This window comes from Zingiber officinale, chromosome 7B (genome assembly GCF_018446385.1).
Source record: "Zingiber officinale cultivar Zhangliang chromosome 7B, Zo_v1.1, whole genome shotgun sequence".
NCBI lineage: Eukaryota > Viridiplantae > Streptophyta > Magnoliopsida > Zingiberales > Zingiberaceae > Zingiber > Zingiber officinale.
The window spans coordinates 64117620-64261798 of NC_055999.1; the positions used below are offsets into that span (position 1 = coordinate 64117620).

The following is a 144179-nucleotide window of genomic DNA, read 5'->3' on the forward strand; positions in this document are numbered from 1 at the left end:
TCATTTGGACCTTGGTAGTCCTACAACAAAGTCCATGGAAATATCAACCCAAGGTTCACTAAGAATTGGTAAAGGTGTATATAGTCCATGAGGTAAAGATCTAGATTTTGCTTGCCTACATGTACTACACTTCTCACAAAATTTGACTACATTTCGTTTCAAGTGTGGCCAAAAGAAATGCTCTACCAACACTTCTAGAGTTTTTTAAACTCCAAAATGTCCCATTAATCCCCCACCATTAGATTCTTGACTTAATAATTCCCTCAATGAACAATTCGGCACACACAACCTATTCACTCTAAAAGAAACCCCTCATGCCTATAAAACTTCCCAAATGTAGCATGTTCACAAACCTTAAACACATTTCCAAAGTCAGGATCATTAGAATATATATCTTTAATCTATTCAAATCCTAACAATTTAGTGTTCAAAGTAGAGATCAAGGTATACCTTCGAGACAAAGCATCGACAACAATATTTTCCATACCTTGTTTATACTTAATCACATAAGGGAATGATTCAATGAATTATACCCATTTTGCATGACATCTATTTAACTTATTTTAGCTCTTCAAATGCTTCAACGATTCATGATCAGTGTGAATAACAAACTCTTTAGGCCACAAGTAATGCTACCAAGTCTCTAAAGTCCTTACCAATGCATACCTTGTCATAAGTTAGATAGTTCAAAGGTGCTCCGTTGAGTTTCTCACTAAAATAAGCAAGCGGTCGATCTTCTTGTATTAGTACAATTCCAATACCTATTCCTGATGCATCACATTCAATTTCAAAAGTTTTAGCAAAGTTAGGTAATGCAAGTAAAGCTGCCGAACTTAGCTTCTTCTTAAGTAAGTTGAAAGTTGAAACTTGTTCACTATCCCAACGAAACCCAACATTCTTTTTAACAATTTCAGTCAAGGGTGCAACTATAGAACTAAAATTTTTAACAAACCTTCTGTATAAACTTGCCAACCCATGAAAGCTATGTACCTCAATTATCGTTTTTGAAGTTGTCCATTCACGTATTGCCTTAACCTTTTCTTCATCAACTGTTATTCCCTTAGCACTAATAATATAACCAAGAAACTCTATCTGATTAGTGCAAAAAGAATATTTTTGAAGGTTAGCATATAATTTTTCATTTCTCAAAACAAGTAGAACTTTTTGTAAATGATTAAGATGCTCATCTAAATTTTTAAGATAAATCAAGATATCATCAAAATATACTACAAAAAAGTTCCCAATATAAGCATATGGTTCATTAATCTCATGAAAGTAGTAGTTGCATTAGTTAGCCCAAATGACATGACTAACCATTCATACAAACCATACTTAGTCTTAAAAATAGTTTTCCATTCATCTACCTCACGCATGCGAATTTGATGATAGTCATACTTCAAATCAATTTTAGAGAAAATGCAAGAACCATGTAGTTCATCTATCATATCATCCAATTTAGGAATAGGATGATGATACTTTACCTTAATCTTATTGATAGCCTTACAATCAACGCATATTCTCCAGGTTCCATCCCTCTTTGGCACAAGAAAAACAGGAATTGCACAAGGACTCAAACTTTCTCGAACATACCCTTTTCTCATCAACTCTTCAACTTACTTTTGAAGCTCCTTTATCTCCATAAGATTGCTCCTATAGGCTGGTCGATTAGGAATGACTGCTCCTGGGATGAAGTCAATCTGGTGCTCTATTCCCTAAGTGGCGGCGATCCATCAGGAACTTCTTCCGAAAAGACATCATCAAATTCCTACAAAAGAGATTTAACAACACTAGGCAAAGAAGGGTTAAGATTGTTAGTGTTGAAATAAGCCTCCTTGTACAAAAGTACAATATAATCATCGGTTGTTGAGAATAAAAAACTCTCTTAACCTCCCTTTCTTTTGCATAAAAGCTCTCTTTTTTACTCCCTTGCTCTTGATTTTTTTTTTCTCTTTTCCATTCTTTTTTTCACTCCTCTCATCCACACCTTTTCTTTTCTCACACTCCTTTTCTTTTCCATTCTTTTTTCTCTAGCAATTTTTTCTTTTTTCACTCTCATGTTTTATCCTCAATTGATCTTCATATACTTGCTTAGGAGTTAATGGTATAAAAGTTACAAGTTTACCATGCATCTTAAAAGAATATTTATTTGTGACCCCATTATGCATGCCCCTCCTATCAAATTGTCATAGTCTACCTAAAAGCAGATGACTTGCATGCATTGGTACTACATCACAAAGAACATCATCATGATACCTACCAATGGATAATGAAATCAACACTTGCTTAGTGACCTTAACTTCCCCTCAATCATTCAACCATTGTAGTTTATAAGGTCTAGGATGTTTAGTGGTAGGTAAGCATAATTTCTCAACCAAGATAGTACTAGCCACATTAGTGCAACTTCCCCCATCTATACCTTAGCTTTGATGTGACAATGGGTATGAAATATGTTGTCTCGTTGTTCTTCATCTTTTTCCTTCACTTGCACATTTAGAGCACGCCTAGTGACAAGGGCTTCACCTTCAACGACATACTCTTATACATCACTTTCCATCAATGGTGGCAAGGCATTATCATCTTCGGACTCACTCTTAGTTTCAATATCACCATTTTCTTTCAAAAGCATACTTCTTTTGTTTGGACATTATGAAGCAATATGTCATCTTCCCAAACACTTAAAGCATTTAATATCTCTATTTCTTGAAGATTAGTTAGGTTCTTTAACCAATGGAGAATTAGAATCTTTATTCTTCAAAAACTCGGTCTTACTCTTTGATGCAACTTTATCATCTTTTTTTTTCCAACTAGATTTCCAAGTGGATGAATTAGAACTTTGACCATGCTTGATTGAACCCTTCCTTTTGAGTTACCTTTCAACTTTCATAGACATATGTATCATATCTTCCAGCTTCATAAAATGTTGCAACTCTACTATATTTGTAATTTATGAATTCAAACCTTGTAAAAATCTTGCCATGGTTGCTTCTCGGTCCTCCTCCACATTGGCTCGAATCATGGCAATCTCCATCTCTTTGTGGTATTCCTCCATGGTGGTACAAATCTCAATAGTAATGTGATGGAATTAACCTCTTTCTCATAATTGATTTCATCTCTTCCCAAGTGCCAACGGGTATCTCGTTGTTTCTTCTCCTACTTAAAATAACTTGATCCCACCAAATAATAACATAATCAGTAAATTCGACAGCAGTAAGTTTTATCTTCTTCTCTTCAAAATAGTTGTGATAATTAAATACTAATTCTACTTTCTTTTCCCACTCCAAATATCCGTCTGGATCACTTTTGTCACGAAAAGAAGGAATCTTCATTTTGATATTTCCTAAGTTTCTATCAATATAATCACTCATCCTTCCCCTTCTACCACCAATTATGATACCACGAGATCTACCACTAGAAGCTCTATCATCAATGTCCTCAGAAATGCCATCATCATCATTGTTGTCTTCACGGTTATATTGCCTTGAACTTCGTATAGGAACTCTACCATCTTGGCTATTTTGCAATTCAATAATTACAACATCTTGTCTCTCCAATCTGTCGAGGATTTGAATGAATCTGATTTTCATGTGTTCCAAGTGTTGTCTCAAGGCACATTGTTCAAGTGTTTCGCTAGGTCTTACTTCTTCTCCACTTATCACCATTAATGTAATCTGTTGTTACTCAATCACTCAACTCACTAATATTAGCTCTTTAAAGAACTTAGAATTGTGGCAATTCCTTGTAAACGATCATTGACTGATTGAAAATCCCAAGGGTATTAAGATAAAAGAAAGGAATTGATAGAAGAATGCAATTTACAGAATTGAAAACTTAAATTAAGGTCAGAAAAAAATTTGCCAGAATTGAATCTAAGCAAAACTTATGAGAATGCGGGACTAAAAGATAAAGATACTTGAAATAAGAACTAAGAAGGAATTTGCTAGAACTTAATCTAGGCAAGTGTCAGAATTAAATCTAGGCGAAATTTTAAAGGAAATATAGAATTGGAAAGTGCAAGTATATTAGGCAAAACTTTAAAGGAAATGTGGAATTGGAAAGTGCAAGTATAATAGGTAAAACTTTAAAATAAATGCGGAATTGGAAAGTGCAAGTATAGAAATAACAATTCTCTACACTCACCTTTTTTTGTTTCCTTTTTTTGTTTTTCCGAAATTATTTTTGTTTTTATTTGGAATTTCGACTTTTTTTTTCTATCGGAAATATTTTTTTTAATTTCAACCTTTTTTTGCCGAATATATATATATATATATATATATATTTGAATTTCGGCCTCCTTTTTTTTGCTGAAAATAATTTGATAGCAACAAGATGAATAAAACTCACTAAGATCGAGATGATAATGATATGTAGATAGTGTTGAATAAATAGACAAAGATTCAAGCACAAAGAAAAAGGATAACCAAATTGATTTAGAAAAAAAAAAACTCAAAGCTCTGATACCAAATGATATGAACCCAACGAGAAAGATTTCTCAAGAACCCACAACGAATCGAAGACAGAAAGAAGGAAGGTCTAAGACGATAAGGTGGATGAAAAGAAACTTTGACCCAATGCTTAGAAAAGTACGAACCTTGGTATAGAAGATGGAAGATGCCACAACCTTGGGATTGAGGTTGATAAGTCTTTGAATGCCACAAGGAGATGTCTTGATAAGTTCTAGTTCAATGAAGAATCAACAAGCAAGAGCCTCACCGTGCTTTAGATTAAAAAATATGTTAAAGATACATGTGTGGTCGTCACCCCTTTTATTTATAGCTATAGGGTGACCAAAAAATCCTAAAAGGCCAAAAGAAAGCTCATTTAGTAAAGGCCTATATAGACAACTTAGTCATTTTAAGCTTATGACATTATTACAACCCAAATAAAGGTAGAAATTGAGTCCAAATTGTGCCTACATATCCATACTACATAGATATAAGACTTAAATGCTAATTCAACTCATCTAAGCCTTCAATTAGGTTGACTAAACCGGATGACTTGCTCTTGATCAAACCTTCTTCAATGGTAGCTTTGACCTTCACATATTCAATTAGCACATTAAGTGCTTCTTTCATCTTTTTAGCCTTAACTCTTATAATTGGGCCTCCATTGATGCATAATGGATCATCATTAATATCTAGAGTGAGTTGAGCGTGATCCATATGATAAGCTTGTTGCGCAACTTGTTATTCTCTTTCTTTTACTCCATCAGGGCATAAGGCGGCTGGAGGCAACGACATGATTACCGGCGTCGCGGGGTTGGATCAGGACAGAGGAGATGGCGGACATGCAGATAGCAGTGCAGTAGGCCGCCTCGGTGCCCTTGATTGCCGCCATCTGACGGTTGGGGTTGAAGTGGCGGCTGTAGATGAAGAAATCTCGTTCAGGGCCGAGCTCGCGGGAGAACATACCGTGCATCGTCTCTGCTTCCATAACTTTGAATGTCGTCGACGCCTAGATCAGCATGTTAACCTCGCCGTGCTTCCCGAATTTATGGTGCATGCTTGCGAGCGCTGTCACTAGATCCCCCATGGTTGGCTTGGGCACCAAGGCCCACTGGTCACCGGCGCCATCATCCTCCTCCTCCTCATTGCCACACTTCTTGGATCTGCTGAGTTTGGGGAGGTCGAAGTCGGAATCGATGAGGGCAGATTCAGCGATAGGGTTTTGAGATGAAAAGGAGCAGGAAAAAGAGGAAGCACCGAGAAAATTGTTGTTTCTGGACTCAGTAAATTTATTTCAAAAATCAACTTTTTTGGACTCACTTCATTAAGAGTCTGATGGAAAATTATATGGGACATGAGGTATTAGGTCAAAATTTGATGTGTCTAAGTATATTTTTTTCATATCTTGGTCATCTATACTAATAGTTAGTAGTTATCTGTAATTTACCTCCTCTGTGTTGACCTAGAGACGGGTTGGCGGAGGCACTGAGGTGAGCGAATCACCTTTTTTTTACCATATGATGAAAAATTACATCCACCTCCTTATTAAAATTGGTTGAATCTCCATCACCAACTTTATGATCATTACCCTATGTTTGGATGGGATGAGCAAAGGTCCATTAACGGAAAGGGAAGGGAGGAGAAGCAAGAGAAAAGGAGGGAAAGTAAAGTATTTATATTCTCCTTATTTGGGAGGGAGGAAAGATTCATTAACGAAACGGTTATCTTTGAGAGGAAAGTGAGGATAATGAAAATTAAATATGTAAAGTTACAAAATTACCTTACATAGTGCATCTTGCATATATGCATTGGTTAAGACTTACGCGTTCAAACAATTATAACTCATTTGTTAAAATCAGCATCGACATTGGAGTCAAAGTCAGCATCGACGTCGAAGTCAGCGTCGAAGTCGGTGTTGTCATTGAAGTAGGTGTCGACGTCAATATTGACATTGAAGTCAGTATTGGCATCCAAGTGTAACGCCCCGACTCGGGTGGGTCCCACCCGGACCGAATCGGGGAACGCCACCAGAATTGCCCATCGGATTGGCGACTAGCTCCACAGACCACCGAAGGTCCTTTCAGCGTGCTTTGTCCTCACTCGTACGCACCCTGAAAAACTTCCCAAGAGGTCACCCATCCTCAAATTTCTCCAAGCCAAGCACGCTTAACTTTGGAGTTCTTAAGTTTGGGCTTTCGAAAAGGAAGGTACACCTTGATGATATGGATAGTACCATTTAACCTTTTAAGTCATACTTAACCAGAATCTCAGAATCGGGGTATTACAATCACCCCCACTTAAAGACACAACGTACTCGTTGTGTAACCACGAATCACACCACAGACAAATCCCAGAATCTCCCTCGCTAGGTGGTGCCCTGAGTGCTCCTGCCACAGGCACACTCACGGTCGTAAGGTTGCTCTAATACCATCTATAACGCCCTGACCCGGGTGGGCCCCACCCGAACCGAACAGGGAAACGCCACCAGAATTGTCCATCGGGTTGACGACTAGCTCCATAGACCACCGGAGGTCCTTTCTGCGTGCTTTGTCCTCACTCGCACGCACCCTGGAAAACTTCCCAGGAGGTCACTCATCATCAAATTTCTCCAAGCCAAGCACGCTTAACTTTGGAGTTCTTAAGTTTGGACTTCCGAAAAGGAAGGTACACCTTGGTGATATGGATAGTACCATCTAACCTTTTAAGTCATACTTAACCAGAATATCAGAACCGGGGTATTACACCAAGTCAGCGTCGAAGTGAACGTCAACGTCAGTGTCAAAGTCAGCGTCAACATTGAAGTTAGTGTCGGCGTCAAAGTTGACGTCAACGGAGTGCGAGCGTCAGACAACGCGAGTGTTTTTCATCGCGGTGCAAAGAATACCTAAAACAATGATTTTAAAATTAATATAATAAAACAGGGATAAAATTGATGTTGGAACGTGTTGGCCTGCTAGAAGGGGGGTTGAATAGCCTGCACAAATAAAAACAAAACTACCCTTTTCGGACTTTCGAAAGAACACTTGCATTAATTAAAGAAAGAACTAAAAAGCCAGAGGCACAAGAATTTATATTTAGTTACAACCAGGAAGGTTGTTAATCCAAGGAATGAACCGCACTAGTACCTCCTTCAGGCGGAGAGGCCTGTTACAGCAATGACGTACAAAAAATAGAAGCTAAACTGAAAATGGAAGCGCACAAGTATTGGTTTGCTAATTGCTTGAATGAATGAATAGCTTCTGGACCAAGACTGTATTTATATCCTTGGTCAGGGCGCCTGGAGCGTTCCAAGCGCCTGGGAAGAGGATAAAACTTTATCCCTTTCACATAGATCGCGTTTGACCGCGATCTGGATAAAATCCAAGTCTGGGCGCCCGGACCAGGAAAGTCAACAATGTTGACTTTTTCAGTCCGGGCCCTCTGCTCCAGTTCAGCTCGCCTCGGTCTGGGTCTTCCGCTCCGGCTCTGCTCACTTGGGTGATTTCAGCCAACTAAAATAAGACTCTCCCGAACCCAATTTCAGCCTTCTCGAGCAACCTTCCGCTCCGGCTTCTCGTCCCTCGGAAACATCGCGCGCCTCCTTCTCGTCCTCCCGCGTACTCTTCCGTATCACCTCATACCTCAGACGCACCGAGCCCGTCGGCTCTCTCCCGTGTCGTCCTTCTCGCTAACTGCGTCTTTTGCTCGACTCCTTGTGCTCCTAAGCTCCTGCACACTTAGACACAAGGTTAAAACACCACAGGACCTAACTTAACTTGTTGATCACATCAAAACAGCCTTGGGGTTCCAACAATCTCCCCTTTTTTGATATGAGCAACCTAAGTTAAGTTAGGGTAAATAGACATAAAAGTAAAACAGATAATATTACAATAAAGTACAAAAAAATAAAAAATTGTAATCTGCCTCCCCCTAGACTTAATATTTTCCTTCTCCCTCTTTGATCACATAAAAAAATGGGTACCAAGGAAAAATCTAAGGGTAATAATTTTGAAAATTTTGAAACTCTTATTTCAATACTTTTTATAAAAAAATTTCTAAGTAAAAAAAAAATTTCAAAAAAAAAATTCTAAGTTTAGACACTTTTGCAAGAAAAATATTCTAGAAAAAAAAATTCTAAAATTTTTTTTTTGCAAGCATAAATATTTTTGAGAACTTTTCTAAGCAAAAAAAATTTAAAGCAAGAAAATTTTTCTAAGTTAAAAATTCTGCGATTAAAAAGAATTTTAAGTAATTTTAGAAAAAAAAATGTTTGAAAATATTTTTTTAAAACATTATTTAATTTCAATTTTAATACTTTATCAGTAAGTTAATTAAACATTTTATTTCAATATTTTGGCTTCCAAGCAGTGGCGAGGCACTAAGCTTTCTTTGTTATTAGAGCAACAACCACTTTCTTAGATAAAGCCTCATAAAGAAATTTAACATTTAATTTTCTCGCTGAAAGCGCTAAGTCTAAGTTAGAGTTTTAGGTTAAACAAGACTTTGGAACCCAATATAGGTTCCAACCAACTGGATTAACTAAGAATTTCTTAGGGACATACCTTTTTGAAATATTCATAATTTGTGTCTTGTGATATCTAAAAGACTAATTTAGATTGTTGTATTTTCTAAAATTTGTATTAGGTGAACATGCATGATTTTTTAAATTATCTACTTGTATTTTTATATCATTATTTTCTAATTTTAATTTGTCTAATTCTTTTAATGGACAAGATTTAGCTAGAATTACTTTTAAATTTTTAATCTCTTTTTCTAACTTACAGCAATCCTTAGTTAACAATTTAACAAATTTAAATAATTTATCAGGAGGAATGGATCGTACCTGACTTACCTTGTCGATCTCGTTATCCGTGTCTCCCCTTGAACTGCTGCTTTCTTCCGACGTAGCTCCCTCTTTATCGATGCTCTCGATGCTCATTTCGAACGAGCTTGAATAGTAGTCCACGTCTTGATGACTTGCCATTAATGCAAGTCCGGAGAAGGCTTCGACTTCCGATTCGAACGACGTATCGTCCCACGTCGCTTTTAATGTCTTGAATTTATTCAGTTGGACAGGCTTCTTTCCTTTGTCCTTGTTCCTTAGCTTGGGGCAGTTGTCCTTGACATGCCCTTCTTTGTTGCAGTGGCAGTATCAGATTGTCCTTTTCTTTCTACCCTGCGGATGGTTAGTTTTTCTAGATTTACTTAATTTCTTAAATCGTCTTACCATCATTACCATTTCTTCATCGTCGTGAGAGGATTTTGACTCAGGTTCGTCTGTCGATGCTTTGAGGGCGACGTTGTGCTTCGGCTCCTTCGTACCTGCACATCTCGATTCATACACTTCAAATGTGGAAAACAATTCTTCTAAAGAAATAGTTTCTAAATCCTTAGATATATAAAAAGCATCTACTAATGATGCCCATTTAGTATTTCTAGGAAATGAATTGAGTGTGTACCTTAGTGAATCTCGGTTACTTACCTTTTCTCCTAGATTCGAAAGTCCGGTGATAAGCTCCGTAATTCTCGAGTGCAGATGCGCAACTGTTTCGTCTTCTTCAAGTCTCAAGATGGTGAGCTGGTTGCGAAGTAAACAACCGTCTTGCGAGCTTGGCTTCGGACGTCCCTTTGTGCAGCTCAAGGAACTTTTCCCACAGTTCCTTTGCTGAGTCGTAGTTGCCGATCCGGCTAACTTCTTGTGGCAGAAGGACGCTTAGCAGATGGAATTTTGCTTTGCCGTTTGCCACGTAGTCAGTTTTGAAAAATACCTACATTCACTTTTTCCAGCTGGCAAACTCCCCCTCGAACTTCGGTGGGTATATGCTCGGTCTGGCCATTTGTTTGGTGCTTCGATCGGCGGTTAGTCCTCCTGAACCGTCTTGGCTCTAATACCACTTGTTAAAACGCGTTGACCGGCTAGAAGGGGGTTGAATAGCTTACACAAATAAAAATAAAACTACCCTTCTCGGACTTTAGAAAGAACACTTGCATTAATTAAAGAAAGAACTAAAAAGATAGAGGCACAAGAATTTTTACTTGGTTACAACCGGGGAGGTTGTTAATCTAAGGAATGAACCACACTAGTATCTCCTTCAGGCACAGAAGCCTCTTATAGCAATGACATACAAAAAATAGAAGCTAAACTGAAAATGGAAGTGCATAAGTGTTGGTTTGCTAATTACTTGAATGAATGAATAGTTTCTGGACCAAAGCTGTATTTATAGTCTTAGTCGGGGCGCCTGGAGAGTTCCAGGCGCCTAGGAAGGGGATAAAACTTTATCCCTTTCGCATAGATCACGTTTGACCGCGATCTAGATAAAATCCGGGTCCGGGCGCCCGGAAGGGTTCTGAGCGCCCTGACCAAGAAAGTCAACAATGTTGACTTTTTCGGTCCGGGCCCTTTGCCCCGGTTCAGCTCGCCTCGGTCCGGTTCTTCCGTTCCGGCTTCACTTGTTTGGGTGATTTTAGCCAACCGAAATAAGGTTCACCCAAACCCAATTTCTGCCTTCTCGAGCAACCTTCCGCTCTGGCTTCTCGTCCCTCAGAAACACCGCGCACCTACTTCTCGTCCGCCCGTATACTCTTCCGCAGCACCTCGTACCTCAGACGCATCGAGCCCGTCGGCTCTCTCCCATGCCGTCCTTCTGGCTAGTTGCGTGTTTTGCTCGACTCTCTGTGCTCCTAAGCTCCTGCACACTTAGACACAAGGTTAAAATACCACATTACCTAACTTAACTTGTTGATCACATCAAAACAACCTTGGGATTCCAACAATTTGAACATAATTTTTTTTAGTTCCCCTTACCTTTCTTTACACCCCAAATCGGGGTATAAGAAATTCTTTTGTTTCATGGGTAAGGAATGTTAAAACTTACCCTTTCTTATATTTCCTTTTCGTAGCTCACTTCCTCCCAAATAGGGTTTCAAATCTCTCTTCTCCTTCCCTACCCTTCCCTCTCCTTCCCTCACTTCTTCCCAAACAGTGCGTTAGTCATCTCATCTCATCTCATCTCCATTTTTGTACATTACAATGGTGAAACTCGAGTTACATTCGAGTTTAAACTAATTTACAACAAGAATAAATAAATAGAAAGGCACGACGCGCAGGTCGCGTATCAAATATACAACACGCACAATCACACGACGGCACGCAGGCCGTATTATTAATTACAACACAATTTCCAATCTAATTGGGTCTTTTGGGCCATGACCATCACAAAATAATACATAATTCTAAATTATGTAATTTCTATAAATTTCTGTAATTTTTCTTACAATTTCTACAATTTTTATGAGTAAAAATTCCCGACGGTCCCGTTTAGCGATTTTCGGGCGCAATCGCGGAACGAATCTCCTTGCGGGGTCAGGGGCAGCGCCCCAACCCGCGATATAACCATCGCGAGTGTTCCTAAGCGATCCTACAGCGCCTTAGTCCGCTGTCCCAAAATGATTTGGGGCGAAACCTTGCCGTTTTGGAAAAATCTTCTCAGTAGTCGAAGCCTACAAGTGTCTAAACACTTGTGCTTCGCTTCTACGAGAAAAATACCCATAAAAACTATAAAAAAACATAAATTCACATAAAGTTACAGATCTGTAATTTTCATAAAAATACAAATTAAAACTCATCCGCTTTTTGCGTTGCGGAAACCCCGAAACCCCCATGCCACGGATCCATGCGAAGTAAAAAGCGATAAAACTTCGAATATGAGTTTTCTAACCTAGATCTAAACTAGATCTACAAAGGAGAAGAGCTTTTACCCTTGATGCGATGCCCTCGCTAATCCTGCTGGTCCAAAGTTCCCCGGATCTCAAGAGTATCAAGGTAGATACTCCTCTATGTGTATCCACACAAGCAAGAGATGGAGAGGCCAAACAAAAAGGTGTGCTAGCACCTTAGAAGGGTTCGGCCAAGGGAGGAGAGGGAGAAGAAAATTGAGAGCTAGAGGAAGAAGATGAAATCAGTTAGCATGAATGAAAAATGAATTCATTCCCTACTAAAAGTGGCCGGCCACTTCAAGGCTTGTAACCCCCATGGAATATCAAGAGTCACCACTCTTGGTAACTCCCATGAGGTGGCATTTGGTCAAGTCAAACTTGACCAAATGAAGAAGCCTTGATGATGTGGCATTGGTCAAGTCAAAGTCAAGTCAAAACTTGACTCTTCATCTTCCTACTTATGTCAAGTCAAGCTTGACCACTTCTCTCCCTTGCTTGATCTAATCTAACCATTTGTTCAAGTCAATTTTAATTTAATGAATCTCTATTCATTGAATTAAATTAATTAAATGAGTCTAAGTCCAAATTAGACTCACTTAATACATGAACCAAATTGAGTCCAACTCAATTAGCACAATTTGGATTACTCTTAATCCAATTTGGTTCATCACATGAACCTAATCCTTTATGTTCATCACATGAACTTAATCTCCATCTAATTGCCCTTTGTGTGTAACCCTATAGGTTCTTATAACGTGGCAATGCTCCTAAACCTATTTAGAAGCATAAGTAATGAGCGGTATCTAGCAACACATCATTATTACCCAAGTTATAAGAATGTTGAGATCCAACATCGCCTTGTGACTACTAATTGTGACTCCTCACAATATATGATATTGTCCTTCTATCCTAGACATCTAGATTGATCAATATGAGGCATAGACCGTGTCATCCTCTAATCAATCTAAATCTTGAACTTCAAGTAGACTCACTCAATCAAATGAGCTCAATATCTTATATTGACTCATTTGAGCATGACCATGCACTTAGTGGTCTCACTCTATCAAGAATATTGATGTCTCTCCCGTCATATAGGAGGGATAGATCTCATCTACATCACTCACATCCCTCTGCATAATTCGTTACATACCCAGTAATCGCCTTTATAGTCCACCCAGTTACGGGTGACGTTTGACGAAGTCAAAGTACGTAACTCCTTATGTAGGGAACCATGGTGACTTCAGGTCCAAGGTCTAGTAGTCATACTAATAGCTACATGAGAAAGTATATGACACTCATATAACGATCCATGATACTTTCTCATGGCGGGTCATTCAGTATATATTCTCTAATGCATACCCATGTGTCAACTTGATATCTCAATATCCATGACTTGTGAGATCAAGTCATCGAGTTGACCTACATGCTAGTCTCGTCGCATTAACATTGTCCCTGAATGTTAATACTCGACTATGAATGATTAAGAGTGGTATTCCCTATATCATCTCACTATCGATTCAACTAACCGATTGATATAGGTAAGAACCTTCTACTCAAGGACGCTATTATACTTAGTTATTTGGCACCAATACAAGTAAGTATAATAACAAAAAATAAATGCCTTTATTTATATACAAGAATATGATACAATGAGTCCATACAACAATCATCAAATGATTGGCTCCAGGGCTCTAACTAACAAATGTGTCTAAGTATATTTTTTTTATATCTTTGTCATTTGTACTAATAATTAGTAATCATCTATAATTTACCTCCTTTATATTGGCCTAGGAATGGGTTGGCGAAGGCGCTGAGGCGAGCGAATCGTCTTTTTTTACCATATGATATAAAATTACATCCACCTCCTTATTAAAATTGGTTGAATCTCCATCACCAACTTTATGATCATTACCCTATGTTTGGATGAGATGAGCAAAGGTTCATTAACGGAAAGGCAAGGGAGGAGAAGAGAGAGAAAGATAGGGGAAGTAAAGTATTTATATTCTCCTTATTTGGGAGGGAGGGAAGATTCATTAACGAAACTGTTATCTTTGAGAGGAAAGTGAGGATAATGAAAATTAAATATGTAAAATTACAAAATCACCTTCACTTTTATTAAAGACTTAAGCATTCAAGAACTTAGTGCATCTTGCATATATTTATTGGTTAAGATTTACATGTTTAAGCAATTATAGCTCATTTGTTAAAATCGGCATCGACATTGGAGTCGAAGTCAGCATCGGCGTCGAAGTCGGTGTTGGCATCGAAGTTGGTGTCGGCATCGACATTGAAGTCGGCGTCAATATTGACGTCGAAGTCAGTATTAGCATTGAAGTCGGTGTTGGAATCCAAGTTAGCGCTCAAGTCAACGTCAACATCGGTGTCAAAGTCGACATCAACATTAAAGTCAGTGTTGGCGTCAAAGTTGACGTCGACGGAGTGCGAGCGTCAGACAGTGCGAGTGTTTTTCGTCGTTGCGCAAGGAATACCTAAAATAATAATTTTTAAAATTAATATAATAAAATAAGGATAAAATTGGAACATAATTTTTTTTAGTTCCCCTTACCTTTCCTTACACCCCAAATCAAAGTGTAAAAAATTATTTTGTTTCATGGGTAAGGAAGGTTAAAACTTACTCTTTCTTACATTTCCTTTCCGTAGCTCACTTCCTCCCAAATAGGGTTTCAAATCTCTCTTCTCCTTCCCTCACTTCTTCTCAAATAGTGCGTTAGTCGTCTCATCTCATCTCCAATTTAATATCTAGATTTTTTTTCAATTTCTTCTAGATCAAATTCCTCAATTAAACTCTCACAAACGATTAAAGTCTAGATTATCACTATAAAATATCTCATCAACTTCTTCTTTCAAATTATCTTTGAATCCATCGAGGTCATCTTGGACGTCGAAGCTATCAGTCTCCATGGTAAAATCTAATCGTCCTTAGCATGGAGCTTGAGTGTACCCAAAAGGTAGAAAGTGATCTTTCGTTTTTTTCTTCATCTTCTTCTGATTCTTGATCTTGGTTTTGCCATGTTGATATCGCAAGCGTGGCCAGTGCTCCCATGTCATGCAAGACCTTTTGAGTTTGAAGACAATCAATTTTACTTTCAACTAATTAGGAACTTTCTCATGATAAAAAAATTCGCTCCACTTCAGTAAGTCAATCAACGAAACCCTCTATTGGTCATACTAGAAAATACAGGTAGATCAACTCGAAATCTGAGGTCCATGTCGGCCCTCTCGACCACGTATCTCATGATCTTCACGAATTCATATCATTTCAGCTAGGTGTTGGGATAAATCTACAACTTGCCTATGTATATCCGCAATCATGTCTTTGGTGTTATAACCATGGTACGAAGTTTTCTCAGTTAGAATCTGTCTGACATGACCACGATGACCTTCATTGGACTTGATGCTTTGACTTTCTCAAATTGTAGCTTGTCACTTTGATACCAACTTACGTCGAGTAGAATAACGATTATTATATGGACTAACAAAAAAATAGATTAGAGTAGAATGTAAGAAGAGAAAGCAGAAATTTTTATTTAGAATGGAGGATTATTTCCTAGTATAATTAAACACATATTTATATAAACTCCAACCTTATGAGATAAAAGAAAGGAAATAAACCTTAATCATCTACATTACAATACAGAAAGAAAAGAAATTTAAAAGATACGAAAAAAAAGTTCCAAACAGATTTACCATCCTAAATTCCCTAAACGTATTAAAAAAATCAAAAATATAAAAAATAGGCATTATCAAAAATGCTAAAAAAAATAAAATTATTAAAAATTATAATAATAATTTACCGATCCCCTGCAAGGAAGCCGCCTTCAACTCCCTCATTCGCCGCTTCAGTAGCGATGGTCTCCCTAACCGCGCCATCGATCTCTTCCAAGCCTTCCGATCCTTCGAGTTTTCCACCTCCGCCCCCTCCGTTCAGTCCCTCAACCCTGTCCTCATCGGGCATTCCGCCAAAAACGGCATCTTGGGAACCGACGCGAGGTTGAAGGAGGAGATGGTGCTGAGAGGAGACAGGAGTCCAGCCCAACTCCATCACCTTCGCATTGCTGATGGACGCCCTGTGCTGGGAGGTCAACTACGCCGTGGCGAAGAAGATGACGGCCCGTGCCGGGCGGGGGATTTCGAGATGGCGTCTCGGGTGGTGACAGTGATGCTCACCAGATGGCACTGCCCGCGCGAGGAGACCTTCAGGTGCCTGACGAATGGCCTGTGCGCTATCGGGAAGGTGGAGACGACGTGCTCGGTGGTGGAGGAGATGGAACTGGACAGGAATGGCTGGAAGGCCATGGAGGAAGCTACCTTACTACCAGCCGAACCAGAACAACAACTCAACCCGGTCCAATTCAACTTGACCGAACATATGACCCACCTGAACCGGGCTTACACCCTATCATCATATTTCAAATGAAGTTTCGGGTTAAGTTTTAGTTTTGACTAATTAACTGATAAATTTATATGTGATTGATGAAAGAATATTGGATTGATGTGCTGTCCACTTTGAGTACTTTTATATTTATTTTGATAATTAGTGAGGAATTTTCGTAGGATCAATCTGATCATTTTTAAGATTAGTCGGCGTAAGTTAGATATGATGTCAATAAAAAAAAAATAAAGACAAATGTTTGATGAAAACAAGTTCAATACAGATTGGACACTCAAATCTTCAACATACACCTGAAAATAGTTCACCATTTAAATCAGTGAAATGAGAAAATGGGGAAGAGTTGCAAACAATGTTGGCATACCTCTTAATAATATCCTAAGGAGTCGAAAGTGAATGGACTGGCAGTCTTGAGTTTGGGTAAGCTGAAGCTTGTTTGTTTGACAGGCAATGTTTTCATCCCTGCTTCATCCATAGTGGTTTCAAGGCCACAGACATGGCAAAGCTCTTCCAGCTCCGACTCCTAATTAGGTACTTACTGGTTAATGCTAGATTTAAGCATCACATTATTTCCTTGATTAACTTGATTCGGCAGGCCAAGAAACCACGAGTTACCTTGATTCTAAGAACATCACACAAATGCTTCAATGGGTAAGGCTGAAGCTTGTATCCGCTGTAGTTGATATACGACATTGCTCGTGCGCGGATCTGTAAAAGGAGAAACTGCAGCATGGAAAAACAATGCAAAGTTTATCCACCCGTCGTTAGGAGTATTACTAGCGTAAATGTTAGAGTTAAAAATATGAAAAGACACCACTTCCCCTTCATATTCTAGCTCATTTAATTTCTCCATTAATAGAGAGAGAGGCAGAGTAATTTTCCTCTTATATATATGGGTCCAAGTCAAAGAAGACAAAAAGGGGGTTTGCTGTGCGCGAGGTTGGTGCAAAGTCAAAGAGAAAGGGTTCGTCTAATACAAGAAAGGTCTCTGTGCAAGGTTTATCTATGAGCACAAGACTGTATGAGGAGAACATCAATTACAGAAAGATTTGGCTCGTGGAATCTTAAAGAGCTTTCTGATTCGTTCGTAATCGTTCTTTCGACGACAAGTTATTCTTCGATATCTTTTCCGAGCATCACTGTGAATTTTTTATTTTGTATGAAAAGTGAAGATCAAAATCTACTACGGAGATCACTGTGAGTTCTATTTTATGTTTCATACTATTAGAATTAACAATGGTATTAAAGCATTAGTTTTAAAAACTCATGAAACTTACCCCTATGTCGGGCGATCATTGCTTGCCGGGGACAACATATCGAAAGAGGGATATTGTCAGAGAGAGCGACAACATCGTTCGCCGGGAGAAACATATATTGTTGTTGTGAACAGTGTTGCGTCGGGTCGAAAAAAAATGCGACAACGTCACAATTTCCATCGAAGTCGAGCTTCACATGGTGGAAGGTTGCTGACAATGTTTTTTTCGAGGGACTAGGAAGAGCATCCTGGTTGGCCGGGGATGTGCCTGTGGCCACTGATGTGGCTGTGGGCCACCTCTCGTTGTTTCTGTGCAAGCATACGCCGATGTACGTCGACGACTACGTTGGGCCATGGGTGACCGACATCGAAAAGGGCCGACAACTGCCCCAGGATGTCGGTGCTTGGCTACTATTGTCAACGACTGTGTTTGTCGTGGTTCATGAGGCGTGAAGGCGTGTGGCGAAAGCGATGAAGAAGACGAACAGTTTCTAAAAGAGATATAACAGAATTATCCAAATTGACCGGATCAAATTACCAAATCAAATCATATTAGTATTTGGATTATTCTAATAATTCTGTTATAATTATTCTCAGAATTATTCTTAGAATAATTCTGTTATTTATTAATTAGTTATTTGACCAATTACTTTTTGAACATTATATATTGTATTGTCCTTAGGGCAAATATCAATGAACAATAGATTTTATTATTCTCATCTTATTTCTTCCTCTCTCCCTATTCTTCTTCTTACAGCAAATCCAATCTTTCATGCTCGTACAAAACATGTGGAGATTGATTTTCATTTTGTTCGTGAACGTGTGGCAACTCAGCAGTTATCCGTCTCTTATATTTCTGCTGAAGATCAAATCGCTGACATCTTTACTAAGCCACTATCCAGACAACGTTTCAGCAAGTTACCAAGCAAACTCAACGTCAGAGATCTCCCATTGAGTTTGTCGGGGGGTAAAAGAGATATAACAGAATTATCCAAATTGACCGGATCAAATTACCAAATCAAATCATATTAGTATTTGGATTATTCTAATAATTCTGTTATTTATTAATTAGTTATTTGACCAAGTACTTTTTGAACATTATATATTGTATTGTCCTTAGGGCAAATATCAATGAACAATAGATTTTATTATTCTCATCTTATTTCTTCCTCTCTCCCTATTCTTCTTCTTACAGTTTCTTCATGCATGCACAATAATATAAGTTTTTTGCAATAAAAAAAAGGAAAAGTTATTTGCATGCACATTTTCTTTATAAAATCAAAACGTAAGAAAACAAAAAAAATAATATATGATATATATATTATTTAATGGTTCATCGAACCAGATCTATTTTTTGATCCAAAATAGATCGCTGGATTGGGTTTTTGACCCAAGTTTAGTTTAAATCATTAGTTGATTTAACCAGATCAATTTTGATTCAATAAGACAGTTCTGGTTTAAATTATTGGTTGGTTCAACCTGATCAATTTGATCTGATCAGACCAAGAGTTGGTTTAAATCATTAGTTGATTTAAACAGACTAATTTGACCCAATTAGTTTGGTCCAATCTAACCCAGTCTACGATTTAAACCATTAGTTGGTTTAACTAAACTAATTAGATTTGTTCTAATAGGTCAAACTTAATCCAATAGACATTGGTTTGATCAAATGGACCTAAGTTTGATCAATAAGTCTGAGATTAACTTAAATGAGCTTAAATTAGTACAACAAGATTAGACATTTCAGTCCAATTAGATTAGTTCTAATAAGGACAATGGACAAAGTTCAGGATTTAGTTTTCTAATCGACCAGTCTAATGAGTCAATTGACTTAGACTCCTGAAAATTAAGAAAATTTATTTTTCTTGATTAATAATGTTAGTTTTATGCTTGTATAAATTAAATTAAGACAGTTTTGTACTGACTTATTTAATTTACAGATGATACTAATATTGCCACTTTAACTCGTCGTGAAGTACGACAGAACCAACTAAGGGAGGAAATTTAGGAGATTGAATATAACCTAGTTTATGGAGTCAACGGACACATTGAAAGGTTTGATCGATTGTTCTGGAAATTCCAGTGAAAAGAGTTTCCAATTCTGGATAATTATAGGACCTAGGCTTTGATGCGTTCATTGTCGGAGTATCCCAAGATGGAAGCAGACTATGTATGGGATGAATCTCATATGCATAGTTGTGTGTGAAGCTACTTCACCATGTGGATCAAGAGGATCCCGAAGAGTTTGAGCTAATAGAGATTGCCTCAAATGAGTCCAAGTTCAAGATGATTGAGTTGACCACTGCACTGGTGTTTGTCCCCGTGGGAATGATGTTGACCTAACTAATTTATTATAGTTATTTTATTATTACTGTCGTTATATACGAACAATATTAGCCCATTTAATTTTTGAGTCATGTAATAATTTCTATCATTATGTACGAATAGAGTTATTTTATGAAAAGTTATGTTATGTGTTAATAAACTTGATCATAATTAATTCATGTTCAATTCAATGATTAGTTTATTTCAAGATTAGTTCATGTTTACTTTAATGATTTGTTCATTCGATGATTAGTTCATTTGTTGGGATATATGTAATAGTATTGATCAATGCTGATTTGATTGGACAATACAAATGCTGAGTGGAAATATAGTTATCACTTGATTTTATAAACCAACTCAAATTAACATTGAGTCAATCATAAATCACATGCATATGAAGTACGTTGAATACTAAATAATATGTTTATTTATGTTAGATCATGGTAAATAAGAACATCATAACTAAACTCAATAACAGAGAGAAATTATATGAGGATAACCATAAAATCTGGTAGCTCAATATACAATATGTTCTTGAGGAAAAAAAAATTCTTGAGGCTTTAAAATAGATTATGGAAGAACCTGTAGATGGTCTCATTGCATAGAACAGACGAGATCTTGATGCCTATAAGGCATGGAAGAAGAAGGACTCCACTGCAAAGGGAATATTGATTAGTCCAATGCTGGATGACCTAGTTTTTGAATATGAGTCATATATTATGGCTCAAGTAGTTTGGGTAGCCCTTAAGGAAAAATACAATGGAGTAAGTCTGAGCAAGTTTCAACAGCTGACGATTAAGTTTGACAGCTATAAGAAGCATCCAAATCTTTCAATGGTTCAACACCTCAAGGAGATGTCAAACATGATTCGGGAGTTTAAAATTGCTGGTCATGAATTGACCGATGAACAATAGGTTCAAGTAGTTATTCATTCTCTTTCAAATTTTTGGGAGATCATGAAGTAGACCCTAACTCATAGTGAGAGTATTAAAACTTTCCTTGACATCTCACTCCATGTAGAGTTGGAGGTGGAGAGAGTTGAATTCGCAAGGATTTTTGGACTAGCTATGTGGTTATTAGTTTTGTAGGATCATCATGATCCAAGAAAAAGAAATGGTTCAAGACGGGAAAGGGAAAGAGGAAAGAAGCTGCTGCTGTGGAACAGGGCCCAATCAAGAAGAAAGGAAAGAAGATTAATGTGAAACCTAAAAGAAAGTTGACTTGCTTTAACTGTGGCAAGAAAGGTCACGTCGCTCGAGAGTGCACTGAGCCGAATAAAAGAAAAATCCAAGCTTGTCTTCTTTTCCTAATCATTTCGTTGTTAGTTCAGTGTTGTTAGATAATTCTTATCCTTTGTAGATTCAGGAGCAACCAACCATATAACTCAGGAGTGAGTTACATTTGTAGAGTGCTAATGGGTACCAGCTGACAACAAATAGATCTATATAGGAAATAATGCAAGAGTTGAAGTCAAAGGAGTCATCACTTATAAACTTAACCTCTGTGGTGGTAGTGTTTTGTTTCTACATGATGTCCTGTATTCTCCTGAAATTCGACGGAGTCTTGTTTCTGTTACAGGTCTTCTTGATTTAGGACATTGTATTAATTTTTATAGCCGGAGTGTTGAATTGAAGATTGACACAGTGTCAATCAGATATAGTTTTTTATCAAATGATTTTATGGTTCTTGATATAGAACTAGATATCAATTGTACTATTGAGGGTTATTTTTCAAATATTGTTCTAACTAGTGATGCAGATATAACTAATGAGGTTTAACATGCTAGATTAGGATACATATGACAAGAACGTATAAATCAATTGGCTATAGAGGGTCTATTAGACACTCGGACTAAGATTCACTTATCTATATATGAGCATTGTCTTATTGGAAAATTAACTAGGAAATAATTTGGTAAGGCTATAAGAGCCGAATCATCATTTCAATTAATTCATTCGGATATTTATAGTCCAATGAATGTGAAGGTTGAACATGGAGCTTCTTATTTCATTACATTTATTAACGATTTCTCTTATTTTGGTCATGTGTATTTGATTTCTCATAAATCAGAAACATTAGATTGCTTTAATCATTTTTGAACGAAGTTGAGATTCAATTGGAATATAAGGTTAAAACCTTACGTACTGACCATGGAGGAGAATATTTGTCTGATCAGTTCAAGACAATATGTAATGATAGAGGGATTATTAGACAACTAACAATTCCAGGAACTGCACAGTAAAATGAGGTTGCTTAAAGAAAAAATATAACTCTTCTAGATATGGTTAGGTCTATGATGATGTAGGGTAATTTGTCGATCTCCTATTGGAGAGATGCATCGTTAGTTGTGGCCTATATACTTAACAATGTACCTTTAAAGTCAATTCCATCCACCTATATAAACGTTGGACACACAGAAAATCAGATTAAGTAATCTGAGACCCTGGATGTCAGCTGATTATGTTCATGATAGTTCTCAAAAGTATGGAAAACTGGGACCTAGGGGTAAGAAATGTATTATTATTAGATATTATGAGACCTCCAAAGGTTATGTTTTTATAGGTGAGCAATTAAATGGAACTATTTCCGAAATAAATTCGAGAGATGCGACTTTTCTCAAAACAGAGTTCTTAACTAGAGGTGATGTTGATAAGAGTATTCTCTTTTTTTAGGAGGATGGGAAATTATCAACAAGAGAGGTGTCAAAAGAGATACCCGAATCTAGTCAACCTAGTGAGAGTGATTTACCAAGTCATAAGTTGACTTCTCAATAACCCAACTTATGAAGAAGTGTTCGTAAGATTAAACCTTGGAAATGGTTTGATATTGAGAATAAGGCATTAATAACAGTCTTAGTTGATGCAATGAACCTCAAACAGTTGATGAAGCATTAAGATGTTCAGTTAGAGAAAAAAAAAGTAAGTTGCAATGGATGAGGAAATGGTGTCAATAAGAAAGAATCAAGTTTGAGATTTAGTCGATCTTCCTCTAGACCGAAGGGCTATTGGGAATAAGTTGATTCTCAAAATCAAGAGAAAAGTGGATGGATTGATTAATCTATACAAAGCGTGACTAGTTACAAAAGGATATACCCAAATGAAGGGTATTATTTTTTAAGAGAAGCTGAGTACATCTTAGAAGTGAAGATCATGAAAGATCGATCAAAAAGACTTTTGGATTTGTCTCAAGAGGTTTATATCACTAAGATTCTACAATACTTCAATTTGTCGAATTGCAACATTGTATCCCAAGACTTCTGAAGAAATAGCTAAAAAAAAAAATCATATGTTAGTGTTATTGGTAGTTTGATGTGCACTATGTTGTGTAATCATCCTACTATAACCTATGTTGTTAGCTTAGTTAGTCGTTTCCAGTTAAATCTAGGATCAAGACACTAGAAAGTGGTCAAAAGGATATTAAAATACCTCAAAAAAAGGATAACAAATTATTGTATTTGTTTCCAAGGATCTATGCTGAACTTGAAAGGTTGTATAGATGCAGATTGGGAAGGAGACCTTGATGACAAAAAAATCCACATATGACTATACCTTCTTGCTAAATAGTGACGTCATCTCATGAAATAGAAAGAAACATGCTTATGTAGCCTTGTCGACAATGGAAGCTGTTTGGCTTGGCTTGTGTAACCTTGTCGACAATAGAAGCTATATGGCTAGGCTTGTGTAGCTTTGTCGACAATGGAAGTTGTGTGTCTTGCGCATCAGTTGTGCAACAATCTGTTTAGTTGAAAAGGTTCTTGAAGCATTTGAAAATTACTGAGGAAAGTGGAAGTCATGTTATAATGTACTATAATAGTCAATCTTAGGATCCCAAATATCACAACAAAGACAAGTATATAGAAATTAAGTATAATTTTATAAGGGACATTGCGGCCAAGAAAATGATAATTCTTGAGTATATCTCTACACGTACTATGCTTGCGGATCCTTTTATTAAGTCATTGACTAAAGAGTCATTCCAATGATATGGGAAGTCTTTGTGATTTCGTAAAATGTAATACGTTATAAAATGTCATGATCTATTCAGTGTATATGTTGTTACATTTTAGATTAAAGTCTTGATGAGCATGTTGGCAGGTTGAGATTGGTCCACTCACATAGACAATCATTTTTATTTGTTAAGTATAAATAGAGGTAAGACAACTACTTATGAGACAACTTATGTAGCTGTGAGTAGAGACATACTTATAAGTTAAGGTCGCTTTAATAATGGTGTCAAGATGAGATCATTTATGTAAAGATCGGAGTAAATGTACCCACCATTTACTAAATCTACTTAAGGTCAGATTGAAATTCATATGTTGAATTTTAGATTAGATATTAGGTATGCCTAGATCAAAATTTGTACGATGTTAAATTTGAGAAAAATATGCACTTTTTTAGTAAAGAGAATAACATCGTAGTATGTGATTAATACTACATGTGCTATGGCGACAAGAAGGGTAGTAGGAGAATGGATCCTTGCTTCTTTACTATGTGAGACCCATGAGATTATAAGTTAATCTCAATTTTATCATAAGTGACTATTTAGCTGTTTACTTAAAGTTATAATCAGTGTCTGCTATTTTAGCATGTTTCCTATGTTGGGAATTTCGGGCCACAAAAATCATTTTTTCGCGTTGCGGAAACCCCGAATCTCCCATGCCACCGGATCCATACGAAGTTTATAAAATAAAATTTCATGTACGAGTTTACTAAAGCCTAGATCTACACTAGGAGAAGGAATTTACCCTCGATGCGATGCCCTTCGCAATCCCGCTCGTCCAACGGTTCGCCGGATCTCGAGATCGTCAAGCGTACGATCCTCTAGAAGTATCCACACGAACAAACTAGGTGGAGAAGACCAAACAAAGGTGTGCTAGCACCTTATGTGGTTCGGCCAAGGAGGAGGGGAGAGAGAGGAGAATGAGAGCAAGGAAGAAGATGGAATGAATTGGCTTGAATGAAAAATTAATCCATCCATTCAACCATAAGTGGCCGGCCACTATTGGAGTTGTAACCTCTATTCTCATTTAATGTGGCCATTAAAGAGGAGATTTGTAACCTCCATGAGGTGGCACACACATGTTCTAAACATGATGATGTGTAACACCATTATTGGCCACTTAATGCCAACTCACAAATGAGGTGGCAAATAGTCAAGTCAAACTTGACTCTTCCTCTTCCTCTCAAGTCAAGTCAAACTTGACATTATAACTCCCATGGTTGATCAAATCCAACCATTTGATTCAAGCCAATTTAATATAATGGATCTAATTCATTTAATTAAATTGATTCAATGAGTCATAATCTAAATTAGACTCATTGAACACATGAATCAACTTGAGTCCAACTCAATTAGTTCAATTAGGATTACTCTTAATCCAATTTGATTCATCACATTATTCTAATCCTCTTGGTTCATCATATGAACCTAATCTCCATCAATTGTCCTTTGTGTGTGACCCTATAGGTTCTTATAACGTTGGCAATGCTCCTAAACCCATTTAGAAGCATAAGTAATGAGCGGTATCTAGAAACACATCATTACTACCCAAGTTATAAAAATGTTGAGATCCAACATAACCTTGTGACTACTAATTGTGACTCCTCACAATATATGACATTGTCCTTCTATCCTAGATATCTAGATTGATCAATGTGAGTGTAACACCCATGAATTTTTGTTATATAAATACATAGGTATTATTCTCATTAAGAGCATGGAAATAAATAAAAAGAATAAGAGAAAAAGAAGAGTAAGAAACAAAATAAAAATAAGAGGTAAGAGGTGGAGGCCAAGGATTGAACCTTGAACCTCCCACCAATAATGGAGAAAGATTAATGGCATGATCACCACTAGGATAGAAAGCAACATATGCATAGGAAGGAATAAAAATAGTAGTTAAAGGAGAGAAGAAAAATAAAACAAGGAGCTAGAGAAAACCAAATTGCTCACCTCTTCTCCCTCTTGACTAAGAGAAGGAATAAGAAGAAGACAAGTTGTTTCCCTCACCCTTCCCTCTCCTCATTTTTCGTGGGAATCAAGAGGAGAATAATGGATGAATTAAAGGGAGAATTAAAGAGGGCATAAATTTCTCTCATGAGGAATAAATAGGAAAAAAAATGAGAAGTAAACCTCTCATTTTCTTCATTCTTCCTCCTCCTTCCTTCTTTTCTTTTCTTCACCGAGACTAGGAGATCCTCCCACTCCTTGATCCGAGCACTAAGTCAAGTTCTTCTCCAAGGAAGCCAATTTTCAAGAAGAAACCTTCAAGTTCTAGCCCTCCCCAAGCAAAGGAAATCAAAGAAGGCACAAGAGGAAGAAACTTCTTCCTTCCCTAACAACTAGAACACTTTCCTCCTTAAGAAAAACCACAAGCGAAAGGATGTAAATTCCCCTCACCTGTGGTACAATAGCTATATGTTTGTTTGAAAAATATTACTTAAAAATCTATGGTTATTTCATAAGGGTTTCGGCCAAGCAAAGAAAAAAAAAAGAGTTTAAAGAACCTTGAAAAACCAACTAAGATATGTTCATGATTTTGCTTATGTTATGTACCTTATGGTAGGAGAGATAAACTAATATTTTCATGCTAGAATGTTTGGTTAGAACATAAATTTATGAACTTGGATTTTCGGCATAGAAGGAACAAAAGAGCTAGAAGAGCTCTAAACCTAAACCAAGCATGCTACCTTGTTCTTATGATATGTACCTAATGATAAGTGGTGTTGTTGATGTTTTTTTTTCCCACTTGTATGTCAATTTAAACTTGGTTCCATATTCATGTATATTCGGCCATGATAGAGTTGAGAGCCTAGAAGGGCTTTAAACCTAAAAATTTAAGCATGCTATGATTCTCATAAGACAAGATATGAAGCTAATGTGATATTCCATGATCTTAGGTTAAGTTGAACAATATTTCTTATATATGATGGTTCGGCCATTTCAAGACTTGAACCCTAGGAAGGTTTAAATCAAGTCTAAGATACCTATGCTCTACTTGATGAAGAGATGAAATAAACTAATGTTCACATGTTGCTTGAAACTTGAATTCTTGTTCTTTAGTATTCGGCCACAATTGTTTTTAAGACCTAGGATGCTTCAATTTCTAAACTAAGTGGTCCATGTTATTCTTTGAAATGAATGCTAGGAAAGTTCTTATGGTCTTCATGCTAATATGCCACTAGGAACTTAATACCCATGCTTACAAGATTCGGCCACATTGGATTAAAAGGCTTGAGAAGCTTGAAACTTAGACTAAATGTACTTATGGTGATTCTCATGATATGTATTGATATGTTAGTATGAAGATTAACCTTTTCATGTTGCTTGTAACCTAGAAACATGTTGCTTGTAACCTAGAAACATGTTGCTTGGGTTTCGGCCATGTTAGGGTTAAAGGCTTAGAGAACTTGGAACCTAATCAAATATGCTCAAAGGAGTTCTTATGGAATATGATATGAAAATTTGTTAGGGTTGTTCATGCTTATATGTTGTTAAGAACCTAAAAAGGAGACTTAATGGGTTTCGACCAGGTTATGAAAGGGGACCTAGAAAGCTTGGAACCTATACCTAACATGCTTAAGATGCCTCTTATGTCATAAGAAATGATAGATGTTTAGGGTTCACATGTTCTTTTGTTGCTTGATAACCTAAACCACCTCTATATGTTTCGGCCACCACTTGTCACTAGGGATAGAGACCTAATTGTGTTCTTCCATGAACTTCACATGCAATGCTTTATGATATGTGGAGAGTATGACATGCTGTGAGGTTCATTTATATATGTTAGGTCCTATTCATGATATGCGGTGTGCTAAGTTTCATGATATGCTATGTGCTTATTTTTATGATATGCTGTGTGCTAAATTTCATGAAATGCTATGTGCTCAAGTTCATGATATGCTGTGTGCTAAAATTCATGATATGCTATGTGCTCAAGTTCATGATATGCTGTGTGCTTAAACTCATGATATGCTATGTACTCGAATTCATGATATGATATGTGCCTAAACTCATGATATGCTATGTGCTCAAGTTCATGATATGATGTGTGCTTAAGATCATGATAGGTTGTATGCTTAATTATGCATGTGTTCATGATATGCTGTGTGCTCAAAATCATGATATGCTGTGTGCTCAATTATACGTGTTTTAAGCTATGCCTAAAAGAGTTGCTTCCCTATAAGTGGGATTAAGAGCACTCTTCATGACATGAATATGACATGAGTGATATGGACTATGTAAATATGACATGCTATTTTACTTTTAAGGCTTGTACCAAGGGTGGGCTCCATAAGCGCCCCGGGGTCGATGGACTAAGAAACGGATCTCGTTAGGGATGGGCTCCTAAGTGCCCCTAGGTCGCTGGACTAAGAAACGGGCCTAGTATATGCCTTGTAGGGTTCAAGACTTGCTACCTTGGACCTACTAGGACGCGCGCATTTATGTACGTGGTACAAGTCGGGATCCCCTCTTATGTTGAGATTATGTTTAAGTATCTATGCTATACGTTTTAAAAAGTCATGATGCATGTTTTAAAAGTTCACCTTGCATATACTTTATGAATATGTCATGATGAGTATGATGATCATGTTATGATATGCCATGCTACCTTGTGTTTATGCCATGATTATGCCATGATATTTATGATTGTGCTCATGATATATATGATGACCATGTATGATATATTATGATACTTCATGCTTTGATATATGCTTTGTGATTGATGACATGCTATACGGATTTTGTGAGTAGGAAAGGAACTTACTGAGCCATGAGTGCTCACAGCTTACTTTCTTGTACCACAGATAAGGGCAAAGGTTGGATGGACTAGGGGAGCAGCAGGAGGGGCTAGCAGGATGTGTGTGGTAGTGACTGGCTAAAGAAGAAAAGACCTGCTTTCATTAAATATGAATTGTGCTTGTTTGATATCTTTATGATTGTAACTCCATGACATTTTATCATGTTAATTCCTATATGTCTTGAAATAATGTAAGGTATGACATATGGATTCCATGTTTCAAAAATTTACAAGTAAGACTTCCGCTGTAATAAGTTAATAAGTTGTTAAGTAGGGTAAAGTAACCCCCGTGGCCTTAGCAGGAGGGGCGGGGCGTTACAGTGAGGCATAGACCGTTTCATCCTCTAATCAATCTAAATCTTGAACTCCAAGTACACTCACTCAATCAAATGAGCTCAATATCTCATATTGACTCATTTGGGCATGGCCATGCACTTCGTGGTCTCACTCTATCAAGAATATCGATGTAGCTTCCATCATATAGGAGGGATAGATCCTATCTACATCACTCACATCCCTCTGCATAATTCGTTACATACCTAGTAATCGCCTTTATAGTCCACCCAGTTACGGGTGACGTTTGACGAAGCCAAAGTACGTAACTCCTTATATAGGGATCCATGGTGACTTCAGGTCCAAGGACTAGTAGTCATACTAATAGCCACATGAGAAAGTATATGACACTCATATAACGATCCATGATACTTTCTCATGGTGAGTCATTCAGTATACATTCTCCAATGCATACCCATGTGTCAACTTGATATCTCTATATCCATGACTTGTGAGATCAAGTCATCGAGTTGACCTATATGCTAGTCTCGTCGCATTAACATTGTCCCTGAATATTAATCCTCGACTATGAATGATTAAGAGTAGTGTTCCCTATATTATCTCACTATCGGTTTAACTAACCGATTGATATAGGTAAGAACCCTCTACTCAAGGATGTTATTATACTTAGTTATTTGACACCAATACAAGTAAGTATAATAACCAAAACAAATGCCTTTATTTATATATATAAGAATAAGATACAATGAGTCCATACAACAATCATCAAATGATTAGCTCTAGGGCTCTAACTAACAATCTCCCACTAGCACTAGTGTCAATCAGTGTAGGCTCTAAGCCCCAATGACCTAGTGTGACCATCATGCTTTCTCTGTGCCAAAGCCTTGGTCAAGGGATCTGTGATGTTAGCCTCTGTAGGTACTCTGCAAATCTTCACATCTCCTCTGTCGATAATCTCTCGAATGAGATGGAAGCGCCGTAGTATGTATTTGGTCCGCTGGTGTGAGCGAGGTTCCTTTGCCTGTGCTATAGCTCCATTGTTGTCACAATAGAGCTCAATAGGGTCAGCAATGCTAGGAACCACCCCAAGTTCAGTGATGAACTTGCAGATCCAAACTGCCTCCTTTGCTGCTTCTGATGCAGCAATATACTCGGCCTCTGTCGTAGAATCAGCTACTGTGTCCTGCTTCAAACTCTTCCAGCTCACAGCACCACCATTTATGCAAAACACGAACCCTGACTGCGATCGATAATCATCCTGGTCGGTCTGGAAGCTGGCATCACTGTAACCCTTTACAGCTAGCTTGTCATTGCCTCCATATATCAAGAAATATTCTTTAGTCCTTCTCAAGTACTTAAGAATATTCTTGACCGCTATCCAGTGACTCTCACCTGGATCTGACTGGTATCTCCTCGTCATGCTCAAAGCATACGAGACATCAGGTCGGGTACATAGCATGGCGTACATGATAGATCCTATGGTTGAGGTATAAGGGATTTGATCCATGCGGTCTCTCTCCTCTCTAGAAGAGGGACCTTGAGTCTTCGAAAAACTCACGCCATGTGACATTGGCAGAAAACCCTTCTTGGAGTTCTGCATGGCAAACCGAAGGAGTACCTTGTCAATATATGCACTCTGACTTAGGTCAAGTAATCTCTTAGATCTATCTCTATAGATCTGTATGCCTAGAATGTGGGATGCTTCACCTAAGTCCTTCATTGAGAAACAAGTCCCTAGCCAAGTCTTGACAGAGTGTAGCAAAGGGATGTCTTTCCCAATGAGTAGTATGTCATCCACGTACAATATAAGGAAGACAACTGTGTTCCCACAACATTCTTGTAGACACAAGGCTCATCTTCATTCTTGATAAAACCAAACTGTTTGATTACATCATCGAATCAAAGATTCCAGCTCCGAGAAGCTTGCTTTAGTCCATAAATGGACCTATGCAGCTTGCATACTCTGCTAGTATGCTGTGGATCTACAAAATCCTTAGGTTGTGTCATGTACACATCCTCGAGCAGGTTTCCATTCAGAAACGCGGTTTTGACATCCATCTGCCATATCTCATAGTCATGGTATGCTGCAATAGCAAGCATGATCCGAATGGACTTAAACATCACTACTGGAGAAAAGGTTTCATCATAGTTAATACCATGAATTTGCTTGAAACCTTTAGCTACCAAGCGACCCTTATAAATAAGTCCATCCATGTCAATCTTTCTCTTAAAGACCCACTTACATCCAATGGGCTTGACCCCTTCAGGTGGATCAACCAAAGTCCATACTTGGTTAGTGTACATTGATTCCATCTCGGATCTCATGGCTTCTAGCCATTTCTCAGAATCTGGTCTCATCACAGCTTCCTGATAGGAGGCGGGCTCATCCTCTATGAGCACAACGTCATCATGGTCAGACAAGAGAAATGAGTATCTCTCAGGCTGACGACGTACCCTATCAGACCTGCGAAGAGGTATGTCTACTTGAACTGGTTGTTGTTCCTCAACTCTTTGTGGAACAACATCATCCATAATACTTTGTGGTTCCAGTTCAACTTCCATCGAGGCTTCAGTGCTATGGTCCACATCTTGAACTTCTTCAAGATCGAACGTACTCCCACTAGTCCTTCTAGAAACAAAGTCCCTTTCTAGAAAAGCCCCAGTCTTTGCCACAACTACCTTGTGCTGACTGGGAATGTAGAAGTAATATCCCTTAATTTCCTTGGGATATCCAATAAAGTAGCACTTGTCGGATTTGGGTCCTAATTTGTCTGAGACTTGACGTCGAACGTAAGCCTCACAACCCAAATCCTCATAAAAGACACCTGAGCATCTCTCTCAGTCCATATCCTATATGGTGTCTTTATCACGGCCTTGGATGGAACTCGGTTGAGTATAAAAGCTGCCATGTCTAGAGTATAGCCCCAAAGAAATGTAGGAAGATCTGTGTGACTCATCATAGATCGTACCATATCTAATAAAGTACGGTTCCTCCTTTCGGATACACCATTCCACTGTGGTGTTCCAGGAGGAGTGAGTTGGGATAGAATCCCACACTCAGCTAGATAGTCACGAAACTCATGGCTAAGGTATTCCCCATTTCGATCTGATCGAAGTATCTTAATACTCTTGCCAAGCTGGTTTTGTACTTCATTCTTGAATTCTTTGAACTTTTTAAAGGATTCAGACTTATGTGTCATCAAATACACATAGTCATATCTACTGATGTAACGACCCAATTTTCCTCATTAGCAGTTTTAAAAGTTCTTAAAAATATTTTGAAATGCTATAAAAATATTCTAGAGATTTTTAGAGTATTTTTATATAAATTTTGGAGTTCGTTTGGTATTTTTACCAAGAGGAAGAAGTTAAAAAAAAAAAAAAAAAAATAATATATGTTGAAGCCGAGTTTTGAACCCAAGATCACGGATCCGAACCCAAGTCTTAATGAACTCAGCCCAACCATCTGGTCTACGGGTGTTTTGTTAATTATATATGGAGCGATATATATTTAAGTAGTAGTTAGGAATAGTAAAATAATAGGAAATAAAATGGTTGCAGCTGGGATTTGAACCCACGAGTTGGGCTTTAAGCAGAACGCAGCCCACCAACACACCAGCCGAACTTTTCTTAACTAAATATATATCGAAATATATTTAAGTAGTACTAGTTAACAGAAATATGAGAGTATTAAAAGGAGAACTTAAGTTTTGGCCGTGACCTAATTTTTCCCCTCTCCTATTCTTTCTCTCGCGCGGCGTCGGGGTTCTCTTGGGCGAAATCGCAGCCGCCGCCAGGATTCCTTCCTCCGGTGGCCGGCGAAGGTTTCCTTCCAGCGGATCTTCACCAATTGAGACCACCTCGGCAGGAGGGCGCGTAGACACGAGGAAGCGGCCGGGGAAACTCAAGCTTCGCCGCAAACCCTAGATCTCTCTCCTTCGGCTGTAAGTCCAAGAAACCCAAGGTAAGTTGCTACTCACCTGCAGTAGGATAGCTCCGATTGTTCCTTTCTTTTCCGAAAGCTTTGGGATAAATTGTAGGTGGTTTGTGTTTTTGATCGGATTCTTGTTTTCCATGATTTCGTAGTATGTTGTTAAGGATGGTTGGTTTTGTTTTTCTGCCGTGAATCACATAAAGAAGATAGAAGGGTTTTTATTGTGGTGTTTCCTTGTTTGTTCGAGTTTTGCTGTGAAGCATGTTTAGGGATTTTGTTTGCTGCCGTGAGGTTCAGGGAAGAACATGAAATGGTTTAATTCGGAGCATGCAGTTTAGTGACATTGGGAAGCATCTTAGTTTAGATTTTTCCTTTGTTTTGGAACTTGCTGTACAGAATTGAGGAATTGATAGAGCTTTAGTTCCTTTCATGTTTTGGATCATGCTATATAGAATTGTTGCTAGGGATTTAGTCTTCCTTTCATAACTTCGGAACAGTTTTGGATTGGTTTCAAGATTGTTTTTATTTCCTAAAGATTCTTTAGACTTATGATTTAGCATGTTGTTGGACTTTTCTATTTGTTATTAGTTAAGCATGTGTAGTTTCTTTATTACTAGAAGAGCACGAGCAGTATTGAATTATAATGTTTCTCCTTGCTATTAGAATAACATGAACAGACTTAGGTTTGGTTTATCTTGAAGCTTGCTGCCATAAAACCAGATTTAGTTGTTTAGATTCGGAAATGAGAGCATGAAACATCCTAGTATTTGATTTTCTTCTTTGCTGCCATGTGTAGGAACAGGCCTTTTAATGAGCACGCAGTAGCGTGGTTTTGTGCTGTTAGCATTTCCATTGCTTAGTTTTGATATAGATCCTTCCTTATTAGTTTTATGCATGCAGATATCAAGTTTATGTAACTCCAATGAGTAGGAACAGCTATGTCAGTTCACGTTGCAGTTTAGGGGTTTTCCTTTGCATTCATTTTAGCATGCTTAAAGATCTCAGAATTGTTCCCTTTGTTTTAAATCTGTTGTAGCATGTTTGAAGAAGTTAGATATGCTTTCTTTTGATTTGTCTCTGATATAGCATGCTTATAGAAGTCATATTTTCTTTCCTTTAATTTAATTCTGTTGTAGCATGCCTATGTTCTTTTTAAGAGTTTAAGAAAAATATAAGAAAGATAAAGAAAAGAAGGAAAAAGGCCGAGGCCTTAAGTAGATCCCAAAGTCAAGACTTTAGGGATTTTGGCACACAAGGTGCTTAAGAAAATGCTGAGGCATTATATAGAAGTATTAAAAGATAACAAGTATTTTACTTTTGTCAGTGGCACTATACTGGACTCTCTGTCCTTGGGCTGGGCTCCCATAGTCGTCCCTAGGTTTAGATAACCTAGTAGTAACGGCTCGGCCGACGGTCGACGGTCGACGACCATAGGGTCGCCAAATGGGCCGCCGAATGGGTCGGGTCGTTACAAAAGTAAAAGCACAGTTGTCGGGCCCAAGAAGAAGTTGATTATTATTTTGAAGTATTATAAGTATAAGTTTTTGAAAGTTTTACATAAGTATAAAGTATTAAAGAATAAGTCTTTAAACAAGTGGAATAAGATTCAGAAGGTGTTTAGAATTCAATAAGTTTAGTTCTTTATTCTACCATGTTTATCTAGTGGATGAGTAGTTTCATGTTTACCTATTAGATGAGTAGCATGATTAGCGTGTAGAATTACATGAGTAGATTTCTTAGCTTTTCTTTGCTATTAGTTTGACATGAGCAGTTATGTTTATGCTTTATTTCTTTTTAGAGCATATAGTTTTTAGTTCTTTTCGTATACATGCACATTCGTGATTTTGTGAGTTAGATAGCGCTTACTAAGCAAATTTTGCTTATAGACTACACTTCCTCTTACTGCAGATACAGGAAAGGAAAAGATATAGAAAGGAAGGTGACAAGGTGGCGCGGATGGTGTGTGATTCCAGGACTATGGAATCCTTGGGACTTAGTTTAAGAATTTATTAAGATTGCCATTTATTAAGAATGTATTAGATGAGTCATTTAATCTTCCGCTGTTAGTTAATTGTATGTTTATTTTGTTTCCGCTATTCATTACTTGCATGATTTGATTTCATTAAACTGCATGGTGATGTTATTCCTTTTGTGTGTTTGATATATGTTCCAGCCGCCTGTGGCTGTCTATATTATGTTATGTATGTCAGTTTAAGGTCACCGGTACAGGGGAGATTCTGCCGAAATTTTTCGGTAGGGTTTCCATGTGATTTTTAATCATACCGGTTAAGTAGAGTTAGTAGTTAAGTAACAGTCATCCTTAGAGAATAGTAGTAGTAAGAAGGGTGGTCGTTACAGTTGGTATCAGAGCAGTTCCCATTCTCCAGCATCACACATCAGCACCATCTTTGTCGTTTTCAAGTAAGAAAGTATTTAAGTTTTCCTTTTATGCTTTTTTTATTATTTACAGTATGAAGTAATTGTTTATATGCACTTTGGTAAGATAGAAGTTTTGTTTTTCTTATATTCATATACATAAGTATGTTTAGAAAGGATTGAGAAGATATCAAACCTTCCAAGGACCACTAATGGGTATGATGCAATATGAATAATAGAGGACCGAGAAGTTAAGAGACTAAAGAGCAAAGAGTACCATTAGTGAAATTCATTTAGAACTAGAAGCACGAGGAAGTTACTTAGGAGCGTAAGGACAGTATAAGACAGAGATGTCCAGAATTATTCTAAGTTCGAGGACGAACTTTTTATAAGGTATAGGGGATTGTAACGACCCAATTTTCCTCATTAGCAGTTTTAAAAGTTCTTAAAAATATTTTGAAATGCTATAAAAATATTCTAGAGATTTTTAGAAATTTTTAGAGTATTTTTATGAAATTTTTGGAGTTCGTTTGGTATTTTTACCAAGAGGAAGAAGTTAAAAATAATAATAATAATAATATATGTTGAAGCCGGGTTTTGAACCCAAGATCACGGATCCGAACCCAAGTCTTAACGAACTCAGCCCAACCATCTGGTCTACGGGTGTTTTGTTAATTATATATGGAGCGATATATATTTAAGTAGTAGTTAGGAATAGTAAAATAATAGGAAATAAAATGGTTGCAGCTGGATTTGAACCCACGAGTTGGGCTTTAAGCAGAACGCAGCCCACCAACAGACCAACCGAACTTTTCTTAACTAAATATATATCGAAATATATTTAAGTAGTACTAGTTAACAGAAATATGAGAGTATTAAAAGGAGAACTTAAGTTTTGGCCGTGACCTAATTTTTCCCCTCTCCTATTCTTTCTCTCGCGCGGCGTCGGGGTTCTCTTGGGCGAAATCGCAGCCGTCGCCAGGATTCCTTCCTCCGGTGGCCGGCGAAGGTTTCCTTCCGGCGGATCTTCACCAATTGAGACCACCTCGGCAGGAGGGCGCGTAGACACGAGGAAGCGGCCGGGGAAACTCAAGCTTCGCCGCAAACCCTAGATCTCTCTCCTTCGGCTGTAAGTCCAAGAGACCCAAGGTAAGTTGCTACTCACCTGCAGTAGGATAGCTCTGATTGTTCCTTTCTTTTCCGAAAGCTTTGGGATAAATTGTAGGTGGTTTGTGTTTTTGATCGGATTCTTGTTTTCCATGATTTCGTAGTATGTTATTAAGGATGGTTGGTTTTGTTTTTCTGCCATGAATCACATAAAGAAGATAGAAGGGTTTTTGTTTTGGTGTTTCCTTGTTTGTTCGAGTTTTGCTGTGAAGCATGTTTAGGGATTTTGTTTGCTGCCGTGAGGTTCAGGGAAGAACATGAAATGGTTTAATTCGGAGCATGCAGTTTAGTGACATTGGGAAGCATCTTAGTTTAGATTTTTCCTTTGTTTTGGAACTTGCTGTACAGAATTGAGGAATTGATAGAGCTTTAGTTCCTTTCATGTTTTGGATCATGCTATATAGAATTGTTGCTAGGGATTTAGTCTTCCTTTCATAACTTCGGAACAGTTTTGGATTGGTTTCAAGATTGTTTTTATTTCCTAAAGATTCTTTAGACTTATGATTTAGCATGTTGTTGGACTTTTCTATTTGTTATTAGTTAAGCATGTGTAGTTTCTTTATTACTAGAAGAGCACGAGCAGTATTGAATTATAATGTTTCTCCTTGCTATTAGAATAACATGAACAGACTTAGGTTTGGTTTATCTTGAAGCTTGCTGCCATAAAACCAGATTTAGTTGTTTAGATTCGGAAATGAGAGCATGAAACATCCTAGTATTTGATTTTCTTCTTTGCTGCCATGTGTAGGAACAGGCCTTTTAATGAGCATGCAGTAGCGTGGTTTTGTCTTGTTAGCATTTCCATTGCTTAGTTTTGATATAGATCCTTCCTTATTAGTTTTATGCATGCAGATATCAAGTTTATGTAACTCCAATGAGTAGGAACAGCTATGTCAGTTCACGTTGCAGTTTAGGGGTTTTCCTTTGCATTCATTTTAGCATGCTTAAAGATCTCAGAATTGTTCCCTTTGTTTTAAATCTGTTGTAGCATGTTTGAAGAAGTTAGATATGCTTTCTTTTGATTTGTCTCTGATATAGCATGCTTATAGAAGTCATATTTTCTTTCCTTTAATTTAATTCTGTTGTAGCATGCCTATGTTCTTTTTAAGAGTTTAAGAAAAATATAAGAAAGATAAAGAAAAGAAGGAAAAAGGCCGAGGCCTTAAGTAGATCCTAAAGTCAAGACTTTAGGGATTTTGGCACACAAGGTGCTTAAGAAAATGCTGAGGCATTATATAGAAGTATTAAAAGATAACAAGTATTTTACTTTTATCAGTGGCACTATACTGGACTCTCTGTCCTTGGGTTGGGCTCCCATAGTCGTCCCTAGGTTTAGATAACCTAGTAGTAACAGCTCGGCCGACGGTCGACGGTCGACGACCATAGGGTCGCCAAATGGGCCGTCAAATGGGCCGCCGAATGGGTCGGGTCGTTACAAAAGTAAAAGCACAGTTGTCGGGCCCAAAAAGAAGTTGATTATTATTTTGAAGTATTATAAGTATAAGTTTTTGAAAGTTTTACATGAGTATAAAGTATTAAAGAATAAGTCTTTAAACAAGTGGAATAAGATTCAGAAGGTGTTTAGAATTCAGTAAGTTTAGTTCTTTATTCTACCATGTTTATCTAGTGGATGAGTAGTTTCATGTTTACCTATTAGATGAGTAGCATGATTAGCGAGTAGAATTACATGAGTAGATTTCTTAGCTTTTCTTTGCTATTAGTTTGACATGAGCAGTTATGTTTATGCTTTATTTCTTTTTAGAGCATATAGTTTTTAGTTCTTTTCGTATACATGCACATTCGTGATTTTGTGAGTTAGATAGCGCTTACTAAGCAAATTTTGCTTATAGACTACACTTCCTCTTACTGCAGATACAGGAAAGGAAAAGATATAGAAAGGAAGGCGACAAGGTGGCGCGAATGGTGTGTGATGTCAGGACTATGGAAGCCTTGGGACTTAGTTTCAGAATTTATTAAGATTGCCATTTATTAAGAATGTATTAGATGAGTCATTTAGTCTTCCGCTGTTAGTTAATTGTATGTTTATTTTGTTTCCGCTATTCATTACTTGCATGATTTGATTTCATTAAACTGCAAGGTGATGTTATTCCTTTTGTGTGTTTGATATATGTTCCAGCCGCCTGTGGCTGTGTATATTATGTTATGTATGTCAGTTTAAGGTCACCGGTACAGGGGAGATTCTGCCGAAATTTTTCGGTAGGGTTTCCATGTGATTTTTAATCATACCGGTTAAGTAGAGTTAGTAGTTAAGTAACGATCATCCTTAGAGAATAGTAGTAGTAAGAAGGGTGGTCGTTACAACTGAAGTCCTCAGTAAATGTAATGAAGTATCTATAACCACCTCTAGCAACGACATTGAAAGGGCCACATACATCGCTATGTATAAGACCTAACAAGTCAGTCGCTCTCTCACTGTGTCCACTAAAAGGAGTCTTGGTTATCTTGCCAAGTAGGCATGACTCGTATGTCTCATATGATACAAAATCAAATGAGTCCAGCAAACCATCTTTTTGGAGCTGGGATAAGCGCTTGTCATTTATATGACCTAAGCAACAGTGCCAGAGATAGGTTTGATTCAAGTCATTTGACTTGAACCTCTTGGTATTTATGTTATAGATAGGGTTTTCAAGGTCTAGAATATAGAGTCCGTTCATCAGAGGTGCACTACAATAGAACATATCATTTAAATAAACTGAACAATATTGGTTCTTTATCATAAATGAAAACCCTTTCTTGTCCAAACAAGAAACTGATATAATGTTCTTAGTCAAAGCAGGCACATAACAACAATCATCCAACTCTAATACAAGCCCAGAGGGCAGAGATAGAAAATAAGTCCCTACAGCAACAGCACCAACCCGTGCTCCATTGCCTACGCGTAGGTCCACCTCGCCCTTCGTCAATGCCCTGCTATTTCTCAGCGCCTGCACATTAGTACAAATGTGAGAAGCACAACCGGTATCTAATACCCATGATGAAGAAATAGATAGATTGACTTCTATAACATAGATACCTGAAGTGAAAGTCTCACTTCTCTTCTTCTTAAGATCTTCCAGGTACACTTTGTAGTTCCTCTTCCAGTGCACGGTCTGACCGCAGTGGAAGCAGGTAGCATCCTTGGCAACCCCTCCTTTGGGTTTCAGTGCCTTGCCTTTGCCCTTGGCTTGGGACTTTCCCTTGCCTTTAGGCTTGTCCTTGCCCTTGTGTTTCTGAACCATAAGAATAGAGTTGGGCTTAACCTTCTTAAGGTTGAGCTCAGCAGTTCGTAACATACTAAGCAGTTCGGGCAGTGGCTTGTCAATTTCGTTCATGTTGTAGTTCATTACAAATTGACTGTAGCTCTCTGGCAAAGACTGTAAGATCAGGTCAGTGGTCAGCTCTTGGCCAAGTGGGAATCCCAACCTCTGTAGATTCTCTATGTACCCAATCATCTTGAGTACATATGGACCTACGGGAGCCCCATATGACATCTTGCACTGAAATAGTGCCCTTAAGATCTCAAATCTCTCATGCCGCGCTTGTCCTTGATATAGTTGACGAAGATGTTCAACCATATCATAAGCACCCATTAACTCATGTTGCTTCTAAAGCTCAGAGTTCATGGTCGCGAGCATTAGACATGATACATCTAATGCGTCATCTTGATGCTTCTTGTAAGCATCTTTGTCTGCTCGCGTGGCATTGGCAGGAGGAGCCTCCGGAATGGGCTGCTCCAGAATGTACAGTTTACGTTCCTGGGTGAGAACTATTATCAGATTCCTGTACCAGTCCAGGAAATTTGCTCCGTTGAGCTTGTCCTTGTCAAGGACAGAACGCAGAGAGAAGGTGTTCGTGTTTGACGTCATGGTTATCTACAACAGAAAAATGCAGAAAATAAATAAACATCATATTCTAGTAATCATTTAATTAGGCTTTTAATTAAATGATGCTCCCACTGAATTCTATAATTCATGTGGGACAAGATCCACATCATACTAACCCTTGAGTTAGCTTTGGCTAATACGCCCAAGATTTAGTATGATCGGTAGGTAACGATTTACCAATTACATCTCTATGCAACTCTTGTTTATAGGATCATTATCCGCAGTTATATTAAAACTTGAGTTAGCTTTAGCTAATACGCCCAAGAATTAATATAAATGTGATTTATGTCCTATCTTTCCAACCGTTGGAAGAATGTCTACAGTTAAACTTGATTTAACTAGTTGTACTCAATCAAATTGAGTCTCTACTCACCCATGCGTTGATAGGCGGGACTAAGATTGTCCCTCCGTACCCTACCAAGATAATATGTGTTGCTATGCTTTGGCAGATTCAACAACACATGTGATCGAGGTAGTGATAGGTATCACGGCATGATAGGCATTTTAGAGTTGACGCGATTGAGATCTAATCTCATCGTAGGGTGCATCTTGTACTCGATTTAGATCTAATCTAATCGTTAAGGCGCTAATTAACTACTTTACTAGCATGCATCAAATATACATACACAAGCAATTAATTATACTATTTGTGATTAGTCGTGCCCCTACTACGATCTTCTCAAGCAAATGAGAAGGTCAGATGGTCAACCTAGGGTCAACAGCTTCTCCAAGCTCCTCCCTTTGACCACCTTATGTTGCTCGTGCCCTCCTCGTAGCTCCATCTCGAGTGGACCTTCCACCGCTCCAATTTTGTACATTACAATTTTGAAACTCGAGTTACATTCGAGTCTAAACTAATTTACAACAAGAATAAATGGAGAAAGGCACGACGCGCAAGTCACGTATCAAGTATACAACACACACAACACAAATGACGGCGCGCAGGCCGTAATATGAATTACAACATAATTTTCAAATCCAATTTGAGTCTTTTGGGCCATGACTATCACAAAATAATACATAATTCTAAATTATGTATTTTCTATAATTTTCTGTAATTTTTACTACAATTTTTATGAATAAAATTTCCGGCGGTCCCGTTTAGCGGGTTTTCGGCCGCAATCGCAGAACGAATCCCCTTGCGGGGCCAGGGGCAGTACCCCTACCCGCGATATAACCATTTCAAGTGTTCCTTAGCGATCCTACAGTACCTTAGCCCGCTCTCCCAAAACGTTTTGGGGCGAAACCTTGCCATTTCGGAAAAATCTTCTTGGTAGTCGAAGCCTACAAGTGTCGAAACACTTGTGCTTCACTTCTACGAGAAAAATACCCATAAAAACCATAAAAACCATAAAAACCATAAAATTACAGAAAGTTACAGAACTGATATTTTTCTAAAAATACAAATTAAACTCGTACAAGACTTCGCACGTGGCTCTGATACCACTATTGGGAATTTCAGGCCGCAAAAACCGTTTTTTCGCGTTGCGGAAACCCCGAATCTCCCATGCCACCGGATCCATACGAAGTTTATAAAATAAAATTTCATGTACGAGTTTACTAAAGCCTAGATCTACACTAGGAGAAGGAATTTACCCTCGATGCGATGCCCTTCGCAATCCCGCTCGTCCAACGGTTCGCCGGATCTCGAGATCGTCAAGCGTACGATCCTCTAGAAGTATCCACACGAACAAACTAGGTGGAGAAAACCAAACAAAGGTGTGCTAGCACCTTATGTGGTTCGGCCAAGGAGGAGGGGAGAGAGAGGAGAATGAGAGCAAGGAAGAAGATGGAATGAATTGGCTTGAATGAAAAATTAATCCATCCATTCAACCATAAGTGGCCGGCCACTATTGGAGTTGTAACCTCTATTCTCATTTAATGTGGCCATTAAAGAGGAGATTTGTAACCTCCATGAGGTGGCACACACATGTTCTAAACATGATGATGTGTAACACCATTATTGGCCACTTAATGCCAACTCACAAATGAGGTGGCAAATAGTTAAGTCAAACTTGACTCTTCCTCTTCCTCTCAAGTCAAGTCAAACTTGACATTATAACTCCCATGGTTGATCAAATCCAACCATTTGATTCAAGTCAATTTAATATAATGGATCTAATTCATTTAATTAAATTGATTAAATGAGTCATAATCTAAATTAGACTCATTGAACACATGAATCAACTTGAGTCCAACTCAATTAGTTCAATTAGAATTACTCTTAATCCAATTTGATTCATCACATGAATCTAATCCTCTTGGTTCATCATATGAACCTAATCTCCATCTAATTGTCCTTTGTGTGTGACCCTATAGGTTCTTATAACGTTGGCAATGCTCCTAAACCCATTTAGAAGCATAAGTAATGAGCGGTATCTAGAAACACATCATTACTACCCAAGTTATAAAAATGTTGAGATCCAACATCACCTTGTGACTACTAATTATGACTCCTCACAATATATGACATTGTCCTTCTATCCTAGACATCTAGATTAATCAATGTGAGGCATAGACCATGTCATCCTCTAATCAATCTAAATCTTGAACTCCAAGTAGACTCACTCAATCAAATGAGCTCAATATCTCATACTGACTCATTTGGGCATGGCCATACACTTCGTGGTCTCACTCTATCAAGAATATCGATGTCGCTCCCGTCATATAGGAGGGATAGATTCCATCTACATCACTCACATCCCTCTGCATAATTCGTTATATACCCAGTAATCGCCTTTATAGTCCACCCAGTTACGGGTGACGTTTGATGAAGCCAAAGTACGTAACTCCTTATATAGGGATCCATGGTGACTTTAGGTCCAAGGACTAGTAGTCATACTAATAGCCACATGAGAAAGTATATGACACTCATATAACAATCCATGATACTTTCTCATGGTGAGTCATTCAGTATACATTCTCCAATGCATACTCATGTGTCAACTTGATATCTCTATATCCATGACTTGTGAGATCAAGTCATCGAGTTGACCTATATGCTAGTCTCGTCGCATTAACATTGTCCCTGAATATTAATCCTCGACTAGGAATGATTAAGAGTAGTGTTCCCTATATCATCTCACTATCGGTTCAACTAACCGATTGATATAGGTAAGAACCCTCTACTCAAGGATGCTATTATACTTAGTTATTTGGCACCAATACAAGTAAGTATAATAACCAAAACAAATGCCTTTATTTATATATATAAGAATAAGATACAATGAGTCCATACAACAATCATCAAATGATTAGCTCTGCGGCTCTAACTAACATCCTATTGGCTATGGATGATTCAGTCTATGGAGCATAACTAGGAAAGTAACTGATTAAAATGAATAGACTCTAGCTAAAACGAAAGATTAAATAGATTTACATATTTTGATGTTATTCACTAGTCAACCCATTTCTGTTATGTATAGAAATGATTGTGAATAATGAATATGAAATATGCTCTTGACATAATAGTCATTATGAGAGATTAGAGATGTTCATATTGATCTAAATGAAGATTATTTAATCTAGGTAAATAGTAAGACATGGATATCTCCAAGATAATGGTTGTGTGCCACTGGGAGATTGGATGCTTTCTGGATAACGGATATGTACTGCCAGAAGAGAGGCTATGTACCATTAGGAGAATGTCTCTAATTCGTTCTATAGAGTAGCTATGTAAGGTGTAACAATCTTCTTAGCAATAATTGCTTAGTGTGCTTGCTGTCGCACGAACCATTTTCCCTAATGTATAGATTGGATGTTCTTATTTAATCTTCGTGACTAACTAGTGTTTTGCTCTGGTCTCTGTGACTTGATTACAATATAGTCTATGTGACTTACATGTTCTTTGTGACTAGATGACCTTTATAAATTGACTTGTATGAGTGAGAGATGTTAGAGTTAAGAAGATGAAAGGGCACCCCTTCCCCTTCATCTTCTAGCCCATTCAATTCCTCCATTAATAGAAGAAAAGGAAAAGTCATTTTCGTCTAATATATATGCGTCTAAGCCAAAAGAGGACAAAAGGGGGCTTGCTGTGTGCGAGGTTTGTGCAAAGTCAAAGAGAAAGGGTCTCATCCCATACGTGAAAGGTCTCTGTGCAAGGTTCATATGTATGCACAAGATTGTACGAGGAGAACATCCATTAGAGAGGGATTTGACTCATGGAATCTTAAAGAGCTTTCTGATTCGTTCGTGATCGTTCTTTCGACGACAAGTTATTCTTCGATATCTTCTCCGAGCAACACTGTGAGTTTTTCATTTTATACGAAAAGCGAAGATCAAGATCTACTATAGGAGATTGAGTTCTATTTTATATTCATGCTATTAGAATTAACAGTAAAGTGATTCAACTATCTGTTAGATTATTGTAAACATAATGCTAAGATTATACACCTAAGTTTTTGTTGTGTTTCTCTGGAGCATTTGTTATTATTTTTATTTTTAAATATGCCAATGACAATTAAGTTTTTATTCCACTGAGTTGAATAGGCTATTTAAATTTGTAACACGAAGTAAATGATAAATATGTCACTCAAGACATCTGAATTAAGCATTCAAGGATACCTCACTGAGAAAAGGCTCCACGAGATACAATTGGAGCTCCGATGCTTCAGCTTCTAGACTGGTAAAGAAACGTTTCAAATTACCTAATTGAGAGAACCTAACATACAGTTGACGATGGTACAAGATTCACCACCAAGAAGATGGCAAAAATCACCGAGGAACCATAAACATTTGATGTTAACAAAAAGAATTGAAGAATTGAAAGAGAGTTTTTGATACCATAAAGAAAGCGAACTACCTGCTGGACAAAGTAATAAAAGTCCAGTGGTCATGTATGTGAGGAAGAACAACATTAAATTGACGTTTGCAGTACATAGTGGTAGAGAAGCCAGAAACTGAGTAATTTTGGAGGTTATCGGCTCGGTCCTACAAAAGTTTTACATCAATCATCCGGATAAATCGAAAAGCACATATGAATTCTAACGAATGGCCTAACATCACAAGTAATTTAGCATCCATATCTTTTTTTTTGTAATCCAGGTATTTAGCTCTTAGAACCGACTAACCTAGATGTGACAGGTCTAACCCCATATAAGTTTCCCATCGGCTACCAAAGTAAATCGGGAAGCGATCGTGGAGGCTCATCCTAGTTGTCAACTTTCTTAGGTTTGTTGTGTAGGACCCTTGGCAGCCGACTAGAGGAGGTGAATAGTTCTGAAAAAATAACACAAATCTTCCTCAAACGTTACAGCTTAATTAAACTAACACTTGCATAAATGAAATAAGAAATTAGAAAGAAGAGGCACAACGAGATTTACTTGGTTACAACCAGAGAGATTGTTAATCCAAGGAAGTTGAAACTCATTATTAAAGTCTCTTTTAGGCGGAGAAGCCTCTTATAACAGTTATAGAACTCAAAATGCAAAGCTAGATAAAGGAAATTATTTACAAGTGTTCTGTCCAATCTTTTGAGACCAGGGTTATATTTCTAGCCCTAGTCCGGGCACCTGGAAGGGTTCCAAGCGCCTAGAGGGGGATAACATTTTATCCCCGTCGCAATCGATCACGTTTGACATGATCTAGATAATTTTCATGGTCCGGGCGCCTGGACTGAGTCCATACGCTCGGACCAAAGTTAACATTTTGTTAACTTGTTTGGTCCGGGTTCTTGCTCCGGCTCCACTTGCTTGGATCCGAGTCTTCCGCTCCGGCTCCGGCTCCGCTTGCTTGGGTGATTTCTGCCATCCGGATGAGGGCTCACCCGAATTCATTTTCCGGCCTTCGAGTAGTCTTCCGCTCCGACTTCTCATTCCTCGGAAAACGCTGCGCACCTCCTTTTTGTCCGCCCGCGTACTCTTCCGCAGCACCTTGTCCCTCGGACGCACCGAGCCCGTCGGCTCTCTCTTGTGTCATCCTTCTCTCTAGCTGTGTCTTTCACTCAACTTCCTATGCTCCTAAGTTCCTTTCTCCCACCACGACCAAACAAGGTTAGATGCAACCAGTCGACTCTACGACTTTTGTGTTGGAACCCTAAGGTTGTTTTGGTGTGATCAACAAGTTAAGTTAGGTCATGTGTGTTCTAATCTTGTGTCTAAGTGTGCAGGAGCTTAGGAACACAGGTAGTCGAGCGGAAGATGCAGCTAGCGAGAAAGACGGCAGTCCGAGGGACGAGGTGCTGTGGAAGAGTACACTGGCGGACGAGAAGGAAGCGTACGGTGGTTCCGAGGGACGAAAGCCGGAGCGGAAGATTGCTCGGGGAGCAAGAGACGCAGCTAGCAAGAAGGACGGCACGCAGTGCGTCCGAGGGACAAACACTGCGGATGAGTACGCCGGCGGATGAGAAGGAAACATGCGGCGATTCCAAGGACGAGAAGCCGGTAGGGAAGCCCGCTCGAGAAGACCAAAAGTTGGGTTCAGGTGAGCCCTTTTTCGGATGGCAGAGATCACCCAAGCGAGTGGATCCGGAGGAGAAGAACCGGACCGAGGCGGGACTGAACCAGAGAAGAGGTCCCAGACGAAAAAGTCAACACCTGTTGACTTTGGGCTCCGGGCCGCCCGGAAGGCGCCCGGACCCTGATTTTGACCAGGATCGCGATTTACGCGATCTGAACATTGGGGGATAAAGTTTTATCCCTCCAGGGCACCCGGAACCCTTCCAGGCGCCCCGACCAAGGCTATAAATATAGCCTTGGTCCAGAAGCTTTTCATTCATTCAGAACTCAAGCATTTCCTTCAAACACTTGTACGCTCTCTGTAGTTAGCTTCTGTTTCCTGAGCTTCAACGCTGTAAGAGGCTTCTCCGCTTGAAGGAGATTGATAGTACGATCATCTTTCTTGGATTAACAACCACCCCGGTTGTAACCAAGTCAAATCCGGTGCCTCTTCCTTTTCTTGCTTTTTCTTGTTTAAGTTAATTTTATGCAAGTGTTAGTTTAAGAGTTCGAGAAGGGTTGTTTTGTTTTTTATTTTACAGGGCTATTCAACCCCCCCTACTAGCCGACCGAACGGTCCTACAAGTGGTATCAGAACCGAGGCGCTTCAGGAGGACTAACCGTCGAACGAAGCAACGAGATGGCCGGACCAAGCATCCACCCGCCAAAATATGAAGGGGACTTCGCTACCTGGAAAAAACTAATGCAGGTATTTTTTACAACGGATATTGAATTAATTTTAACAATGAAATTTGGCTTTGAGGCTCCAGAGGACAAGGAAATAAATCAATGGACAAAAAGGGAGCAGGCCAACTTCGTGACGAATGACAAAGCAGAATATCATCTGCTGAGCGTTCTTCTGCCTCAAGAAGTCAACAGGATCGGTAAATATAACTCTGCAAAGGAACTTTGGGAGAAGTTCCTCGAGCTGCATGAAGGTACGTCCGAAGCCAAGCTCGCTAGACGAGATCTGCTTCGCAATCAGCTCACCAGCCTACGACTTGGGGAAGACGAGACAGTCGCACATCTGCACTCCAGAATAAAAGAAATAAACATTGGACTCACAAATCTCGGAGAAAGGTAAGTAATCGAGATTCGCTCAGGTACGCGTTAAATTCGTTTCCAAGAAATTCGAAATGGGCATCACTAGTAGATGCCTTTTACATTTCAAAAGATTTAGAAAAAATTTCATTAGAAGAATTTTTCTCGACTTTTGAAGTGCACGAATCAAGATGTGTAGGTACGAAGGAGCCCAAGAACAACGTCGCCCTCAAAGCCTCGAGAGACGAACCCGAGTCGGAATCTTCTCTCGACGACGAGGAAATGGTAATGATGGTAAGAAGATTTAAGAAACTTTGTAAATCTAGATCTACTAACCATTCGCAGGGGAAAAAGAAAAGGACAATCCGCTGCTACCACTCCGACGAAGAAGGGCACGTCAAGGACAATTGCCCTAAGCTGAAGGACAAGGACAAGCAGAAGGGTAAGAAGCCCATCCAAAAGTGAAAGGCCCTAAAGGCGATGTGGGACAATACGTCGTCCGACTCGGAAGTCGAGGCATTCTCCGGACTCGCACTGATAGCGAGTCATCAAGACGACGACTGCGAGTCAAGCTCTTCCGAGATGAGCATCAAGAGCATCGATGAAGGGGGAGCTTCGTCAGAAGAAAGCAGCAGTTCAGGGGGAGACACGGACAACGAACTCGACAAGGTAAGTCAGAACGTTCTCTTCCTCTCGATAAACTTTTTAAATTTGTTAAGTTATTAACTAAAGACTGCTGTAAATTAGAAAAAGAAATAAAAAATTTAAAAGTAATTCTAGCTAAGTCTTGTCCCTTAGAAGAATTAGATAAATTAAAAATAGCAAATGAAAAATTGAAACTTGAAAATGATGATTTGAAAATTCAAGTAGATAACTTGAAAAACTATGCATGTTCATCTAAAAACAATTTTAGAAGATTTAATAATTTAAATTGGTACTTTAAATATCACCCGGGACAAATTAAGAACATTTTAAGAAAATATGTCCTTAAAAGTTTTTTGATGAATCCAGTAGGCTGGAACCTATATTGGGTTCTGAAGTCATGCTTAAACTAAAATTTAAAAATTAAAATTAGCGCTTTAAGTGTGAAAATTAAACAAAGAATTTCCTTATGAGGCTTTGTCAAGGAAGTGGTTGTTGCTCCAATAACCAAGAAAGCCTAGTGCCTCGCCATGACTTGGAAGCCAAAATATTGAAATAACTGTTTAATTAACTTACTAATGAAGCATTAATACAAGAATTAATTAGTGCTTTAAAAATGTTATTCAAAACATTTTTTTCAATTTAGAAATTTACTTACTTAAAATTTTTTAAGTTGACTAAGTCATTTTCTTTACTTAGGATTTTTTTTAAAAAAATTCTCAAATGATTAAGTTAGAAAAATTTCTTTCAAAAATAATCTTTACTTAGAAATTTTTTATGTTTCTCTTAAGTTAAAAGATTTTTTAAATTAGAATTTATGCTCAAATTACTTAGAAAATTTTCAAAGTTATTAAATTTTTAACCCTTAGATTGTTTTGGAACCCCATTTTTTTGTGATCAAAGGGGGAGAATGATTAGTATAAGTCTAGGGAGAGGTAGATCAAAATATTAACTTATTTTTTCACTTAAATTATAAATTAAGTTAATTTACTTAATTTTATTTAATGTCTATTTTAATCCTAGCGTAACTTGGGCTGATCACACCAAAAAGGGGGAGATTGTTGGAACCCCAATGTTATTTTGGTGTGATCAACAAGTTAAGTTAGGTCCTGTGTGTTCTAACCTTGTGTCTAAGTGTGCAGGAGCTTAGGAATACAGGTAGTCGAGCGGAAGACGCAACTAGCGAGAAGGACGACAGTTCGAGGGATGAGGTGCTGCGAAAGAGTACACCGGCGGACGAGAAGGAAGCGTGGCGTGGTTCCGAGGGGCGAAAGACAGAGTGGAAGATTGCTCGGGGAGCAAGAGACGTAGCTAGCGAGAAGGACGGCACGCGGTGTGTCCGAGGGACGAAGACTGCGGATGAGTACGCCGACGGACGAGAAGGAAACACGCGGCAATTCCAAGGGACGAGAAGCCGGAGGGAAGCCCGCTCGAGAAGACTAGAAGTTGGGTTCGGGTGAGCCCTTTTCCGGATGGCAGAGATCACCCGAGCGAGTGGATCCGGAGGAGAAGAACCGGACCGAGGCGGGACTGAACCAGAGAAGAGGTCCCGGACGAAAAATTCAACACTTGTTGACTTTGGGCTCCGGGGCGCCCGGAGCTCTCCGGGGGACCCGGAGCCCTCCGGGCGTCCGGACCCTGATTTTGACCAGGATCACGATTTACGCGATCTGAACGTTGGGGGATAAAGTTTTATCCCCCCAGGGCACCCGGTACCCTTCCAGGCGCCCCGACCAAGGCTATAAATATAGTCTTAGTCCAGAAGCTTTTCATTCATTCAAAACTCAAGCATTTCCTTCAAACACTTGTACGCTCTCTGTAGTTAGCTTCTGTTTCCTGAGCTTCAACGCTGTAAGAGGCTTCTCCGCCTGAAGGAGATTGATAGTGCGATCATCTTTCTTGGATTAACAACCACCCCGGTTGTAACCAAGTCAAATCCGGTGCCTCTTCCTTTTCTTGCTTTTTCTTGTTTAAGTTAATTTTATGCAAGTGTTAGTTTAAGAGTTCGAGAATGGTTGTTTGTTTTTTATTTTACAGGGCTATTCAACCCCCCTTCTAGCCGGCCCAACGGTCCTACATTTTGTTTTGTTGATGCAGCCGACCTTCCGCCTATTGTGCCGTTGGGAAGAAGCCGCGAGTCACTGTTGGAGCAGAGAATAATTGTTGGAAGAGCCTAAGGGTAACTAACTCCTTGATCTAATCATTAGTTTGGTTAAGTAAATGTTGTTGAACTTGGATTTGGGTTATTGATTCATGATGTTTAATCAATTAAAGTGATAAGAGATAATGGGATGGTAGATTCATTGATTAGGTTAATTCATGTCTTGATTGGATAATTGAAGCATGTTAATGGAAAGGGTTAGATTAATTCATAGGAAGATTAGTTGTGAAAGAAGTGTTGGATCATTAGATAGAATTAAACATGTAATTCTAATTCATTTAGGATTAGAGTTAGTTACTTGATTTATGATATATCATGATTTTCGTTGTGTTTTATGCTATAGGGCTTTGATTCTGATTGGAAGTGGACTCTCATACCTGAGGATATTCAGCAACGATCTATATTTAAGGCGAGTATTTCTTGACTTGTTTTTTTTTATATCTTTGATCTTAGTGCATGATCTATTTTATTGATTTGACAGTACTGATTTGCTCACCTTAACTCTAATTTAAATCAGTTCCTGAGTTTGATACTTTATTGCTTGTCCTTATACTTTGATTTATTTAATATCTATACAGTCTCATTTATTATTCATGATTGGGTATATTACCAAACTATAGTCTAGTTATAGACTTATGTTTGTGCATTTATATTATAGGTTATTGATATCATATGTAGTATAGTTGTATACTTGTGTGGGGACATATATGTTAGTAAGATTATACCATAGTGTAGGATATCAAGTATCCTACTACATCATTGGTTGTTATGTAGGCTCATGTCTACACATTAGTAAGATTACATCATGGGTATAGGATATCGAGTATCCTACTAAACCTTCAGTTGTTATATAGTTATATAGGTTCATGCCTATATGCTAGCAAGGTTAGACCATAGGGTAGCTTGAGAAGGATTATCCTTGGATGGATTGTTACTGCTTGTTTTGTTGATATGGCTTGGTATATGTATATACCCTGCCCGCCCATGAGACTATTTGTGGTAGAGTGCTCTCCCACAGATAGTGTTGGTACAACATGGTCAGCAAGAGGTGGGGGGAGGGGGGGGGGGTGAATTGCCTATAAATAATAAAGCTAAACCTTTCTCGATCTTTCAACTTAGATAAGTAGCACAATTAAATTAAAGTAATTCAACAACTAATAAAATAAAAGAGGCTAAAGAATTACTTGGATATAATCTAGGTGGTTGTTAATCCAAAGCAAAAGAAAATACTAAAAAGTCTCCTTCGTATAGGCGAAGAAGCCTCTTACACTTGTTGAATACTCAGAAATATGTTAGGAAATGAATACAAGAGTTGTTCTTAATTTTCTAGGTCTAGGGAGTCATTTTATAACCCATGGAAAATGTTATTTGTAGCCTGAAGGCACCTTCAAAGTGGTCTAAGGCACCTTCCATTGGATAAACTTTATCCCCCCGAGGATAAAACATTATCCTCGGGTAATAGCTAGGGAAGACTCCTTCTATGGGTTGGAAGGCGCCTTCGCATTGTTCATCGAAGGTGCCTTCCAAGCCATGGAAGACGCCTTCCATAAGGTAGATCAGCTCACCATAAGCTGATCTCTTCGCATGGGTGGTGCTCTAGCTAACTACAGTTGAGCTCACCCGAACCTAACTCCGACCTTCTCCTCGAGCAGCCTTCCTACCCGTCTTCTCATCCCTCAGACCACCGCGCGCGTCCTTCTCGTCCATCGGTGTACTCTTCCGTAGCACCTCGCCCTTTGGATGCACCAAGCTTGTTGCTCCTTTCTTGTTCCATCATTCTAGCTAGCTGCGTCTTCCACTCAACTTCTTGTGTTCCTAAGTTCCTGCACACTTAGAGACAAGTATTAAATACAATAGGACCTAACATAACTTGGTTAACCACATTAAAACTACCACGGGATACTTACAGATAGTAGCCACTTATATATCCTGTCTGCCCACAGACCATCCGTGGTAAAGCATTCTCCTACAGATAGTGACTATTTACATACCCTGACTATCCATGGGATCATCCATGGTAGAGTGTTCTCCCACAGTTAGTGGATGAGAAGCTAGATAGCTATCTCATCCTGCTCGCCCACGGGATCATCCGTTGTAGAGCGTTGTCCTGTGAATAGTGACTATTTGTATATCCTGACCGCCCACGGGACCCATTTGTGATCGCATATTGTTGCACTAGTTAGGACTAGTTATATGCTTGCTATGTGACGGTTATATATTTGTTCATGTGATTTGGATGTACTGTATGTACTCTCAGTCTATTGGTTATACCTAGTTGAGTAGGTTAGTGGAGTATTTTATTGTTGGTTATGTTTTTGGTTAGCGAATAATTATATCGACGCTCTTACTTTTATAGTAAGTATTTTACCTGAGACTGCATTCTTTAATCTCCTTACACTATTTTGATCTTACACTATCTATTTTATACTCGTTGAGTGTTTTGTACTCACCACCCCTTTTATTATTTTCCTTTTCCCATGTAGTAGATAAAGGATTTATTGAGTTGCTTGGAGGTCCTGTCAATTAGTCCCATGTCACCTTAGGATTTTTCGCTTTATTTATTTTATTTGTGCTTACCTGGTTTTTAGCATTTAGACTTGTTAGTGTAATATTTGGTCTTGTGGTGTATTTTGATCTTGGTTATGATACTTGTTGTATTTAAGTCGTGTTGGTACGCAGTTAGTCATTTTATGGTTTATGTAATTATCTTATGTCTTCCATTGTATTTGTTTCCAACCGTGTGGGTTGTAGTTATTATATTTATACAATCTTGTGGCAATGTATCCAGGTTTCATATGTTGTCATAAGGGGAGAGATGTTGTTCGTTTGTCAGGCAAGCATACCCCGGGGCGTGACAAAGCAACAAAGATACATCTCTTCTAGTGAAAGCAATTGGGATACTTGAAAATTTACAATGATTAGTTTTCTATTATGTACTTCTAACTTTTAAACTAGAAAATATACCTGAAAAATATAAAGGTTTAACTTTTCGAATCCAAATTTGAAATATATTCACCAGTAGACTATGAATTTGCTGAATATCTTGTATCTCCAAAACTACAGCAAAAGGGAACTATTTAATGATCGATTTGTGTTGATCATGTAAATAAACTAACATATGATTCAATCCTTTCATTGTTAGACGTTCAAAAAAAACCTTTAAAGTAACCTAAAATAATGGTCCATTGGAATTTATCACCAACATCAACTGATGACTAGAATTATTCAAAATATACATTATTAATATAAATAAACAAATGTACATATGTAAAAATAATAAATCTAAGATTTTGACATTGATATAATAATATATCTTCTGACTTCTATGTCTTTATCAATATATTGGAGTGGTGCTAGTTAAACCAACACTAATGTGCTCATTTTTGAAAACCCAGTACCAATGTAGTAATCAATGAGTTTTTGAAAAGCAACACCAACATTGGTGTTAGTTTTTGAAGACCAGATCCAACGCTTTGGTACTTGATTTCAAAGAACACATTAGTGCTGGTTTTTGAATATCAGTACTAATGTTTCCATTTTGAAAACCAGCACCATCATATTCTTTGAAATCAAGCACCAAAGTGATTTCGCAGTGGTTTTTAAACAGTTGGTTCTTAAAAACAACAATGGGTTAAAGACAAAAATGATGTGAGCCAAGAAGAGGCATTGAAGGGAATTGGGGGACCCATGACAAGGTCCAAGACTAAGAGAATGAAGCAAGCTTTGGAAGGCTTAATAATGAGGCTCAAGGAAAAGGAGGATCAATACACAATGGAGGCAACAACTAAGTGGATCACATTCCTTCAATTTGAAAGTGAAATTGGACCAACATGAGGACCATTTTCGTGTGCATGCATGGGGGGGTTTTTCTAAAGTGACTTTTGATGTCCTTTGTGGATTTTTAATGTATTTTTGAGAGTTCCTAAGCTAGTATAACAAATATCATACATGCATGGTTACATTAAGCTAATATTAGGGATTAGTGGTTGCATTAGTGGATAATAAAACCCATGCATGCAAGCATGATATTTATTGCATAATTAGTGCATAGTAGATCTTAAGGGATGTTAAATAGGAGAACTCTTGTATGACAAATCATGTAAGTTTGAATGAAAATTTGAGTTCCTCTTTTGTGAGAGCTTACTTCTTGTTCTTAGGCAAAGAACTAATTTCGATCTTATCAAGGCAACTTGTGGCGATCAAAACTCCATGACTTATCACTCACCTTCTCATCTTGCTTGAGTGTGGCGTCAATACCCTTCCCCAAGCTGAATTTCAAGGCGATCCATTTACAAGGTTTCTTTATCATTTGGTATCAGAGCCTTGGCTCCTTGATTTTCAGATTTGTATTTTGTTTTCATCTTCGTTCTTGTCCATCTTTGTTGATATCTCCATCCCTATCTGTCGTAAATTTCTATTCACTATTTGGGTCCTCAACTTTAAAAAAAAAAAGAAGGAAAATTCAAAAAAAAAAGAAAAAAAAAAGAGGAATCATTAGTCATTGGTTTCTGATTGAAAAAAAATTAAAAATAATATATAAAAAAGGAGGAGGATTTGTGAATTGAAAGGACTCAATATTCTTTCTTTGTGAAATCTGAATTCAAAAGATATTCCTTTCATTGCTCTTGATCGTTGCTGAATTTCTCGTTTTATCCGTTTATTTCTCTTGTTCTACTCATATTTCTCTTGTTGGTTTCTTGTTCACTTGATTGTCTACTTGCTGTCTTGAGAAAGACATTGATAAGGTTCTTCCTTAAGAGCTTATAAAGGAAGCTGAGTGGATAAATCTGAGTGCAACCACGTGAGTAGAGTGGTGAGGTCCGTTTAACATTTCTTTTGTAATTTTCCTTGTCATCTTCTTTTGTTACAAGCATGAGTGGGGAGAAATCACCTAATTCCCCTAGGCGAGATCTTAATAGGCTTCAAATAGAGGCACTTACTCAACAATTTGAGAGAATAATTCAAAGAAAACTTGAAGAAATACACGAAAGGATGGACCAACTTGAAGGAGAAAAAGTTTTGAACCGTGGGGGCAATTCTAATCATGAAGAATTTCGTCAAAGTGAACCATTCTATGATTCACCAAGAGAAAGAAGGAGGCATGAAGGGGGAAGAAGATGTGAAAGAGGTAGAGACCATAGACGAGAAGATGATCTTGGAGGTGTGAAAGTCCAGATACCTTCCTTCCAAGGGAGGAATGATCCTGAAACATATCTTGCATGGGAGATAAAAATAGAACAAATTTTCTCATGCCACAATTACAATGATGCAAAGAAAGTAAAGGTGGCTGCCCTTGAGTTCACCGATTATGCCTTAATTTGGTGGGATCAATTGCAAAAGGAGAGAAGAAGGTATGGAGAGCATCCTATCAACACTTTGGACGAAATGAAGACTTTGATGAGAAGGAGATTTTTGCCTTCCCACTACCATAGGGAATTGCACAACAAATTGCAAAGACTCACCCAAGGGAGTAGGAGTGTGGATGATTACTACAAGGAGATGGAGGTGGCTTTGATTAGGGCCATTATTGTGGAAGATAGGGAAGCTACCATGGCTCGGTTTCTCCATGGCCTAAACCGAGACATTGGAGACATTGTGGAGTTACAACATTATGTGGAGCTTGATGACTTAGTGCATCTAGCAATGAAAATAGAGCAACAATTAAAGAGAAAGGGCGTTATGAAGAAATCATCTTCTCCAAACTACTCTTCAAGTTGGAAGGACAAGCCAAAGAAGGAGGGTTCTTCTTCAAATTCTAAGGAGGAAGCAAGCATTAAGAAGCCTATTCCTACTACCTCTTCTTCCACTTCTAAGAGTAGGGATATCAAGTGTTTTAGGTGTTTGGGAAAAGGTCATATTGCATCTGAATGCCCGAATAAGAAGACTATGGTGGTGAGGGATAATGGGAGTATCTCTAGTGAAGAAATTTCTTCTCATTCCTCTTCCTCAAGCAATGAAGAAAATGATGGAGCAGTCTATGCGCAAGATGGAGATCTCTAGGTGGTTAGGAGATTATTGGGAAGCCAAGCCAAGGAGCATGAGGAGGACCAAAGAGAAAATATTTTTCATACCCGCTACCTTATTCAAGGAAAGGCATGCTCTATGATCATTGATGGTGGAAGTTGCACCAATGTGGCAAGCACTAGGTTGGTCACCAAACTCAACCTCAAGACTACACCACATGCAAAACCATATAAACTCCAATGGCTAAGTAATAGTGGTGAATTGGTAGTGAACCAGCAAGTGTTGATTAATTTCTCCATTGGCAAATATGAAGATCAAGTTCTATGTGATATTGTGCCTATGGAGGCAAGCCACATTCTTCTTGGAAGACCTTGGCAGTTTGATAGGCGAGCTCACCATGATGGATTCTCCAACAAGTTCTCTTTTGTCCACAATTCTCGTAAAGTTACACTTGTACCATTATCACCTAGGGAGGTTTGTGAGGATCAAATAAAAATGAGAGAGAAAAGAGAAAAAGAAGAGCGAGAGCATAAGAAAAAGAAAGAGTGTGTGCAAAGGAAAATACTTGATTTTGAGGACAATATTCAAAAGAAAAGAAAGAATGAGGAAAAGAAAGAGAGAAAAATAGAAAATTTGTTTACAAGAGTAAGTGAGGTGAAGAAAGCTTATTTGACAAGGCAACCAATATTTCTTCTTTTGTGCAAGGAAACTTGCTTGGAATCTAATACTAACTCTTTGCCTAGTGAAGTTGTTGTTATTTTGCAGGATTTTGAAGATGTGTTTCCCAAGGAAGTACCTCACGAATTGCCACCAATGAGGGGAATTGAACACCAAATAGACCTTATTCCTGGCGCTTCTCTGCCCAATAGGCCAGCTTATAGGAGCAACCCTCAAGAAACAAAGGAGATACAAAATCAAGTGGAGGAGTTATTGCAAAAAGGATGGGTTAGAGAAATTTAAGTCCTTGTGCTATACCCGTAATTTTGGTGCCTAAAAAGGATGGAACATGGAGGATGTGCACTGACTGTAGAGCCATCAACAACATCACAATTCGGTATAGACATCCAATCCCTAGACTTGATGATTTGCTTGATGAATTGCATGGTGCTTGCTTCTTTTCTAAAATTGATTTAAAAAGTGGGTACCATCAAATTAGGATAAGAGAAGGGGATGAATGGAAAACAGCTTTCAAAACTAAATATGGATTGTATGAATGGTTGGTAATGCCTTTTGGGTTAACTAATGCACCAAGCACTTTTATGAGACTTATGAACCATGTCTTACGAGAATTTCTTGGAAAATTTGTGATAGTATACTTCGATGATATTTTGGTATATTCCAAGAGTTTTGTTGAGCATATTGCACATCTCCAATCTGTCTTGCATGTCCTTAGAAAGGAAAAACTATATGCTAACTTGGAAAAGTGTTCTTTTTGCACTAATCATGTGGTTTTTCTTGGTTTTGTCATAAGTTCTAAAGGAGTGCAGGTTGATGAAGGGAAAGTTAAGGCCATTAGAGATTGGCCAACTCCTAAAACTGTGAGTGAGGTTAGGAGCTTCCATGGGTTGGCAAGTTTCTATAGGAGGTTTGTGAAGGATTTCAGCACAGTGGCAGCACCCTTAAATGAAATTGTTAAGAAAAATATGGGTTTTAGATGGGGAGAGAATCAAGAAAATGCATTTCAAACACTTAAGGATAAACTCACACATGCACTCATTCTTGCTTTACCTGATTTTTCCAAATCATTTGAAATTGAATGTGATGCATCTCATGTGGGTATTGGGGCTGTTTTACTTCAAGATGGTCATCCCATTGCATATTTTAGTGAGAAATTAAGTGGTGCCACCCTCAACTATTCCACTTATGACATAGAATTGTATGCCCTTGTTAGAGCATTGCAAACATGGCAGCATTATCTTTTGCCTAAAGAATTTATCATTCATAGTGATCATGAATCTTTGAAGTATTTGAAAGGGCAAGGGAAGCTCAACAAAAGGCATGCCAAATGAGTCAAATTTCTTGAACAATTTCCTTATGTGATTAAGCATAAGCAAGGAAAGGTAAATGTTGTAGCATATGCACTTTCAAGGAGGTATAATTTGTTAGCTACACTTGAAACTAAATTGCTTGGCTTTGAACATATTAAGGAATTGTATGTACATGATAATGAGTTTTCCCAATTATATGCTGCATGTGAAAAGAAATCACAAAATGGGTTTGTTAGACATGACAACTACTTGTTTAAGAATAACAGATTTTGTGTGCCTAGAGGATCGATGCGTAAATTGCTAGTTAGGGAAGCACATGAGGGGGGTTTAATGGGACACTTTGGGGTTCAAAAGACCTTAGAAATGCTGCTTGAACATTTTCATTGGCCACACATGAAACACGATGTGCAGAAATTTTGTGCACGGTGCATTGTGTGTAGAAAAGCAAAATCTAAGACATTACCTCATGGACTTTACACGCCTTTGCCTATTCCTAATTTTCCTTGGACTGACTTGTCTATGGATTTTGTTTTAGGGCTACCACGTACTCAAAAAGGTAAGGACTCCATTTTGTGGTAGTTGATATATTCTCCAAGATGGCACACTTCATACCTTGCCACAAGGTGGATGATGCAACTCATGTGGTAGATTTGTTTTTCAAAGAGGTGGTAAGACTTCATGGCATGCCTAGGAGCATTGTTTCAGATCGTGACACCAAATTTTTAAGCCATTTTTGGAGGACCTTATGGAACAAGCTGGGAACAAAGCTTCTTTTCTCCACCACATGCCACCCACAAACTGACGGCCAGACTGAGGTGGTAAATAGGACACTTTCTACTCTTCTTAGAGCAATTATTAAGAAGAACATTAAGTCTTGGGAAGAATGTTTACCTCATGTTGAATTTGCTTATAATAGGGCGGTCCATTCTACTACTCAATTTTCTCCTTTTGAGATTGTTTATGGGTTCAATCCACTAACACCTCTTGATTTGCTTCCTTTACCTAACACTTCTTCTTTAGTTCACAAGGATGGCAAAACAAAGGCAGAATATGTGAAGAAGCTTCATGAGCAAGTTAAAGCTCAAATTGAGAAGAAAATGGAGCAATATGCAAATCGAGCCAATAAAGGGAGAAAAAGAGTGCTCCTTGAACCCGGTGATTGGGTGTGGGTTCATATGAGGAAGGAATGGTTTCCTACCCAAAGGAAATCAAAGCTTCAACCAAGAGGAGATGGACCATTCCAAGTGTTGGAAAGAATTAATGACAATGCTTACAAAATTGATTTGCCCGGTGAGTATGGTGTTAGTGCAACATTTAATGTGGCTGATTTGAGTCCTTTTGATGTAGGAGATGAAGACCTAAATTCGAGGACAAATTCACCTAAAGAATGAGGGAATGATATGAGCCAAGAAGAGGCATTGAAGGGAATTGGGGGACCCATGACAAGGTCCAAGACTAAGAGAATGAAGCAAGCTTTGGAAGACTTAATAATGAGGCTCAAGGAAAAGGAGGATCAATGCACAATGGAGGCAACAACTAAGTGGATCACATTCCTTCAATTTGAAAGTGAAATTGGACCAACATGAGGACCATTTTCATGTGCATGCATGGGGTTTTTTTCTAAAGTGACTTTTGATGTCCTTTGTGGGTTTTAATGCATTTTTGAGAGTTCCTAAGCTAGTATAACAAATACCATGCATGCATGGTTACATTAAGCTAGTATTAGGGATTAGTGGTTGCATTAGTGGATAATAAAACACATGCATGCAAGCATGATATTTATTGCATAATTAGTGCATAGTGGATCTTAAGGGATGTTAAATAGGAAAACTCTTGTATGACAAATCATGTAAGTTTGAATGAAAATTTGAGTTCCTCTTTTGTGAGAGCTTCCTTCTTGTTCTTAGGCAAAGAACTAATTTCGATCTTATCAAGGCAACTTGTGGTGATCAAAACTCCATGACTTATCACTCACCTTCTCATCTTGCTTGAGTGTGGCGTCAATACCCTTCCCCAAGCTGAATTTCAAGGCGATCCATTTACAAGGTTTCTTTATCACAAACACTCAACATACCTTGCAACACCTTCTTGCGTCATTCTTCAACACAAGTAGAAAAAGGAGAGGAGGGAGATGACCAATATAGTTTTGACGAAAATCCTAACTCACTTGCTACGAGCTGAGAGTTGAACAAGATGACCTATATCTAGGATTGGAACTGAGGGAAGAGAAGATTGAATGAGCAGCGAAGAGGGTTTAGAACTTTCATTTTAGGAAAGAGAGGCGAGTGAAGGAAGAGAAAGAGCAAAACTAAGCTCACGCAAATGAAGAGAGGAATTAAAAAATTTACATTTTCCCCGTGTCAGTGGCCACATCGATTGTCGCCCTTGGTCGCTCACGTAAGAATGTGCATTGTATCAAAATTGTATATATATACACACCTTGTCTTTCAATGCAATCGGAATAATATTTTGAACTAATTTAATTGAAATGTGGGCTTTTTGAGAAGGCATCAGATTAGGGACAACGAATATTATTGACCCAAAAACCTAAAAAAAAACCGGTACAACCATGCTCCGGCGACGGCCATCAAGTTTCAAACATCATCGGCGATTGCGGAAGCCCTCTCCCACACATATGACGATCCCTCTCCTCGAGGAGCTCAAGTCCACCACTAACCACGCCATTGCCTTCAGAAATGTGAAGGAAGCAACCTGCTCACTTACCCCGTTTGCTTCACATTGTACAAATGTGAAGGAAGCAACAGAAATCCAGCTGGAGAGATGAACCTTCACATTTTCCAAATGTAGGTTTGGATATTGGTGGTGAGATGAACTTGACTGTAGGAATCCAGGTGGCTCAGTTGTCTTCCTCTCCTTCTCTATGCACAGTCACAAAGACCCAGAGACTAAAACTTCTTTTTCTTCCTCTCCTTCTTTTTCATTCTAGTTAAAGACTAAAGCTTCAACACGATTCAAGATTTTGAATATTGATTCTGTTGGTGTTGGCAAAGATCATGTAGAATGCATTCAACACTAGGAAACCAAATATTATAGTGCAGTTGATATTACTCAAGAGGATCAATGCTAATGAGGCACTATCTAAAAAGTGATTGCAAACATTTGACCCAAAAAGGGGTGCCTTCATCTCCGATAATCTTTGTTATCTTTGTAGAGAAAAAAACACATGAACATGGAGATTACATGCATGTTCACACCATGAAGTTTCACAATTCAAGCTAGAAAATCTAGTCATATATGGAATGAATGTTGATCAGTGAGTGTCTCGCCCACATGTTTGAGTAAAGAACCTGTGGATAAACAATATTGTTTGACTTAAGCACACTTTTCATACATGATCCATAATTTAAATACTAATGTCATCCTTTTATCCATTACAACAACCTTGCTCTGAATATTATAAAAGTATAGACTCTTATTGTATACATAAATTCTAGAATTAATTCAAGCCTATTTAAGACTAAATTTTGATTACATATACATAAAGCAACAACAAATCCTATCAATGATTAGGATGTATTTGATTCTTGTGCTCCTCTTGATCATAACTGCACCTATAAATCCCCAAAAGCCAAACACAAATCCAGGAGCAAAGCCAATGAAATACCAAATTCTCTCATACTCATCATCTTCATGCATGTCCTCTTCTTTTGTTACTCCATTGTCAATGGTCGGGATGTCGCTTGGGCACCTGATTTGGAGTGGCTCCCCACAAAGCTTAGGGTTATCGATGTAAGACAAGTTGGTGAAGGTTTGCAGTTGACTGCCCGTTGGTATTTTCCCAATAAGATTATTGTAGGATAAATTTAAGATGCTTAGAGAATACAAAGATGAAATGCTCATTGGAATTCTACCCGATAAGTTGTTTGTTGAAAGATCAAGGGATTCTAGTTGACCCATAAGACCAATCTTATCTGGTATGTTACCTGAGAAATGATTCATTGACAAGTTGAGGAAGCGAAGGCCATGGAGGTTTGTGATCTCTATAGGAATGTCACCTGAAAGATTATTGTTTGAGAGGTCAATGCCGGTGACAATTGAAAGCGAAGTGGTGAATAGAAGATCTAAATCCTTAATAGTTATAATAACACTCTCTTTGTAATAAAAGGAATCATCATATAATGGAGTAGATTCATTTTTGTTTTGGCTCGTCATCATGGAACTAAACATGCCAAAACTCGAAGGCATAGAGCCAAAGAGATTATTGTGAGCCAGGTTTAGCACTTGGAGGGATGGGATTAGAGAGAGCTGTTGTGGAATTGCACCAGTAAAATTATTTGACCTTAGAGAAAGAACTCGCAATGTTGATAGTCTCCTTCCAAACCAGTTGGGTATAATTCCGAACAATTTATTCCAACTCAAATCAATAACTACAAGTTCATTGCAGTGTTGTAAAGTTGAGGGAATTATACCAAATAAACTATTATTATTCATGTGCAATGATTGCAGTATGGCTAAAAGCCCAAATGTTTTGGGAATGCCACCGGATAATTTGTTGTTGGAAACATCAATAATCATTGGGCTTGATGCATTACCCCAACAATCTGGGAGTGTTCCAGATAACTCATTATTGGCAAGGTTTACCATTTGCAAGTCTCTTATTGTACAAATGGAAGTCGGAATGCTGCCATTCAATTTGTTATTGGACAAAATCAAATAGGAAATGCTAAACTCACCAAACATGCTTTTAGGAATTGGTCCAGAAAAGGCATTGTGAGAAAAGTCCAAATATGCATTCCAAAGTTGCATTCTTGGTATGAATCCTTCAAAGTTGTTGTAACTTAAATCGAAAGAACTTACGTTCTTGAAGCATTCTAAAGAGCGCGGCAACATCCCTCTCATATGATTGTGAGAAACATTTAGCCACATTTCGGATAAGCACAAGCTCCAAAACCAATCAGGAAAAGCATCTGATATTCCATTATTTGATATGTCTAGGTCAGATAAGCTGGTTTGGTTCCGCAGCCATGTAGGAAATCTAGGTCCCAAGTTGCAAGAGCCCATTTGGATTTCACTTGCTTGAAATGGAGGAAGCCAATCTTGGCTCACTTTAACCGACAAGTTGTTGCCAGATATATCCATGTATTGTAAACTTGTAAGATTGGCAAAGTGGGCTTCTGTGATGTCTCCAACCAAGTGGTTTGAATACAGATATAAGGACTCTAATGCAGACAAGTTCCCCAAGGATGCTGGAACTGAACCACTCAGTTGATTGAAACTAAGGTCCAGATCAGTTAATCTTTGAAGCCTCTCAAAATGACTCGGAAAGGGACCACTTAACTGATTGCTATCCAAGTCAACGAGAAGAAGTTTGTTTGTTCTGCATCTTGATAGTTTTTCAAAGAATTCAGCAACTCTCCCTGTTATACTGTTATCAGAGAGCAAGATGCCACTCAAGTTGCATAGACTTCCTAAGGTACCAGGGATCGATCCACTTATGTTGTTACCACGGAAATCGAGAAATTCTAGCTGAATGAGATTTCCAATTGAATCTGGTATCTTTCCACTAATCTGATTATCTGATAATTCCAAATTCTGCATTGCCGTTAGATTGCCAATAGTCTCTGGTATCTTTCCATTAATCTGATTATCTGATAAGTACAAATTCTGCAATGCAGTTAGATTGCCAATAGCCTCTGGTATCTTTCCATTAATCTGATTATCTGATAAGTACAAAATCTGCAATGCAGTTAGATTGCCAATAGCCTCTGGTATCTTTCCATTAATCTGATTACCCCATAAGTCCAACTTCTGCAATTCAGTTAGATTGCCAATAGTCTCTGGTAAGCCTCCAACAATTCTATTATCAGAAAGGTCAAGAACTGACATCTTACTCAAGTTTCCTATGCTTTTCGGTATTACACCTTCGAGATGGTTATTAAAGAGGAACAAGCCTTGTATGTGTCTGAGGTTTCCAATATTTTTTGGAATCTCTCCACTGATGTTATTAAAGCCCAGGTACAGGAACTGCAGATTTCTGAGATGGACAAAAGATGCCAGGATTTTTCCATCAATATCATTATATGACAAGTCCAAATTCTGCAATGCAGTTAGATTGACAATAGTCTCTGGTAAGCCTCCAACAATTCTATTATCAGAAAGGTCAAGAACTGAGATCTTACTCAAGTTTCCTATACTTTTGGGTATTACACCTTCGATCTGGTTACCAGAGAGGAACAAACGTTCTATGTATCTGAGGTTTCCAATATTTTTTGGAATCTCTCCGCTGATGTTATTAGTGTCCAGGTACAGGAACTGCAGATTTCTGAGATGGACAAAAGATGCCGGGATTTTGCCAGAAATCCGATTATCAGATAGAGATAAATGACGTAGATGGGAGAGATTGCCAAGTTGGTGGGGAATTTCTCCTCCGAAATCACAGCTCGAAAGGTCCAAGCGCTGTAATTGATTTAAAGATCCAATCGAGCTAGGAATTGGACGACCATCAAAGTCGTTCCGACTTATATTTAAATACTGCAATTGCTTCAATTGAAACAATGAAGGATGCACCTCGTTTCTGATGAAAACATTATCAAATGTATAAATAATTAAAGAGAAGTCAAGTTCTATAACATGACCTATGATGTTGCATCCTACGCGTTCCCAACTGCAACAGTCATCGCCCTCCCATGGAGATAGCCCTCTGTCGACAACAGGGAAACCACTTCTCACACTCAGCAGAGCCTTCCTTTCCTCCTTTACGCAGAGTTGCAGAGATCCAGAGAAGAGAAATAAGAGAGAAATCCAGAAGAGGTAAAGAAGAAGGTTGAGTGTAGCAGCAGCAGCAGCCATGAGATGAGAGAGATGTTGCACAAAGAGTTCAAAACCAGATCAACAAAAACTTTAGCAACATTTTATTTCACCATCTGAATTAATTTCTTGCTTGGCTATTTCTGTTGACTTGGAATTAATAGACTTGGAAAATAAAACCCTAATGATCAATTTAATTCACGATAGTGATGTATATCATTCTAAGTCTTCTTTTTTCAAAAGAAAGATAATTGGTGAAGAAATTCCTACCAAAATAGATATATCCAATAGAGATAATTATACACAGAGGCTGTAAACTTTAGCAACATTTTCTCCCTCTCTCCCTTACATAATTTAGATAAAATTAACAGAAAATTTATGATTTATGGAAGTCACCATTACCATCAACTTCTTGCCTAAATTAATAGGAAATTTATGATCCATGAAAGTCACAATTAGCATTAATTTCTTGCTTAATTGTTTCTATTGACTTGGAAGACTGGGAAAAAAAATCTTATGATCAATTTAATTCGCGATAGTGATCAATTTAAAAGAAAGATTATTGGTAAAGAAATTCCTATCAAAATAGATATATTGTATAAAGATAATTGTACAAGGTCTAACAATAATTGTACACGGTCTAACGTAAACTTTAGCAACATTTTCTCCCTCTCTCCCTCGTATAATTTAGATAAAATTAACAGGAGATTTATTATCCATGGAATTCACCATTAGCATTAATTTTTTTTGCCTAAATGATTCTATTGACTTGGAAGTAGGGTCATAAACGAACCGAGTCAAAATCGAATTGAGCCGAGATAATTAAGCCAGCCTAGGCTTGAGTTTGGCTCGACTCGATTTATACTGACTCGACTCGAGCTCGAGCTTGCTCGAGCATGTAAAGTTAAGCTCGATATTTAATTACAGGCTCAGGCACAATTTTTTTTATTATTTTTTTAATAAATAAATTAATATATTATAAATATATATATATATATATATATATATATATATATATATATATATATATATATATATTATTATTGGTTCGTTTAGCTTGATGAGTCATTGAGCCAGTAATAATTAGACTCGAGCTCAACTCGATTTCTAATCAAGTCAGCTTGAGCTTGACTTAAGCTCGGTCAACTTCAAGCTCGAATCAAATTTTGATCAAGCTGCTCACAACCGATTCAAGAACAATTTGATTCATTTACCTCCTACTAGAAAGATTTGGGAAAAAAATCTAATAGTTGATTCACAATGGTCATTTGTATCATTCACAATTGTCACCAGTAGCATTAATTTTTGCTTTCTATTGACTTGGAAGATTTGTAAAATAAAATTTTAATGATTAAGTCACACTAGTGTGGTAAAAAGGTGAATATGTTCGCTTTAGTATTTTTGTCAATCCGTCTCAAGATCAATACGGAGAAGATAAATTACGATAACTGAGAAGACAAATGATATTAATTTTTGCTTTCTATTGCTTGGACCACTTGTAAAATAAAATTTTAATGATTAATTCAGAATAGTGAAGTATATCATTCTGAACCTTAGAAAAAATAAATAAATAAAGAAACTCCTACCAAAGTAAATGTATTATATAAAGAATTTAAGAGGTATCTAACTGAGTAAATATATTATACAGAATCAATAACTAACATTACTATAGTTTTTCAAGCTCTCCCAAAATAAATTGAAAAAAGAGGCAGCCAGTATGAAGTAACTAACACAACTATTAATAACCGACATAACTAACTTCTATGGTAAAAACGAAAGACTACCATAATATATCTGTTAGAACATAATCCAAAATTCACATATGGTATTTCTACACTTATAGACAACAGAAATTTAAATTTTATTTTATAATTTAACAATTAAATTAAAGAAGTATTCCTATGGATTTCAAAAATAAATATGATCATGATCTTTAGAATTCTAAGTATGCATTACAATTTAATCATTAAAGTAAGATTCTTGAAGCATAACAAAGATGTCCCCTCGGATGGGTGTAGTGGCTAGCACATAAGGTGTTGTCACCATGAGGTCTGGGGTTCGAATCTCGACAAAGCCGAGTAAATGTCTCCCTTATGTGCAAGTCACTATTCTAAAGGCTAGTAGTCGCCCGTGATTTACCTCCTCCGTGTTGGCCCTGGGATAAATGAAAATATACCTTCCAAACAACCTTTGTTTGGGGATGACTCCAACTATTTTGGGTTTAGCGAAATAACTTTTCTTTGTTTGTCTTGAATTTGTGCTTCCTTTGTCTAATCAAGTTCATGATCGGATTCCCTTTTCCAACACTTGATCACACTAGAGATCAAGTGTTGTTTTTTGTCAAGATGGTCATAACGACACAAGAAGATGAGACTCTTTCGATCGAAGATAAGGAAGAGAAGGGGGAAGTGCAAATACAGCCTGGTCGACCGGAAGCTACCACACATATCGGTTCCGACCTGGATCCTGATCTCAGAGAGGATTTGATAAAATGCTTGACTAAAAACAGTGATGTGTTCCTTTGGACACCTAAGGAAGTGAAAGGTGTTGCGCTAATGGCTATGGAGCACGCTCTTCACGTGTATCCGGATACTCGGCCAGTCAAACAAAAAAGAGGGACTTCAAAGTTGACCAGAATAAGATTATCAAAGAAGAAGTAGATAAGCTACTGGAGGCTGGATACATTTGGGAGGTACAATTCCCAAGCTGGCTGACTAATGTGGTTTTGGTTTCTAAGCCAGGTAACAAGTGGTAGTGTGTATTGACTTCAGAGATCTCAACAAGGTCTACCCGAAAGACTATTATCCTCTACCCCGTATAGATCAAGTGGTGGATTCCATGGTCGGATGCGAATTTATTAGTATGTTGGATGCCTAATAGGGGTATCATCAAATTCCACTTGGTAAGGTCAATCAGGAAAAGATTAGCTTTATAACTGCTGAAGGTACTTATTGCTATAATGTTATGCCTTTTGGTGTCGAGAATGCAGGGGCTACTTATCAACGACTTATGAACAAGGTTTTCCAGAAGCAGATTGGGAAAAATATGGAAGTTTATGTGGATGATATCCTTAAAAAACTATACGAGCTTCTAGTTTATGTGCTGATATTGAGGAAACTTGTAGGACTCTGAGAAGTTATGAGCTCAAATTCAATCCCAACAAATGTTTATTCGGGGCCAAGAGCGGGAAGTTCCTGGGATACATGGTGATCGAGCGAGGAATAGAAGTCAATCCCAGCAAGGTGAAAACATTGCAGGACATTGCTCCCCCAAAGAACCTGAAGGAGGCTCAGAGATTGACAGGGAGGATTACTGCCCTATCTCGATTCATCTCTCAATCGGTCGATCGGAGTCTCCCTTTCTTCAAGGTACTCCGATGAGCAACTAAGTTCCAATGGGATGAGAATTGTAGCAAGGCGTTCGAGGAGTTAAAAGAATACTTGTCTACTCTTCCTGTATTAGCTAAGCCAGTAATAGGAGAAACTTTATAGATGTACTTATCAGCCAACGATCATGTTGTTGGCTTTGTATTAGTGAGGCAGGAAGAAAAAGAACAATTGCTTGTGTATTTTTTGAGTCATTTATTAAAGGGAGCATAGTGTCGATATACGACACTCGAAAAGTTAGTTTATGGATTGGTTCTAGTAGCTCGGAGGTTACACCCTTATTTTCTATCACACCCCATTATAGTATTAACTAACAACACTCTCGGCCGGGTGCTTGCTAACCCAGAAGCATCCGGAAGTTGATCAAGTGGACGACTGAGCTCAGTGAGTATTTTATACAGTATCAACCTCGAGTGGCCATCAAAGGTCAAGCTTTGGCAGATTTTATTACAGAAATACCAAGTCCTGAAACAGAGGAAACCTGAACTATCTATGTGGATGGATCTTCTACTCGATAAGGTAGTGGAATTATTATTCTCAGGACAAATACCAGTAAACAATAAGTTTTATTATTGTTTTCATATTATTTCTTGCTCTCCCCCTATTCTTCTTCTTCTTGTTACACTACCATGCCAACAAAATCAATGCGATGAACCTATCAAAGTTAACACGACAGACAAACGTTGATGGCGTAAACATTCTTCAAGCCACCCATCACTTCATGGGTGACAACATCACTGTTATCCCACACGATGAAATGCGCCTGCCTCAAGAATTTGGCAAGGGGGTTTCTCCATTTTTCTACCCCACAAATCCAAGCATCCGCGTATTCCTTGTTATACATTGATCTCCAATGCTATGTTATGTCCTCCTAGATAAAGAACATTCTTAGTTAGAACTCCAGCTGTTGTTTCACATTCAAAATACTGAAATATGAGCAGAGAGTAATCACTAAAACTATCTTCTACTTCGTAGGTGTTTTATAGAGAGAATTCTTGAGTTAAAACTGATAATGAGCAAGTAGGAGTTTCTATATTCTTAAGCATTTGAATGTATTCTAAGGATGAGTAGAGAAATTTACTTGCAGATTTGGACGTCTAAGTAGGTGTTATAATCCACAGAATGGGATCTAATTAAAGCTGCCAGCCTCGACACCCTTTGCGAGAGAGATTATTATCGGGACACTAATCCTTTCCTTCCAATACTGACTAATCTCCTCATACACTTCCCTTGTCTCTGTAGATGGCAAGCCATTCACCACAATATCAGCATTCCACGCTGCCCTCCAGCAAGTTAGTAACAACCTTCTGCTGGATATATATATGAATGGAGAAGAGGTGGAAGAGGAAAAAGAACTCCATTGTAAATGAAATTTTAATCACATATTAATTGGTTTATATTGATTCATATGCATTGATTATATGAATAAATGTATGGGGAGAGATTCTCTTTCACGCGTGGGTGCGCAGGAGGGGATGCAAATCCAGAGCTCGGATTGCACTAAACCAAGTTAACTGTGTGCGCGCGCCAAATGTTGGACCGGTCGAGGCAAAATTTGCCCAAATAGAATAATCAACTTTTTGCCACATGAACCATGGTTATTGCTTGCTGCTCATTAATCCCTGAGTATTGAATAATCATTACTCGATACTCTTATATAAAGAGGTGGGACTAATATGTTTCAAGAAAATTACATCCTTCGTAGGCCTCGATCTGCTTCGGTCGCTCATGCTACTCCGCCTTTAGGTCGACCTGCCTATCCCCGATCAACCACTCGCCCTGATCTGCTACTCGACAGCACTACCAGGTTGGCCGATCTACTCGGTCGATCACACGGTCTAATTTGCGACTCGGCCGCTCTGCCCACTCAGCTACTCTTCCACTTAGTCACTCGGCCCGATCAGTCACTTTGCTACTCGGCCGCACTGGCACTTAGCCCGATTAGACGTTCTGCTGCTCTGCCAGCTCGGCCGCTCTACTTGCTCGGCCACTTTGCTCGCTCGGTCGATTTGTCCACTCGACCGCTCTGCTTGCTCAACCACTCCGCAGTCAGCGCTGGGCAGAAACTAGCCTCTGTTGACAGCCTGATATTATAAGCTCAAGTCTTCTTGATAGATAAGTTGAATTTAATTTGGTGCAATTTAAATTCGGCTAATTTTCTAAAATCTCTGGCAGATTGTCCAACACTTTCAATAGACAAAGTGGGGTTTCGCTCATATTTAAGCAAAAACCATCCTTCAAGATCTCATCCGCATACATAATTCGATCACCGAGCCTAGTCTCGCCTCCATATAGTTCAAATAGGCGCATCGCCTGGCCCTAGGGCTTTGGTGCGATGGTAAACGATGGGACAGGCTCCCTAAGCAACGAGAGTTCTAATATCACTCAGGGCATATTACACTTGAGGAGTTTGAATTACTTGTGACATTGGGTCATTCGTCAGGACTCATCTGTACTTTTCGATTTACCCTAGTGGCCCTTAGAAAACTTTTGTGGGGTCAGACTAGTCACTTCTAAGATTAGTTAGATCGTAAGAGTTGAATACCAATCACCTCCAGGAGTAGGTGCATCTCTTGATCAACCAGCACAGAACATCATCTCATGAAATTATGATCTCAAACAAATGCTTAGTTGTGCACCAATCGGCTGACCGATGAGGCCTCCTCTATTTTTTTTATAATCTAAGTATCTAATTTACTAATCCTGAAGAGATAATGAAGAAGGTAGAGTGTAGCCATGAGATGTTGCATAAGGAGTTCAAAGCCAGATCAATAAAAACTTTAGCAACATTGTCTCCCTCTCTCTATTATTAAATATGATACACAATATAGGCCAAGATAGATTGAGATAATGATGTTATTTCTTTTATAGTTTGTATTCATACAAGATAATAATACAATTATATAATTTCAAATGCAAAATAAAGTCCAAACTTAAATATATAAAACTTTTTTTTCTTCCTCCTTTCACCTCCTATTCACCCTAAAATATTGGTATGATACCAACACATCATTCTAGTTAAAAACTAAAGCTTCAACACGATTCAAGATTTTGAATCTTGATTATACCTCTGTTGGCAAAGATCATGTACTAGCAAACCAAATAGTGTAGTGCAGCTGATATTATTAACGTAAGCCCTAAGAGTCAATCAAGAGTTGATTGCCTTAAGACACATTATATCATATTTCATTAATAAACATAAAGTTAATGGTTATTATATTTACTTCATATATGTGCTAGATGAATAAGTACAATAATGTCCTAGGATAGTAAATTCTAATCTACAGTCTATCAATTGGTTGGATTGATAGTGGAAGACTATAAATATATATATATATAGACATTACTCTTAACTATTCCTAGTCAAGCATTAATATAAAAAGATAATATTAATATATTGAAACTAGCATGTACGTTAACTGATGACTTAATCTCATAAGTCATAGATATAAGATATCAAATTGACACATGAGTATATATTAGAGAATATGTACTTAATTGGTCCGCCATGAGAATGTTTCATGGATTGTTATATGAGTGTCATAAACATTCTCATAGTGACTATTGACATGAATGGTCCTTAGACCTGAAGTCACTATAGTTCTCTACATAAAGAGTTGTGTACTTTGGTATCAATAAACATCACATATAATAAGGTGGACTATAAAGTCGATCACTGGAAGTCCTAACTGGAGTTTAGGCAAGGGAAAAGTCCAACGGGAAGGTTGGCAGAAGATAAGAGTCCAAGTGGATCAGTATTAACCAGACACTTGGTATGGAAGTCCCGGTGAGTGAAGCTGGGTAGTGAAAAAATCCTAGTAAGTAAAGCTAGGTGATGAGAAGTCCCGGTGAATGAAGTTGGGCATTTGGAAAAGCCCTAGTGAGTGAAGCTAGGCAGGTGGAAAATCCTAATGAATAAGAAGAAGCTAGACATTAATTATGTGAGTGTCAATAGCTCATTTAATTAATGAACATTCGATATCTTAGACACAGGGAGACTAACACACTCATGATAAGAAGGAGCCCAAAATGTAATTTGGGATTGGTGCGGTAGTTCAATGATAGCTCTTTAGTGGTATGAGTTATTATTGATGAACTTGAGTTGGGTGTTCGGGGCGAACACGGAAAGCTCAAGTTCATCGGAGACCATAACCAATTTCTCCTCTCGGTCCCTATTGTAGCCTCTGAAGCCTTATATCCACCCAAAGTCTAGCCTCTTAGCCCATGCTAGGGGTCGGCCCCTATCCTTGCTTGGAGCCCAAGCAAGGGGCCGACCAAGCTAAGGTTGGTGCTTGAGCTAGGGTCGACCAAGCCTTGCTTGGTGCCCAAGCAAGGGGGCCGACCAAGTGTGAAAGGGAAGAGGGATTTTATTAAAAATAAAATTTTGATAAAATCTTTCCTTTTATGTTTTCATCCACATGGTTTTAAAAGAGAGTTTTAAATTTTAAAATCTTTCCTTTTATAGATTTTCTACAAAGGATTAAAAGAGAGATTAGATATCTTTCTTTATTTGTAGTTATCTATAATGTGAAAGAAAGATTTTAATTTTTTGACAAAACTTTTCTTTTTGTAACTATGATATAAAAGGAGTTTTATTTTAAAATCTTATCTTTTATAGATATCCTTAAAAGGATTTAAAAGAGATAGATTTTAATTTATAAAACATTCCTTTTATAGCTAACCACAAAAGAAATATTTTAAAAGAGATATTTTAATTTTTGTTTAAAATCTTTCCTTGTTTGTTTGATGAGAGGTGGTCGACCATGTCATGAATATTAAAGGAAGTTTTATTTTTTGTTATAAAACTTTTCTTTTTTGGATTCACCAAGGATTATAAAAGAGAAGGAGAGGGTGCCTTCATGACATACAACCTATTCTATTATTCCTCTCTCTTTTCCTTTGGTGGTCGTCCCTCTCCCTTTCTCTCTTCTCCTTTGTTTTCCACTTTGTGGCTGGCGACATCTAATCCTCTAGGAGTCTTGGTGGCCAGTTACTAGGAGGAGAAGAAGAAGAGACAGAAGACTCTCTTGTCTAGATCCCTTTGGCGGCCGAAGCTTGGAGAAAGAGAAGAAGGCTTAGGTGGATTTCTTCTTGATAGATCATCGCCCACACGACGTCCAAGAGAAGGAGAGGAATACAATAGAAGGTCAAGAGGTTTTTGTTAACAAAGAAAGGTATAACTAGTTGCTTTATTCCGCATCATATTAGTTTTCTTTGTACGAATTTTTGAAATACCAAACACAAGAGGCTAACAATTCTAGGCAATCGATTTTTATGTTTCAATTATGTGTTTTTTTTTATTTTTTGATCTTGTGATTCGATTGTTCTTAGTGGTTAAACCTAGGGTTACTATAAGCAGATTAAATATTGAATTTCGTTGAAAGGCTTTGTCTAGGAAATGGTGGATGATCCCATACCCAAGAAGGCCTAGTGTCTCGCCATGTTTAACCTGGAAGTCGATCTCTGAAATAAATATTTAATCAATTTTGTAACATGGGTGGATTTGGATTAATAATGTTAAGCATTGTTTGTGATCCAAGTCTAAACCTCTAAGAATAGATAAGTTGAATTTGGAATCAATAATGTTAAGTTCTGTTTGTGATTCCAAATTTAATTTCTAAAGAACACAATAGGTTGTTAGAAAAGGTTCGGGGCTTGTATAAAATTTTTGTACAGGGGAACTAGTACGATATTCCGAGTAGCAACCAACAGGGACTACTTGGTGAGCCGATTGAGATGGACGACCTAATCGTGATTCTTATTCTTTTCCACCATAAGGGCCTGCTCGGACCCAAGCAGCTGCTCAGAGCTCATGTCCAAGTCTCTTTTCAGTTGGGGCACCTCGATAGTTAGCTGCTCTACCCAAGCTCCTGAGGCATCTATTTGCCCGATCGGGGCTCGCAGTTGTCGGTTCTCATGCTCCAAGAAAGCTAGCCTCTGGCACATAGCTAGACCCTTCACCCAGAACTGTAAGTAAAAGAGTTCAATTATAGCTGATCAGGAAAAAATGTGAGAAATTTTTGCTAAACTTACCACAGTTGCTTTTTGATTGAAATCGTCAGCCAGCTCCCTAGGCGGAATTGTAGCTGTGCAGGACCTTGAATCCTAATTTTGTGTTCAAGATAGCATTGTTCGGTGTCATCTGGATGACACCATTCATCAGTCGGTAGTATGATAATTGTCGATACGTGTCTACCACCGCTCAGACCTGTGGGCTCCGAACTGGACCTACCCTTGGACTTGCCCCGAAGCCTGGATACTAGAAGGGGACTAATAATGGACCTAAGGGTTGCTTGGTCGATCGGGGGAGGGGGTAGGGCAGATTGAGTCCGAGCGGGGTTGGCTTCGACCTGTAGTTTAGATAGGGAGGGTGTTCGGTTGGACAATGGAGGAGTCGGCAGACCGACAGTCCTTCCGAGGACCGCTAAAGTGGAGTTTTCACCCCACTCGGATGGGGGTCTTCACAGCTGTAGAAGCCTACAGAATAGAAGTCGGTAATCGGGAAGATGCTTCCGATCGGAGCCTCTTCCAACTTTGATGGTGGATCAATAGATCACTAGAGCTAGCCAACTATGACGAAATCGCGACCGGTGCCATAGAGGGCCGCTCAGGTGGTAGCTCACCCGTTGTTGCCGCTGCATCGCTTGCGCCCGCCCAGCCTATTCCTGCTTCATCGGTCGGCTCTTCAAAGTGCTCAACCGCCAATAAACCATGACTTTTCATCTTGGCAACATCCTTGGCTTTGATTTCCGCATCGACAAGCTTACTCTTGCCGCTCAGCAATGCCCTAATCATGATTTGTGCTGCAAAAAAGGAAGAAAAATCAATTAGATTCAAATGTGCCAGGGAGAAAATTTACTTACCAAGGGGTACAGGCAATCACGTCCGAACGGGGCTTAACCTGAACACATACAGGACTCCCTCCAATAGCAGTCTGTGTATGTGGTACTTCTGACTAGTTAGAGTGCTGGCTTCTTGGAGATAGGTCGGGTCGCCTTGGTATCTCTCAAGCAGAGGAGGTGCCGACATATCTATCCGCCAGCTGGTCGGAAAGGCGGGTCGGCAAGGGAGATGGATGAAGAAATAATGCTCTTTCCCGTGTTTGTTCGAGGTGGACATTTTGTCGAAGTAAACGGAGCCCACTTGGGCCTGGAAAAGGAAGGTTTCTAGCTCGAATAGTTTTGGATAATAGAAATAAGGGAAGATGCGAAGCAAAAGGGGAATTCCATATACACGGATCAAGATCACAACCTCGCACAAAAGCCTAAACGAGTTGGCCACTAGTTGATGCAAGAGAATATGGAAGTACCTACAAATCTCAGAAAAAATGGGTGGATGAGAAAACACAGGCCAGTTATGAATTGGTCTTTGAAAAAAGGCAGAAAACCGTCTAGTTGTGTATGGGGGTGGGTGTAAGCAGAAGGTATGTCTATTTGGTAATTGTCCAGAAATCGAAAGGTCATTTTCATTTGGTCAACCTCGTCACTGTTAAAATTAGATTCTGCGGAGGTGTACCATAGGCCGGGAATGGCCGGGAGAGGACGAGGAGATTCTGCCATGAATTAAGAAGAAGAAACCAGGGAGTAGAAGGGAGAAAGAAGAAAAAGCTTACTGCGAAAGAAATCGTAGGCGAAGAAGGAGCAGGGAAGAGAAAAACGAGCGCAAGGAAGATGATGAAGCGAAAGGAAAAATTAGGAGTTTAAAAACCCCGGGGGATAGCTGCTCGGAGCTGTCGGATCTAGGGCTTCAGGAAACGAGGCTCTTTCTTAATCGTTAAAATCAGAAAAGCAACCGTCACTTCGAATCCCAACAATCGCCTGTCACATCACACATGCAGCGGCAGTGGGTGGTGAACCATGGCGCTCCATCATAGGAAGTATTAATGAGGGATGGGAGCGAATAATCAAATGTCATGACCAGCGTACTTTGCATTAATGGTTAGGGATTTGAGCAGTTTCCAAGAAATCAGGGTGACATCAACAATAATTAAAAGGAACTCAGCGAGGGCGAGTGTTCGAAAAGGAAAACTGAAGGAGAAAATAGCTATGTTATCTCGAGTGGCACTGCACTCAGAAGGGAAGCGGCCGATCAGAGAAGAAGTCGCCAGGAAGTTAATAAATGCTTAAGAGGTTGACGTAACAGTCGAACGACGACTATAAATCCTTGAGCAGTCAAGAGCACAGCCGAGAGGTGGTTATAAACCCTTGTGCAACATGTGTCACAAAGCGGAGAGGCGGCTCTAAATCCGAGAATGAAAAGCCGACCAACGACTCTAAACTCTTATATAGTCGAGCAACAGCTTTAAACCCAATGCGCTGAGTTAGGATGGGAGTCCGCGGAATACTGATTGTACAATCAGTCGGACTTTCATTCTCTTTCAACTAGATTTCAGGGAAAGACTTGTGATATGGCGGTAAATATGATCCCTACAAATGTGGGTTGATGGGAGAAGGATCGGATGACGTGGCAGTCAAACTCAAAGTGGTCAAAGGCTTAGGGCCATAGAACAGACAAGGAAGCTGAACAGGAGCGTCGAGCGAGCGCAGGCCAAGTGAGCTTGGCCAAGCGGGCGCACGCTGATCCGGTCAGACACAAATTATCCCTCCTACATTGGGAGTGCCGAGCAATCTCGGCCGAGCGGGCGACAGTCAAGTTGAGGCGTCCTCGCTAGGTGTCCTCCGGTCGACTTATAGTAGGACCCGCCTACACATCTGCACGTACCCTTTTGAAAGTTTATGTCGTTGACAACAGAGCATTTCCAGCATGCAATTCATACTTTGGAAGCTTCTCGTCTATCACGTCAGAGATTTGCGTGTCCGCTTAGGGAAAGGTGTCAAATACACTTTTTGACTTTTCTTTTTATAGGATGCTTTGGAAAATGTGTATATTCTTTGAGATGCGTGCACAGACGCTACAATGATACTATAAAAGGGGGTTCCCATATGCAGGCAGAGGGTATGCGATATTCACTATTCAGACACTCTTAGCTACAATTCTTTTACTGATTTTCTTCTTCACATGTGAGGATTGCTAACTTGAGCATCGGAGGGCCAACGCCAGGAACCCCTTCCCGGCTCGGCACTAATACTCCTTATTTTATAGGACAGGGCACAGAGTCTTCTTCAAGTCAACCCGGAGCCGTATTTCTACTCTACCGTCTTCTTAACTTTCGGACGGGATCAATATCTCTGATGGAATGTTAGATCCTCCTAGATAAAAATACAGAAGTACGAGCAGAGAGTAATGACTAAAACTACCTTCTACTTCGTAAAATGAATTCACGGTACGTAGTATAAGGAAACCATTAGATTGGAAGAAGGAAATCTTTGATTATCTTCATAAACTTGTGGAGACTCGTAAACATATTAACACTTATATTTATTGTGAATGAAAAGAATTTTTGAGTTAAAATTGATAATGAGAAAGTTGGAGTGTTCTATGTTATAAAGCATTTGAATGTATGCTAAGGGTGAGTAGAGAAATTTACTTGCAGATTTGATCATCTGAGTAGGTGTTATACTCCGCAGAACGAGAACTAAAGCTGCCTCGATGCCCTTTGCGAAAGAGAATTATTATCAGAATGCTAATCTTTCCTTCCTATACCAACTAATCTCCTCAAACACTTCCCTTGTCTCTACAGATGGCAAGCCATTCACCACAATATCAGCTTCCCATACTGCCTCCTGCAAGTTAGTAACAACCTTCAATGGACAAAGCGGTCACGATATCATATTTAAGCAGAAACCATCCTTCAAGGTATGTAATCACCGAGCCGAGCCTCCACATACTTCAAGTAGGCGTATCACTTCCTCGAGGCATGGTGCGGTGGTAAAGTGGTGAGAATAATAGATAAAATCAATTTGTTAAATGGAAAATTGGACGTGGAAAGGGCTTTCAATGCAATTAGATTAATTAACATTTTCAAGTAATTTAATTGAAACGTGGGCTTTTTGAGAAGGCATCAGATTAGGGACCACGAGCGAAAATTCTGGGCCCGAAAACTAAACTAAAACCGGTCCAACCATGCGACCGTCAAGTTTCCAGCCTCGCCGGTTACCGCGGAAGCCCCTCTCCCACGCGTCCGCCGATCCCTCTCCTCGAGGAGCTCAAGTCCACCGCTGACCCCGCCGCCGCCCTCCGCCTCCTTCATCACGCTGACCCCGACCTACCCCGTCTGCTTCACAGTGTTCAAATGTGAAGGGAGGAATCCAGGTGAGATGAATTTTTCACATTGGTTTCGACATTGGTGGTGAGATGAACTTGACTGCGGGAATCCAGGTGGCTCAGTTGCCTTCCTCTCCTTTTCTATGCACAGTCGCAAAGATCCAGAGACTAAAGCTTCTATCTATTTCTCCCTGCTTCTTTCTCCTTTCACCGCAGTATCATATACTAAAATGTCGTTATGATACCAAACACTATCATTCTAGTTAAAGACTAAAGCTTCAACACGATTCAAGATTTTGAATCTTGATTGTGCCTCCGTTGGCAAAGATCATGTAGAATGCATTCAACGCTAGTAAACCAAATATTATAGTGCAGTTGATATTACTCAAGAGGATCAATGCTAATGAGGCACTATCTAAAGAGGGAGTAATGATATTTGACCCAAAAGGGGTGCCTTGATCCTTGATAAACTTTGTTATCCTTTTAGGGGGAAAAGATAGATGAACATGGAGATCACATGTTCACAACATGAAGTTTGAAGTTTCACAATTCAAGCTGGAAAATTTAGCCATATAGGATATGGAGGTTGATTAGTGTCTAACACACATGTTTGAGAAAGAACTGGTGGATAAACAATATGGTTTGACTTAAGCACACTTTTCATACATGATCCGTAATTTAAATAATAATGTCAACCTTAATCCATTACAATAACCTTGGTCTGAGTATTATAAAAGTACAAGCTCTTATTGTATATATAAATTCTGGAATTAATTCAAGGCCTATTTAAGGCTAAATTTTGATTACATATACATAAACCAACCACAAATCCTATCAATGATTAGGATGTATTTGATTCTTGTGCTCCTCTTGATCATAACTGCACCTAAAAATCCCCAGAAGCCAAGCACAAATCCAGGAGCAAACCCAATGAAATACCAAATTCCTCCATGCTCATTGTCTTCATGCATGCCCTCTTCTTCATTTGTCCCTCTACTATCAATGGTTGGGTTGTGGCTTGGACACTTGGTTTGGAGTGGCTCCCCACAAAGCTTAGAATTGCCGATATAGGACAAGTTGGTGAAAGTTTGTAACTGAGTGCCCATTGGTATTTTCCCAATAAGATTGTTGTAAGATAAGTTTAGGGTGCCCAAAAAATTTAAATTAGAGATGCTTGAAGGAATTCTACCCGACAATTGATTCTTTGAAAGATCAAGTGATTCTAGTTGACCCATGAAACCAATCTCATATGGTATGTTTCCTAAGAAATGATTCGAAGACAAGTTGAGGAAGCAAAGGCCTTGGAGGTTTGTGATCTCTCTAGGAATGCCACCTGAGAGATTATTGTTTGAGAGGTCAATGCTGGTGACAATTGAAAGCGAAGTGGTGAATAGAAGTTCTGAATCCTTAGTAGTTATGATGACACTCTCTGAGTAATAAATGGATCGATCATATAATGGAGAAGATTCATTTTTGTTCTGTCTTGCCATCATGGAGCTAAACATACCAAAACTTGGAGGCAAAGACCCAAAAAGATTATTGTGAGCCAGGTCTAGCACTTGAAGGGATGAGATAAGAGAGAGTTGTGCGAGAATTGCACCAGTGAAATTGTTTGACCTTAGAGAAAGAACTCGCAATGCTGATAGTCTCCTTCCAAACCAGTTGGGAATAGTTCCAGACAATTTATTCCAACTCAAGTCAATAACTACAAGTTGATTGCAGTGTTGTAAAGTTGAGGGAATTGTACCAAATAAACTATTATTATTCATGTGCAGTGATTGCAATCCGGTTAAGAATCCAAATGTCATGGGGATCCTGCCAAATAATTTGTTGTTGGAAACGTCAATAATCCCTATATCTGATGCATTACCCCAACAATCTGGGAGCGTTCCAGATAAATCATTATTGGCGAGGTTCACAATTTGTAAATCACTTTGTATACAAATGGAAGACGGAATGCTACCATTCAGTTTGTTATTGGACAACATCAGATAGGAAATGCCAAACTCACCAAACATGCTTTTAGGAATTGGTCCAGAAAAGGAATTGTGAGAAAGGTCCAAAGTCCAAGATTGCATTTGTGGAATGAAGCCTTCAAAGTTGTTGTGACTTAAATCGAAAGTGGTTATATCATCCAAGAATTTTAAAGAGGGCGGCAACATCCCTCTCATATGATTGTGAGAAACATTTAGCCGCATTTCTGATAACCACAAGCTCCAAAACCAATCAGGAAAAACATCTGATATTCCATTATTTGGTATGTCTAGCACATTTAAAATGGTTTGGTTCCGCACCCATGGAGGAAATCTGGGTCCCAAGTTGCAAGAACCCATTAGAATTTCTTTTGCTTGAAATGGAGGAAGCCAATCTTGGCTCACTTTGACTGACAAGTTGTTGTCAGATATATCTATTGTATCTAAATTTGTGAGATTGGCAAAGTGGGCTTCTGTGATGTCTCCAACCAAGTGGTTTGAAGATAGGCTGAACCACTTTAAAGCAGACAATTTCCCCAAGGATTCTGGAACTGAGCCACTCAGTTGATTGGAACCGAGGTCAAGATCAGTTAATCTTTGAAGCCTCTCAAAATAACTCGGAAGAAGACCACTAAACTGATTGTTACGCAAGTAAAGGGACAGAGGTTTGTTAGTTCTGCATCTTGATAGTTGTTCAAAGAATTCAACAATTCTCCCGGTTGTACTGTTACCAGAGAGACTGATTTTACTCAAGTTGCATAGACTTCCTAAGGTACCAGGGATCCCTCCGCTTAGGTTGTTATCAGAGATACCGAGATGTTCTATCTGAAGCAGATTTCCAATTGAATCTGGTATCTTTCCATTAATCTGATTATATGATAAGTCCAAATTCTGCAACGCAGTTAGATTGCCGATAGTCTCTGGTAAGCCTCCAACAATTCTATTATTAGAAAGGTCCAGTCATGACATTTTGCTTAAGTTTCCTATGCTTTCTGGTATTACACCTTCGAGACTGTTATAAAAGAGGAACAAGTCTTGTATGTTTCTGAGGTTTCCAATATCTTCTGGTATCTTTCCGCTGATGTTATTAAAGCGCAGGTCCAGGACCTGCAGATTTCTGAGATTGACAAAAGATGCTGGTATTTGTCCAGAAATCTCGTTCTCATTTAGATTTAAGTAGTGTAGGTTGGAGAGATTGCCAAGTTGGTGGGGAATTTCTCCTCCGAAATCACATTGCGAAAGGTCCAAGTAGTTCAATTGAGTTAAAGATCCAATCGCGCCAGGAATTACTTGGCCATGAAAGCCGTTCCCACTTACATCTAAATACTTCAAATGCTTCAAATGAAACAACGAAGGATGCACCTGGTTTGTATTGGAAATAATGTAAGGAACAGAGAGGTCAAGTTTGATGACATGACCTGTGATGTTGTTGCATCCTACACCTTCCCAACTGCAACACTCATTGCCCTTCCATGGAGATAGCTGCTTATTGACATCAGGGAAGCCACTTCTCACGTTCAGCAGTGCCTTCCTCTCCTCCTCCATGCACAGTTGCAAAGATCCAGAGAAAAATCAGAGAGAAATCGCGAAGAGATAAAGAAGGTCGAGTGTTGCAGCAGCAGCAACCATGATAATTGAGATGAGATGTTGCACAAAGAGTTCAAAGGCAGCATATCAATAAACTCTTTAGCAAAAATTTCTCCCTCACCCTTATTTAATTTGTGCAAAAATAACACGAAATATATTATCCATACAAGTCACCATCAACCATCATTTCTTGCTTAACTTTTTCTCCCTGTTATAATTTAGATAAAATTAACAGTAAATTATGATGCATGAAAATCACCATCACTATTAATATCTTGCCTAACTATTTCTATTTACTTGGAAAAAGAAATCTAATAGTTGATTTACATTTGCCATTTATATCATTCACAATTGTTCCCATTAGCATCAATATCTTGCCTAACTCTTTCTATTAACTTGGTAAAAATCTAATAGATGATTCACATTTGCCATTTATATCATTCACAATTGTCCCCATTAGCATCAATATCTTGCCTAATTATTTCTATTAACATGGGGAAAAAATCTGATAGTTGATTGACATTAACTTTAATAAAATCTAATAGTTTATTCATATTTTCCATTTATATCATTCACAATGGTTGCATCCTAATAATTAAGAGAGGTCAAGTTGCTCTCGGCTCACTGTAGATTTTTTTTTTTTAAGTGAGAAGCGGACTTAAGAATGTTGACTATATTGATAAGTATTTTAGAGTATTTTCCGATTTATTTTGATAGCCGATGATAAATTTTCGTGAGTTAAGACCGGTCATCCCAAAGATTAATTAGTTCAAAAAATTAAATACTTGATGATAACTATTATTTTTTTTTTAAAAAAAAGGTCAAGTTTGATAACATAACCTGTGACATTGTTGCATCCTACACCTTCCCATCTGCAGCACTCATCGCCCTTCCATGGAGATAGCTGCTTATTGACATCAGGTAATCCATTTCTCACGTTCGGCAGAGCCTTCCTCTCCTCTATGCAGAGTTGCAAAGATCCAGAGATAAATCAGAGAGAAATCCAGAAGAGAAAAGGTTGAGTGTAGCAGCAGTAGCCATGAGATGAGATGTTGCAAAAAGAGTTCAAAGACAGATCAACAAGAACTTTACAACCTTTTTCTCCCTCTATTCCTTATTTAATTTAGATAAAATTAATAGGAAATTTATGATCCATAGAAATCACCATTAGCATGCTTCTAGTGACTTGGAAAAAAATCTAATAGTTGATTCACGATTGTCACCATTATCATTAATTTCTTACTTTCTATAATCTAATGATTGATCATAATAGTGATATATATCATTCTAATAAGCTCTCCTAAAAGAAATTGCAAAAAAAAGGTAACAAGTTACTAACATAACTACACGTAACTAGTAACTGACATAACTAACTTCCCTGGATAAAAAGGAAAGACTGCCATAGTATACCTAGCTATCTAACTAATCAAGGTTAGAATGCAACATCAAATTTAGAGAAAACGTGATTCTAGTTGATGTGAATTATCCTTTCTTGACCCTTCCACATTAAAGAAATATCAAGACTTAAATGAGTCAAACGTTCTTGACCCTTAGTTACTCTGTAGATGTAGACGATGCAACCTAAAAACACATCAATATCCACCCAACATAATTTTTCAACTTAAACCGCAAACTAGCCCAGGGCATAGCGTAACCGGTAACCACGTGCTAGATTTGTAGAATCGACTTAAATCGAAAACTCAACTGAGTGAGTGTTTTTAAATTCAGATTAGAATAATAAATATAGATAAATATAAATGGGCAAAAAATTTTTTTGAAAAAACGGTTCTTATTTTTGAAAAAATATTGTATCCTATTTTTCATTAAAAATACTTGTGTAACAATTATGCCCAATAAAATTACTCTTATCTTAGTTAAAATTATTATATAAAATATAATTATATTAATATATCCTTTATAAACTCATTTAAATTATTCAAATTTAATTAAAATAATTTTAATTTAAAAAATATTTGTACATAACGAAATGATCTTTTAATGTTTTTTTGAAAATAAAATGTGTTATTAATCTCGTTTTTATGGAATATGGTATGATAATTATGTTCTGGTTGTCAAGAATAATAGACAAATAGTCCCGAGACAATGGTGCAATGGTAGAGTATCTCAGTTTTTAGGTATATAAGAGTTGAATCTCATCTCAGGCTCAGTGAATAAATGGATTATTTTTTCTTAATAGGCGGTTGACCTAAGAATATTGGATTAATGGGTCACCTGTTGAAAGTACATCCCGATTTATCCTAATAGCCGATGAGAAACGTCCATGGTATAGGATCGATCGTTCTAACATTAATCGATGTAAATTAGATATTTGGTATCAACTAATAATAATAATAATAATAATAATAATAACCTTGGTCTGAATATCATAAAGGTACCCACTCTTATTGTATAGATATATTCTAGAATTAGTTCAGGCTATTGAAACTAATAGATAAAAAAAATAAATAAGATAGAGAATAATTTTTTGATTGATATTTACTAAAGTCAGTAGACTTATTTATATAAGTTGTCTAAACAATAATGGAAAGATTAAATATGAAATACAATTTATAAGTATAGCAATAAATATAAAAGATTTGGAAGTATTATTATTATTATTTACTATTTGATTTATATCGATCATGATTATGATGTCAAATATAATAAATCTCAATTGATTGAAATCAATTCGAGAGATTATTTTCCATTATCGTCCTTCCCCCCCCCCCCCCCCCCCCCAACAAACTCAACGGGAGTGCCTGAATGTTGAGTTTGAATGCTAACTTGGTAAAACGTTGTCTGGATAATGGCTTTTTAAATATATCAGCAATTTGATTTTCAGTAGAGATGTAAGAAACTAAAAGTTATTGTGTTGTCACACGCTCACAAACAAAATGAAAATCAATCTCTATATGCTTGGTACAAGCATGAAAAATAAGATTTGTCGTAAGATAAGTTGCTCCAATATTATCACACCAGATTTTAGGCGTAGCAGTTGGGGAAAAGTGTAATTTAGAAAGAAGATATTGTAGCCAAATAATTTTTGACATCATGTTAGCTATAGCTTTATATTCAGCTTCAGTACTTGAGCGAGAGAATGTAGATTGCTTCTTTGAAAGCCAGGAAATAAGATTTCGCCCAAGAAATATGGTATATCCACTAGTAGAACGTATATCTTCAGGAGATCCAGCCCAATCTGCATCATTATAAGCAATCAACTTTCGTGAGGACTGACGATAGAAAAGAAGACCATGTAAAATAGTGCCTTTGAGATATCGAAGAATTCTCTTAACACATTCTCAATAGTGTTTAGTAGGAGTATGCATAAATTGACAGACACAATTTACAGCGAAAGCAATATCAGGTCATGTAATGGTGACATATTGTAGGGCAGCAAAAATGCTTCGGTAAATCTGAGGGTCAGACATTGAAGAGAATGATGAAAGTGCAGTGAAACCACCTCTAATGATTGGTGTGGAGATAGGACGTGCACCATCCATTTTAGCTCATTGTAGAAGTCCAATAATATATTTGCTTTGAGAGAGAAGACAACTTTCGGAATGTGAGAGAAAATCTATGCCAAGGAAAAAAAATAAGCATTGTCAAGATCTCGAATAGGAAACTCTTGACGAAGAAGATAGAGTAAAGTAGTTATGATATTTTGATCACTACCAGTTATTAATATATCATCCACAAAAATCAGAACAAATATTAAAAAATTTTCATTACATTTGTAGAATAAGGAAGACCATATATAGATTTCTGAAGTTGACACACATGTGTTGGAAGTTGCGGGTGGATGAATTCAGGTGGTTGCTCCATATAAATAGTTTCTTCAAGGTGTCCATGAAGGAAAGCATTGGAAATATCTAATTGTCGTATCGGCCAATTGGAGCTAGCAGCTATAGATAGTAGCAATCTGATAGTTATAATTTTGACGACTGGACTAAAAGTATCATTAAAGTCAATAGCTTGTTGTTGATTAAAGCCTTTAGCAACAAGATGAGCTTTGTAACGTTCAATAGATTCATCTACAAGATACTTAATTCAGTAAACGCATTTAGAGCCCACAATATTCATGCATGGAGTACGAGGAACTAAGCTCCAGGTTGCATTGCGAAGAAGAACATCAAATTCTATAGTCATCGCAACACGCCAATTTAGATCTTTGACTGTCTGTTTAAAGCTAGAAGGTTCAACAAAATTTGAAGAAACAATAAGAGCACGTGGAAGAGGATAACGAGTGGAAACTGGTTGACATCGTGCATAAATATCGCTTAGAGGAAGCATTCACTGAGGAGTATCATCATCAGAGCTACTTGGAAATGAGTGGTTAAACAGATGAGAATCAGAACTGGAGAGTGGATTACCACTAGCCGCTAAGTCTACTGGAATATGTGGAGATTGAGCAGAACCCAAGATATCATTCCCCCTTGTACTTTCAATATGTCCTAATGAATCAATATTTGGGGATTCTAGTATAGTACTTGGTGACATTAGATAGGTGCCTTAATTATCTGAAAGAGGATCTAAGGTAGTAACTGCAAACGAAAAAAGAGATTCATCAAAAGTAACATGCCGAGAAATATATATTTACTCAGTCGAAATATGCAGGCAACGGTACCCATGATGCAAATTATTATAACTAAGGAAAACACATTGTAGAGAGTGAGGGTTTAACTTGTGTTTAGAGTAATGTCGTAGCCAAGGATAACATGCGCAACCAAAGATATGAAAGAAAGAGTAATCTGGAAAACGATTATAAAGTCTTTCCAATGGGCACTTATTTTTATGTAGTGGAGTAGGTAGACGATTGATAAGATAGACTACAGTTTGGACAACATCATCCCAAAATTTAAGTGAAACTGAAGCATTATTAAGAAGAGTTAAGGCAGTTTCAATCACATGACAATGTTTTCTCTCGGCCGATCTATTTTGTTCAGGAGTGTGGGGACAAGAGACTCGATGGATGATACCAGAGGAAGTAAGATGACGATGAAGCGCTTGATACTCTCCACCCCAATCAGAATGAAAGGAGAGTATTTTATGATCAAAATAACACTCAACATGCCTTTGAAAATGACAAAAAATTAACTCAAAATTACCAAAATTAGAATTTTTAAAAATTTTATTTCGTAAATAGGGGTTGAATCGATTGGCTGATCGATCCATGGCATTTGGATTGATCGACCGATCAATCTAGGAGCTCTCTATTTGAAAAATTACAGCCTGAATCGATCGGCTGATCGATTCAGGGCATCTAGATCAATTGGCCGATCAATCCAGAAGTGAATAGAGACGGAGAACAAAATTCTCTTTCACTGCATCTATCGGTCGATCGGTCTAGCCACGTTTAATCGATTGGCCGATCGATCCAACTTATTTCTGTTCACCAAATTTCCTCCTGGATCAATTGGTGGATCAATTAAAGAGAAAGATTTTGACGCGATTCAAGCTGAATCGATCAATTGATTGATCAAAACAATTTTTGATCGATTGACTAATCGATTGAAACAAGTTCTGTTCTGTTTTCTAATTTTAGACTAGAAAATAATTTTTTAAATCCATTTTTCCCTAATCATCCAAAAAAAAACTATAACTACAAACATTCATAAACAATTTTACAATCATGTCGAAGCACGATCAGACTCTGATACCACTATTTGGATATGTCGATGCGGTATATGCTAAAACATGTTTCGTAAACATGCACAGTGGAAGACTAATGCAAACAAATCTAATTTATTACAACACACGCACCACACGCATGCAGGATATAATCGCATAGAAAAGATCATAAAACAAAATGAAAATGAATAATCATTATTTTAGGTATACCTTACGGATGACCTCTAACGAGAAGGGCATCAACCGTAGCGACATTGTCGAACCTCGCCTCTATTTGTATCCAAGCCGAACTCCTCAAGACAACTCCATGAATACAAGCCTCTCCTTCAGAAGTTACTAGCCATGAGTGAAAAAGAGAGATCATGAGGAAGAAGAGAAGAACACAAGGAAGAGATTTCTTCCTTGTGATGGTCACAACAACAAGGAGAAACTTCTCCTTGTTGGCAGCGAGAGAGAGAGAAGGGGAGAGGGGATAGGAGAAAAATTGGGCTAAGGTTTCTCAAAACCTTATCAAGCCAATTATGATCTCATCTCATAATTTCTCTCAATCATATCAATATATGATCCTTATTAATGAGTTGGATTAGAAAACCCAAATCCAACCCATTATCCCTTAATAAAAAATTAGTCCATTAACCCCTTGGTTTGATTCACAACTAAACCAAGTTGGTTCATGACTAATTCAATTTGGTTTAACTCTTATATAAAATATGTGGTCCATCCGTACTTCCATTTTGACAAATATTTTCATATTTGTCTTATGTATGGTCCAACCAAATACTTATCTTTTGATCTAAAAATCCTATTCTTTAACTTATTTTACGTCTTTTAGAAACTCATAGTGCATGTGACCCAATATGTTCCTGGTTTATCTTAACCATCCATAATTAACTACTTAATTATAGAACGATCATGTGTGACACTTAATAGTATATCATGATCCTTAATTAGTCAAAAAATTATAGTTGATTTCAAAATTAATTCTGAACCCTTCAATAACTACAGTGAGTCATGTCTCGTTCATTTAACTCATCTTATACCCACTTGGTTCAGGACATGGTCTATGTGTCAGTCCCTACTAGGCTGACTATCTTACACCTAGCCCAAGTAATATTTCCTCATTCTGTGAATTCAAATTACTCGTACATGTGTACAAGAGTCACATACTCTTAACATGTGATGCTTTGGCCAAAGACTTTGAGTAATAATCATAACGAGTGGTTATAGGATATACGTTTCCTCGCAAGGAGTGGTGAATCCTCTGTGGGCTATCCAAACACTTTCAGGTACTTCAATTTATACCTAATCATCCTGGGTCCACATCTCGATGAGATGCTTTCTTAAGATGTCAAAGTATAAGTCTTCATGACTAAGATGACTTATATAACTCAAGTCGAAGGAAATTTGCACTCATGTTGCAATAAGAATTTTCACAAACATATCCATATATATAGAGAATCATATGAAGTCTTATAGCGAGTCACTCCAATGAACTAGTTACCATAACTAGCATCCACGTTTAATTCTCGACATCCCAATGTCTCCAGCCTATGAGAAACAGCTAATTGACGAGTCAAGGAGTATAACTCGTGCTAGTCTTACAGAATTGATGATGTCTGAATGTATCAATTCGATGACTAGGAAAATTTTGATATATTCATAATTGCACATGTAGAGATAATCACTAGTTGTGATCCAATTACAAATTATCTTATGCTATGAATTGTATTGGGGATATTCAGTAAATAAGTTTAAGATAATCAAACATATAATATACACTCAAATAGTGAATCTATATTTATCAAATAAATAGTAAAAAATCATAAGGTAATCGCTTTAGGACATCCCTCAAAATCTAACAGTTTCGGCAATGGAACTCAGAATGAGTTTATGCCTCCACTGCACTGATGGTCTGCGTATCAGCATCCTCACCACGCTTGGGAGGGTCATCGGTCAAGAACCGAGTTAGATTGAGTGTGATCAAGTAGAAGAGCATCTTCTACTACCACCTCTTGTAGTTTAGTCCACTGAACTTCTCTAATTTTTTCCCATGATTGATTGACACAATTCGAATCAGGGCAGAAGAGGCCTTTATGTGTTGAGTCTATTATACCTCAACACTTTGTTCTGTGGTCATCTCAATAGAATCAAATCTATTTCAAGATTGTTGGACAAAACAATCTGATGTCGGAGATATTGGAGAATTAACTGAATTTAAACTACACTGAATCAAATTCAACTTATTTGTCCAGATGACCTCAACCGATAATCCCAGGCTGCCAGCAATGGTTGGTTTCCTGCCAAGTGCTGAACCCAGATTGCACAATGGCCGAATGGCAGATCGGGCTGAGAGGTTGAACGGTAGACCGGTCTGGGAGGTCGAGCGGGTAGTTAGGCCGACCAGGAGAGTCTGATTGGGTAGAGCGATCTCACAGTAGAAGACAAGGTGGCTTGAGCAATAGAGCGATCGGTCGGGCAGTGAATCCGAGTAGGCAGAGCACTCGACTTGGCAGAGCAGACTAGCTGAGCAGGATAGAGTACCCGACTGGGTGAGCAGAGAAGCTAAGTTGCAGACCGAGTGACGCAGCAACCCTAGCGGGTGAAGCGAGCGGCCGAGTGGGCTAAGCGAGCGGACGGGTGAGTCGTAGACCAAGTGAGCTGCTGAGCGAGTGACCAACTGAGCAGACTGAGAAAGTGGTCGGGCGGGCAAACCGAGCGACCATGAGAGAGGTCGGGCGGGAGAACCGAGCGGCCGGGAAGAGAGGTCGAGTCGCCAAGGGAACTAAGAGGTCGGCCAGGTGGATAGAGAGGTCGATCGGGTGAGCGTACCGAGGCTTGCGAGCAGCCGACCAAGTGAGCGAGCGGTCAGTCGGGCAAAAACCAAGTGGTTGGGCGAGCATGCGACTAAACGAGCGAAGTAGGCAAGTGGTCGATAGGCGAATGGACCGAGGCCTGTGATGGTCGCATTTTCCTTGAAACAGATTTGCCCCATCTCCGGTTGTGGTTCGAGGTTTACTCGTGTCATCTGTTTCCCAGGAACAATGGTTAACCGTGATTCCTACCAAGCACTGTGGTCACGACGAATTGAGTGGTACCCGACTGCTATCGCGAGCGCTCCGCCGAGCTAGAGTTGCACGATAGAGGAGGAGGGGATCAGAGGTGGAGAGCTACTACTTCTTTTCTGTGTGTGTTGCTCAAGAACATGGTCTCCTTTTATATAGGAGCACCATCCCTTCCTAACATTGAATGGCGAGTAATGACCATTTAATACCTAGTGATTAATGATAGTCAGCGACCATTACTATCTGGGAGGTTATAAAATTGCCATTAATAATGGTTAATGCTTCCGTTATCTTCTTGAGCAGCAAAAAGAATCCACGTAGCAAAATATTGATTGTTTCACTTAGGCAAATTTTGCCCTGAGCAAGCCCTGGATTTGCACCCCCATTCGCGCACCCACGCATGAGAGAAAGTCTCTCCCCATGCATTTATTCACATCATCAATGTATGTTAATGAATATAAACCAACAAACATACCTTGAAACTCCTAATGTGAGACTAAAGTCTCATTCACAATAGAGTTTCATGCCTCTTCCATCTCTTTTCCATTCACATATATTCAACACTTGTCCTCAGGTCGTAGCATAGTTGGGGGTACATGGTCTTGTGGTCGAGAGGTCTAGGGTTCGATCCTTGGGGTGTCATGACCTTGGGTTAACGTCTCTGTCATGCCCTTTCAACTGTGTACTTGTATTTACCTTCCTCTATATTTATGGAATCGACTCTAGGGCCGCTGATGTGACGGTTCCACGTATATTCAACACTTTCTATACGAACTAATCTCCTCAAACACTTCCCTTATCTTTGTAGATGGCAAGCCATTTACTAGGGGCGATCCAGGATTTTAAGTTTGGGGTGGTCGTATAATGAAAATCCTCTACTCCTTTAAATCCAGAAACTATCTAAAGATACTTATCAAGGACCTAAGCACAACCTTATGATTAAAAAAAAACAAGAGACTAAATTAGCATTTATAGTCCTTAGTATATAAATCTAACATAGCATACTATAATCACTACATAAAATTCCATGCATCATATTACTAATTTGTGCTATGCATCCCATAAAGTGTGACACTTTCATGCTTTTTAAAATGAATAATGCAACAACATCTACATATTCTATTAACATTATATAAAATAAACACAAAGAAGAGCAAAGCATATTTACCTTCCCATCCATGTCACTGATTATAGCTGAAGCTTCTTTGCTAGATATAAAAATCACAAAACCAAAACCCTCTAGACCTTCCACTTTCCCTGCCAAGGATGCACTTTAACAACATAGGTAAATACCAGTGAGTATAATCATGTACTGCAAAGATTAAAAAGAAATCAAAAAGACAATAACGACTTACCATCAACAACTTCACCATAATTCATAAATGCTTCTTTTAAACTCATCATTAGTGTCAAATGAAAGACCTATGAAGTAATAAGAGCATCATAAGTTGTGTAACAACAAATCAGTAGCGATATTTGGAAATGTATTTTGCCAAACCTATAATAAAATTTTTTGAAGATGACATGTATCATATTGATTGGAATAATGATGGTCGGGAAGACAGAGATTTCTTCAAGAGATTTTCAACTCACAAACACCATGTTAACATGAGAATTATATGAACAATAAATCAGATAATTCATTTTTAACTACAAAGATAACACAAATAATCAACAAATGTAATGTTGAATCATTCTGACATCCCTACTTCAACCTCACGTCTGAAAAGCTTGCTAAATAACCTTGAAGGCAATAGCAACAAGACTTAGAAGCTACGAGCTTGCTAAATTTAGAGAGCAACAGATTTTTATTTTCAAACAGAAATACAGAATAGTATAACTAATTGTAAAATAGTTGCATTGTCAAAGAATAAACATGAAGTTAATATACATTCAATTAAGTATCAAATACAATTATCTAACTAAAAGGAATTCGACATTCTTTTAAATTTTCGAAGTCTTCAATGATAGCTTCTATGCTCACATTTCTAGCAATTTCTCGCTCATATATATCATTAACGCGTCTGAGAGAAAACCATCCTCCATTTTGCTCCGAAGTCTTGTTTTCACGATATTCATTGTAGAAAATGATCGTTCTGTAGTAGCAGTGGAAACTGGAAGAGTAAGCACAAGTACAATCACTATAAAAATGAGATTGTATGTAACAGACTTGTTAGTTTTCACCAACCATTGACATAATTCTGAAATAGTTGCAAGATTGTTGTAGTTGGCCCTTTGACTATATTATACTCGTAATGCTTCAATTGCATCTCTAATTGCTCTTTTTCATCTCTTGTAAAGTCTTGGGCATAAAACTTTTCAACTAATTTACATATATCCTCAACTCTAAAAGACTCCACTGCATTTTGAGGATTTAAGGCATTACTAAGAATAAGCAATTCCATAGCATCATCACTAAAGCACCCATTAATTTCTTGCAACTGTGAATATATTGAAGCATAAAAGAGGTCTACCTGATAATGATGCTCAATAGTGAAATTGTCTTGACGAACACAGGCTCGACCTCATCTATTAATATATGGAGCACTGAAATCAGGAATATCAATATTTCGAAGTTCACAAAAAGATTTCACTTTTGCAAGCAAATCATTCCACTTGTTATCCCTCATTTATTGAAGTAAATTCTTAGTAGATAATACAAGCTCCATTGCATTTATAATATCCTGATATTTACTTTGTAAAGCTTGACAAAAGATATCTGTGATTCCCATAATCTCTTTTCATAAGATGCAAGATGAATACAAAATCAAAAGAAGTCATTTCATCATAAACAGATGTTGCATCTGCTCGTTGAGAAGGAAGTCCATCATCCATAACCTTAAGCAATACCATACACTAAACATCTTAATTAAGCCTTTCAACGATCTCAAATGAGAACTCCGACATGTATCAGTAGCTCGTTATAAAGTACCTATCTGATTAAGTCCACGCCCTATCTAGAGTTCATTAATAACAATCAAATGTGCAATGTCATCTGCATGAGTATTCTTCGATTCATCATTACGCTTACACGAAGAATCAACAATATTAACTATAAAAGTTAATCTATCAAAAAATTGATGAATAGGTGTCATATTTTTTGATGTTGCAACTAAAGCCAATTGTAACCGATGAGCAAAGCAATGAACATAATAAGCACTTCTACAATCTTTTATGATTAAAGCTTGCAATCCATTAAACTCGCCCCTCATATTACTAGCACCATCATAGCCTTGACCTCTAATATTTTGAGCATCCAAATTGTAGTGAGCCAAAGAAGAATATATAGCGTCCTTTAAAGTCAAAGTTGCAATATCAGATACATGAATAAGCTCAAAAAAACGTTCTTGAATGAATCCATTAGTATCCACAAACCTCAATACTATAGACACTTGCTCTCTTTTTGACTCATCTCGGGCTTCATCAACAATTATACAATACTTGACCACTCCAATTTCTTCACGAATTGCATTTTTTACTCTCACTGAAAGCACATGAAGTATTTGTTTCTGAATATCGTGACTTGTATACTTGGCATTTTATAGAGCTTTCGCAATTGCCTTTGAAAGTTCGTCATTGTACATGCTTAGCACATCCAAAAATTCAAGAAAATTGCCACGATTAGATGAACTAGATTTCTCATCATGGCCTCTAAATGGAATTCCTTGAAGTGCAAGCAACAACACCACATGTATGTGAGCCTTTAATCGAAGACGATTAGTTGCGATTTGTTCATCATTAAAATTGTCGAATCTCCTTGATATGTGTTGTGGTTTGTTCATCAAATCCTCACATGCCTTTTCAGCATTACAATAGGGTGAAGATACATTATCTTTCCCTATATGGTTGAGGAAAGCACAAGCTTTTCCATTTCGAACTTTCTTCCAACTATTAAATCCATTAACAGTAAATGCAGTTTGATTTGAGCATCCCGATGACTTGTTGAAGATAAAACATAGAAAACAATATGTTTTATCTTTAGCTGGTGAAGACTCCAACCAAGGAAATTGTTCATACCAAGTAGATTGAAATCTTTGTGGGTGCTTAATATTTTTATTTAGTGGATATTCTTGAAGAATAGGTTGGTATGCCTTCAGATTCAAATAAGCTCGACGAATTTCCTCTCTTTGGTTAGGATGATATTCCCAAATTTGTCGACGCAATCCTGGATCACGCTCTAAAGAATCGAGATCAACCTCTTCAATTTCTGTATTTTTGAATCTTTTAGGAGAAAATTCAGATGGAAGATCATTGTTATTTGATCTTGTCGATGGGGTTATAGGAGTAGCCGGATTTGGTTCATTTGCTCTTTTCCTTTGAAAAAACTTATCAATCGTAACAGATTTTCCCATTTAAAATATATGAAGCTTTTAACAATGAAAAACTCAAATTATTTCAAAATAAGTGAATAATAATTAATAACAACAATATTAAACCAAATATTAAGTCAGTGAATAATAACATCATACAATAAAAAAAACACCAAGTTTTTTTTTCTATTAATCAAATATTAAATCAACAATTCCAACTTCAACTATTTCATCATTTAGGCACTTTAATTTCTAAAATCACAAGATTTAATTTAAATGCTTAAAATTAATCATTTGAGAACAGCAAACAAAAGAATCTAGCAAAAAGGAGAAAAGCAAACAAAATAAAAGAATCTAGTAAAATTATGGGCTTTAAACATTTCTATTCTTAGTAAAAAGTTATAAATCATAAGTCATAATAGAGATAAATCTATAGGTTTAGGTTACTTCAAAGTCACGGGCCCAACTACTAAATGGTAGGACCATTGATGGATATCTTTTACAATATAGTATGTTTGCTTGTGTGTGCATATATTATAGGTAAAAAAAAAAAAATCTAAAACAACCTTCACTTTCAACAATCAGCAGCAAGAAACCAAGAAGGACAAGGAGGGCCATGTAAAATTAATTATTATAATTTTTTTCTAACAAAATGTATGGAATTGTTTTTGTTTGGTCCTCTGACTTTGCCTCCTGTGTTCTTCTCGTCTCATTCATAAATAAAGGTATTAGGTATATCATAAATAATAAATCTGTGATAAACATTAAGCAGCCTAAGCTTCATAGTGGGGTTAGCTTACGGGGTAGAAAGTAGAAAGAAGATGGAAAATACCAAAAAAAAAAAGTTTTTCTCTTGTTCCCTTCTCAATTCTCAGTTTTAAGGGTTTCAAAAATCAAAACTCTAAGGACTAAGGAGTGAGTAGAATGAAATTATACCTTTCTTTCGAATCGGGCTCGAGAATATTTTCGTCGCACGAGACTCCACATCCAATGTCCGATTGCTCGTTCAAAGGCACCGGAGCACGTGCCGAACGACGAGTAGGACTGCAGCGGTGCAAGGCTGTAAGCATATTTGTTTTTATCCCAATTCCCACATGAGTTTATATTTAGTATTCACTAATAATATTGTTAATAATTAATATTATTATTAATAGGGGGCTCCGCCCATTCACCACAATATCAGCATCCCACATTACCTCCTGCAAATTAGTAACAACCTGTAACGGATAAAGCGGTCTCAATCATATTTGATCACCGAGCCTCGCCTCCTTCAAGTAGTGCATTGTCACCCTGAGCCATGATGCGGTGAAAAAGTGGTGGGATTTTTTTTTCCATATGTACCGAGAGTTTGAATTTTATAATGGTATTTTTGAATGCTCGTAAAGTTGTAATCATTAATGAAACTGAAGATCTTTCTTTAATTTATGTGTACTTCTGAATTTATTCAGTAATAAGCATATGGATTCAGACCGTCCACCTACAAAAATAATACAATCTGATACTCATGGCCGGCTCAAGACATAGGCCTAGGGCCCTTATTATATTGGGGTCCATAAATTATATATATATATATATATATATATATATATATATATATATATATATATAAATTAAATATAAATATTATTTTAAAAACATATGAGTTTGGATATTAAATATTTAAAATTTTAAAATTTTTATTGATTAAATTTGGATTTTTTTTATTTGTATTAGATTTAATTGATCATTTTAATTTTCTACTATTAAAATTAGATTTGTTTCATAATTTATTTTTTAATTTAAATTTAATTAGTAATTTTAAATTTTTTACTTATAAAACTTTAATTTATTAATCAAAATTAAATTTTGTTAATAAATTAAAAATATTTATTGGTTATACTTAATTAATATTTTTTCATAAAAATATTTTTAAAGTCAAAACATATTTAATATTATAATATTATTTCTTTCTTAAATTTTATTTTTCTTTCAATTTTTTTAATAATTCACCATTCATATTTTCTACCTAAATAAATTTTATTAATAATTTATCAAAGTTAAAATTGATAAAAAGAGTTCACATAGCTCCTCTCAATATAAGATTCTGAGTAAAAGTATCTAGTACTCGAACTTATTTCCTTTAGGTTACACATAATTTTATCGCTGTGTCCCTTCCTCGAAATTAAAAATGATTGCTATTTTTTTAAAAAAATTGTAATTAAAATGTATATTAATAGTATTATAATAATTTATTACTTGTTTCTAAATTAATTAATATAAAATATTTTTTATTTTTTAAATTTTACTAATAATAAAAAAATGAGATAAAGTTATTGTTATGTGACTTAATTGGTCATTATTTTCAATTGTATAAATAATCATTGGCAATATATGAAACTGTCTTTTTAAATTTTATTAATAAAATTAAATATCGCCCCGGGGACATGATTGAGTTGTCTAATACGAGGTATATATTGTTATAATGAGTAATATGTCGAATCTCGACAAAATCAAGAAAAATACTCTCCTCGTAGTGACCAACTACAATTTGATCGTAGAGTCGATCATGTTGGACTACTAGAATGACAAATTTCACTTTTTACTATAATAAATAAAATTAAATATTTCTAATAATATTTATTTAAAAAATATTATTATTTTTTTCGCCTAGAGTTGAGACGGTCATTCTGATACTTATCAGCAAAGAACATCCTCTTACGAATTTATTATATAAAGTACAATTATATTAATATATCCTATTTTCATAAACTCGTTTTTATGGAATATGGTATGATAATCTCGTTTGTCAAGAACAATAGATAACTCAATTTGTTAAAAAAAATTGGACGTGAAAAGGGCTTTCAATGCAATTAGATTAAAAAATATTGGACGTGGCCTTTTTGAGAAAGCATCAGAATAGGGACCGCGAGCGAACATTCTGGACCCGAAATCTGAAACCCGAAACCCTAAACTAAAAACCGGTACGACCATGCGGCCGTCTTAAGTTTCAAGCATCGCCCGGGCCGCGGATGCCATCTCCCACGCCGATCCCTCTTCTCGAGTAGCTCAAGTCCACCGCTGCCTCCGCCGCCGCCCTCCGGCGCCTTCAGCACGCTGGCCCCGACCTGCTCACCTACCCGTCTGCTTCACATTGTTCAAATGTGAAGGGGGGAAGCAAGAGAGAATCCAGGTGAGATGAATTTTTCAAATGTAGGTTTGGACATTGGTGGTGAGATGGACTTGACTGCGGGAATCCAGGTGGCTCAGTTGCCTTCCTCTCCTTTTCTATGCACAGTCGCAAAGATCCAGAGACTAAAGCTTCTTTCTATTTCTCCCTGCTTCTTTCTCCTTTCACCTCCTATTCACCACAGTATCATATACTAAAATGTCGTTATGATACCAAACACTATCATTCTAGTTAAAGACTAAAGCTTCAACACGATTCAAGATTTTGAATCTTGATTGTGCCTCTCTTGGCAAAGATCATGTAGAATGCATTCAACACTAGTAAACCAAATATTTAGTGCAGTTGATATTACTCAAGAGGATCAATGCTAATGAGGCACTATCTAAAGAGGGAGTAATGATATTTGACCCAAAAGGGGTGTCTTGATCCTTGATAAACTTTGTTATCCTTTTAGGGGAAAAAGACAGATGAACATGGAGATCACATGTTCACAACATGAAGTTTCACAATTCAAGCTGGAAAATTTAGCCATATAGGATATGGAGGTTGATTCGTGTCTAACACACATGTTTAATGGATAAACAATATGTTTTGACTTAAGCACACTTTTCATACAAGATCCATAATTTAAATACTAATGTCAACCTTAATCCATTGCAACAACCTTGGTCTGGATATCATAATAGTACAAGCTCTTATTGTATACATAAATTCTAGAATTAACTCAGGCCTATTTAAGACTAAGTTTTGATTACCTAATACAAATCCTATCAATGATTAGGATGTATTTGATTCTTGTGCTTCTCTTGATCATAACTGCACCAATGAATCCCCAAAAGCCAAACACAAATCCAGGAGCGAATCCAATGAAATACCAAATTCCTCCATGCTCATCATCATCTTTATGCATGCCCTCTTCTTCATTTGTCCCTCTACTATCAATGGTTAGGTTGTCACTTGGGCACTTAGTTTGTAGTGGTTCCCCACAAAGCTGAGAATTGCCGATATAGGATAAGTTGGTGAAAGATTGTAGCTGAGTGCCCGTTGGTATTTTTCCAATGAGATTGTTGTAAGATAAGTTTAGGGTGCCCAAAAAATTTAAATTAGAGATGCTTGAAGGAATTCTACCCGACAATTGATTCTCTGAAAGATCAAGTGATTCTAGTTGACCCATGAGACCAATCTCATTTGGTATGTTTCCTAAGAAATGATTCGAAGACAAGTTGAGAAAGCGAAGGCCTTGGAGGTTTGTGATTTCTCTAGGAATGCTACTTGAGAGATTATTATTCGAGAGGTCAATGCTAGTAACAACTAAAAGCACAGAAGTGGTGAATGGAAGTTCCGAATCTTTAGCATTTAAGATGACACTTTCCATGTAATAAATGGAACCACCATATAATGGAGCATCATATAATGGAGCAGATTCTTTTTTGTTCTGGCTCGCCATCATGGAGCTAAACATGCCAAAACTTGGAGGCAAAGAGCCAAAGAGATTATTGTGAGCCAGGTTTAGCACTTGGAGAGATGGGATCAAAGAGAGTTGTGGGGGAATTGCACCAGTGAAATTATTTGACCTTAGAGAAAGAACTCGCAATGTTGATAGTCTACTTCCAAACCAGCTGGGTATAGCTCCGGACAATTTATTCCAGCTCAAGTCCATAACTACAAGTTGCTTGCAATGTTGTAAAGTTGAGGGAATTGTACCAGATAAACTATTATTATTCATGTGCAGTGATTGCAGTCTGGCTAAAAGCCCAAATGTTCTGGGAATGCCGTCGGATAATTTGTTGTTGGAAACATCAATTATCCCTAACTCTGATGCATTACCCCAACAATCTGGGAGTGTTCCAGATAAATCATTATTGGCGAGGTTCACAATACGCAATTCTCTTTGTGTACAAATTGAAGACGGAATGCTGCCATTCAGTTTGTTGTTTAACAAAATCAGATAGGAAATACGCAACTCACCAAACATGCTTTTAGGAATTGGTCCAAAAAAGGAATTGTGAGAAAAGTCCAAATATGCATATGAAAGTTGCATTCTTGGAATGAAGCCTTCAAAGTTGTTGTAACTTACATCGAAAGATCTTACATTCTTGAAGCATTCTAAAGAGCGCGGCAGCATCCCTCTCATATGATTGTGAGAAACATTTAGCCACATTTCGGGTAAGCACAAGCTCCAAAACCAATCAGGAAAAGCATCTGATATTCCATTATTTGATATGTCTAGGTTATTTAAAATGGTTTGGTTCCGCAGCCATGGAGGAAATCTAGGTCCCAAGTTGCAAGAGCCCATTATAATTGCTTCTGCTTGAAATGGAAGAAGCCAATCTTGGCTCACTTTGACTGACAAGTTGTTGTCAGATATATCCATGCTATATAAATTTGTGAGATTGGCAAAGTGGGCTTCTGTGATGTCTCCAACCAAGTGGTTTGAATCTAGGCCTAACCACTGTAATGCAGACAATTTCCCCAAGGATGCTGGAACTGAGCCACTCAATTGATTGAAACCAAGGCTTAGATAAATTAATCTTTGAAGCCTCTCAAAATTACTTGGAAAAGGACCGTTAAGCTGATTTTTATACAAGTCGAGGTGAAGAGGTTTATATAAATTAATCTTTGAAGCCTCTGCATCTTGATAGTTGTTCAAAGAATTCAACAATTCTCCCTGTTATACTGTTATAACTGAGAACAATTCCACTCAAGTTGCATAGACTTCCTAAGGTACCAGGGATTGATCCACTTATGTTGTTACCCGAGATATCGAGAAATTCTAACTGGTGGAGATTTCCAATTGAATCTGGTATCTTCCCACTAATCTGATTAGATACTAATTCCAAATTCTGCATTGCAGTTAGATTGCCAATAGTCTCCGGTAAGCCTCCAACAATTCTATTAAGAGAAAGGTCCAGACTTGACATTTTACTCAAGTTTCCTATGCTTTTCGGTATTACACCTTCGAGACGGTTAAAACCGAGGAACAAGCCTTGTATATTGTAGAGATTGCCAAGTTGGTAGGGAATTTCTCCTTTGAAACCACATCCGGAAAGGTCCAAGTGCTGCAATTGAGTTAAAGATACAATCGAGCCAGGAATTTGATGGCCAGATAAGTTGTTCCCACTTATATCTAGATACTTCAAATGCTTCAAATGAAACAATGAAGGATGCACCTCGCTTCTGTTGAAAACTGTTTCAGATTGCAAAATAGAGAGGTCAAGTTTGATAACATGACCTGTGACGTTGTGGCATCCTACACCTGCCCAACTGCAGCAATCATCGCCCTTCCATGGAGATAGCCGCCTATAGACGTCAGGGAATCCCCTCCTCACGCTCAGGAGAGCTTTCATCTCCTTCTCTATGCAGAGTTGCAAAGATCCAGAGAAAAAAGAGACAGAAATCCAGAAAAGGTAAAGAAGAAGGTTGTGTGTAGCACCAGTAGCCATGAGATGGGATGTTGCACAAAGAGTTCGAAGCCAGATGAAACAAAAACTTTAGCAACATTTTTCTCCCTCTATTCCTTATTTAATTTAGATAAAATTAATAGGGAATATATGATCCATGGAAGTCACCATTGGCATTAATTTCTTGCCTAACTTTGTCTCCCTCTCTCCATTATTATATGATTTAAATAAAATTAATAGGAAATTTATGATCCATGGAAGTCACCATTAGCATTAACATCGTAACTGTTTCTACGGACTTGGAAGAAACCTAATAGCTGATTCACAATTGTCACCATTATAAAAAAAAAAACAGAGACGGCAAGTTACTAACGTAACTACAAGTAACTAGTAACTGACATAACTAATTTCCATGGATAAAAAGAAAAGACTATCAAAGTATACCTAGGTATCTAACTAATCAAGGTTAGAAAACAGCACCAAATTTAATAGAAAAATGTAACCCTAGTTGATGTGAATTATCCTTTCTTGACCCTCCGCATTAAGGAAATATCAAGACTTAAATAATAAATATCCGCTCAACAAAATAGAGTGAGTATTTTTAAATTCAGATTAGAATAATAAATATAGATAAATATAAATCGCAAAAAATGGGGGGAAAACATACTGTTCTTATTTTCAAAAAATTTTATATCCTATTTTTCATTAAAATATTTTATGTAACAATTATGCCCAATAAAACTACTCTTATCTTAGTTAAAATTATTATATAAAATATAATTATATTAATATATCATTTATCAACTCATTAAAATTATTCAAACTTAATTAAAATAATTTTAATTAGAAAAAAATATTTTTACATGACAAGATGATTTTTTAATATTTTTCGAAAATAGGATAATCTTTGTCAAGAATAATCGATAAATAAATTTGGTAAATGGAAAATTGGACGTGGATTAATTAGCTTTCAATACAATAGGATTAATTAATATTTTCAAGTAATTTAATTGAAACGTGGGCTTTTTGAGAAGGTGGAGACCCAGAACACTAAACCCTAAGTTAAAAACCAGTACGACGATGCTCCGGCGGCGGCCGCCAAGTTTCAAGCATCGCCGGGGACTGCGGAAGCCCTCTCCCACGCATACGCCGATCCCTCTCCTCGAGGAGCTCAAGTCCACCGCTGACCCCGCCGCCGCCCTCCGCCTCCTTCAGCACGCTGACCCCGACCTGCTCTCCTACCCCGTCTGCTCCTCCCTCCTCTACCGCCTCGCGAAGGCACACCTCGTCCCGGAGATCGACTCCCTCCTCGCCCTCCTCCGCGCTCACCGCGTGCCCTGCAAGGAAGCCGCCTTCAACTCCCTCATCCGGCGCTTCGGTAGCGACGGCCTCCCTGACCGCGCCATCGATCTCTTCCACGCCCTCCGCTCCTTCGAGTTTTCGACCTCCGCCCCCTCCGTCCAATCCCTCAACTCCGCCCTCGCCGCCCTCGTCGAGAATTGCCGGTTCAAGCAGGCGAGAGCTCTTCTCGCGCAGTCTGCCGCCACGTTCGGCCTCCGCGCCAACGCCGTCTCCTACAACATCCTCATACAAGGCTGCTGCGCGGCCGAGGGATCCTCCAGCGCGCGGCTCCTGTTCGACGAAATGCTCCAGAAGGGGATCCGCCCCACCGTGGTCACCTACAACGTCCTCATCGGGCATTCCGCCAAAAAAGGCGACTTGGGAACCGGCGCGAGGTTGAAGGAGGAGATGGTGCGGAGAGGCGTCCAGCCCAACGCTATCACCTTCGCGTTGCTGATGGACGCCCTGTGCCGGGAGGGCAACTACGCCGCGGCGAAGAAGATGATGTTCGACATGGAGTACCAGGGGTGCAAAGTGGGGCTCGTCAACTACGGCGTGCTGGTGAGCGACCGAGGGCGTAGGGGCGACCTCGACGGCGCGAGGGCGCTGCTGGCCGAGATGAAGCGGAGGAAGCTGAAGCCGGACGTGCCCATCTACGGCGCGCTGATCAACTACCTGTGCGGCGCGGGGCGGACAGCGGAGGCGTACGCGGTGCTGGTGGAGATGCAGGTGGAGGGAGGGTGCGAGCCCAACGCCGCGGCGTACCGCATGATGGCGGACGGCGCGTGCCGAGCGGGGGACTTCGAGATGGCGTCGCGGGTGGTGACGGCGATGCTGGCCAGCGGGCATTGCCCGCGCGAGGAGACCTTGAGGTGCTTGATGAATGGCCTGTGCGGCATCGGGAAGGTGGAGGCGGCGTGCTCGGTGCTGGAGGAGATGGCGAGGAGGGAAATGGAACTGGACGGGAATGGCTGGAAGGCCTTAGTGGAAGCTGCTTTGGTTCCGGCCGAACCAAAAATAAAAACAACTCAACCCGGTCCAATTACGACCCAAACCGTGACCCTCTGAACCGGGTTTAGACCCTTATCACCAGGTTTATTAAGACGAATCAAGGATGAGAAATAAGTTCAATACAGATTGGACACTCAAATCTTCAACACACGCCTGAAAAGAGTCTCATCATCTAAATCAGTGAAATGAGAAACTGGGGAAGAGTTGCAAACAGTGTTGGCATACCTCTTCATGTCCTAAAAAGTTGATAGCGAATGGACCGGCAGTCCGAGTTTGGGTAAGCTGAAACTTGTTTGTTTGACGGGCAATGTTTTCATCCCTGCTTCATCCATAGTGGTTTCAAGGCCACAGACATGGCAAAGCTCTTCCAGCTCTGACTCCTAATTAGGTACTTACTGGTTAATGCTAGATTTAAGCATCACATTATTTCCTTGATTAATTCGATTTTAGAGGTGAAGAAACCACGAGTTACCTTGATTCTAAGAACATCAGACAAATGCTTCAATGGGTAAGGCTGGAGCTTGTATCCGCTGTGGTTGACATACGATATTGCTCGTGCGCGGATCTATTAAAGGAGAAACAAAAAACCTCAGTTTATGCCATGTAAACCAACAAGCTTTTTTCTTCATTGCTAATCTTATCCACCCCTCGTCAGGAGTATTACCAGCGCACAGTGATTCAAGTATTTGCTGGAATATCGTAAACATAATGCTGAGATTATACGCTTCAGTTTTTGTTGCATTTCTCAGGAGCATTTGTTAATAATCTTTATTTTTAACCATGCTTAGGTGATCTTTATGAATTTGTAACATGCAATAAATAATAAATGTCACTCAAGACAGCTGAATTATGTATTTGAGGATACCTCACTGAGAAAAGGCTCCACAAGACACAATTGGAGATCTGATGCTTCAGCTTCTAGTCTAGTAAAGAAACGTTTGAAATTGCCCAATCGAGAGTACCTAACAGACAGGGGACAGTGGTAGAAGTTTCACCACCAAGAAGACAGGCAAAAATCACTGAGGAAGAAGGAATTGAAAGAGTTACCTGATCAATGTCATGGAAAAGCGCATTTCATTTGATTGAAGAATTGAAAGAGTTAGTTTTCGATACCATAAAGAGAGTGAACTACCCTGCTGGATAAAATAATACGAGTCTAATGGTCATGTATCTGAGGAAGAGCAACATTAAATTGACGACTGCAGTGTGTATCGCTAGAGAAGCCAGAAACTGACCATTTGGGGGATCTTGCCCCCTAGATGGAGAAGCACATAAAATGAATAAAACTCGGCTTCATTCTTGTGCAATGAACTAGATCTTCTATGAATATCATACAACTTGAAAAGGGTCGCAAGGCATTTCATCAGCTGCTCAGTGTTGAGGTAGCACAGTGAAGCCAAATCAGTCTTCGTGTAACACATTGCAAGTTTTTTGTGTGATTCAATGTGAAACTTGACCTGCAAACAGATTTTTGTGGAAAGTAGTTACAACAATCTGCACAATGTTATTGTGCTCAAAGTGGAAACAGTTTTAGAAGATAAGCAAAGAATGAAACATGAATCCAAGTAAAAAAGATAACGCTCCTACCGTCAGTATAAATATCGAATAGCTTGCAAGAAAATTATCATGCTAATCAAATTCATTAACATCACTTGGAAATAACTAATAGCCTTTCATCAAGCTCAGCTGAAGGATAAAATTGATGTAGACAACCCCAAATAGTTTGATATGATGAAAAATTATACATGGAAAACTAATTGCTTGATAGAGTGACATGGCAATTTGATGGGTTCAAAGGAAGCTACCCTTCATTTTGACCCTCCAAATCAAGTGTTCTCAACTAAAAGCAATGGCAAAGAATCATTCAAAAGAGCAGCCAAGAAGTATGTCATACCATTTCCTCATACATACAAATTGCTTCATCATCAAGGATATTTTGTCTAGTGAGATCTTGTCGAATAGACCTTGTTCTATCAAAAACAAAATCATGAACAACTTCAAATGGTTGATCTGATGTGTCGACCAAGTTCATAAGATACTTCAATGTGCTTCTTAACACTGGGAGAGGCCTTATTTCTACTTCCTGCAGTTCTGCATTGGACATAGTTCTACAAAACTAATAAAAACCAGTCAAAGCAATCTACAAGAATTGTATGCAAGAACCTATAAGACATAGGAGACAGTAGAAATTTTTTTGCCAAATGACACAAGTGAATTTGGCACGACAGATATTATTATTAAGAAACATAGTTACAAATAGCGATTTTGTACACTGCAAGAAAATCCACGGGTGAAATTACAAACTATATATAGATGCAAAAGATACTACATTCCACAAGAGAACAATGCGAATGAAGGCACCGACTTTGAGTACCAAAGAGTTGATTAAAAACCTAAGCAATTGCATTAAAAAAAAAAATGAGATTCTTTGAAAGTACAAGATAGGAAAACCATACGTGATGATAATCTCTTAAAGTTATGAAGCATGAAAGTAGCAATTTAATTAAATTTGGATTGAATGTTACAGCTCAAAAATCTCTATTAATCTTTTTAATAGAAAAAAAAATTAAGGAAGGAGACCACAGTGACAGAAAATCAATTTAGGTTTATGCCTGGAAGGTCGACAATAAAAGCTATACATCTCCTTAGACAATTAATTGAAAAATATCGGATGCAAAAACAAGGTCTACACATGATATTCATTGACTTAGAAAAAGCTTATGATAGAGTCTCAAGAGAACTTATATGGAGAATTTTAGAAAAGAGAGGTGTTAGCGTAACATATATTGAACTAATTAAGGATATGTATGAGGATGTAACGACCAGAGTAAAGACATCAGGCGGAGTAACTGAAGTATTTCCAATAAAGATAGGGTTACATCAAGGATCAGCCCTAAGTCCCTATCTTTTTACACTAATTATGGACGAACTCACTGCGCACATCCGAGACATAGTACCGTGGTGCATGTTGTTTGCAGATGATATTATTTTGGTAGATGAGACACGTGAAGGAGTAAATGCTAAGTTAGAATTTTGGAAGGAAACACTAGAAGGGAAAGGTTTTAAGCTTAGTAGATTAAAGACAGAATATATGGAATTTAAGTTTAGCAATATTAGAAGTAATGAAACAGTTGTTAAGATAGGAGAGGACGAATTACCCGGAACCGAGAGATTTAAATATTTAGGATCATTTTTACAAAATGATAGAGGGATTGAGAGATATGTCTTACATAGAATACAAGCAAGATGGGTGAAACGGAGGGGAGCGTCGGGTGTTTTATGTGACCGTAAAGTATCTCTTAAACTTAAAGATAAGTTCTATAAAACCGCAGTTAGACCTGCTATGTTATATGGAGCTAAATGTTGGGCTATGACTCGAGCACATGAGCAGAAGATGAGAGTTGCAGAGATGAGGATGTTAAGGTGGATGTGTGGACATACGAAGATGGATAAAATAAGAAATGAGAGCATTAGAGAGAAAGTCGGAGTTGCATCTATTGAGGACAAACTCCGAGAGACACGTTTAAGATGGTACGGACATGTACTTAGACGACCAATAAATGCTCCAGTTAGGCGATGTGAAACTATGATAAACATGCATATCAAACGAGGAAGAGGAAGACCAAAAAAGACTTGGTTAGCAACAATAAAACATGATAAAATTTATTTAAATATAGATGATAATATAATAGGAGATAGAACTCAATGACGTAAAAGGATTCATATAGCCTTGGTTGTTGTTGTTGTTGTAAATGTCAAGCTTGCAAGTTCTCATGAATGAGGAATAATTTGCGAAGATTCGACATAATATATGTACAAAAAAAAAAAAACAAAACAAATGTATATTTGAGACGCAAGAAAACAGTATGAAGGGGATTGGAAAAGGTATCAACTTGAGCAACAATCAGCCACTACACCTAAAAATCCATTAGAAGAAAAGGAGACAACTCGATAGTTATCTAGTAGATACTCTAGGTACACATCTTGAACAAAAAATGTTGCATTGTCTCCTTCACATATATTGCCAAGCAAATGTATGCTACTTTGCAGAACTCTTAGCATTTGGAAGCAAAAACAATATTATGAACTGCCCCATCTCTCCACCCCTATGAAACATTACAAAAACCACTTTTCAGGTGACTATCCTTCTACAGATTCTTCCCTCTTGTCTTTATCACTTTTTTTTTACTCTGATCAATTATCTTCCACTATCAACAGCCTCACAGTGATATTTCAGCTCTGGAATCAAATTTGAAACTAAAAAAGATTAAAATTGATTTTATTTTATCGATTCCCATCAATCTTAAGTTTTGACATCAACAGAACCACAACTCCGAACACTCAGTATTTACCTTCTTCACGGCGAGTTTCGGAGAAGTTCTTGAAGGATCCCCGTGTAACCTCTCGAACACTGATAGATCTCTTAGCCGCTCGCGTTGCTGTCTCTCCTTCGCTGCAATCGCGACAAGCTTAAAAAACACGCGAAACAGGAGAGGAGAGATAACTCGGAACAGTTCGTACCAGGGCACATGTCGGGGCAGGTGCCGACCAAGTAGGAAAAAATCGGCGAGCCGGTCTCCTCATCCTCGTCGAGTACGGGATTCCGCCTTTCGTGGATCGAACTGGTAGAATCGCGTTTGGCCTCCTCGCGAGGACGCAACCTGACGGGACTGGACGACGAAGGAGAGGGGTTTGGAGCTTTGCTTGGTCGAAACCCTAATTTCTTAGGTCTGTTGGTTTCCCTGTCCATGGCAGCCCCGAATCGAAATCCGGCAGCGGAGGGCGTTTCGCGGATACGAAGATGATCGCAAAGAAGGGGAATTTTTTATTTTCCCCTTCATAATTTATATTTTGAAAAACACCTCACCGAATATGAAGATTTCTAAAATTCCTCATTAATTTCAAACTTTTGTTGTTAATTATTCATATAGACATAAAATTTAAACAAAAAAAAACACTTTTTATCCTATCGTTAAAAGAATAAAAGACACGCAATAACGGGATACTGGCATTATGTACCGTCCATCATTGTGCGGGGAATCGAACCCATGGTCGCATTTCGATAAAATCGATATAGATATCTTCTTTATGTGTTAGTCATTATTTCAAAGATTAATAATCGTTCATGATTTACCTCCTCCGTATTGATCTTGAAACAAGTTAATGAAGCTCCCACGAGCTGGATCAACTGGTTAGCTGTCTGCAGCTTACCAATGAAGTTGTGGGGTCGAAGGTCGCCAGTTGTACTCGAGGATAAAACCCTGGTCTGTTACGTCAAAAATTCCTTCGATCCCCAGTCACCTATCCTATCCAGCATTAACCGTGATTTACTCCCTCTGAAATCTTGTGGGGCCGGGGCCAGGAGCCGCTAGGGTGACGATTCCACCTTTTACCATTGAAACGGGTTAATGAAGATATTGAGGATGAATGTATTCACCTTTTATCACAGTGGAATCGAAGATATCACTTCCGGTTTAATATTATCTGTTCATCAATTTTAAAAAAAATAACAAAAGACCATCTATAATTTAATTCCTAAAATATCCTTTTTTTTACTCCATTTTAAGACTATTTTAATTAAAATCGTGTCGTTTAAATCAAAATCCATCAAAATTACTCGGACTGCAGTAATCTTGGTCGAAATTATATTATTTTAAAGTAATTTAAAATAGTTTTAGTTAAAACTACTATAAAATGGTATAACTTTAATTAAAATTAATCAAAATTTTCTAAAATAATAGAATTTTGATTATAATTACTCAATTTTGAAAATATAATATTGGTACGAACAATTTTAATTAAAATTTTACTATCTTGAAATAGTTTTGATAAAACTCTCATCCTATCTAAAAATTATAAAAATGATACGCTGGGCACGATGGATCGGTGGTTAACTAGCAGAAGACCTTTTCCTCTGAAAAGAAGTTTTCTTCTGATCATGTGCACACGAAAATGATCCAACAAAATGTCAATACCTAGAAATTAAGGGAAGTCCCTAGTGAAGGCCCTCCGACGCTCAAATTAGTACAAGTCCTAGTGGGTGGATGAAGAATAATAGTAGATATGTGCACGAGGATGAGTTTCAGATCTCTGGAGAGCATACCATCGTCACAAAGAAGACTCTCCTTTTATATATCACCTCACATAACCTCCGTAATCATGAGATGACAAAGTATGTCAGAGGTTGTTAGGTAAAAGAGAGGATACGACCTAGGTAATATGTCATAATCGTCCGGGGCATCTTCTATTTACTCATACGTATACCTCTTTTGTCGTTTATAGTTTCTGTTATCACTAAGGTTAATGGAGAAAATATGCTGTTATAAGTGGTTGGCTAATAGTGAACAGGATAGTCTCTGAAGAAGGTTCTAGAAGAATATTTTCTGACACATGGTTGTTATTGTGTCAGATTGTTAGGATGTTGTCTGTTGAATATATCTTGGTCGGTCGTTAAGTCGGCCGCCTGATTAAGATATTCAGTTGTGTTCTGCATAATTTGCTTTGTTGTGTATTATACTGCATGTATCTCGGTCGGTCATTAAGGCAGGCCACCTTTATACCTGCCTTGGTCATTAAGCCGCTCAATTATATTCTACACAGCCTTGAGATATTCGTTCGGAAAATGATATAGTGCTTTAGTTATGTTGGGAATCTGCTTGAGAAATAATATAGTACCTCCTGCTCCCGAGAAGTCCTTCTGATAACCTATGCTTTGCTGAAATTTCGTCCGGATGGTAATATGAGGACAAGTGTTGCAGGCCTGATCGTCCTTCAACCCGACCGAGCATATAATGGACTAACAAGAGAAACACAACTACGTTCTAAGAGGTTCGATCAGTATATTAAGCTAAGTTGCATCATGTCTTTACTCGACCAGTTTTCTGTATGACCAGGGCATATAAACTCACCTGATTTTGTGACTGGACGGATACACATACACACTGTTACCTAGAAACAATTAGGGCGACCGGCAATCAAGGTCGTCCGAGCGTGTACATGGAGACTCATACTAAGTAAGGAGTTTAGATTTCCCCTTGACAATACCTATGGTTGGTCTGTTGTGGAGTAAGTCGGTCCTTCCGACCGGCCTCAATCTTGGTCACCTTAAGATTTGGCCGCCCTTAAGACACTAACCAAAGCCAGGTGAAGGGATGTTGTCCTTTCTCAGATGTAACTGCCACATCATCTTGACTTTGACTGTCCTGTCACCTTTACTCTAACTACAATGTCATCTTCTAGGTCCACTCCTCATAACCCGTATCACTGGCCTCTCCTTCAAGTCTAGTCAAAGGAGGCATAGCCGACTGACTCGACCCAAGTTTTACTTTCACCCGCTCAACCTTTTCACTATAGTCATTCAGTAATTCGCGCTCCCCTTTACGCCTTGGGGACTTAATGATTTTTTTCAAAAAAAAACTATTTGTACGCAACCAGTTGTTTAGGAGAGATTATCGAGGACGTGCGGAGAGGTTCATGGTCAAAGGAATAATATGGTTGTCACCTCCATCATAAATGTCTGTTTATGGGTTGATGCCACGTAGCTTCCCTTTTTGTTTTCTAAAACAGTTTCTAATGCATGTCTCCTCGAACAACTAAATGATTTCTCTCTCTCTCTCTTTGTATAGATCAATGATCTTCTACACACCATTTTGATGCAACAACCACAATTAAATTACACTTTATAAAAAACCCTAAACAACCCTTATTTTTGACACTTTGCCTTTTGTCTTCCTCGCTTTCCTCTCCAGTGACCTTCCACTTATAGCGTTCTCTTCTTGTCCCCCTTAAGCAACTAGTAAGTCCTTCATTCTTTCCTTGCTTCGTGTTTTCTCATGACTGAAGAATCTTTCACCCCTTGGTACACCCTGATCTTCTTGGATTTTGATGCGGCTAATAAAGCCTATATTCATTCTCAATATAAAATCCCCGAGAACTATCAGATTGTCATCCCTTCTCTTAATGCTCATCCTCACCATCTTCCTAATAACCACATCACCTTCTTTATGGACCAGCTGGCCGTCGATCTTCGTTTTCCTATTCCCCCATTCTTATCAACGGTGAAACAATATTTTCGCATTCCTCTACAGCAATTTGCACCGAATGTCATTCGTGCCATTTGCGGCACATTCATATTATTTCGTCTGTTTAGCATTCCTCCTATACCTCAAAATTTATTTTTGTTCTCCTATCTCAAGAAATCAGAACTGATTTTTCTTTTTCAATCTTGCGTAAAATCTATTTTCTTCAAGGGCATGCCCTCTTCCAACAAGAATTAGAAGTTACGATTCTTTTTCCTTGAACTGCCTGAGTCTGCCTCTTGGCCAACTGCCTGACAATCTTCCCTTCCTCCTCTTCTTGACATAAGAAATTATAAACATGACTTATATCACTTATTTTCCCAAGTTGAGCAGCTAATAATTTAGGATTCATCAGTGGCTACGAGAAGGCCTCCTATACTTATTTGGCTTGAGCCCCATACAAAAGAAGATTCTTGTCTCTTTCGATAAGTTCCGATAACTTAGTCATTGCATTATCACTAAATAAGATATTCTTTATTTTATGCAGTGAATGTCATTTTCTCGGTCTTAGTCGATGACTCGATCGATCTGGATGAGGACGAAATCTATGCTAAAGGGCGAGAACTGCAAGCCGAATGAGGCTTACAACCGACTACCCCTATCGATGGGATGCCCGATATCCTCATTGCTGAGTCCAGTGTGGCTGCTGCTTCAGAGGAGTTACCATCCACTCCCATTTTTGTGCCTGAAGCATTCCCCTAAAGGGGGAGGATGCTCCTTTAAAAAAGCACAAGAGGCATAAACTCATTCACACTGAAGTCCTTGAAGAGCTCGACATCAACCGAAGCACCTGTGAAAGAGGTGCCTTCGGCTCACCTATCTCCCATCCGAGCAAAGCCATTCTAGGAGGAAATACAAGAACAATCATCCGAGTGGACTTTGTCCGCTCTTCCTTCTGCTAGTCCAACGCCCGAGCCTGCTCGGATTTAGGAAGTGATCTCCCTGCTCGATAAGGTGATAGATCCTGCCTTCATCCTATCTCCTCGTGTAAATATTCCTTCGGGCTTTATTGGGTCGAGATGACCTCATCAATTTTCAACCATCTTCGATATGCCATCCGCCTAGGCCACAAGTTTCCCTTCGACTGCCGCGACTGGCCAAATACTTTTAAGGGGTTGCTTAACGGACGCTTGGGAGGATGCTAGAAACCAACTCAGCGAGCTAACTCTTGGGGAGTTAGCAGACAAATACACTTACACATGGACCAAGGTGAAGTATTTTGATCCACCCCCTCATACATTGATTGTTTTTAATGCTACTTGTCTCTTTCTTCAGAGCTAGGCGATTGAGATGAGTGCCACCCAACAATTGTACTCCCTGGCCAAGCAAAATGAAACACTAAAATAGAACATTTCTGAAGTTGTTTCTGTACCTTCCTCCGAATGGATAAGTGGGCTAGAAACCAAACTTCAAGAGGATCGGCGACTATCAAAAGCTGAGTTTGAGAAGGCGATCAACTTTAAGACTACCTTGGAGGCTGCCGAAGCTAAACTCCAATCAAAGATAACCCTCTGGGCGAGTATGAAGGCAGAGCTGAATGAAAGAAAACTACAGAATCTGATTGTCTATCCTCCCAGCTAAAGGCCGAAACCAATCGCTTCTCCTCAAAACTAAAGGAGAAGAAGGCTATACACGAGGTTGAATTCACTGCCAAGGTTTCTGAGCTATCGGGATGCCGAGCGAGATGCTCTCCACTCAGACTTGACGACTGTTGAGAATTCTCTATCTTCCAAGAAATCTGAGATGGCAGGTATCTCAGTCATGCTAACAGTTGCCAGGGTAGAATTGGAAGCATACCGAGCAGGAGAGGATAAACGCTTTGAGACGAAGAAGAAAGCTCTCTTCCAAACACCTGCCTTCAACAAGTTCATCACTCGCTCTATCAGCAAAGCACTCCTTCTCAGAGCGAAGGGCGCAATGGAGCTACTAAAAGAAGATGGTTATCTAACTTCTGATCCTCCTGCCTGTTTCCTTGACCGTAAGAGGATAAATCATAAGGCTCCACTCGACCTGTTCCCCCAACTATTCTGATTCGTTATGATTTACTCTGTAATCATCTTTTCTTTTGGTTAGGTGTCAAGACTTTATGTTTATATTTGGGAAATATATAACCAACTTATGTGATCAAATTTCTGTTACATTTGTCTAGTGTTGTCGTTCTAGTGTTTACTCCATTCAATAACTTAGGTCCCGATAACTCATGTTTTTTCTTGAATGTGCATGATGTACTAAGGATAGCGCAAGTCTTTATGGGCCAAAGTTCGTCCGGTTATAATTTTCATGACTGTCTATCCGAACTTAAAGACTAAACAAACCAGAACAACTAAAAGTTTTCTTAGAGTAAATATACTTAGGATTGATCAAGGTAAGGACCAATCAGGGTAAAATCTATCCGACCCAACCTTCGCTCATCTTTAAGAACTAGTTCAGCATGCATTTGTTCAAAATCCCCCTTCTATTTTTGTCATTATTTTCTCAAGCGGTTGAGAACTCATTCGGGCTTAGGACTAGCCAGGGTTTTAAAAGAATGGTACAAAAAATCATTCTCACCTTGGTAAAAGCACTGACGCTTTGGGGCGACTACCTTCCAATTCAGTTATCGATGCACGCCTCTTATTGGCGACACATGTGTAGGGGTCCTTATGGGTATATGCACTTTGTTATACCTGTTACTTCATCTTATAATCCGATGGTCCATGCTCTAGCCGACCTAGGAACTACTATGATCCTACGACTCTGCACAAAAAGGCGCTCATAGGGTAACCTTTAAAGGACTTCCGTAAGAAATCCTCAAGAACCCTAGCATCTCTACTTCATCTTCTTCTTCATCGCCTCTTCCTCATTGTTCTTACCTCCTCTACTTCCTTTGCTTTCTTTTCCTTTTACTTGACATGGCTAAGAATACTGAGTGGTACACGCAATGTCTCTTTGCCTTAACCATCATGGATGCTTACGACCTCAGCATCAATTATGGACTGCCCCCTTACAAAGTTATGCCAAATAGTGAAGATCACCCCCATCTTCTTTCACCAGAAAGTGTTGCTGTCTTCAGACAGCGAGTTGTAACAGGACTTCGTTTTCCCTTTCACCCTTTTTTTATCGACATTAGCCAATACTTTAGCGTCCCACTTCATCAACTCCTCCCCAGTTCCATCCACATTCTGAATGGTGCTACTATCATTTTCCATTTGTTTAACCTCTCTTTGTCTCTCCGCCTATTTCATTATTACTTTTATCCTCAACAAGTGATGGACAACCTATTTCGCTTTCGCACTGGCCCTAAGACGACTATGTTCAATAGGATTCTAGCCCAAGATGAGTGGAGAGATAAATACTTTTTCATTCAACTCCCAGCCTCTCTTCCTTGCCCCAGCATCTTGCAACAGCACCTTCCCCCTATCCCAAACTTGGACAATATTTGTAATGACTCAACTCTGGTGAGACTCTGGAGAGATTGAAAGATTTAAAATTCAATCTACTTGAGCTAACCATAGAAGGCTTATTATATGTATTTGGACTCACCCCGATAAACCTTGGATTAAGCATCACTTTTGGTAAGAACTCTCCATCTCTCTATTGGTTATTTATTGAGGTTTTTCCTACGATATTCACATATTGTTGTAGCGAAGGCTATCACCACGACCTTCCTTTTCAAAAGGAATAAGTTAAAGGAAGATGTTTTGAATAACCGAGGGGAGCTCTGCTAAAGGACTGCGAAGCCGAACGAGCATCGATCTCTATTGACTGCCTACCTCCTATGGAACCTCCCAAAGAAACTTCTTCTTCTGGCTCTTCAGACTTAGACACTCTTCTTGTATTCAAGCGCAAAAGGCTTCAATCAAATGCTTCAGGTCCAGATATATCTGAGCAACCAACCACTAGCTAAGTGGATTCCCCTTGATATGACCAAGATTTCTTTCGCTCAAGGAAAAGAGCCTAGATCTCAAAAATATAGTTGTTCTCATTTTAAAATTGCTATGATAAAGCCAGACACCCTTATATCCACATCTCATGCAACCACTTTAGCTATCAAGCCAGTCGAAACAATGTCAAACCCTTCACCTACTTAACTAACTCCACCGCAAGTCTTGAGCATTTTTTCAACCACTCCACATTCCAAACGAACTTTTGATACGAGACTGACCGGTTGTACACCCGAATGATTAATACTCGAGCGAGGTCCTAGGCCGGTCGGGCAAGTATCGAAACTTTTACCTACTCAACCGACTTTTGTTCATTCACAGTCACTTAGTAAGCTTGTAACTAGGCACACTATTTGGACCAAGATCCCATTAATAAGCCTTACAAGCTAAAACCATATTGCCATTTTTTTAATTCTTCTCTTCTGGGATGCACTTAAGCCAAATGGCTATGGACTTAGAGCGTGCCAACAAGATTTTGAAAGGGCGAATAAAGGAGTTAGAATCTACTACCCTCGCCCCTAGCACTAAAGCGACTAATCTTCAAAGAGAAGTTGAAACTCAGACTGAACATCTCTCTGATATGAGGGGAAATCTAAGGAATACCAACTACTAATAAAGTCTTATTATACAGACAAGAAAAGATTAGAAATTTTGTTACAAACTAGCGAATCTCAGCTTCGAGCAGAGAGAGTTATAAGAGCCAAGGTAGTTTCAAACCTAGATCAAAAAATTGCCTTGCTAGAGGAATTAAGGACTACTCATGGGGCTAGCTTTTCTACACAATCTATGACATCATATTCCAAAGATTTAACGATATTGGAACAGGAAGCTAGACATGCAAATGGCCTTGCTGGAATCACTACAAGCTGAGTTAAATTTAGCTAAGGTTAAGTTGGAAACCTACAAGGCTAAGGAGGAAGAAGCCAAGGTTGAGGTAGAGATGTATAAGGTTGGGGAGGATGAACGATTTGAAGCTAGACGAAAGGCTTATCTCAACTCTCCCGATTTTGGAATGATCTTCGCAAAACATATCTCCAAGGTCCTTTTCCATATGGCCGAGAGAGCTACCAAACAATTAAGGGAGGCTGGCTATTTGTCCACAGAGCCTCCCCCATGATTCATAGATTGTCATTGTCTTAATAGAGAGCTCCCACAAGACTTCTTAAGTGAGTTTGACTAAGTGCCTACCTATGTTTTTCATACTATGGCCTCTAATTGGTTGTAAAGTAGACATCAACATGTTAAAATGTACATTGAACATTGTTAAATCACACCTATTTTTTTGTCCACCTCCAGTGTATCTCCAGAACCACCAGTACTTCAAACTATTTTCTAATGCTCACAATAAACTAAGTAGAGTAATAATGATAATCTAAATGACCAATTTGTATGAATGAATTGTCTCATAAAAATTGAAGGATATGCTGAACAATATATCGATCCTGACCAGAATAATCAAACTGGATGGCTATATTCAGACCTAACTGTTGGAGGATCGGTGGCCGGCTTGAAGGGGGGTTGGATAGACGGCACCCCCAAATCGTTGCTTCCTTTGATGTTAGCGCAGCGGAATACAAACAAACACAAATAGAAAGCTAAACACTAAATACAAGAATGGAAATGCAAACCGCTAATACGTTCGTTTACGTGGTTCGGAGATAACTTGCTCCCACTCCACGGCGTGTCCGTAAGGTGGACGATCCCTCAATCCGTCGGTGGATTAGTCCCCGGCAAACTCCGGCTAGCTCAACCTCCTTGTGGGTGGAGAAACCTCACCACAATACTCACCAACAACACTTGGACACAAGGGAACCTTGAGCACTTTGGTGACTACTAATTAGGCTTTAACCAAGTCTAATTTCGTCGCCTTGGCCGGCCATACCAAGCTCCCTGTTACAAATCGACTGGTCCTTGCACCAGTCGACTGGTCCTTGCACCAGTCGACTGATGCCAGCCCAACGGCTCTCTCAACGGCTATCTGCTACAGTGCATCAGTCGACTGGTCCATACACCAGTCGACTACTACAGTACGCTACAGTAACTGCTACAGTGCCGCTACAGTAAAACCCTAAAACTAGGATTTTACTTCGAGTACAATCTCTCATGCACTCGTACCCTCACGACTCATTTGACTCTTCTTTGCAGTCTTGACCTCTTGCCTTCAAGCCTACTTCCTTTGGCTCTCGTCCCTCGGATGCATCCAAGCCCGTGGCTTGTCTCCAATGCCATCCTTCGCGTATGCCTCGAAGTCGCTTCCCTCGGCCATTGTCCTTGCTGCCTTGTCCACGGTCCCTCGGATGCTCCATCCTTCACCGGACCCGAAGCCGTCAACCTGAGTCACATGTGTCACCTGCAGTCCTGCACAACTCAAGTACACATATCAAATAACAAGGGTAAACCTAACTTAAACCCTTTGCCCAAACACCAAAACACATGGTCCCACGAACCATTGGGATTGCTCCAACAATCTCCCCTTTTTTGGTGTTTGGCAATACGTTTAAGTTAGGGAAAACAAATAGAAAATAAACATGCTAATACAAATGGACTTACGATGCCAAGGCTACACACTTGGACTTACACCGCCGAATGAACTTACATTGCCAAGGCTACACACTTGGCAACCGCCGAATGAAAATGCAAACATGCATTGGAACCTATCACAAGGCTCCCCCTACATCTACGCTCCCCATTGAGCTAGGATTTTATCACAGGGCTTTTTAAGAACCTATCCCAAGGCTCCCCCTACGCAAAGGCACTAAAGGTTTTCCCAACTAAACCTTAATTCTCCCCCTTTGCCTAACATCCAAAAAGTTCTCCAACAATATCCCAATTGTTGAAAATTTCTCATCCAAACTGACCCTAAACTCATGTATTAATCCCCCTTGGATCCCATACATCTAAGTGAGTTGACATGGTCACAAACCAATGCTGAAAACAGTTTCAGACTGGTATCAGTCGACTGCCCCAAGTGCCAGTCGACTGCCCCCTTCGATAGAACCTTACAGAAGCATTTTGTGGTCGAAATCTACTGTTACCAGTCGACTGGTATCGGCACCAGTCGACTGGTATCGACAAAATGAGCTTACAGAGACATTCTGTGCTCAAAAACACTGTTACTAGTCGATTGGTATCTGCACCAGTCGATTGGTATCTGCACCAGTCGACTGGTACCTTAATTCTGAAAAAATCAGCCTTTTCAGGCCACCTTCAGAAATGCACCAGAAATTCCATAGACCTCCAAAAATTCCCAAATTTTGTGGAGAGGTCTATTGTACCCTTTTCTACTTGGGAAAAATATATTAAAAAAATATATCTATCACCAATCCCAATATTGAAACAAAATCCAAAACTAACTAAATGGTTCAATTGAACCTTGACCTAAAGTCCTAGTTTTGGCTTCCTTTTGATGTATTTGCCCATACCAACCCACAATGCATCCCTAGCATTGGTTTGTATGGCATCTATACATCCAAAACCAATTATCATGCTATATGACCCCAAATATCATATTTCTTGCATGAAACACAAACCATGTGTGCCAAATCCCTAGGTTTGAGACTCAAGTCCGTCTCTAAACCATTTGGCACACTCCATGGCTCCTCTAGACCCCCAAGTAGAACCCACCTGAGATCCATTGGCCATGGGTCCCAATTTGACTCTTGGAGCTCCCCCTAGAGCTCTTTACCTTAGTCACCTCCCTAGGTGACTCATCTATTGTGACCAAACCACAATGATGCCCCTTAGAAGATCTCCTTATCTTCTTGACCTTGGACACATCATCCTTGCCATAATCATATGCAACCCTAGCATATTTCTTCTCATTGGCTTTAGATGACTCTCCCTTGCCCTTATCATGTGCCACCCTAGCACATGGTCTTCTTTTAACCTTGGAGACACTAGATCGGTATCCCAAACCCGATCTATCATTGTTGGGTTTTTGACTCCCCAACACCATACTTAATCCCTTAGATCCAATAGTGAATCTCTTAAGGAATTTCTCCAAATTATCAAGCTTTGACTTCAAAGCTTGATTCTCCCTCTCTAGGTTCCTAACCCTAGAGTCAACATGTCCACCTTGGACATTCCTAGACCTACCCTTTCTAGGCATGTGTCTCCCCTTCTTGGGATTAATGTCTTGGTTCTCCATTACCCTCTTCTCCTTAGGTAATGAGAATTTAACGTGTCTAGGTCTATCATGCAAAGGTCTCCTAGAGTTATCTCTAATATTTACCCTATTCCTATCATGATATTTAAATCCAAGGTTTTGCATGGGTAAATAATAAGAATTATTCCTAGCATGCATGGAGGAATTTAAATTTGACTTCAAATTTAAATTATGGTTTACCTTACCTTTTACCTTTGGAGCTCCCCCTTGACATGAGCCTCCATTCTTCCTCCACTTCTTTTCCCACATCTTCAAATGAGCCAACTTCTTGAGCTCTTTCTTCTTTGGGCATTTGGTGTGGTAGTGTCCCATGTCTCCACACGTGAAGCATCTAATGTGCTTCTTCTCCTTCCTCTTCCTACAACTCAAATTAGATTCAAAATGAATTGAATTGAGTTTAGGATATACCTCTTTCTTACCCAAAGGACACCTACTCTTGTAGTGCCCCTTTTCATTGCACCCGAAGCACACGATGTGATCTTTTGACTTTGCTTCGGTGGAGGTACTCACTAGGTTGACTTCCAAGACTTCTTCTTCACTTGTCTTGGATTCTTCCTCAACCTTTGAGGATGTCTCCTCATCCACACTAATGGATGGCATTTCTTCATCCTTCTCCTCTTTCTCCTCGGAAGTTGAGTGCTCTTCACCTTCCGATTGCTCCTCCTCTACTTGAGCTACTAAGCCCATCTCCTTGGGCTCTATCTCATCATATGTAGGCAAAAGTTCTTCTCCTAGAACTTTCTTTACCTTGCTCCACAACTCGTGGGCGTTCTCGTATTCACCTACACGATTTATCACATTAGAAGGCAAAATTTCAATCAATATTGATATTACCTTTGAATTTGCCTCCGATCGTGTGGTTTGCTCCTCGGTCCAATGTCGTGGTCGGAGTCTTTTTTTCTTCTTGTCTCTTGGGACTTCGAACGGGTACTTGATCACCATCATTGTATCCCAATCCGTGTTGAAGAAAACCTCCATCCTCATCATCCAATACGTGATGTCCCCAAGGCTTCCTCCTTCAAATTTTGGAGGGACAATAAACCCGGCCATCTTGTGCTTCCTTGGCGGTTAGTCCAACGGAGAGCGTCCTCGCTCTGATACCACTTGTTGGAGGATCGGTGGCCGGCTTGAAGGGGGGTTAGATAGACGACACCCCCAAATCGTTGCTTCCTATGATGTTAGCGCAGCGGAATACAAACAAACACAAATAGAAAGCTAAACACTAAATACAAGAATGGAAATGCAAACCGCTAACACGCTCGTTTACGTGGTTCGGAGATAACTTGCTCCTATTCCACGGCGTGTACGTAAGGTGGACGATCCCTCAATCCGTCGGTGGATTAGTCCTCGGCAAACTCCGGCTAGCTCAACCTCCTTGTGGGTGGAGAAACCTCACCACAACACTCACCAACAACACTTGGACACAAGGGAACCTTGAGCACTTTGGTGACTACTAATTAGGCTTTAACCAAGTCTAATTTCGTCGCCTTGGCCGGCCATACCAAGCTCCTTCTTATAGAGCTTGGAACAAATCAGAACCTGATTTGCCCGTTACCAGTCGACTGGTCCTTGCACCAGTCGACTGATGCCAGCCCAACGGCTCTCTCAACGGCTATCTGCTACAGTGCATCAGTCGACTGGTCCATACACCAGTCGACTACTACAGTACGCTACAGTAACTGCTACAGTGCGTTACAGTAACTGCTACAGTGCCGCTACAGTAAAACCCTAAAACTAGGATTTTACTTCGACTACAATCTCTCATGCACTCGTACCCTCACGACTCATTTGACTCTTCTTTGCAGTCTTGACCTCTTGCCTTCAAGCCTACTTCCTTTGGCTCTCGTCCCTCGGATGCATCCAAGCCCGTGGCTTGTCTCCAATGCCATCCTTCGCGTATGCCTCGAAGTCGCTTCCCTCGGCCATTGTCCTTGCTGCCTTGTCCACGGTCCCTCGAATGCTCCATCCTTCACCGGACCCGAAGCCGTCAACCTGAGTCACATGTGTCACCTGCAGTCCTGCACAACTCAAGTACACATATCAAATAACAAGGGTAAACCTAACTTAAACCCTTTGCCCAAACACCAAAACACATGGTCCCACGAACCATTGGGATTGCTCCAACACTAACGACTATCTCCAAATATGTCAGCTGGAATAACTAATAACCCAGGTTGAGTAATGGTGTCGAGAGTACCAAACGAGCCCCATAATTATAGTCATTAAACAACCAAACCACAAAATAGATCTTCAATGTTGGACAAAAAATTTGGTAACATAACACTATCTAGGATGCTAATCAGGTCGGACAAAATAATAATTTTTTTATGATTTGAATCAGCTCAAAAATTTAAGGGTCTGAAATTTGAGGACCCACTGGTTTGTGACCCAGCCGACGACTTAGGAATCTAGAATATAAGAATCAATAGTTTTCATCGTTGCTTGCCAGACTAGATAATAGAACCGAGTGGGATAAATATACCGAACAAAAATTTAAGAATTCGAATTGTAAAAGCGTGAGAGTATGCTAGCTTATAACTCAGTCGATGACTCGAGAGTATAGGACTGGCTCGATCTAGCCGAGGGCTATAATCTCTGGACTTCTTTGAGCCGTGAGAGTATGCTCACTTATAAGCCAACTGATGGCTCGAGAGTCTGGGATTAGCTTGATCTATCAACCGGGGCTATAATCTCTTGACTTCTTAAAGCCGCGAGAGCATGCTCACTTATAACCTAATTGGTGGCTCGGGAGTCTAGGAATGACCCAATCTATAAGCCAGGGGCTATAATCTCTGGACTTTTCTTAGTCACGAGAGCATCCTCACTTATAACCCGGCTAATGGCTCAGGAGTCTGGAACTGGCCCGATCTATAAGACGGGGGCTATAATCTCTAAACTTTTCTGAGCCGCAAGAGCATGCTCACTTATAACCCAACCAGTGGCTCGAGAGTCTAGGACTGGCCCGGTCTATAAGCTGAGGGTTATAATCTCTGGACTTTTCTGAGCCGCGAGAGCATGCTCACTTATAACCCAGTTGGTGGCTCAGGAGTCTGGGACTAGCCCGGTCTATAAGTCGGGGGCTATAATCTCTAGACTCTTCTAAGCCGCGAGAGCATGTTCGCTTATAACCCGGTTGGTGGCTCAAGAGTCTGGGACTGACCCAGTCTATAAGGCGAGGGCTATAATCTCTGGACTTTTCTGAGCCATGAGAGCATGCTCGCTTACAACTCGGTCAATGACTCAGGAGTCTGGGACTGACCCGGTCTATAAGTCGAAGGCTATAATCTCTAGACTTTTCTGAGCCATGAGAGCATGCTCGCTTATAACCCGACTGGTGGCTCGGGAGTCTGGGACTGACCCGGTCTATAAGCCAAGGGCTTATAATTTTTAATTTGTAAGCATCTTTAGATAAATTCGCCTGCATATTCATTAAGTGTAAAAGGTGTTACATAATACACAAGTAAATTACAAGTGTATTTTTCAAGCCTTGTAAGGCCGTAGATGATTTGCGCTCCATGACCAGTCCAATCTTTTGCCTTCTGTATCTTCGAGATAATAGGAGTCTGAGACGAGCTTTTGTACTACCGTAAATGGTCCTCCTCAGTGTGGCTCTAGCTTGTTGACATCCCCGATGAGTTTGATTCACTTCTAGACCAGGTCGCCCACTTGAAGAAAATCTAGGAATAACTCTTTTATTATAGTAAGTCATTAGCCGAGCGCCTTATCTCTGATTTCTTCTATTAGATCGAGCTTCATAAGGCATCGACCTTCATTATCTTCATCATACAATCGCCTCCGATCGAACTCTACGCCAACCTCGACCGGGACCATTGCTTCACCTCCATAAATCAGGTGAAAGGGAGCTATACCTATTACTTCTCGAGGGGTCATACGGTATGCCCATAGTACACTAGAGAGTTCATCTACCCAACTTCCTTCGACATGATCCAATTTGATTTTAAGTCCTCTAATAATTTCTCTGTTCAATACTTCCACCTAACCATTACTTTTGTGATACGCCATGGATGTGAAAGCCTGAGTGATACCATAAGTAGAGCACCACTCTCAGATTTTCCTTCCCTAGAATTGTCTTCCATTATCTGAAACTAGCTTGTGTGGAATTCTGAACCTACAAATAATATGCTTCTATAAGAATTTAATAACCATCTTCTCGATTATCTTGGCTAATGGTTCGGCCTCCACCCATTTAAAAAAATAGTCCATTGCTACTGGCAAATCTTTTCTAAGCTGGTGCTAAAGGAAAAGAACCCATTATATCCATGCCTCACTGATCAAACGAAAAAGAAACTATGAAAGTTTTCAACAACTCTGTTGGGTGATGTGGGATGTTCTGGTGCTTTTGACAGGACAAACAAGTTCTCACTAACTGGCAACGTTGGCTTGCAGAGTAGGCTAAAAATACCCAACCAATAACACTTTTCGAGCGAGAGACCGATCATTCATATGACTTCCACAAGAACCTTGATGCATTTCCTATAAAATGTATTGTATGCCATCCAGCCTGATGCACTTGAGCAAAGGACATGAGAAAGACCGTTTATAAAGCTGATTGCTAATCAAAGTGAACTGACCAACTCTCTTCTTAATCATATGTGTTTGCTCACCCTAGCCAATAAATTGTCCTATTGTAGAAATAATATGATTGGTGTTTTGCAATTACTCTGTAATTCAAGATCGGCCCGCTGTTCAATACCAGACCAGTTGTGTTTGCTCCACCAGCCTATCTATGGCCCAGAGAATTATGGTGGAAGCCAACTTAGTCAGGTCATCCACTATTTGATTTTTTGATCGGGGAACCTTCTGGATATTACTTCTTGGAACTTAACTCTAATCTTTCCAAATGCCTCATCATAGAGCTTGAGTCATTCATTGTTAATCTCGAAATTGCCTGACAATTACTGAGCAGCTAACTAGAAATCTGAGTAGATGAGAACCTGAGAAGCCCCCACATATCTGGCAGCCTGTAGGCCGACTGTCAATGCTTTATATTCTACTTTATTGTTAGTAGTCCGATAGTTCAATCGAATAGATAACTGCATCTTATCTTCCCTGGGTGATATCATGAGAATGCCTATACCATTGTCCTATCGAGCGGATGACTCATCCACATATATTTTCTAAGTCCCTTCAGGCTCTGGATTTTGTACTTCTACTATAAAATCAGTTAAGGCTTAAGCTTTAATGGCCATCCAGAGTTGATGCTAAATATTGTACTCACTGAGCTCAGTGGTCCACTTGATCAATCTTCTAAAAACTTCTGGGTTGACAAGTACCCGACCCAGAGTGGTATTAGTGAGTACTATGATTGGGTGAGAGAGGAAATAAGGACGTAATCTCCGAGTTGCTAAAACCAATCCGTACGCTAACTTCTCAAGTGTGGTATATCGACACTCAACCCCTTTCATTAAATGACTTAAAAAGTACATAGACTCATATTCCTTTCCGTCTTGCCTCACTAATACTAACCCAACTGCGTGGTCATTAGCTGATAGATACACCCATAAAGTTTCACCCTTTATTAGTTTAGCAAGTATAGGTAGGGCAGACAGGTACTCCTTTAGCTTCTCAAAAGCTTTATTGCAGTTGGCATCCCATTGAAATTTGATCGCTCGAAGGAGTATCTTGAAAAAAGGAAGACTTCGATGGGTCGATCGGGAGATGAAGCGGGAAAGGGCGGTAATATGTCCTGTTAATCTCTGTGCTTCTTTCAGATTGTGTGGCAGAGCCATGTCTTGAAGTACTCACACCTTGCTCAGATTGTCTTCTATCCCCCATTCGGTTATAATGTATACCAGAAATTTTACGCTCTTGGCTCTGAACAAGCACTTATTGGGATTAAATTTTAATTCATTCTGCCTTAAAGTATGGCAGGTATCCTCCACATCAGCACATAGGTCGATCACTTGGAGGGACTTAATAAGGATGTCATCCATGCACACTTCCATATTATGCCCGATTTGCTTTTTGAACACTTTGTTCATGAGTCGTTGATAGGTAACTCCTACATTCTTTAGTCCAAATGGCATAACATTATAACAATAAGTACCTTAGCTATTATGAAACTGCCCTTCTCTTGGTCCTCCTTCGCGAGCTGGACTTGATGATATCCTTAATATGTGTCCAACATATAGATAAATTCGCACTCAGAGGTGTAGTCTACCACTTGGTTGATGCGAGACAATGGATAATAATCTTTTAGATAGATCTTGTTAAGACCTCTGAAGTCAATGTAGACCCTCCACTTATTTCCTGGCTTGGACACCAGGATAACATTACCTAGTCAGGGAATTGAACTTCACGAATGTAGCCTACCAGTAATTTGTCCATCTCTTCTTTGATGATCTTATTATGATCGGCCCCGAAGTCTCGCTTTCTCTTCTTGACTGGTCGAGCGTCAGGGTAGACATAAAGCACATGGTCCATGATCATAAGTGACACCCAGTTACTTCCTCAGGCATCTAAGTAAAAACATCGTTGTTGCATGTAAGACACGCAACAAGCTCTTTTCTGAGTTCTTGAGGGAGGTCGGCCGCCACTTGTGTAACAACTTCCGGCCGGCTTGGTTGAATCTGGACTTCCTCCTTTTCTTCGTAGACCAGGGTTAGTGGTGCCTCCCAAATGACATTGACCTCCATCTGTTATATCTTTCGTGCAGACTTGGCCTCAGTTTTTTATTATATCAACATAGCACTTGCGTGCAACCAGTTGATATCCTCTAACTTCCCCGACCTAATCACCCACGGGAAACTTCATCTTCTAGCAGAAGGTAGAGACTACTGCCCGATACTCATTCAGGACCAGACATTCCAAAATGACATTATAGGTTGAGGGCATGTTAACTACAGTGAAGTTCGATCGACGCGCCCTCACTAGGGACTCCTCCCCTAAAGATATGACCAATTTTATTTTATTGAGCGATTGAACCTCATTACCCGTGAACCCATATAAAGGGATTACCACAGGCTGAAGCTCGCTAAGGTCTATCTGTAATTGCTCGAGTGCTTATTTGAAAATGATGCTGATGGAACTACCTGTATCAATAAAAGTATGAGAAATATTATAATTGATTATAATAACCTTAATTATTAATACATCATTATGAGGTATTTCCACCCCCCCCCCCAATATTTTGGCCCAAAGCTAATATCGGGCCTGACCACCTGCTCTGTATTACAGCTGACCGCATGAATTTCCAAACGCCGAGCATATGACTTCCTTGCTCAGTTGGATTCTCCATCGATTGTACCCCCAGCTATCATATTGATGTTGCCCGAGGCGGTATTATTTTGATTCTTATCCTATTGCGTCAAGAGCTCTGATTGGTTTCGACCGGGAGTTGGTGTCCAATCCATGAGTGGTGGCGTCCTCTGGTGCCTCTTGGCCTCATGCTTATCTCTTCGGGGCGAGTCATTCAGTCGTCGATAGGGGCAACGATTGGGCGATGGGGCCCAACGATGGAATCTCCGATTTCCCTCTTAACGATTAGCCAAAGTATAACAATCTTATGTGTCATGCATAGTCAACCAGTGGAGGGTACACCATCATCGTGGAGCTTCTTGTGAATGCTTGGGGTATCTTTCTTGCTCGATCCCCACTTACTGCATAGTCTGTGGTCGTGGTTCTTAATGATGAGGTTGAGGAACTGCTCGGGATCTTTGAGGAGGAGGAGCAAGTAATGCTCAACGCTCGAGTGTCGGGGCGGAGTTGTGTAGTGGTGTCTTTCCTCCGGGCGGCTTACGCCTCTTCTATATTGATGAATTCGGTCACCTAGTCCAGCAAATGATCGAAATTTCTCGACTGCCCCCTAACTAAAGAGACGAAGAAGTCATTATTGCTAAGTCCTTGGGAAAAGATGCTCACCAAAATCTCAGTAGTGGCTGAAGGGACATCCATGGACACTTAATTGAATTTTTTAATATAGGCCCTTAGTGATTCCTTGGGGCCTTGTTTGAGTGAGAAAAGACTCAAGGGAGTCTTCTGGTACCATTGGCTACTTGCAAAGTGATAAAGGAGCACCTTATAGAAATCCTTGAAAGAACGAATGGATTCAGTAGGTAGTCATTTAAATCACCTTTGCACTGAACCGTCGATTGTAGTGAGGAACACCCAACATTTGACCCTATCGGTAAATTGATAGAGAAAGACAGCATGCTTAAATTTAAAGAGATGATCCTCAGGGGCAGTCAACCCTGAGTATCCCCCTATCACCAAAGTCTGATAGTGCTTTGGCAGCTTATCTTCTAGCACCTTTTGAGCGAACGGGGTACTAATTTCTTTAGGAAAACTGTACCATGCCGGAGCCTTGCCCCTTCACCTATCCCAGACAGGTGCCTCTCCAAAAGACTCCTAGTGTGGTCCTTCTCGGTCCATATGCTCATGTGGCGTGCGAAAGAGAGCTCGGTGGCGGGGAGCCGGTGAGTGAGACTCACGTGCCAGATGAGCCAAGCCTTCTTCCCTATCTGCTCTCTCCCTCTAATGAGTCGTTGTTGATGTAACGAGATTAAGTGGCGGCAGAGTACCACGAGTGGCTCCTTGTTGTTGTTGTTGTTATTGCTGCTACTGTTGTAGCAATTTTTGGGCTTGAGCGTTGATGAATAGATCTAGGTCTTCTTATGTTAAGGTTGTTGGAGTAATCCCAATGGTCTGTACGACCATGTGTTTTGGTGTTTGGGCAAAGGGTTTAAGTTAGGTTCACCCTTGTATTTGATATGTGTATATGAGTGTGTAGTTTACAAGATACACATATGACTTAGCTTGATGGCTTTGGGTCTAGTGAAGGATGGAGCATCTGTGGGACCGTGAACAAGGCAACAAGGATGAGGGCCGAGGGAAGCAACTTCGAGGCATACGCGAAGGATGACATTGGGGATGAGCCACGGGCTTGGATGCATTCGAAGGACGAGAGCCAAAGAAAGTAGGTTTGAAGGCTAGAGGTCAAGGCTGTAATGAAGGGTCAAGTGAGCCGCAAGGGTACGAGTGCATGAGAGATTGTACTCAGAGTAAAATCCTAGTTTTAGGGTTTACTGTAGAAGTAATGTAGCAATTACTGTAGTAGTCAATTGGTGTTTTCATCAGTCGACTGGTGTAGTCGACTGGGCAGTCGACTGGGAGCGAACAGAATGCTTCTGTTCACTCAACCAGTGTGGAGCAGTCGACTGGTACTTTTACCAGTCGACTAGTATCGAGCCATTGGGATGTAATGGTCGAATCTCCACAGAGGGCAGTCGACTGATGGTTTTGGCAATCAACTAGTAGGCGGGGTTTTCCAACCCGCGGCCTAAATAATCAAGACTTGGGAGCTTGATTATAGTTGACGAAATAGAGGTGGTTAACCCCTATTAGTAGTCTACCTGTGCCCTAGCGTTAAAAGAGTTCTTGTGAGAGTTGTGGCGAGGTTTCTCCACCCACAAGGAGGTTTGAGCTAGCCGGAGTTTGCCGGGGAGTCATCCACCGACGGATCAGGATTGCCCACCTTACGAACAACCATGGAGTAGGAGCTTTATCTCTGAACCACATTAAACGGACGTGTATTGGTTTGCATTTCCTTATTGTCTTTAGATTAGCTTTCTATTTGCGTTTATTTGTATTCCGCTGTGCTAACATCATAGGAAGCAATCGATTTGGGGGCGCTGTCCATTCAACCCCCCCTTTTAGCCGACCATCGATCCCCTACAAGGGTCATAGTAGTGAGTCTTCTAGCTTCCTCCATCTCTGATTCTCAGATCCAGGTGAAAGTTCCCACAAACGACGCCAAATTTGATCCTATCTAAAAATTGCAGAGATGATGTGCTAGGCACGGTGGATCAGTGGTTGACTAACAGAAGACCTTTTCCTCTGAGAAAAAGTTTCCCTCTGATCCTGCGCACACGAAAATGATCCAACAAAACCTCAGTGCTTAGAAACCAGGGGGAGTCCCTCGCGAAGTCCCTTCGACACTCAAGTTAGTATAAGCCCGAGCGGGTCGATGAAGAATAATAGTAGATGCATGCATGAGGATGAGTTTCAGATCTCTGGAGAGCATACCTTCATTACGAAGAGGACTCTCCTTTTATATACCACCTCACATAACCTTCGTAATCATGAGGTGGCAAAGTGTGTCAGAGGTTGTTAGGTAAAGGAGAGGGTACGACCTAGGTAATATGTCATAATTGTCTGAGGCATCTTCTATTTACCTATATGTATACCTCTTTTGTCATTTATAGTCTCTGTTATTACTGAGGTTAATGGAGAAAATATATTGTTATAAGTGGTCGACTGACGGGGGCAGGATGGTCCCTGAAGAAGGTTCCAGAAGAATATTCTCTAATATATAATTGTTATTATGTTAGATTATTAAGATATTGTCTGTTGAATATATCTTGGCTGGTCTTTAAGCCGACTGCCTGATTGGGATGCTGTTTGTTGAATATATCTCGGCCGGTCTTTAAGTCGTTCGCCTGATTGGGATGTTCAATTGTATTCTACATAATCTGCTCAGTTGTGTATTATACTGCATGTATCTCGACCAACCATTAAGGCTTACCACCTTTACCTCGATCATTAAGCCGCTTAGTTATATTCTGCACAGCCTTGAGATATTCATTCGGAGAATGATATAGTACTTTAGTCATGCTGGGAATCTGTTTGAGAAATAATATAGTATCTCCTGTTCCGAGAAGTCCTTCTGATAACCTATGCTTTGCTAAAATTCCATCCGACTGGTAATATGAGGACAAGTGATGCAAGCCTGGTCGTCCTTCTACCTGACCGAGCATATATTGGGCTACCAAGAGAAGTGTAACTACGTTCTGAGAGGTTCGATCAGTATATTAAGCTAAGTTGCATCATGTCTTTTCCCGGCCAATTTTTTGTATGGCTAGGGCATATAAACTCGCTTGACTTTGTGATCGGACGGATATCATGCACACTGTTACCTGGAAATCAATTAGGGCGACCATCAATCAAGGTCGCCCGGGTGTGTACATGGGAACTCATACGAAGTAAGGAGTTTAGCTTTCCCCTTAACCATACCTATGGCTGGTCTATTGTGGAGTGAGTCGGTCCTTTCGGCCGGCACATGAGACCGGCCGACCTTAATCTTGGTCACCTTAAGATCTGGCCACCCTTTAGACACTAACCTCCCCAGTTTGCTTGGCTTAAGGGATGGTCCTCCCTCCTAGCTGACCGTCTCATCCCGATCGAATTATAACTCAGTCTAGTTGAATCTAAGAACCTTAGCACTGGATTGTTGGTGCGGCAATCATCCAAAGATCGAACCTAAGTTTTGAAAATGGCAAAGGGTTCAAAGTTAAGATCATTTGTGATCTAACATGCTTAAATGAGTTTGTAAAAAAGTCCTAAGTGTACTTAGGCAAAAGTCCTAACTGCGGTTAGGCAGGTGGAAAACCCTAGGGGGTGGTAACCCTATGCAGAAAGTCTTGACGGGCTAAGAGCTTCGGGCAAAAGTCCTAGAGTCGAGGACTCTAGGTGGAAAGTCCTGGTGTCGCTAACCAGGTGAAAGGCTGGGCATGTCGTGGAGAAGACGCCCAGCGAAAAGTCCTGGAACCTCGGGCGCTGAGCAAAAGTCTAGTTGGTCTGGAGGATTAACTGGCAATAGGTAAGTTCTCCTGAGTGTAGTAGGTGAGGACGTGTTCCCCAGTGAGGGAACAGTAGGTGTTGGTTTGACCTAGGGTTTCCGGTCGAAAATCCAAAGTCAGAACAGGACAGTCCGGAGACTGTCAAATACTTATGTTTGACTTATTTTATTGTGCTAAACTCTTTATTGTAGGATATAATTTGTATTTTGGACTAACCCATCTTGCAGGGGGTGAAAAAGAAACAAAAGGCTCGGATGAATAGTCCTGAGGCGCCCTCCATGGAGCTTGGAGGCGCCTCGTGTCACTAGTTGATGACCTCCGCGTAGCAGGGCAGAGGCGCCCTCATGGAGCTTGAGGGCGGCCTGGACGTTGAGCAGAGGGTGCCCTCATGGAGCTTGAGGGCGGCCTGGACGTTGAGCAGAGGGTGCCCTCATGGAGCTTGAGGGTGCCCTGGACGCAGGTGGAGGGCGCCCTCCATGCGGTTGGAGGCGCCTTCAGGCGGATAAGCGGCGAAGAGGTCAGAGCTCATCCACACTGGGATTTAGTGCGGATGAGGGTGCCCTCCATGGTGTTGGAGGCACCCTCAACAGGCTATATAAGTCTGTCTCGAGCAGCAGCAAAACATGAACACAATTTGACAACCCTTCTTCCGTGTGCTACTAAAAAAATAATCTAGCGAAGCTACAACAAGTCTTCGACAACCAGAAGCTTCAAGATTACTGTTTTCGTTGTCAGTATAATTTCATTATTATTTAATATTGTAAATCTGAATTGTCACTTTCCGAGTTTATAGTGATTACCCAAAGTAAATGCTCAATGAGCGTGAGCCTTGGAGTAGGAGTCGCCCCAGGCTCCAAACCAAGTAAATCTTGGTGTTTGTGTTTTTAATTGTTATTTAATTTTCTGCTATGTTTTACTCTTAGTTTTTCGAAATGAAAGTGAAAGTTACGAGCGCTATTCACCTCCCCTCTAGTGCTTTCGATCCAACAATTGGTATCAGAGCAGGGTCGCTTTTGTAAAATACCGAAAAATGGCGAATAATGATAAGGAAATTTTTGGAAATTTTCTAGGAATTTTTCGGAGCCTGTATGACTTCAGTTACGGGGATAAATATTGGGCCTAGGGAAAGCTTGTTTGGGCTACCCCAGTTAAGCGAGGAAATGTTTGATTTTCTTATATTTCTTTTTTCTTTTTATTTTGTTTTTATTTTCTTTTATTCCTCGCGCGTGCCCTAACCGCTCCTCGCCATTTCTTTTCTCAACCGGCGTCGAGCTTCCTCTTCCTTCTACTTTCCTCTTCTCCGATCGCGCCACTCTCCCCTGCCGATAGTCGCCCCTCGCGGAGCGATCCCGACGCCGTCGCCTAGCGCCGAGTAGCAGTGTCGCCGACCTTTCCCTGTGCCCTAGCGCCGCTGTTGTCGCCCACAGCCGACGCCGCTCCGATCCCCGACGCCAAGATCGCCGGATGCCACTCCTCCTCAGCCCTAGTGCCGGTCTTCTACACTCGTGCCCTGGATCTTTTCACTGATCTTGCGCCGGCAGACGACCACCTCCTCTGTGCCAGTCACCCGAGCCCTCGCCTCCGTCTGATTTCCCTTCTCCCCGAGTCATCGTTGTGCAGGTGGATCTTCATTCTTTCCTTCGTCGGCAAGGACGCGCTGTGCCCTAGCACTGTCGCCGACCACCAGCTTCGATCCAGCGCCGACTCTCACTATGCCCTAGAGCCTCACTGTTCTGATTTAAGGAGGAGGGTCGGCAGAGACACCGTCTTCATCAGGAGATTGTAGATCAGGATTTAGGGGCTCTTGTGATGAAATTGATTGACTGATCACGATGGTACCTGTCATTAATTTCTCACAGCAACAATCGGATTTCATCAGAGAGGAAGCTACGAGTTGGAATTCGGCCATCGTTTATTGGCAGCGGCTTCTTCCAGCAGCGACCATCCTCTGTTGTGAGTCAACAAAGAAGTCTTCGAATTGGGTAAGTTTTGTGTTAAGTTATGTTAGAAAGAAATGTTCATGTAGGTATATATATATTGAATTAGGTTTTAATTAGATTATATGGAGAGTTGTTCATGTGTAGATTGATTTAGGGATAGTTAACTTGGATTAACTATTTAATTAGGGTTCCTGGAGAAAATAATTTAGTTTAGCTATTTTGTTTACAATAAAAACTTAGCTAAACTAGACGATTTATCACAGGACTTTGACGCGAGACGAGCATCTCGACGTCGGATTTGGACAGGATTGGGCCTTCTTATTGGAGGCGGGTACCTTGACTTATCTTTGATAATGTCATGTTGATATGTTTAGTATGTATAACCTTTAGTAATGATTATGTTAGTCTTTACTTCGGTTGGTCACTACCCGATACCTGTTACATGCTTGTTAGTACCTACATGATTATACATGCTTATAGGAGTAGTGACACAACCATGTGTTTATTATGTTCAGGATCAAAGTTTTTATACCTTATCTGATCTGTGTACCTTTGGTTTGGTTCATTGTCCTATGGTACACATTTTATATATATATGGATATTGCTATGCTGTTCAGGATTTTACCATGCTTAGTGTCATGCACCATTCACATGATTGCATGCTACGCGATAGTCTGCTCCATTATTGTTGAGCACAACGTCAGTTTTGCTCTGTCGGTGCTCCGTTGGTATGCTCATGGGTAGTGTGACGCAGCGTGGTAGCACGTCAGGGATCCCTCCCCGTCATCGTGTACCGTCATCTTGTTGCGAAAGGGTACACTCAGAAAGAGGGAATCGATTATGAGGAGACCTTTTCACCGGTAGCCATGCTAAAGTCTATGCGGATACTCTTATTTACACTACGACTACTTCAACGGTTTGTTCCTTTCCATTTTAGTCGCGAGCAATTGTTTATAATTTATAAAGAACCGACAACATGATCTTCTGTGTGTGACACCACACACCATGTTGTCTACTATATATAAATTATTTGAACAAATTACATTTAACAAATAAATGTAGATATTTGACCATTGTGATTCTTTATTTCTAAATAAATGTTTATACAAAAGCTAGGCTTTAGTATACACTCTAACACTAGTATGGCCGCCCAAGGGGCCGCTAGTTGGGCCGCCATTGTGGCCGCCCAAGGGGTCCGGTCGTTACAGCTTTGAATTGGTGAAACCACCATTCAAGTAATTTTTTCATGGTAGTTTTTCAATTTTTCGAAGTCGATCGGAATCGGTAAAATTGCTGCCTTCCGATCTATTTTTTTGTAATCAAATTTTTTCCTCGAAGTTGGTGCAACACCACTCTAGTTCGTGTTTTAATTTCTTAATCCTGCACTACTAATCCAAGACTAAGTCTTAGAACAAGTTTTTTTATTTTTGTGTTTGTGCAAGATATTTTTTTTCAAACAATGACCCATCAAGAAGGCTATAGCACAGCCCGCCTGCCGCTCTTCTCCTACGAAGACTTTGGCTACTAGAAGGGCCAAATGGAGTCCTACCTCCAAACTCAGTTTAAGATGTGGATGATCATCAAAACGGGCATCACACTTCCACTCGACGACATGGGAAAACCAGTTTCATGCGAGAATTGGGACGTGAGCATAATAAATAAGGTTGAGGCCAACGCCAAAGCAACCTACACCCTTCATTGAGGTCTAACCAAGGAGGAGTTGAACCAAGTTGGACTATTCTCAAGTGCCAAAGACATATGGGAGAAGATGATTGAGCTGCATGAAGGGACTTCCAACACAAAAGTAAGTAAAAGGGACCTAATCTTTAATAAATTATATAATATTAAATTACAGGAACATGAAATAGCAAGTCAATTGCATGCACACATCCAAGACCTCCTCAACGGTCTCCACGCAATCGGACAAAAGGTGGAGAATCGAGACATAATCAGGTATGCGTAAACGCTTTTCCAAGGAATACCTTGTGGGCATCCATGGTAGATGCTTACAAGGTATCCAAGGATCTTTCATTAATTAAGTTAGACGAACTTTTTTCAGAATTTGAATAACACAAACAGATTAATACACACTCTATCGAGAAGGGTATTGCCTTGATTGCAGGTACAAGCAGAACTCGGGAAGCAAAAGTAAAGCGTAAAACCGAACCAAAGTCCAAAGAAGAACCGGACTCAGAAGATGACGACGATGAGATGGAAGCCAAACTTGTCAACCTAGTATGCAAGCTCTACGAAAAGAAGAAGGGGTTCACAAAGAAGGATATCAAAAAGGTGGTTCAGTCCAAAAAGGTACAAACAAGTCCAAAGGTAAGTTCGAAGTATCCTGCTACGGGTGCAATCAAAAGGGATACGTCAAGGCCAATTGTCCAAACCTAAAAGAAGCAAAGAAGCAGAGGAAGAAGAAAGCACTATAGGCAACATGGGACGAGTCCTCTTTAGAAGACTCTGACGAAGAGCTCGAACAGATGAGCTTTCTTGCACTGACGACCCAGGGATACATCGACGAATCGGAGACCGGAAGCGAATCAAAAGCCGAGTTCGAGCGAAGCCACGAATCTGTATCCGTTTCCGAAGGACCCAAACCCACTATAAGAAATTCACTACATAATATAGTTAATTATTTAATACGCAAGCTAGCTACATCAAATTTCTGGGTCAAATCACTTCAAAAGGAAGTAATAACCCTTAAAGAAGTGGCTAAACCTAGCTCCTTAACTGATTTCATTCAGATTGGGACCTCAACTCAAGTCTAAAAGCTTGAGGAAGAGAATTCTAGCCTGAAAAATCAAGCCAAGGAACTAAAGCACACGTTGGAACGGTTTACTTTGGGCTCCAAGAATCTTGATTCGATTCTTGGAAAACAACGAGTCGTTTACAATTGATCCGGACTTGGATTTAAGGTTAATAGACCCTATCAAGGCTATGATATAGGGGGAGCCAATAGAAAGACCATTTTTATCAACAGATAGAATTATTTGATGATTGTCTTTATTATTTTTATTATACATGCTTAGATTAGGCTAGATAAGGATCTAGGCGTAATTTACACTTGACTAGTTAGACCTAGGGGTTTCCAAAGGAAAATTAAATATCCAATTTCTTTTAAAGACATTGTCTAGAAGTGGTGGATGATCTCATACCCAAGAAGGCCTAGTGCCTCGCTACAGCCTGGAAGCCAATCTTTGAAATGTATATTTAATTGACTAATTGAAAAACCCGAGTCTAACCCAAATGTAAATTAATCCTTAGACATAATTTAAACCAAAGATAAAATTAACCATCTCACAAAATTCATAAGGTTCCTTGATTGATAACTCAGAAACGGGTGAGATGGACCTAGGTAAAATTTAGAATATAATAAATCAATTTAACTTAATTAATAAATCAATTTAACTTAATTAATAAATCAATTTAACTTAATAAATTAATTTAACTTAATTAATAAATCAACTTAAAATTAAACCTGATTAACTTAATAAAATCATCTCACAATCACTCATAGGGATACCATGCTTGATAATCTAGACTGGGTGAGATGAAACATTAAGGAGTTAATTTCAATCAAACTATCTTTTGATCTGTCAAATTGAACCAAATCAAATACTTTATGTGCAGGAACATAAAGATTTGGATCAATGGATGCTAGATAGTGGATGCTCCAGGCACATGACTGGAGATACATTGAAATTCACTAAGCTGAAATTCAAGAACCTAGGGTCCATTGCATTCGGCAACGACGGAACTCTTAAAGTAATCGGAATAGGTAATATCCAACTGAGTTCTGATTTCTATATTCGAAAAGTTTTATTAGTTGATCAATTGAATTTTAACTTACTTAGTATTAGCCAATTATGTGACTCAGGGTACTTAGTCACATTTTCAAAATCTGAGTGCTTAATTAAAAATATTGAAAATCCTAAAATCACACTTAAAGGAATTAAGAAAAAGAATATCTATTCAATTGATCTACCAACCTCCTCATTTAAGTGTCTATTGACACAACAAGAGGAAACTAAGTTGTGGCACATAAGACTGGGTCACACTCATACCAGATTCATTTCAAAAATGAGTGAAAATGACTTAGTTAGAGGCTTGCCCAAATTAAAATTTACCAAAAATTCAATTTGTAATGTGTGTCAATAGGGTAAACAAACCAAGTCAACTCACAAGTTAACCAACTTGAATAGAACTAATTCAATACTTGAGCTCCTTCACTTAGACTTGTTTGATTCACATGGGGCCAAGTCACTAAGCAAAAATCAATATTGCTTAGTAATAATTGATGATTACTCAAGATTTACTTGGGTAAAATTTCTAAAAACTAAAGATGAAACCTATAAAATCTTTAAAATCTTTTGTAACTTAGTAGAAAATGAAAAAGATACTAAAATTAAAAGAATTAGAAGTGACCAAGGGGGAGAATTTGATAACCTCAAATTTATTGAATTTTACAAAATTAATGGATATAAACATGAATACTCATGACACTAAATGAGTATTTAGAAATAAATTGGATGATCGGGACGAAATAGTAAGAAATAAAGCTAGGTTAGTTGCTAAAGGGTTCAACCAAGTAGAAGGGTTAGACTACGATGAAACCTATGCACCCGTAGCCAAACTTGAATCTATTAGAATGCTGCTGGCCTATGCAGCACATAAAGGATTCAAGCTATACCAAATGGATGTAAGTCTGTTTTCTTAAATGGATTCATTAAGGAAGAAGTATATATTAGTTAACCCCCAGGATTTGAGGACTTAGACTACCCAAATCATGTTTTTAGGTTAAAAAATGTCTTATACGGACTAAAACAAGCATCTAGGGTGTGATATGAATGCCTATCAAATTATTTAATAACTAAGGGATTTAAACAAGGTCAAATAGATCAAACCTTATTTGTAAAATCCCTAGAAAAAGATATCTTTATAGCCCAAATTTACGTAGACAATATAATTTTTGATTCGACAAACACTAAATTTTTAAAATACCAAATTAATGGAAAGTGAATTCGAAATGAGGCTAGTTGGGGAACTCAATTTTTTCTTAGGCTTACAAATTAAACAAACCAAAGATAAAATTTATGTTTTTCAAACTAAATATGCTAAAGAACTAATCAAGAAATTTGGCATGGAAAATTCGAAAAATATAAATACTCCAATGACAACTAATGTTCAAATCGACTCTAACATAGAAGGAAAACCGGTAGACTTGAAATACTATCGAAGTGCAATAGGAAGTCTACTCTACCTTACCGCAAGTCGAACCGACATTCTGTTTACAGTAGGTATGTGTACAAGATACCAATCTTGTATAAAAGAGCCACACCAACAAATGTTAAGAGAATTCTAAGGTATATTAAGGGAACCTTTAATGTAGGACTTTGGTACCCTAGGACTTGCATTTTTGACCTAACTGGCTATTCTGACTCAGACTATGCCGGGTGTAAACTAGATAGAAAAAGTACAAGTGGTAGCTGTCAATTTCTAAGTCAGTGCTTAGTAAGTTGGTCAAGCAAAAAGCAGCACTGTGTTGCTTTATCCACTACTGAAGTTGAATACATAGCTCTAGGAGAATGTGCATCTCAACTACTATGGATGATGCATACCTTAAAAGACTATCAAATAGAATATAAAAACATAAAAATTTTAATTGATAATATAAGTTCAATTAACTTAACCAAAAACCCAACTCACCACTCAAGGACTAAACACATAAAGGTAAAACGCCACTTTATAAGGAATCATGTAGCTAAGGGTGAAACTGTACTTAACTATGTTGAGTCCAAATCAAACCTGATTGACATTTTTACAAAACCCTTACCTGAACTTGAGTTCAGTACACTTAGAAGACAGATAGGACTATGTTTTTGTAGAATAGAGTTTACTTTCAAACTTAATTCTTCTAATTGCTATTTCAGTCTGTTACTTAGGTTTAAAATTCTAGGGAGAATATTTACCCCCTAGAAAGCATGCAATCCTAGTTCTTAGCCAGAGCATCTCACAAGCACACTAGGTTTACCTTGCTTGTGTATGAAAAATACTTAGAATGGTGTGAGATGCATAGGGCACTACCTGGACTTCAGAATGCTTATGTCTGTGCATCGACATAAGTCTGAACAATAAATACAAACTTTATATCAATCAATTAAGTGATCCATGTTTAGTCAAAACTAACTGGAACATTTACTTAATTTGACTAACCAAATGAAAACTACTATCTCTTGGTAAACAGCTAGTAACTAAAGGTTAGACAGTTGTTTGTAAGTAAATATTTTGGTTACTCATGCTTAGACTCTAGGATTTTTTTATAACAAAATTATTTTGGCATTAATCAAGGGGGAGTGAACAAGGGATTTTTAAAACTAAGTTGATATTTTCTTTTGATTTAGTTTTTGAAATTATTATGTTAGTTAGTGTTGAAATTTTTTAACTTTTTTACTAAGTGTTGAAATTTTTTGTGATAAAATAAATTCTTGGTTTTTGAAATAAATAGTTTTGACTCATCTTAAAAATGTCTTTTGACAAAATTATTTTAACTACATTTTACTAAAGTTCTTTTATGATTTTAAGATTCTTTAAGCTAATTTTTACTAAAATCAAAATTATGATCAAATTTTTTTAGTATTATCAAAAATCTTAATAAGCTAAGCTTTGAGTAAAGTACTTATTTGGACTTTTCTTTCACTTCATTCAAAAACTTAAGTACTTTACTAAGTTTTAAGTTCTTTAAATGTATATAACTTTCTCTCTAAGCCGTTTTCAAAAATTCAAAAATTTTGCTAAATTTTTTTTTATCAAAACTAATATTTTAAGTACAAACTGCCTTTCAGGGAGAGCTAATTATTCCCCTCTATAATTTTGCTAAAGTTTCTTTATCAAAACTAATATTTCAAGTACAAGCTGCCTTTCAAGAGGAGCTAATTATTCCCTTCTATAATTAGTATTTTTGATCTATGGCAAAGGGGGAGAGGAAAGTGAAGTTAAAAATAAATAAAAAGCTAAGTTAAAATTGAATAATTAGAACAATTTGTTATTACATTACTTGCTAGGTTTTTATGCCATGTTGTATTTATCTAGGCTATGATCTTGCTATGTTTTTACTTAACTTTAAATTTTATTATCATAATAAAAAAGGGGGAGATTGTTGGTGCGGTAAGCATCCAACGATCGAAGCTAAGTTTTGATAATGACAAAGGGTTCAAAGTTAAGGTCATTTGTGATCTAACATGCTTAAATGAGTTTGCAGAAAAGTGCTAAGTGTACTTAAACAAAAGTCCTATCTGTGGTTAGACAGGTGGAAAACCCTAAGGGGTGGTAACCCTAGGTCCTAGGAGGTGGTAACCCTAGGTCCTAGGGAGTGGTAACCCTAGGCAGAAAGTCTTGGCGGGTCAAAGGCTTCAGGCAAAAGTCCTAGAGTCGAGGACTCTAGGTGGAAAGTCCTAGTGTCGCGAACCAGGTGAAACACTGGGCGGGTCATGGAGCGGACATCCAACGGAAAGTCCTGGAGCCTCGGGCGCTGAGAAAAAGTCCAGTTGGTCTGGAGGATCAACTGACAATAGGTAAACTCTCCTGAATAGAGTAGGTGAGGACGTGTTCCCCGGTGAGGGAACAGTAGGCATCGATTAGACCTAGGATTTCCTGTCGAAAATCCAAAGTCAGAACCAGACAATCCAGAGACTATCAAATACTTATGTTTGACTTATTTTATTGTGCTAAATTCTATCTTGCAAGATATGGTTTGTATTTTGGACTAACTCATCTTGCAGAGGGTGAAAAAGAAGCAAAAGGCTCGGATGAATAGTCCTGAGACGCCCTCCATGGAGCTTGGAGACGCCTCGGGTCACTAGTTGATGATCTCCTCATAGCAGGGCAGAAGCACCCTCATGGAGCTTGAGGGCGCCTTAGACACTGAGTAGAGGGCGCCCTCATGGAGCTTGAGGGCGCCCTGGACGCAGGTGGAGGGCGCCCTCCATGTAGTTGGAGGTGCCCTCAGGCGAATAATTGGTGAAGAGGTCAGAGCTCATCCACATTGCGGATTTGGTGTGGATGAGGGCGCCCTCCATGGTGTTGGAGGCGCCCTCAACAGGCTATATAAGCTTGTCTCGAGTAGCAGCAAATCATGAACATAATTTGACAACCCTTCTTCCGTGTGCTGCTTAAAAAATGATCCAGCGAAGCTGTAACAAGTCTCCGACAACCAGAAGCTTCAAGATTACTATTTTCGTTGTCAGTATAATTTCATTACTATTTAATATTGTAAATCTGAATTGTAACTTTTCAAGCTTATAGTGATTATCCAAAGTAAACGCTCAACGAGAGTGGGCGTTGGAGTAGGAGTCACCTCAGGCTCTGAATCAAGTAAATCTTGGTGTTTGTGTTTTTAATTGTTATTTAATTTTTTGCTGCGTTTTACTCTTAGTTTTCCGAAACGAAAGTGAAAGTCACTAGCACTATTCCCCCCTCCCCTCCCTCTAGCTAGACCTGACCACGGTTCGGAACCGACGGTTCGACGGTTCGGAACCGCCGGTTCGACGGTTCCAGGCAGGTCGACCCTTAACCTTAACCGCCCAAGATGGTTACGGTTCACGGTTCAGAACCGCCGGTTCACGGTTCTTCACGGTTCGCCACAGTTCAAGATTAATATGTTAAAAAAAATTAAAAATTAAAAATTAAACATTAAACATTAAAAATTAGAAATTAAAATTTATTGAAAAAAGGGCTTGCACTTATTTAAGTTGCCTACGTATCCCTTTAGGGGAATCAAAGCCCACGTAGTTCTTTTACATTTTTATCATTTTACATTTTCATTCACTTCCATTTTCTGTTCCTGTCGTATTTGTTCCTTCAGTATCAAAATCTTCAACTTCGTCATCTGAAAGTTGTATTCCTTGGATTCTTTTCTCCGCTATGGTCCAATCGTCCAGTAATGCTTGGGCTTCCAATGAGTCGGGAGACAAAGTTGATCGTCGTTCATCTAATATGTTGCCGCCGACACTGAACGTCTGCTCCACAGCAACAGTTGACACTGGACAAGCTAAAATTTCTTTTGCGATCACGGAGAGAACGGGAAAACTTTGAGCCTTCTGTGACCACCACTTTAAGATATCGAAGTTTTCGCTATCTGCTTCATTAAAATCAAAAGAAGTCGTAAAATAATTCTCAAGTTCCTGTGTGGAACTTGAGGATCCTCGTGGACGTTTTGTCCGTTCTTTTAATAAGAGTTGTGCTTTTGTAAGTTTTAAATTACTACTAGTAGTTTGTTGAATTTCAGAAATATTAATTTGTGTTCCATATTTTACATAATATTGATTATAAATATCATATAAATAAATTCTAACATTATATATAATATTAACTGGATCAGGGGAAGAAGAATCTTTAATTGGAATTAAAGCGTCATAATATAAAGTTAACATTTCTTGTAAAACTTCTAATTTAAATCTAGGATCTAAAGCAAATGCAATTAAATAAATTTCAGGAATTAAATAAAAATATTTTTCCCATTTAGTTTTCATAGCTAAGATGCAAGGAGATAAAGATTCATTATTAATATATTAATTTAAAACTAATACTATATTAGAAAAATTTTCTAAAACTAATTGAGCAGTGGGATAATAAACACTGGAAAGTTGTTCGGTTGCATCATTAAATACTTTTAAAATTTCACAAATACTACTACAAATATTCTATTGTTGTGAAAATAAATATATATTAGTATTAGTGTTTTGTGCAAAAAATGAACATAATAATTCTTTATATTGAAATGAATCTTGTAATAATTGGTATGTTGAATTCCAACGTGTTAGTACATCACGTGGAAATTTTTTAGGTCTCATTCCATTAAT

The 144179-nt window shown here is 38.9% G+C and overlaps 5 protein-coding genes and 1 pseudogene across 7 annotated transcripts; 1 reads left to right on the plus strand and 5 right to left on the minus strand.

The window, feature by feature from the left end:
- Positions 1–16830: 16830 nt before the first annotated feature.
- Positions 16831–65629, minus strand: LOC122004387 (receptor-like protein EIX2). The gene is made up of 5 exons (XM_042559282.1): positions 62392–65629; positions 61544–61698; positions 17164–17256; positions 16951–17071; positions 16831–16841 (listed from the first exon to the last, which is right to left on the minus strand). The coding sequence occupies exons 1-5, from the start codon at positions 65627–65629 to the stop codon at positions 16831–16833; spliced, it is 3618 nt and encodes a 1205-aa protein (XP_042415216.1).
- A 4008-nt stretch (positions 65630–69637) lies between these two features.
- Positions 69638–79123, minus strand: LOC122004388 (annotated as a pseudogene).
- An 811-nt stretch (positions 79124–79934) lies between these two features.
- LOC122004389 (receptor-like protein EIX2) lies at positions 79935–82655 on the minus strand. Its single transcript, XM_042559283.1, has 2 exons — positions 82141–82655; positions 79935–82050 (listed from the first exon to the last, which is right to left on the minus strand). The coding sequence occupies exons 1-2, from the start codon at positions 82653–82655 to the stop codon at positions 79941–79943; spliced, it is 2625 nt and encodes an 874-aa protein (XP_042415217.1). The 3' UTR covers positions 79935–79940.
- An 18820-nt stretch (positions 82656–101475) lies between these two features.
- LOC122004390 (receptor-like protein 53) lies at positions 101476–102306 on the minus strand. The gene has a single exon (XM_042559284.1). The coding sequence runs from the start codon at positions 102304–102306 to the stop codon at positions 101476–101478; it is 831 nt and encodes a 276-aa protein (XP_042415218.1).
- Positions 102307–103219: 913 nt separating this feature from the next.
- Positions 103220–104844, plus strand: LOC122005899 (pentatricopeptide repeat-containing protein At1g07740, mitochondrial-like). The gene has a single exon (XM_042561142.1). The coding sequence runs from the start codon at positions 103345–103347 to the stop codon at positions 104671–104673; it is 1329 nt and encodes a 442-aa protein (XP_042417076.1). The 5' UTR covers positions 103220–103344; the 3' UTR covers positions 104674–104844.
- Positions 104663–109442, minus strand: LOC122005900 (SAC3 family protein C-like). Of its 3 annotated transcripts, none has more exons than XM_042561143.1 (9): positions 109138–109442; positions 108969–109069; positions 106511–106732; positions 105852–106073; positions 105664–105752; positions 105482–105578; positions 105089–105181; positions 104842–104996; positions 104663–104769 (listed from the first exon to the last, which is right to left on the minus strand). In XM_042561143.1, the coding sequence occupies exons 1-8, from the start codon at positions 109364–109366 to the stop codon at positions 104853–104855; spliced, it is 1197 nt and encodes a 398-aa protein (XP_042417077.1). In that variant the 5' UTR covers positions 109367–109442; the 3' UTR covers positions 104663–104769; positions 104842–104852. The 3 variants fall into 3 exon arrangements, with proteins under 3 accessions (XP_042417077.1, XP_042417079.1, XP_042417078.1); XM_042561145.1 differs by having other exon boundaries at positions 105664–105749; positions 109138–109441; XM_042561144.1 differs by having other exon boundaries at positions 104663–104996; positions 105664–105749; positions 109138–109441.
- Positions 109443–144179: the final 34737 nt, after the last annotated feature.

What these genes read in the sequence shown, in the direction of transcription:
- LOC122004387 (XM_042559282.1), bottom strand. Translation starts at nt 65,629, where the DNA reads ATGGCTGCTGCTGCTGCTACACTCAACCTTCTTCTTTACCTCTTCTGG. An exon ending in TGGCTTTTGGGGATTTATAG is followed by an intron (nt 61,699 to 62,391) that starts GTGCAGTTATGA and finishes GACTGTGCATAG; the next exon opens with AGAAGGAGAGGAAGACAACT. An exon ending in TACAATGTGAAGCAAACGGG is followed by an intron (nt 17,257 to 61,543) that starts GTAAGTGAGCAG and finishes CTCCTTTTACAG; the next exon opens with ATCCGCGCACGAGCAATGTC.
- LOC122004389 (XM_042559283.1), bottom strand. Translation starts at nt 82,655, where the DNA reads ATGGAGGAGGAGAGGAAGGCACTGCTGAACGTGAGAAGTGGCTTCCCT. An exon ending in CTCAGAAACATACAAGACTT is followed by an intron (nt 82,051 to 82,140) that starts GTTCCTCTTTTA and finishes TTCTAATAATAG; the next exon opens with AATTGTTGGAGGCTTACCAG.
- LOC122004390 (XM_042559284.1), bottom strand. Translation starts at nt 102,306, where the DNA reads ATGGCTACTGGTGCTACACACAACCTTCTTCTTTACCTTTTCTGGATT.
- LOC122005899 (XM_042561142.1), top strand. Translation starts at nt 103,345, where the DNA reads ATGCTCCGGCGGCGGCCGCCAAGTTTCAAGCATCGCCGGGGACTGCGG.
- LOC122005900 (XM_042561143.1), bottom strand. Translation starts at nt 109,366, where the DNA reads ATGGACAGGGAAACCAACAGACCTAAGAAATTAGGGTTTCGACCAAGC. An exon ending in GGGGCAAGATCCCCCAAATG is followed by an intron (nt 105,753 to 105,851) that starts GTCAGTTTCTGG and finishes TATTTTATCCAG; the next exon opens with CAGGGTAGTTCACTCTCTTT. An exon ending in TTTTCCATGACATTGATCAG is followed by an intron (nt 105,579 to 105,663) that starts GTAACTCTTTCA and finishes CCTGTCTGTTAG; the next exon opens with GTACTCTCGATTGGGCAATT.